We start from the raw sequence: 144,179 nt of genomic DNA, 5'->3' as shown, positions 1-144,179 counted from the left end.
AACGATCCTGTTTAGGGGGTTGTGGGTTTAATCTGGTAACTTGACAACAGAGGAGTCCAGATCCTCTGTTAGCGAGCGCAGATTCACCACATGAATCTACTGCACATGCTGCCACTTTTATGCTTGCCCACACATACACTTATACTGGACACACACACAAACACGTGCACACAGTACTGTTAATGAGCATTGGGATTATATCATCTGTCAACAGCAGCGAGTTTTAATTGGGTCAGTCATCCAAACAATTGCTGTGCTCCTGATCTCACCCAAGGAATGCCCATGTGGACCCCCTTAACAAGAGAACCAACCATCCGACACACACAAGAAAAACACATACATACACAGTAGCTCTGTCCACATATTACATTTGAAATATCATCTTCCATTTCTCAGATATTCCACTGTGACCATTATAAATGACTCTTTCATTGTCAAATAGCTAGTTTGATTTTACTGCAGCCCATTGTGTTATTTGTTTACTGTAATGTGCATTTAAAAGATTCTCAATTGATCCACTTTAAAGATTCTTAATAGAAATTTGTATTTATTTTTATTTTTTATCCCCTTTTCACCCCAATTTGGAAAGCCCAATTCCCACTACTTAGTAGGTCCTCACGGTGGCGCGGTTACTCACCTCAATGGCTCATTGTGCATGACACTCGCGGAGACTCCCAGCATGTGGAGGCTCATGCTACCCTTCGCAGTTCTCACATAAATGACCACACACCCCATTGAGAGTGAGAACCACAAATCGTGACCAAGAGGAGTTTACCCCATGTGACTCTACCTTCCCTAGCAACTGGGCCAATTTAGTTGCTTATGAGACCTGACTGAAGTCACTCCATTAGAAATTGTATTGATTCAATTTGATGCATTGTTATATTGTTATCTGCGATGGACTGGCGACCTGTCCAGGGTGTCCCCCGCCTTTCGCCCAATGTTAGCTGGGATAGGCTCCAGCCCCCCGCGACCCTGTACACAGGATAAGCGGTTGACGATGGATGGATGGATGGATGGTTATATTGTTATGTCATCAGCCACAATACTGCTACAAAACAAGGACAACTTGCACATTGCTTATTTGCACTATAGGCGTACACTTATTCTTACATAGAAATACATCTTTTGCAGGGTTTTTCCTGCATAGAGAACTACTAGGCGGACGAATTTTCAAATTTCTTGCCGCCTCTGGCTGTCTTTGGGTTCAGTCGTATGCTCGAGGCAACATTTAAATAAATGTCTGAATTAAACACTCCAGACACTTTTGTCCATAGCGCGAGCTGATACGAGATAACGGGGTGCGACTTAACTTCTCCAATTAGTTGGAATAACTTCTCTTAATAGAAAGGCTTTGTAATAGTAAAATAGGGGAAATAGCTTTGTTAAATTCCAAACCAGAGAGGGGCTCTCTCAGGTGGATGTAACCAATGAGCTAAATGTCTGAGACCGAATGCATAATAATAAAACAAAAACTTGGGTAGGACTAGCGCACCTTTGTCAGTTGGCCTATGCAACTTACTGAAATGTAATCTGGGACGCTTTCCATTCCAAATGAAGGACTTCGCTATGCTATCAAATGGCTTGAAATAAGAGAGGGGAACATCTACAGGGAGAGATTGTAGTAGTTAGTTGAATTTTGTAATACAATTAATTTGAATAACATTTACCTTCCCAATCATCGATAAATGTAATGAAGCCCACCTACTCACGTCACTCGAAAAACGTTTTATTAAAAGGTCAAAAATAACTCATAATTAATCACATAATTTAGCTGGGAATAAAATGCCCAAATACTTAATGCCCTGTTTGGACCACTGAAATGCACACGGTTGAAAAGCCATTACTGGGAAGTATGCTGTCAGAGCCAAAGCTTCAGATTTAGACCAATTGAATCTGTATCACGAAAATTTAGAAAAGGAATAATTCTGTGGAGGCAAGGCATAGTTCTAGTGGGGTCAGAGATGAATAATAAAATATAATCTGCGAAAGTAAAAGTCACCTCCCGCCGTCACCCCTGTAATTCATCCTCCTCTCTTATCACGGCTGTTAATGGTTCCAGGGCAAGACAGAACAATAATGGGGAAAGAGGGCAACCCTGCCAGATGCCCCTATCCAGATTCAAATAATATGAAATTAATCCATATGTTAATCCACCCTGCTACAGGGTGTCTATAAAGTAACTTAATCCAAGCAATAAAGGTATTTCTGAAACCATATATTTCCAGCATCTTAAAAAGAGAATCCCATTCTACCATATCAAATGCTTCTTCGGCATCAAGTGAGGTGGCAGCGACTGGAGCCTGGTCATTCGCCACAGACCACATGATATTAATGAGACACCTAATGTTGTCAGATGAGTTGTGGCCCCTAATAATCCCCACCTGATCTATGTGTATAAGAGATGTCATAACTTTACTTAATCGGCTAGTCAGACTTTTTGCCAACATTTTTACATCAAGCTAGATCAGGGAAATTGGACGGTAACTTTTACACTCGCTTGGATCTTTGTCCTTTTTAAGAATCAGACTGATCTGGGATTGTGTCATGGTTGGGGGAAGCTTAACATTTTTTAATGACTCTGTATAAACTTCTAAAAAATGTGGAGCCAATTCTGCAGCATAAGATCTAAAACAAATTAAGCAGCAAAGCCATCTGGCCCTGGAGCCTTGCCAGAGGGCAGGGCCTTAATTACCTCATCAAGCTCCTTCAAGGTTATCTCAGATTCAAGAGATTTTTTTTACTCGTTCGTCAATTTAGGGAGTTCTAATGGTTCCACAACATTTCTAATATCAATGGCCGAGGTAAAAATGTCCATACCAGCAGGGAATGGTAGAAAAAGACTCTCTCTGTTTTATATATCTAGCCAAAAGCTTCCCAGCTTTGTCCCCCGATTCAAAGTATGACTGTCTTGCCCTGAATAACCAAAACTCCACTTTACATGACAAAATAGTATTATATCTGTATTTCAGTATGGTTCAATTCTCTGAGACCTTCAGACGACATTTGCGCTTCAGCTCTGCCTCTGCACTTTTATTCTCTTCCAACACTCAATACTTTTACAGCATTTATTAATCTTGGTTAATGTTCATTTCAACATATGCAAACAATTTTTTTTTAATTAACGGTTGTATATGTTAGCATTAGTTAATGCAATATGAACTAACATACACTAACAATGAACAATTGTATTTTTATTATCAAACATTAACAAAGAATAATAAATACTGAAAAAATACAATTCATTTTCAGTTCATTATACCCAAAGCATTTACTAATGTTTACAAATTTATTATAAAGTGCTACCAAGTGTTTGATATATATGTTACAACTTTAATGCAGGTTGATTCCATGTTTATTTTCTAGATTCTCGATTATTCACTGTTCCCATCTCAACAGCAGGGTCCCAAATAAGGACGTTTTAGATGGCAAGTCCACAGTCTGCTCACTGACCGCCTGATGCACAGGCTACTTTATCCAAAACTGGAAATCATGTGCTAAAATCGCAACCTCATTGACTGACTTCAGACTGACCTCCATAAAATGGCCCTTCTTAAAACAAATATGTACAAGTGTGGTTTTACTAGAAAGTTCAGATCTGAACATTCTGTTTTGTTTTCTGAATTATTTGGCTGTTTAATAAGATGTACCTGTTGCTTTTGATAGAATTTTCAGATCGTCCTCTTGTGCTGTGTTTAAACTGTGTTTAAATTCTTATATTTATCTTCATTTTCATAAACATCTTCAGCGGAGAAGTAAATCTTGCATCATTCATGTGAACATGCATGTGAACTAATCATAACCTCGGATCAAACTCTGAGTTGATAAAGCTGGTAACGAGTGTCTTGATACCCCTTAACCCTAATGAAGCCTGATTGGATTTGGTGAGTTTTGTCAAACTAAAACCAATCCTAGAATTCAGAATTTGTCCAGCTTTTTTTGTGATACATGGCACTGAAATTGATTATACCATTATAACAAGCCAGTCTGGGAAAAAATTAAACATTCAAATAATAGTACAACAGTCTAGGTATATGAAAGAAAGTCCAGGCAATGATTATACAGTCACCACAGAATTAGTAGGAAACGTGTGTCCTTTCCATGCATGAAAAGCTATGTGCGATAAAGTGCTTTCTCGTAACAGCCTTTAATCCCTTAAACGGCAGCACTCGTGTTTACGTGACGTTTCAGAACACCGCTTTCTACAAAGAATAAATTGTTTTCTTGAATGCATGTAAATGTGTTCAAAGTCTTGACAGAATGGAATATTTAATGGAATAAAAGATATAGAAGCCTAGGCAAAGTTAAATAATTTCCACACAGCAAACTAACAAGACACTATGCTTCTTTCCATAGGTAAAGAGCTGTAGTTCCAACCACACAATGTTGAGATGTTGTTTGTGAATGCTCATTGGAACTATGGTTTCGGCAAAAACAAATTAATTGAACTATGCTGGTAATGATGGAAATTGTGACCATAGTTGGCTAGGATACTATTTGGGAAAAGCATCCCTCAAATGATCCTGGCTCAATGGCACCGCCACTGTTTCATCGTGGGTTTGTGAAATTAAAATTAGAACGGATTCATTTGGCTAGTGACCAATTATGACCACTCACGTCGCCACATACAAAAGGCATGCCACCAGCATGGTCGAGAATGGAAAGTAAAAAAGTGCTAAGAAATCCGGGTCAGGAACGGTTTGTCCCGTTTTTGTTTTTATACCGAGCCATGCTGAAGTGGAAATGCTACTGGAACCACTACTCACACAGTGATGGTGGAAAAGTGCTTTGTGGTGTACCAGACTTAATGCTGATAGTCAAATGTCATGCTACACAAGACTTCAACAAAGATAAAGTTTCTGCACTGTTCTGAAATACTGGATAATTTCATGATCTATGTTGTAGTTTTTCTAACTTGAGCTATTTTATAAATGAATCTATATTTGTCTGTGTTTTTTAAAAGAGAACTGGGTTTCCCTGTCTGTCTACTCAGGAAGTTTTTCAGGAAAGTTGGTTTCTCGAGTTTCAGTCAGAAACTTTGGTAATTAGATTGTTCTTCCCTCATGCACCTCTCCAGTGGGGAAAAGGAAAAAAAAGTGAAGCAGAGATCACTAAAAACTTGTGGCTATGAAGTAAAAATTAAAAAAATGTTCTTGCACTAACACTGTCCTTAAGAGCCTTTATCTGTATTCGTGTCTTCAGGCAGAAAGCTGGTGCTCCCCTGGGATACACAGTAACAAATCTAGTCTGATATTAATGTACAGTATATGTGTGTATATATTTGTGTGCCCGACTTCCATTCACTCACACTAACATTGTCACTTTCGATTTTTCGGTTCATCAAATCACATAAACAAACTTCAGTATTATTGATTATGCCCTCATGGAAGTTTGATTCTGATACCGTTCCCTTATTAAGTCATTTGAACGGCAGGTGATTTTCCTTTGGCTCGGTGAAAGGACACATTGATTTATTACTGTAGCGACTGTGTACTGCAGGTCTGCTCAGACATCATTGGACAGGACATAGACACCTCTCCATCCTGCCTCACACGTCAGTGACATCTTGGGCAAAATCAACATATGGCCCACTGCCAGTAGCTGAAGGACCCGGTTGATTCTGAGAAATAAGAAGGTTTAAACTTCCCTCGAGCAAACATTTAATGCTGATCTAATTACCCTCTAATTTCTGAAAACATTTGAAATACTTTGTTAAACATTTGCATAGATGTGCTGAGTATAAGTATACATACACTGATATACTTAGGATTTCAGGTTTCTAATTTTCTCTTTTTTGAATTCTTTGCAGTTAGAACACACATATAAACAAACACAAATTTAGCTATATAAATGAGGCCATACAATCAGTGTTTTTATGCTCGAAATTGAATTTTAAACTGAACTAAACTTTTAAGTGAAAGTGTTGTGATAATTAAAGTCAGTGGCATCGAGTGCTGTGAATGAGCATATCACATTTGACCATTTGAACGAATATGCCGTTTACCGAACAAGTGTTTAGGATCCACTGACTGACTAACCGAAAGAGGGCATGCAAGTCAATCTCATTCACAACAAAGAAAAAAAAATACCAGATGAATTCTGAAGTCAATTTGTAGATTTGCTGACACACACATTTTAATAAAGGATTGTTTCGATTGTGAATGATTGGGTACTTTATTATGAATCAATTATTCAATGTACTCATAACACATAAAATACTCTCATCTGTCAACACCTACTGGCATACAAATGTAATCTAGAGAAATAAGTCACTGAATGAATCAGCGAATGAATCTTTTTGGTGAACAGATAATAATAATAAAAAAACTATAGACATTGGGATGAATCAAATTCCCCACCGCTAGATATGTTTTTATATAGGCAGAGGCTATTTGCACTAAGTAGCAATACAAATTTTACTTAGATTTAACCACTAATTTACTTAAAATAGTGTTAGATGCTATTTACACCACGGTACAACTAGTAGCAGATACTGTTTGCACACCTAATTAAATATCAACATATTGTCACGCCTCCATCGGTCTCCCCTTCTCCCGCTCTCACCCGCTCTAACTCTCCAGTCTTCTGAGCCACTCATCTCAAATATCAGCCACTCTGTCCCCAATCTCATCATCAACCAGAATGCTACTTAATCTTATTAATTATCTAGTCTCATCGAAGACAGTCAAAAACTTACTACTCTCTTCCAATAAACCTGTGTTTAACTCATCTAGTGGATTTATTTCTTTTGCCTCTGCCTTTTATTTGATAGAGTTGTTTTATCATTAAAGTCCCTGCGTTTGGGTTCACTTCATTTCCTGTGTACATCTTCATTGTGACACATACGGTATAGGGGCATCACTACACCCAACACCAATCACTAAACCTAACCTTACCTTATCCTTATCCATACCTTATCAAGCATGGTTTTACTACAGTAACCATAGTATCTGACTACACCCCCCACCCCCACCATCTCTGGAGGGGAGAAGCTGCCCTTCCGGCTGAACTTGCTCCTGCTGGCCGGTCTTCAACCGCTCCTCCGCCCTCTGGCATATGCCAGCTCGCTCCTCCCCCAGCGGACTGCAGCGAGTCCACCGCTCCTCCCCTTCTCGGCAGACTGCCGTGGTTCCTCCGGCTCTCGGGGGCCAGCAGTGACCCCTCCGTCCCAAGGCAGATGGCCGCGGCTGCTCCTCTAGTGAATGGTAGCAGCGAGGACTGAAAAAACAATGTTTTAATCAGAAACTCAACTTAAAACAAACAGAACAAACATGGACACATATGCAACGCAGCCACGAGCATCTCTCTCTCGAACCGGCATCTCCTGCAACACTTTATCTCACTCTCCCACTGATCAGTTGATTCAGCACTGGCCATGCTCCATCACAGCCTGGCCATGCCCTCCTCCTCGTCACACTATAGATAAACAATAACCCTAACCCTATATCTACCCCTAAAACAAAATAAGAAAATAAAATCCCTAAAATCTAAATACCTGACAAAGGTTGCATGCCGAAACTTTGTATTAATACATTTGTATACTATTTACAAGGGAAGGAGTTATTGTCCCAAGTGAAGGAGTTCAAGTACCTTGGGGTCTTGTTCACGAGTGAGGGGAAATGAAGCGGGAGGTTAGCTGTAGAATCGGGGCAGCGGGGGCAGTATTGTTCTCGCTCTATCGCACCGTTGTCACAAAAAGAGAGCTGACCCGGAAGGCAAAGCTCTCGATCTACTGGTCAATTTTCATTCCTACCCTCACCTATGGTCATGAAGGTTGGGTCATGACCGAAAGAACTAGTTCGTGAGTACAAGCAGCCGAAATGGGCTTCCTCAGAAGGGTGGTGGGGTTCTCCCTTAGAGATAGGGTGAGGAGCTCAGTCATCCGTGAGGAGCTTGGAGTAGAGCCGCTGCTCCTTTGTGTCGAAAGGTGCCAGTTGAGGTGATTTGGGCATCTGGTAAGGATGCCCCCTTGGCGCCTCCCTAGGGAGGTGTTTCAGGCATTTCCAGCTGGCAGGAGGCCTCAGGGAAGACCCAGGACTAGATGGAGAAATTATATCTCCACACTGGCCTGGGAACGCCTCAGGGTCCCCAAGTCAGAGCTGGTTAATGTGGCTCGGGATAGGAAGTTTGCGGCCCCCTGCTAGAGCTACTGCCCCCACGACCTGACTTCGGATAAGCGGTTGAAGATGGATGGATGGATGGACTATTTGCAAGTAGATTTTTTCTTATTTATTTACTGAAGTGGTTTTTCTCACACACACACAAATGTTTGTGGCTATCCATTGGTGAGGACTCTGCATAGACATAATGATTTTTATTCTAAATGAACTACAGATTATATTTGAGTAAAAACTGGCATAATGCAGGACACATGGCCCAAATTTACTGGATGACTTTCTAATGATAATGTGCTTAGTTTAGGTCAGTAAATACCAGAATAAATGTGTTAAATACATGTGTTTCTAGGCTATTTGAAAAGGTCTAGGAATTATTTGAAAAGTGTTTGTGGGGAGGGGTAGTTGCACAGATTTTTCAATGATATTTCATTTAACCACAATACCAAAGAAACAATTTTCTGTGTAAATAATTTGTAACACACTCTGTAAGAGTAGCTCGGACATTGAGAAAAATATATTTTGTGTTCTGCAGAAGAATGAAAAAGTGAGTAAATGATGACAGGATGTTCATTTTTGGGTGATCTTATTACAAGACAATTAACACTGTGAGCAGATTCTTACAAAGCCATAAAGAATAAGCAAATGGGGGTGGAGAGATACAATGCTGTAGAAGGATGGAGAGACACAAAGAAGATGTGTGCTGTAATCCTCAAGGATTACTATCATCAAAGAGAAACCATCATCTCTTCTCTGCATTATGTTAGTGTGATGAGGCAGATGCAGAACGAGGATCTAAACGCAGCTTTTAATGAAACAAAAGATAAACAAGACAACTCAGGATAAAAGGAAACAAAACACAGGGAACAGGCACAGAACATGACAACACATGTGAATTTCAACATACAAGTCTAGACAAAAAGCAGGGCATGTAACAGTGAGTAAAGAGCTGCCGAATATCTATGATGCAGTTTCATAGTCAAAGATATCATATATTTAATGATAGTATGAAGCAGAGAATTGTGCTGAGAAAGAGCATGAAGCAACAATGATACTATTGTTGGGCATCTACAACATGAAAGTTCAGCTGATCAAGCAAACAATGTCTGTGATGTCAGGTAAACTTGAAGTGTTTTTTTTTTTTAAGTAAAATGGGGCCCACAAGATCCAAGTTACGCCACTGTTTATGAGACCAGGCTGAGAGATCTACAAGTGTCTTAATGTAAGTATCTAGCATGACTTCTTCACTCTTAACAGCAGCAAGCATGTGAAACTTACATAACAGGCAGCAAGGAGCCAATGGATGACTAGAATGAAAGCAAGGCTGTCTGTTTGCTTCTTACTACTACAATAATCCCACTGATTTTCTCAAAGGCCTCACAGACACGACCAAGAAAAGAAAAAAGCATGAATCACTGTGGTCAACTTCCTGTTATCTGATCTTATAAAGCCCAATGGAAGAGAGAGATTTCTAACTCTAACTTGGTTGAATTCAGTAGATCTAATCATAGTCTGACGATAAAGTATGATGCTCTAATAAGAGGCTGAATACATTAAATAGTGAAGTCCACTATAAAGTGATGTTTTTTATGTTATTTTTTCATCTTCTTCTACTTTCTTTATATGAATTCACTAAACCTGTAACTGTTGAGGCCCCTGTCAAGCTTTCAGTTTACAACTTGAAATTACGAGTTCTACGAAGAGGTGAATGTATTTTATAAGTCGGAATCTCGTAATTATGGTATTTCCGACATGAAGTGAATGCACCAATAATCCCTGACGGTAAACAGAATGTTACTATGCAACAAAAATAACTGACAGCTGTGGGTGCTGCACGTTGATGCAAACATAAGTTTGTTGAAGACGTCATAGCTGTGCATTGTCATGAATAAAGCACAGCTAATGACCAATCAGCATCTAGGGCCAGAACGATCAATTTTATAATATTTATTATAAAAAAAATTCTATTTATTAGATATATATTGAAAAAGGTTTCATGAAATAACCCAGAAAGGAATTTCAGCAGTGATTAGGAGTGGTGGTGGCATAGTGGGCCACCACCATTGTGTCCTTGAGCAAGGCACTTAACTCCAGGTTGCTCTGGGGGGATTGTCCCTGTGATAAGTGCACTGTAAGTCACTTTGGATAAAAGCGTCTGCCAAATGCATAAATGTAAATAAAAATGATTAGTGTGAAGGAAATGGCAAAGCAAGAGTCAAATATCAAACATGTTACCAGAAACACTCATCAGGGGATCAAGCAGAGTGCTGAAGATCTCTCTCAGCAGGAGTGTAACTGTGATTCAGCTAATTTACGTTTTATGCATCAGTTATACTATTTATTGAATAATTCACATATTCCTGTTCTCAAATTAAAAATTTGGTGAATTGTGGAGTGATGAATGGATGTTTCTCACTTGCAGAAAGATTTTCACTTTCTCTCTTTTAATTCATCTACCATTGAGTCCAAGAAAGGTTGCCATGACAATGGGTCTCTGTGCAAACTACAGTAGGTGACAGTGCATGCTTCAAGGGAAAATGTCTGACTCATGCTTAAGAAATGTCAGAACTGATGTGCTCAAACATTAAAATGTGAGAAGGTCACCTCTGATAAATGTGGTGAGTTTAAAATGTTAAAAACAGGGCCACTAAACACTCAGTTTGACTGTGCATTGAGCTGCCATTATTTAATTAAACAAATGCCTTAAATAATCCACATGAAATGACAAGTTATTTTCAAAAGTGTGTACAGAAAGAATGTTTTTAATGAAATATAGACAAGCAACCATGAGAATCATGTTATTCCAATAATACATTATTTTAGAGGTTTTTTTTGGTGGGGGGTTAATTGCCTTTTGCCAATTTGTCAAAAGGCTTAACAAGTGGAACATTTTCACTCGATGACCATGCGCTACACGGACGAGTTTAGTCTTTGCGCACACTCTCTGTGTTTACATCAGCATCTCCAGCAGACTGTTGATGGGAAAAACCACAAATGGTCACCCCAGCATAATTTTTTACACAGTTCAAAGCAGAGTTCAGTTTTCAAAATACTATTAAGTCTTTTGACTTAATAGTTTAAGTCTTTTTTGGCTTTGTGGCTAGGTAAGACCCAGTGATTTTATTGGGGTGCAAAAAAATAAATAATTCCCAGCCTACTTCAAATCTACAGAAAATGGCTTAATTAGTATAACCATAACCTTGTATAGCCAGCGTGGAATACCCTCACACATAAGGTATCCTAAGGCATACACATTTACTTGTGTTACACTTCTGTACCAAACTGATTTCATGTAACTGCACTTTGACAAACATGGGTTAAACCCATTCTTTCCCACTACAGAAATAACAGTTCTGGAATCCTACAGATTACTATTCATTAAGTCACTTTCCCCTTTCTGCCTGCAACTCAAATGTGCCCCGGACCATGTGTGTTGTCATGCATTTATATACTCTGTCTTTGAAAGGGCTTTGCAACACTTGGGTGGGGTGGTTGTTTTGTGTCCCGTATTTGTCTTCATCTAAAATGTCTAGGTATGTGACAGTGTGACTGTTCGTTGCCTGTGTTTAATAGTGTGTTGCTTCTGCAAGATGTCTTGGATCTGAGGTTGCGCAATGTTGACTATTGTAAGTGGCCAGTACACATGCACGCAACAAAATGACAAATGCACACCAGAATCCAGGGGAAACCGATCCACACATGAACACAAAAGATCTTAAGTTATGACCAAAACTATGGATATATGAGACTGAACAATTACCGTCACCATGGTCTTACTCTGAAACATGCCATTTTACTACCATCCTTGAGACCTAATTACACCAAAGTCAGGTGACTGACCTTAGGGGGTTGGCCTACCATATATACACATCTGGGTGAGGTGACCTCTTCCTCTTGCCTGGAGCCCCTCAGCGCATCCCGAGTGACAAGAGATGGTGATGGTCATCATTCGGTCTCATAGATCCATAGTTATTGTCATAAATTATGATATATTTTTATCTCACTTAGACCATCACCACAGTCTTATTCTGCATGACTAGTATCATCATGGTCATTAGGGACCGAAACCTCATTCCTTTCCTTGCCTGGGATAGTAGCAGCTGATAAATCAGTGGACCCCAAGGAGACTGGGTTTGCCACATTGATTTGATAAAATCTGAATCTAAGAAAAGGCCAAACCCAAAGTTGTAGCATGTCTGTTTTGGGTGCCATATTTGACCTCCCACTTGGGATAGAAGGTCCGCTCTCTTTGGTACTGATCAAGGGTGTCCCTGGACCATCTGTAGGAAAGAAGGAAACCAATGCATCTTTGGCCACCTTGGAGTGAGACAAATTAACAGCTATGAGCTTGAGCACATTGATGTGCTCTGTGGTCCAGGGTGATCTCCAAACACCTCTGACCATCCTGACTTCCCATACTGCCACCCAGCCTGTCAAGGAGGTATCCATTGTTACCACAGTTTGATTTGTCGTAATGTTCCCCAAAGGGAAACCTCGAGACAGCAACTTCTTGCTCCACCAGGGATGCAAGGCTTGAATAAAATTTTGTGTAATCATCAGAGTTACCCACTTGTCTATTTTGGGGTGAAAATGAAAATTGTTCAGCCACCATTGTAATGATCGGGCTCTGAGGAGAATGAGTGGGACCACATGCAAGGCTGCTGTGATCATACCCAGCAACTTTTGTAACTTTGTAATAAATGTGTGTAAATGGACGGAACGTGCCATGGTGGTTCATTTCAGGGATAACTCCACAAATACGGTTTGTTAAAGTAGGTTCAAGATGCTCTTCTCACAGTTTACCTTGAGGCAGAGACCCTGGATGTGTTGAATCACCACATTGTGTCCATCATGACCTGATAGTAAGATCAGGTCACAAATCAACCAATCATCCAGATATGGCAGGATCTTAAGGCCTGCAACCTGAAGAGGAAATAGAGCTGCTGACACTACTCTGGTGAAGACTCTCAGAGATAGGGATGATCCTAATGGGAGGAACTTGAACTCAAAGATTTGTCTTTGAAAGATAACCTGAGGAACCGCCTGTGTATCTGACAGATGGGTATGTGGAAGTCTACATATTTGATGTTGTGGAGCGGAGGGGGCGGGGCCGGGTCGGAATATCGCGCGCCCGGTCCCCAATCGGCCTGATGAGGTGCGCGAGGGGTGACAGTGGTTCGAGAGAGAGAGAATTACGGGGATGTCCGTCATGTGTGTTTATGTTTGTACTTTTGGTTTAAGTTTAATTAAATATAATTTATGTTGACAAGCCGGTTCTCGCCTCCTCCTTGCCCATCCTTTAACTGTGTTACAGATGTCTTTGGAAGTGAACCATTTGTCTGGTTGTATAGACTCTACAATTTGTGCTTTGGTCAACATCTTGAATGACAACACTTTTATAAATGTGTTTAGACATCTCAAATCTAGGATGGGATGAAGTCCACCATCTTTCTGTGGTACCAGGAAATAATTGGAATAAAACCCAGTGTGCTGTTTGTCAGAGTTTACCTGTGAGATTGTCTGTTTCTGCAACAGGACTGCGATTTCATGTGCTAAAATTTGTGCCCAGACGGGATTCTTGACCACTGTCATACAGATCCCTGAAAAAAGTGGAGGGACTTCGCAGAAACTAAATCCTGTACCCTCTCTTGATTATCTCGAGTACACAAGGGTCTGCTATAATCTTTTCTTAGCTGTCCAAGCATAACTAGAATCAAGCCTCTGCGGCCAGCCTGAAACTGCCATATAGTGCCTCCCTGGGGTCCAGAGCCCCTGGTTGTAAGTTTATTTTGTGGTACACGCTTGACTGAAGCTTGAGAATGACTAGCTTATGGGCCTTGCTGTGGGTGTCTGACACTTCTGTCAGCTTTATGGAAACCTCCAGCTTGTCTCCTGTTGTACCACCATGAGTCAGAATGAGTGAAGCGGGGCGGCTGGGGGGTTTGAGCATCCCTATAACCATAACTAGTATGGCCAAATGTCCGCTGCACAGATTCTTTCCTGCATCTCTCTTGCTCAGCTGTGTCTAGAAAGGATCGGGAATTAGGATGAAAAACTGAGCATGGCACCACTAGCATGTTGGTTAATTCTTTCCTAATGAATTCAGGCAGAGATGTCTGGGCTAGCCAGATATACCTGCGAGCCAATACTGCTGAAGACAATCACTGACAGCCAAAAGTTTGGAACAATGTACAGATTTTGCTCTTATGGAAAGAAATTGGTACTTTTATTCATCAAAGAGGCATTCATATGGCAAAGATAACATATTTGAATTATAATTGCTCTATGTATGTGTATGTGTGTATCTATGTATGTGTGTATCTGTGTGTGTATGTACGAATGTGTATAATTATTTTTATTATTATCTATGTCTTGCTGCTGTTTTTGTATTGTTTTTGTATTGCTGTGCACTGGAAGCTCCTGTCACAGAGACAAATTCCTTGTATGTGTAAGCATACTTGCGGTCTTCGAAGACTGTAGTGTACACCTTTGTACGAAATCTTCAGTTTTTTGTCAATTTCAAGCATTGTATAGCCTTCATTCCTCAAAACAATGATTGACTGATGGGTTTCTATAGAAAGCTGTTTCTTTTTTGCCATTTTTGACTTAATATTGACCTGAAGACATGCCAGTCTATTTTATACTGCGTCAACTCAAAAACAAACACAAAGACAATGTTAAGCTTCATTTAACTAACCAAATAGCTTTCAGCTGTGTTTGATATAATGGCAATTGATTTTCTAGTACCAAATTAGCAATCTAGCATGATTACTCAAGTATAAAGTGTTGGAGTGATGGCTGCTGTAAATTGGGCCTATCCAGATTTTTTTTAAATAGTGATGTTGCTGTTCTTTTACATCAATAATGTCCTGATGTCACTGATGTCATTATGTTGCAGTCAGCCGAATTAACCATCTTCCTCAATGAGGCTAAAACAATCGCTGTGCATTGCCTGAACAAGCTTCATGTGTGGCTGCATTATAAGCTTGACACACCAGCCAATCAGTCTTTTGACATTCCTTATCAGGGCAGTGTGGATTATCTGTGATCTGATCTGGCTCTAAGGAGGTGAGAGATGCAATTTCGCGCTCTACTGAAGGTATGCCTCCCATGCCGCTCTCAGGAGTATACTGTACCTTCGCCAGCCACCTACAATCTGTGGTAAATTGAGGTGCAGCCTTGGGATTATTCCCTGATTTCTTTAATGTCTGGGAATAATCCTCTGCAATAACAGGGTGATGAGTATGGGAATTACCTGCCCAGACCCCCTGTACTGGGACTGCGGTTGCAGCTTCCTCCTAAGTCTCAAGACTCAGAATTCTTATGGTGCTTAAAATTTGAGTAAGGTTATCAGCATGTGAGCACCCATCCTCTGAAGTAACAGATCTGGATTCATCCTCCTGGTCTGCTTCCGTTTGCTCATCACTGACATAAAGAGAATTGTTTGCATAAAGGGATATTGCATCCCGCATTTCACCCTTTTCCTCTTGATAGTATAGTACTTCATCCACAGAAGAGGCTGCCAATTTTGAAGCTGAGTGTCCCTACTTGATCCTAGTCCATCCAATGTCCTTACCTGTTCATTCTAGGATGTACCAGAATGTGTAGGTTCCCCATGAGGGCCATCAGGAATATGTTCCCTCCTGCGTTTTCATGAATGTCACTCTTGCAAGACCTTGTTACTATCATGATTGTATGACGATTGATCTTTCTTACTGCACGCCGCCTGATTATTTAGCCTCTCTTTGCGGCTGGGGCTATATTAACGCTATGAAATGTGTTGGGGAAGGTGGTCTTTCCCGGTGCTATTCTTTCAGGGGGAAAAGACCCTGTGGAGGCCACATCCTGCCCAGACTAGGGGTAGGTAACATGTGGCAAATACACCACGAGGGTTGTGAAGCCGTACATGGGAAATGGCACGGTGGTAGGTCCAGCCTAATGAGGGGGGACTCTACAAGCACGGCGACCGGGGCAGCGGGGCTGCCCAAGGGAAACGCGGGTCCACCGACAGGGGGACTGTACTGCGGGAAATTCATCACAGGGAGTTTGCCTGAAAAGGGAACTAAGCCCATGGAGCCCGAACCCAGTACAGAGCACCTGTGACTCGTAGTGGGTCTGGACGTGGCAGGCCAGAAGGCTAGGGAGGAGAACATCCAGGGAGCGATGCTTAGTGGCTAACCTGGGATAGAAGGCGCACTGGATCAACTTGGTGAAGGGTGCTTTTTCAAACAGAATACCCAGTCAGTTGTGGCGCGTTACCGAGTTCTACCAGCTCGGACCTGACAAAACATGGGATGAGACCAACTCAACCCTGAGATTGTAAAATCTGGCAAAGGTATTGGGCTTGCCGAATTGGTCCCATATCATACCTGGGGGTGGAGCCGCCATTCTCCGCTGGGCGAAACCTGCCACGACAGCGCGTCCACCATCGTGTTGCGGTTGCAGTCATCAGTCGTCAAGCCGTGAAGGCTGTAAATAAATTTATGCAGCTGCAAATGTGGTTTCTGTGTAAACTCTGAATAAAGACTGACGGCTCACGATAAGTACAGGTGAAACTCGAAAAATTTGAATATCGTGCAAAAGTTCATTAATTTCAGTAATTCAACTTAAAAGGTGAAACTAATATATTATATAGACTCATTACAAGCAAAGTAAGATATTTCAAGCCTTTATTTGATATAATTTTGATGATTATGGCTTACAGCTTATGAAAACCCCAAATTCAGAATCTCAGAAAATTAGAATATTACATGAAATCAATAAAAAAAAAGGATTTTAAATACAGAAATGTCAGCCCTCTGAAAAGTATAATCATGCATATGTACTCAGTACTTGGTTTGGGCCCCTTTTGCATTAATTACTGCCTCAATGCGGCGTGGCATGGATGCTATCAGCCTGTGGCACTGCTGAGGTGTTATGGAAGACCAAGATGCTTCAATAGCGGCCTTCAGCTCTTCTGCATTGTTTGGTCTCATGTCTCTCATCTTTCTCTTGGCAAGGTCAGGCGAGTTTGCTGGCCAATCAAACACAGCAATACCATGGTCACTGAACCAGGTTTTGGTACTTTTGGCAGTGTGGGCAGGTGCCAAGTCCTGCTGGAAAATGAAGTCAGCATCTCCATAAAGCTTGTCTGCTGAAGGAAGCATGAAGTGCTCTAAAATGTCCCGGTAGACGGCTGCGTTGACTCTGGACTTAATAAAGCACAGTGGACCAACACCAGCTGATGACATGGCTCCCCAAATCAACACAGACTGTGGAAACTTCACACTGGACTTCAAGCATCTTGGATTGTGTGCCTCTCCATTCTTCCTCCAGACTCTGGGACCTTGGTTTCCAAATGAGATGCAAAATTTGCTCTCATCAGAAAAGAGGACTTTGAACCACTGAGCAACAGACCAGTTCTTTTTTCTTTAGCCCAGGTAAGACGTTTGACATTTGAAGCCCATTTCCAGGACCCGTCTGTGTGTGGTGGCTCTTGATGCAGTAACTCCAGCCTCAGTCCACTCCTTGTGAAGCTCCCCACACATTTGAATGGCCTTTTCCTGACAATCCTCTCCAGGCTACGGTCATCCCTGCTGCTTGTGCACCTTTTTCTTCCACACTTTTCCCTTCCACTTAACTTTCTATTAATGTGCTTTGATACAGCACTTTGAGAACATCCAACTTCTTTTGCAATTACCTTTTGAGGCTTTCCCTCCTTGTGGAGGGTGTCAATGATGGTTTTTCTGCACAACTGTCAGGTCAGCAGTCTTCCCCATGATTGTGAATTCAACTGAACCAGACTGAGAGACCATTTAAAGGCTCAGGAACCCTTTGCAGGTGTTTAGCTGATTATAGTGTGACACTTTGAGCCTACAATACTGAACCTTTTCACAATATTCTAATTTTCTGAGATTCTGAATTTGGGGTTTTCATAAGCTGTAAGCCATAATCATCAAAATTATATCAAATAAAGGCTTGAAATATCTTACTTTGCTTGTAATGAGTCTATATAATATATTAGTTTCACCTTTTAAGTTGAATTACTGAACTTAATGAACACGATATTCAAATTTTTCGAGTTTCACCTGTATTTGATGAGTCATGTCCACATCAGAAACTTGTAGAAGTGTTGAGAAATAGCAGTTATTAATAACAATAAAAGGCTAATATGAATAGTCAAGGTAAAACAATTATTATAGAGAAAGTAATCCTACTACAAAGACTGAAAGAGGATCAGAGTCAAACCAAGACAGAAAAACCTCATGTAAATATCTTCAGTAAAATTTGTGGCTTACAGAAGTATGGGGCTTGTTCAGTGTGACATATATTGTAGCATACAGACAAATTAATATTATTTCTCATTTTTTAAAAACCATCTCATATGAAGTGATGCAAAAAAAATATAAAACAACAATTAAAAACATAAAAACAAAGCATGAGTAAAAGAATCAAAAGCTCTCCAAATAAAAATGTTGGTAATAAAAGAGCTAGAAAATTTTATGAATAAATCAGCTTAAATATGGAAATATGCAAGCAAGACTAGATAAAAATCATTAATATACTGCATTATTGTCACATGACCTAACTACTTTATGGCATCCAGTTACCATCTCAAAAATAAATACAGTGCATTTCTAAGCTAATTTTGTGTCAAAGTGTATTATTATTTGTGAGTCCGATCAAATAATGGCTCATGAAAAAGATTAAAATGTTGTTTAAATATAAAAATATTGTAGTTGACCTCAAACTGCCTTCTGTTTGTCATCTTCCTTCCATAAAGAAAAACTTTAGTCCAACTCCATCTAATTTAAAGAAACTAGCTATTCAGATTCACTTAGATTAGTTAAAAGTGGAGATGTAGCACTTCAGAAAAGATTATAATGACATATTACACTTAATTCCTACAATTGTGCCTTGCCTTTTTAAGTATGCATTCTAAAAGTATTCTTGTATTCTGAATATGTTACTTTTTATTTGATGTATTCAGAATATTTTACTGTATATATATTTTAGAGAGAGTGTTCAGTATTCAGCCCAGAGTTTCTTACAGTAAACTGCCCAACACCACACACACACACACACACACAGTCAAGACAGTGGCCCAATTTTGCTTAGACACCCTCCAGCAGTAGCTGTTTGAGGGAAGCCCAATAAGTCCCTCATGAGCTAATGAAGAGTGAATTATAGGTCACCTTCACACATACAATGAGTCATAACTAAAATGTCACTCTCATCCAAAGGCATGATTAAATTACAAACATACCAAACTGTAGTCTAGAGTTCATTGGTGCAGTATGGACAGATAAGCCAAACAGGGCTTTAGAAAAATGTGAAATTGTAAGCATTTTATTTTTATTTATTTATGTTTTTATGTATTTAGGTTTGACATTTTTGGGGATTCTGAATTTGATCAGTTGCTGATAAATTTAGGGACCAACCTCAGTGTTGAATGTATCTCTCTAAAAACCTGACATGATTGACAGTGTATATCACTTCACAATACAAGTCCAAATTTGAGAGCCTTCGATTTGCTGGGAAATACAGAGGTTGAGTAAAGTTTATTTTTGCTGTGAATGTAAGTCAAAAGTTACAGTAGTTTATTTCTGTTGTGTGCTATAGTTACTGTTATCAGGGGAGCAACATCAAGTGATTTATTTTTAGCTTTGCAAGGAGGATAAATAAAAAGTACAGATCAGCTGCAGCTTACAATGGTATATTCAAGACACTGTGCTGTATTACAATAAATAATTAATGAATAATTTGAGTCGTGAGAGAAGTGGGATCTTTTTTTTACCCCATTGTCTATCTCAGACAGACCTATCTGTTGTTTGAAGCTTTAATACATCTCAAATATAAATATAAGAAGCCAAATTAAAGACTGCTATCTCGGCTTAAGAAATATGTCCAAAATATTCTAGTAAGATTGGGTGCTCATTGCAGAGTGGGGCTGCTATAAACATCAAATAAAAAAAAAATAGTAAACAAAATTATTTTATTGGGCAACAAAAATGAACTAGCCAATACATATCGGCAGACTGGCTGCCTTCATCACCTTGTGATGTAAATTGAAGCATTTTTTATTTTTCACTTTACTTCATAAAAAGTGCAGTAAACATAAAAAAACGATTTGGTGTGACCACCATATCCCTTTAAAACAGCACCTATTATCCAAGGTACACTCACAGTTTTTCAAGATTGCTTGCAGATAGGTTGTTCCAAGCATCTTGGAGAACTTGTCACAGTTTCATGTATTTAGTGTCAATTGCTTCTGTCACTTTATTTAATCCCAGACTGACTCATTAATGTTGAGGAACCAAATTGCCATGCTAACATTAGCTCTGCAGGTGTAAGATTATCAAAAGAGTGTAAAATTTACTGTGTTTTACACACCTGTCTCTTAAAACGTTTGCCAAACAAGTTTTAGCATCATGTAATGCAGGATTTTTGGCTCATTGATGGATATTATTAAATAAAAGTGTTTATCATAATGGGGCTTTTCCACTGCACGGTTCAACTTGACTCGACTCAACTCTGCTCACTTTTTCAGGGTTTTCCACTGTGGATACTACCTTGTACCTGATACCTTTTTTAGTACCACCTCGGTCGAGGTTCCAGGCGAGCCGTACCGATACTAAATGTGACGTCAAAACTCTGCAGATCACTGATAAGTCAGAGAGAATCGTCACTACCAGCGTCACTGGATTTGCGACACAGGACATGACACAGTTTTAAAGTTAGCAACAGCTATAGCAGTATCGTTTGTTAGCGACGAACAAAACGAAAAAGTCTTTCAGGAAGTGTCTTAGCTGTTGGCTGCACACGGCTACTACCGGAGATACCAACAGTGTAGGGAAAAGTTACAAAAAAATTAAAAGTGACTACAGAACCATCAAGGAAAAGTGGAAGTGTTTCGACCAAATGGACGCTATCTAGAGCAATTGGAGGAAGAATGCCCTGAACTAGCCACAGCTGGAGTCCACGATGGAGAATGGTATGTTAACTCTATACTCTGCTTTCTTTAGTTGACTAGCTACTGAAAAGCTTGTTTCTAAGACAAACAGGCCAATTTAACTGTTACACTTGTGTAAAATCACCATGCAACAACTGTTTTATGTAGCACAATGAGCTAGTAGCTAACAGCTAGCGGTCGTGTTATTGTTTGTGGTCAGTAATGTTTGTGTTGCGTTTAAGATGATGTCATGGCGGCTCAAAACTGCAGTGGAAAAGCAAGCTCAGAAAAGTAAAGCAAGTAGAGGTGAGTTGAACCAAACCGTAACATGCAGTGAAACTCTAAAATCAGAGTTGTAGATATCCGCACAAGTTTCCAAGTTGGAAGTCAGACTTCAAATGACATCCCATTGCTTTTTTTCCAAGCAGGAAGTTGGAAATTCCAACTTTTCAAGTTGAATGGAATGCAGCATTTCTCTTCTGGGAAAATGGACCAAAAATATAGATGACTCATCCTACACTACACAGATTTTGTCCAATGAAATGCTCTCAAGAATGAGAATGTCCCTCCCCTGGTTTATAGCTTTGACATAGGCAAACATATTTCTCACCCAAATTTCCTGTTTCAAAAGGAAATGTGTCAACACTGAAAAGAAAACTGCACTTGTCGAGCAATTTCATGTGGCCTTTAGATTTGTGTATTGATAATCTTTTTCACATTCAGCTTCTGCAGATTTCTACTGTGTGAGTCAGCAGAGAGAAGCATCACATGCAGATCAGCAAAGCAGGGTTCTGAGTCCCTGCAGAGCACTGGGTGAGGTTGGAGGCATGGTGGCATCTCCTGTCTTGCTCCATTGCTTCTTCTCTGTGTTTGATGCAGAGAAACATCAAACACTGCACTGTGCTGCAAAGGCACACTAGCAGAGTGCAAACTCTTCAGAGACCTGTATTAATAAACCAGAAATCATTCATTTTTAATTCTCTGCTGAAATGTAATTTCAATCTATTTTGGAGCATGATGATAACAGGAGCTTGAGGGTTGTTACACAGTTTGAGTCATTACTGGCATAGTGCTTTGTGGCACATAATAGCAGGTGCTGGTTTGGGTCATCATGGGAACTGATACAGCAAATAATTGTTTTGAACTGACATTGAACCTTCTTGGATCAGGATTTTTGAAATCTCTTAAACCTGATGCAAAAGTGTTTGGTTAGAACTGTAATATTTTAACATAGAGCACATTCACATGAAATCAAATGGACCCTATTTACATTTATGAATGTGGCAGACGCTTTTATCCAAAGCGACTTACAGTGCAATTATTACAGGGACAATCCCCCCGGAACAACCTGGAGTTAAGTTCCTTGCTTAAGGACACAATGGTGGTGGCCGTGGGGTTCGAACCAGCAACCTTCTGATTAACAGCCCTGTGCTTTAGCCACTATGCTACCACCACTCTGCACTTTACTTTCTAAATGCATGTTCCTGGTCTTATTGTAAATGATTCATTGGTGCATGTTGTTTCAAAGGAATAAATAAATGTTAGCCATAATCTTTAATCAAAATGTAATAATTTACTCCACCACAGAAACAACTTCCATTTAGGATGACATACTGTAAAAATAGTGGCGTGAGCAGTGGGAAATATTCAATATACTTTTTTAATGGACATTTTTAATCTTATTATTCACAATTCATTGGTGCATATCCCTAAAACAAAGTTTGTTGTTGTAATCTTTTTTCAAAATGCACTAAATGAAACATCTCCGAAACAACTTTCCTTTTTGGATGATGCAACATATCTCTCTTAATTCTCAACTCCTCTTTAAACCTATATTTTGATATGTAACGCCCACTTTCTTCGATCCAATCAATTGTTGACCGATAAAATCAAGTACCTCCCTTCATTTTGTCTCATTGAATGTCATATTTAACAAATACATAATAACAGTAGTAAAATGGGTTGAGAATGGCATTTCACGTTGACTTTAACTGCTAAATTAAATATTAGCATACATATGCAAAATCTATCTACAAGCCCTTTGTTATTTTGCCTCACATTTGACCTCACGTTTAAGTGATGAGTTTTGGATGTAGTAAAAGACTCCTAGCCATTTTTCTCTGCCTTTTGCAGTCCAAAAAAAATTTGGTCTCATGAAAATGTTTACATATTTTACGAGTTGGCTATTTCATATGATTTCGGACGAACGAGTTAATTCGTATAAATTTGTACGCTTTCATCACGTGCAAATGCTGGATGTCTAATGTGGAAGTACGTATGCATGAGTTTCACACACGAGGCATTAAGGACATAGTTATTAATATTATGCCCTTACCCAAACACCTTATCTAAACCTAACTGATCAGTAGTGTGTGTAAACATAATAGGTTCTGTTGTGTGTGACAGAAGCAAGTAATTGTCACGTATTAGATGGAAAAGATGTCCAGCGACGTCATTGGTTGTAGTGTTCATACAGAACAGTTGTACAATATCATACGAATTAGCCAAATGTAGAAAAGTCATTTGAGTCCTTACGAGTTCGCCGTGAGAGTGTGTAGTCGTTTTGGCCAATATGAAACACGTTGCTTCATAACAAATGGCACCTTCTTCTCGTGGTTGTTTGTTTAAGGCTGGTGGAACGAACGCTCAATAATGGAACTCATCTGCTCTAGTTGTTGAAAGGTGTGTTTTTCTCCAAGGGGTTTATGGATGTGTCACATAGGATATGGATTTGTGTGTTTCGGATGAGTGCACAGGCAGGAACATAGGAAAATGACTGCTGGCTTTACACGGTTTGGTGTGCTCTATTGTTCAGGTGTCCCGTGAGATGACCTGTCGCTTTACTAACCTGCCTGTTCTGTGATGACTGCTTTGTCACTCATCTGAGCCAGAAGAAATTAGACAACACTATGAAAAACAGCCCCACCTAAGCTCACATTTTAATATTATGAATATACTATATCATGCATCCCCTGATGAATGTGTATAGCTAAAACTTGCAACATTTGGCAATCAAGCATACAATAGTTAATTTTCCTAAGTTGTTAATTCTGTTTATATATAAACAGAATTAACAATTTAGGAAAATTAACTATTCTTATATTCTTTGGTGTATCAACGTGTTGGCATACATAGGGTAATTCTGATTGAATTTTTACAAATTATTGACATTAAAAGTAGCAGTGATGAGAACCATTTCATATTAGTAGTGGTATGAAGGATGACTTTATACACTGAAAGGCCAGTGGATTTCAAGAAGTTGTGATAGGCTAAATCTATAGATTAACAGATTCATTAAAGTGATGTGTTGCAGATTTGTTAAATTTACAGAATGGTTCTCCATGTAAGACATTGGATACAGTATCCAATATGTGCCAGTATGTGCCTTATTGTCCCCCAAAATAATGAAAAGGGCAAGGTAAAATTCAAGATCTTACTAAACTTTCTGATATTGAATGTCCAAATGCCAGACAAGTATGCTCTAGTCTAGACCATTTCAAGAGTTGCTGGTCTTAACCCCATGCAGAGGTTGCACAGCAATAAGTGATCAGAGATCAGCACAAGTGTGCATTGGTATTCTCTATTGATATTTATGCATACAACATGACTTCTGATGGTTTGCATGAGAGGAAAACATGTGGAACAGTATGTTTGGCAGACTATTGTGTGAGCTATTAAGTTTGTTTGTTGACTGATTAGCTCTCATGCTTTCAGCTTGGCTGAAGGGGCAACACTTCATGTTAAAAACATCTCATCCCTGGTAGTTTGTCTGTGTCTCATTCCTGTATTAAGACCTTCAGCTTCCCATTCATCCGATACTGTGTACACTAAAAGGTTGCTGATGCTGTTCACTCAATTTTCTTTGTGTTTCCCAATAATTTTTGAGCAAGTGTTGCTCGTTTTCTCTCTTCATTTCTCAGTGCTTAAATGTGCATGTTTGAATAAAATAAAAAGAGAAAATAAACCTCACAATGGATGATGGATCGTCTGAATTCATTTATTTATTCACATAATTCGTAGAATTTTAAGACATTTATGTACATTTTTTTGCTTCATAAATTGTTCATAAGCATGAAAATATTAAGGTGTCATGCACAATAAACCACACACTGAACATTTGTAAAATAATACAAAGACAAATAAATTAATTAACAACTGAGATGCTCAAAAAGTGCAGTTGAAAATGTCTAACCTTTTCATTGTCAACGAAGGCGTGATCATTTATTGCAATGAAAAACATGTTAATGTTGCTGTGCGCACCCTCTCTCCAAAATAACATTCAGTTTGTCCTTTTCTGATATTGTTTTATTCCTGTTTCGACACATAGACTGTCTTTGTTGATGGACTATTAAAAATCGGACACTGAGTAACAAATATCGAGATGGCCTATAAAAAATACAAATATTGATCTTGGTAAAAAGAAGCGTGCCTGGGTTTTAAGAGAGGTGGAAACACCCGCAATGGCACAAGAGAAAAGTTCATGCAAAGAGAATCCTATGAATCTATACCCGACGCCAAACCTTTGCTACCATCAGTCCATGTGTTTCTTCTCGCTGGCGTTTAGCGTAGGGCAATACAACTTCATTTGATCAGCCAATGGTTGTAAATGGAATGGATTTAGATGTGCTCGTTTACATACATCAGCCTATTTCTATTCAAGATATAAATATAGCTTATTTCTCTGGAAAGATGGCAAACTAGACGCTAGAAGCAGTCAAGTGGTACTTCAGGTGCTGAATTGGACAGCTCCCCTTTATATCTGGGTGAGATGCCGATGAAACGGGGCTTCTGTTTGTCGTGGTGAAAAGTCAGAGCCAGACACACGGCTTCTACAAAACAAGGAGCTAAATGACCAGGAATCTTGGGTTAACTTTAGTTATAAAGCGGCGGTTTGGGATGGGTTTCACTTGGAGAATTGCCTGCATCTTCAAATCTCGCCATTACAACCCACAGATCAGAGTTACACTCATTCGCTCCTCTTCCTCCTGTCCTGTTTACTCGTACTACCGTCATCTTCACCTCTTGTTCACTGTTCACATGCACAGTCTACAAGTGGTTCAAACCGGTGATTAAAAGAAAAGGTTGACTTGGTGTAATCGTTCAAGTTTACACGCCTGGAGATGACTTGTCTGTCATCCCTTTGAGAACTTCATCTATTCGGTCATCTTCAATGACCACTGTGAAGAGAAGAAACAGTTAGAGCGTTCAAACTGTACAAGTACATTGTATTACATATGTATTATTGTCAGGTTGTAGAAACCTACCGTGTTTTGCTCTGCCGATCTGCCCGAGTTTCGGCGGTCGCTTGGACTGCGAGGTTCCGAAGAACGAGTTCGTGTCTTGCAGTCGACAGCTGAAGGATATCTGACTGACTTCACTGTCCGCCCCGTAGCCGTTCATCTTCCCCTCATTGTATGGCAGCACTTCAGACATGGCGATTCCAACTCAAGAGTTAAAATAATAAATTATAATTGTTTGGAGATGGTAACAGATACAGACTTTGCAGAGCAATTAATATCCCGATTTCTAGTAGTAAAGTTCAGCTAAGACCCTGGAATGACACTGTCGACAGGTCCAGTTGCGCTGCTCTCCTGTCCAACCCGACCGTGGGAGGTAAAGGATGGAGTGGTGTGTCCGCCTGGCGTGCCTGAAGCGAGCTCTTGTGAGAAATGCAGGGAGATCCCGAGAGCATAAAGGAAACCCAGACAGAAAAGTGAAGTCATCCATCCGGGTTTGAAAGGGAGGGTGCAGGGCAAAAAAATAAAAACAAAAATAAATAAATAAAGCAAAACCAAAACAAAAGATTACATTGTAGCTCTTTCTCGTTGATATGCAATATTTCAGAAAAAAAAAAGATGATCAAACTTCGAATAAATAGATGTATCTCTTGCAAAGTGTAAGAAAACTGATTCTGTTGTTTCAGAACCATGTGCATCACATTTGTTGAGGCCTACCAATTCATTTTACCAATCTGTTAACATTTTTATAAACAATAAACTCTGTTACCCTCATACCATAACTGCTCTGTATGGGTCCAAAATGGGTACCCACATTTTGAAGCTAAAAATAGCACATAAAGGCAACAGAAAATTAATCCATAAAACTCAAGAGGTTAAATCTATATCATCAGGAGCAAAAAGATAGGTGTGGCTGAGAAACAAAAACATTTTTTATACTATAAACTCTGGAGTCAGATGGATAATTTTTATGCTACCTTTATGTGCTTTTGGAGCTTAAAAAATCTGGTACCCATTCACCTAGGACCTACTGAGCTGAAACGTTACTCTAAAAATCTTTGTTGTTCAATAAAAGAAAGAAAGTCACACTTATCTGGGATGGCATGAGGGTGAGTAAGTAATGAGAGAATTATTTTTTTGGGGTGAACTATTCTAATTGCACTATTAAATATGTTATTTTTAAAATACATTTTAAAAAACTGCATATTCTGTTTTCACCAATTGAAAGTTTTTCAGAAACCCTGATTTATCTTCTGGCTCCCCCTGCTGGTCCCTTCAAGGGCATGAAAAACAAAGTGGAAGTGTTTCAGAAGAAAACAGGTTAAGCTACTTACCCGGGTAAGTTTACTTAGAGTAAGCGGATAACCTCATCTTTCAGTTCCAAAAACTGAGTTAACTTCAGGGTATGTTAGTAGCTATAGCAACTCATTCTGCTCCGAAGCAGGTTATCTTCCAGAGTTAGTTTATTGTAGGTAGATGCCAGTACGTTTCAGAGGTTGTCAGTGCATGAGTGCCTTTTTAATTGCGACACAGTGGGAAGTTCAGATTATGCACAACAGTATACTTTTAAAGCTATATTATGGTAAACTGCAATCTTTACCTCACAAATCTTCTTTACTCTGGAATTTCCAATCTCACACCACAGATTAACATTCAAAAGTGAGCAAATTGTGTACATTGTGCTTTAACTTTGAATGGGAAGTTTTTAATACTGTAATATTTGAACATAGAACACATTGGAAAGGCCTCCACATTCTTCAATGTAAAGAAAGGTCTTTATGCATTTATAATAATAAATAGAATAAATAATTTTTATTCTATAATTTCGTAGAGTAAAATGATCATAGCACTCACAATCTATTTAAAGTTCTTTCAGTCAATGAATATTAATGTTATTCATAAAATGACATTCCATAGTATCAATATGCAGGTAATGTCTGCCAAAAGTTTAAGCAATTAATCACTAGTTATTCATTTTCACTTACTAGATAATGTGATAATATAATGAACCACAGATATAGTATAGATGTTAAAGATTTTATTTCTTATCACTTTAATTCATGTACTGTACATATAAATGCACACATTTCCAGACTTGTTAGTTGTACTCTCTTTATTATCTGAAAATATAAATGAGACATGCTGTCATTTAGAGTCACCCACAGTGCCCTCCTTTTATTGGTGGTCAAGTGATTCAATGAAAATATTTATTTCTGATGCTCAGCCTCCTCTACTCCATCAGCTGTACATGGTCCTTCACTAAATTACATTTTCTTTTACTGCTTCCTATTAACAAAGAAGAGATTAGCTAGTTTTCCTTAATGCTGAGATCATGAAAAACAATAATGTATAATGAGACACATGATCATCAATTAAAACAACATCAGTTCATTCAGCATAGTTGCTGGAAGCAAATGAACCCTCCTCTGCATGAGAAATCTCAGCCACAGCCTTTTAGGGACAAGACAAAAAGCAAGTTTTAATGCCAAACCATTAAGAAAAAAGAACATAATGGACATTTAACTCCTATCACTGTCCACCTAAAGCAGATCTTCACTTTATAATAAATATCTATGTGTGGCCTACTGAAAAACATTACATTAAATGTATGGAAAATTATGACAACTGTGGGAGTTCCAACAATTGACAGAGGGTTTATTAAGACAATGACAGCAGCAACTGTAGGAATTGAAAATACTGACTGGAATACTTTGCGCCACTGAAATATGGCATGCATTTCTTTTTAGAATCTGTTTCCATGGTGACTCCTGAAATCGATGCTCCATTGACAGTTCCTTTTTGTGCTCACCGCATTATCTCGGGGTTACTAATAGGAGATTGATTAAACTAACTAACGCGAGTAGGCAATGTTTGGGTTAATCAACCTAGAGTTCAGGGTTTATGTCTCGTTAGGTTAACCTTGCTTTCTGGAATACCCCCCAGGCCTGCACATAAGCTGTGTTGAAACATCACTATCCAAGTCTCATTTACAATCCAAGTCATGCCAGCCAAACAAACACAGTCTGATGGCTTCCAACAAATCTGGCTTTTTCCTTCAAGGCTTATGGTCATGAAAAACATGACTGTTTCAGTAAGAGGTGTGTGGCAGCGGGGGCGTGGTCGAGCATCCGTCCGGAGAGAGAGAAAGTGGTATGGGTGCATACACCTTGCTAGATTATGATTAACACCAATTGTTTCCAACTGCAGTGAGCTTAGGGAGTGTGGGATATAATGGACCCAGTAACCAGTTCCATGTCCTCCTCGCCTCCTGACCTGAAGTTCATTACAAGGTGACTTACTGTAGGACCTCTGGAATGTTGCTGATCTATTTTTAAACTGGCAGTGTGGATAAAAGTAGAATTCCGATGGCATCTTGCAGCTTATAAGAAGAGGTTTTGGTGGACTTCATGGTTGAGATAAAATGAGACAATAAGACAGATGTGTTGGGAAGATTAAATAAATTAATGTGTGGGGAAGATGACAAATGTTTGTTATTACATTCCGTTCACTTAGTGACAGTTCCCCTACAGTTGCTATCTCTTTACAGTAGGTAGAAATTGGAGTTCCCTTACGACGCAAGTACACTGCCTTTTACACAACCTAGCTGAAACCTCTCTACAATAACGGCATTATTCTAATATTGGCTATGGTGTTTGAGCCCCGCCTGTTTTTGCGTGAATCTGTCTGCTATAAAAACAAGTGCACAGACACCATTTCCTCAGAAATTCTTCCTTCAAGACAGCGATCATCTCTTGTCCAGAAGCCCTCTACATTTGCCATAAAAATTAATGAGTCAGCGTGCTGAATCTTCATAGCAGCGAGAAGACTCTTCACTCCCCTGCAGTTCTCCGGTGAACAACTCTCTGCCTCGCCACTTGACACTTCGCTGTTGAACAGGCCAAAACATCCTTATTCTCCACAGCGTGTGGACAGATGTAGAGTATCCTTTAATGGCAGTTGTTATTTGTGTGATATAAATATAAATAAAAAGAGCCACTTACATGTTTGCGTCTTTTTCAAGATGTTGTTCCGTAAGTGTTCATTTTGCGAGAGACATCCCGCCGTCAAACCAGCATGAGAGCTGAGCCCATGCAGAGTCAGCTCTCATGGAGACAGACTGTCTTCACTGTGAGGACATGAGTCTCAAGTAGCTTCACTCACAAATTGCCCTCGTACTGAGGAACGCTCCAACCTCTCGCGCCCTCCCACCCGCCTCTTCTGTGATACCAGAGGATTCACACGAAGAGGCACGGCAAGGACACGAGGTTGAGCAGGATGAATTTGAGGTGGATCTCATGCTGGCACATGCCCCGTGAGCCCCTCAATCTCCACGAAGCGCATGTTTCCCAATACGCTATGTGCAAGACAAACTCCGGCCCTCTGAAGGAGCATGCGGCCTTGTCTCATTTGGTGGATCTGACGTTGGGGATGATAAGGAGGATAATGATGATGTCATGTCTTTCACTGCATCAGGCAAGTGGTCAGTGGATGATGCAACCGCCCCTCCCCCCAGCGAGGGTCAAGACCGTGTACACGCCACTGACAGGGAGATGCTTCACATCTTTAAAAGGGCAGTCGAAGAACTCAACCTTGAGTGGTCTCCCATGAGGAATCTGGGCAGTCTCGCCTTGATAAGTGGTTCTTGCAGTCTGGACGCCATCAAGCGGCTGCGTTCTGCAGATCTGCCCCGTTTTTCAACGAAGATCATAGCAAACTATCTAAGTCCTGGCACACGCCCCTCTCAGCGTGCATGTACAATGATGCCGTTCTCACGAGTGTGGACCACGGGGAAAAGAATGGCTATGCCCAACTACCCCCTGTGGAGGAGACTGTAGTGGCACATCTCTGTCCGACGAGTAACAGGACGTGGAAATCATGCCCCATACATCCTTCTAAGCCATGTAGACGGGAGTGGCGGGAAAAGTCTACTCTGCAGCAGGACACGCTTGATAAACACTCCATGCAATGGCAGTGCTCCAAGTATTCTAAGCATATCTACAGGCTGCTACAGACTTAGTGCTGCATGCCACAAAAGTCACGGTGCAGGCCATAGGCAAGTCCATATGCCTGACCCTCATGGAGATGAGTAACAGAGAGAAAACATTTCTGTTGAATGCTCCAGTATCTCCAGTCAGCCTTTTTGGCAGCACGGAAAGTAAGTTTGCTTAGCGTTACACCACGACTCAGCAGCAGTCACAAGCTATGACACTTTAAGTGGCCCAAACAGAGCATAGCACAGACTGCTTGCCCTTGTTCTGTTTCAAGCGACAACACCTGCTGCCACCGAGCAAACGGTGAGGCCACGCAAGCCGTGGCCCAGACGGAAGCAGCCATATCAGCGCTTGCCTCGCGCCAATGAGAGGAACACCCCTGCACAGCGAAAGCGCTCCTGATGGGCGCAATGCTTTGAAGCGGAAAATGGAGCCTGTGGTTCCCTCCGGTGCTCTGAGGAAGGCTCGATTAGAGATACAGAACACTGTTCCCCATCTCCCCACTGATGTTCGTCGGGAGAGGAGTATTGTTGTTCACAATGTTTTGTACATTTCTGTGTCCTCTGCAATAAAAAATTATATACAAAATGCAATAAAAAATACAGCACTCATTGCAAATGCACAAGATGCTCATACATTCTCAAAAAAGAGCCCTTTTCCTCTTCAAAGCACATACATTATGCGCAACCACTCTCCTAAAGTGAGCGTCGCATCATATCATATGGTAAGCAAATCAAATTGCCCTCTGTCCCACTAAGTGGATAGGTGGTGAGCCCTAACGGGTTGTAACAGGGGTCAAAATGGGAAAGGAGGCGGGAACTTAAACAAACAGACACAAACATAAACACACACGTCAGCTGCGTGTGTCTCTCTCTCTCCCGAACTGCCACATCCGGCTGCATTTATCCCTCTCCTCGGCTGATTAGCCTGATTGGGGGCCGGAAATGCATAGTCATGGCCCAGCCCCGCCCTCCTCCTCGTCACACTGGTATTTCAGAATGGGTGCAAAAAACGATCAAACATGGTTACACGATCCAATTTGCACACCGGCCACCATATTTTCAACGGCGTTCTGTCTTACGCGGTTTCACCTGAAGACGCGCCAGTATTATTAGCCGAAATGCACAATCTCATCGTGAAAAACGTGATAGAGTTTGTGCCAAATTGTCAAGCACAAAAAGGGTTTTACAGTCGTTATTTTCTTGTTCCAAAAAAGGCCAATCCTGGATCTGAGAAATTTAAATTGCGTACTTATAAAGCACCCATTCAAAATGTTTACTCAGAAATAGTTCTTATCGCATTTATACCCACATGATTGGTTTGCGTCGATAGATCTGAAGGATGCGTAATTTCCAATCCAAATTGTAAGACATCACAGGATGTTTTTGAGATTCATGTTCGAGGGAACAGCATATCAATTAAAAGTCCTGCCCTTCTGACTGTCTCTGGCTCCTCGTACATTCATGCGGCGTACGCATCTTGACGATTGGCTGTTACTGGTTGACTAAAGTGCCGTGTGCCACAACATGCTTGGGAGCATGGGCATAACTATATCCCGCTGCTGTACAGCTGCTTTAGCACTGTGGACAGCTCCTGCATTTTACCAGCGAGGTGTCGCGCTGCGGCAAGTTGTCAGGTGGAAAGTGGTGACTACGGATGCTTTCAGCACAGGTTGTGCGACGGATGCCCAACTTTTGGCACCTGGACAAGTGCGAGGAGGGCGTGGCACATCAACTTCCTAGCGCTATCGGCTGTATTTCTAGACAACATGACAGCTGTGGCATATATAAACCGCCAAGCCCAGATGAGTCAAAATAAAATGTTCTTGTAATCAATATTATGCTACAAATGTTGTCAATTGAGCTTAACTTGTATTGAACTAGGCCTGAAGCCGCACGTGCAGTAATAATCAATTTTAGATCAAATTGCACAAAATCAACCTTTAGACATTGCACTCAATGATCTCATGGATCAGGATAATTGCATAGTGACAAACCGTTGTTTAGGAAATTCCTGTGGTAGTTTTTGAGGAGAAAATCAAATCAAATGTGCCTTTTATACCAGGGGGCCTTTAGTCCCATTGTACCCTACTTTTTTGTAAGGGTTGTACATCTACAAGATAACTAGATCTACTGTATGTTCTGCTTAAGAGACACCAAAAATTGTGATTAAATATTGTGCCAGCCTGTCTCACCAACATGTTTTTTCCTGGACAGAAAGAAGTTGAAGAAACATTACTCACAATTGCGTGGATGGAACCTTCGGGTTTGTTAAAGGCTGAACAAATTACAGACTTGCATGGAACCAAACAGAGTTTGATAACATTCCTGTCCTACGCCTGCCCCCCTTGATGGTGTGGTTGCCAGAGATTGTTCTTGAAAACAAGTATGCTAACAAGTATGAGGGCATAAGGACCATGTTTCATTACATGATATTTCTCTTATTATCATAAATAATTAACATGAATTATTTGTGGTCCTTCTTTAAATCAACGATGCCCAGTTTAAGGTGGCCTATTACTGCAATGTGTTGATCTGCCCTGATGGAGGAGTGTACTGGTTACCTAAAGCAATATTTCAGAGCTCCTGTTCTATACACTTCAGTTACTTTCCATTTGATTGGCATAACTGCTCCTGAAGTTCAGGTATGTTGTTTTATTTGTAATCTTTACATTGTCATTAACTCAGTTACAGAATTATTTAGTGGTATTTTATTGCATTTCTCACAACAATAACTCTGGCTCAATCAGCTCATTAAATTACAATGCCAAGGATATTAGCTTACATCTGAATGAGGTGAGTGAGGATGGCAAGGCCTACAAGGTTGAATGGATCATTATTGATCCTGAATGATTTTCAGGTGAGAACTCGCACATTAGGGCCATGTTTGGAAAAACATATTTATATACTCTTTCTGTTTCTGCAGTATATACTTTGTTAATTGTATGTATGCATAGAATACCTGGATCTGTCACAAATGAGACCACTGCATGAAATACTGTATCCCATAATGCAATGTGCTCGATGTAACCTTCAATTTATTAATTACAATTGCAAAAATACATTTGTATTATAATTTCCAAAATTAAAACCATCACATGCTCTGTGATGTTGTCATGTGACAACAATGTGGCATACAACTATTCCCTACAAATCCATAATGCACTAACTGGCCAGCACTGAACCTGAGAAAATGGATTCCAAAGTAACTTGGTTTTACTTTGGTTTTTGTCATTACTACAAATTTCAGACTCTTGTTCCTGTGAATCTGAGCATAGCTGAGCCAAACTAATCTGTCACCTTATCGATGACAGTCTAACAGACCTGATCTCGGTCATAACTCAGTTTTGACAACGTTAAGCTACTGTGTTTTGCTTCAAATGTTTATTGTTGAATAATGCCTACTGTTTAACGTACTATTCTTACAAAATAGTAGGCAGTATGAAGTGTACATGGTGCAATATTTATTAAGTGGTAAGCTATCATTCCATTCCTAAGATTGTTTTTTGCTGCCTCTCTCTCTCTCTCTCTCTCTCTCTCTCTCTCTCTCTCTCTCTTCTGCAGAAAATGGGGAGTAGGAGATTGTTCATACGCCTGCCAGGAGAAGCACTTATAAAAACATCCCAATGGAGAGCAACAAGCACCAGGATATGATTTCACAGCGGCTGCCTGAGACCTCTACGGCTGTTTCCTTAATTGTCAAGTATTCCAATATTACACAGATATACAATCTACTATAAGATTGTATTCATGAACATTAATTGATGCATTAGGTATTGTAAGCCTGGCAACAGGATGTCTATGCCCAAAAGGTGCAATTTCTGGTAAAAGTTTAAAAAAAAACTCTCACACAGAAGAGCATCTCCACCTGAGACAATGCACCCTACTGAGTAAGGACCATAAAATGCAAATCTCACTCACTTCTGCTCCCTCTCTCACCTCAGGTCACTTTAGAGTCACCAAAAACTATGTTATGACTTATCCTGTTCTGTAATGTAAAAGGTTTTCTGATCATACATGTTTCAGGTCTCAGTGTAACTGGTAAAACGGTCTATTCCCTTTCAGCAAAGTCAAATCAAAAGTGATATTTAAGAACTTAGTAAAATACTGTATTCTATCAGGGGCATGCCCCTCCCAGACCTCTCACAGGAACCATATGCTGTATGAAGATTAGGCACATTCTTTGTAAACATCAAACAACCAAAATCCTGAATAACATCAAACAAACACATCTGAAATAACAATGGAATCGTTAAGGAGAGATGGCAAAGGATCTTGGGGATCTTTTCGTCATTATGAAGCGCACCTACAAGTCGGGAGCCAAAAAAAAAAATAGGAGAAATGTAGAGATACCAGTGAGACAGTATATCTTATATCCATGTAAGCCCGCCACCATGCTATATGATGTTTGTTCTATGTCATGCATTAAATTGCAACAATTAGTTATTTAACGTTTTGCAGTTGTGTCCTGTTTCAAGTAGGATTTCACTTAGGTCCCTCATATGCTCAGAAACGGCCCTGTCTGTTCCCACTGGGTGTAATTGTTGTTTTACTGGATAAATAATCTGATTTTATACAGCCATATTTGACGTTTTGTTTTCATAGAATAATCACACAGGGATGTGTGCAAAACAGACAGAATTGTATCCATCCTGGGCATTCTGGACATGCAAGGAAAGTGTAACTGACTACAGTTCTTTAAATAATACATTGAGTTATAAATGGCACTGCTCACAAACCTGCCTGAAAATGTCTGTTGCCATTATTGTATTAATAAATCATAAATACTGTGTCGTAAAATTCACCACTAGGGTGTAGTATTGCACTCAATATCTGTCAGTGTATCAACCTTAACCCTGCCTAATTTATACAACTGTGCACACTGTTGTGTAATTGAAGTGGATGAGATATTATACAGCACCACAGGGAGAGAGATGGAGAGAAGTGTGTGAAAATATAGAGATTTGATTATGCAGGATAAAATGAGCTGCAGCTGGTTCAGTCAACCTTTGGGTCTAAATCACATCCCATTATGAAAGTACATAACATTTTCTTGGTGGTGAAAAAACGCATACATACAAGTAAAAGGCATATTTTGTATTGCAACATCATTTTTCATATTTGTGTCATTTCTCGTTATTTGAACATAACATCTCCAATTGCAGCAAGAGGGGGGCTCCTCAGATAGGTGGCCAAATGGGCCTCTCTAGTGAGTGAGTCTTTGTCCCATTTAGATGAAAAGAGAATTTTCCTTCCATTAGAGTCCAAGACCTTTCCCTACAGCTCGACCCTCACTGACATAGTAGAATTCATAATTAATAGTCCACATGCCGTGGGTAATTAAGTGAAAAATAACTCAGTCCACTGTCATGTTGGGCAAATGATCTGGAGGTTGGTTGTAACTCTGATCGATTGGCTCTTAAGAACCTTGTTAAAGTGGTCCACACAAATTGGCCCTGAGATTGCATCTGAATTCTGAACGGGAGATTAATCCTGAGTTGTTGACGGTGGGGTGGGGGAGCTGAGGGATGGATCTATGTTTCAAACACAGTGACGATCCCCCACCCTCCTCTAGACACTTCTCCATTGGTCTTGATAGAATGGCTTAATGGCCTGCAATCACTCTATCTCAGAGTGTTTGTTTAGCTTTGTGGAAATGGCCATCCATCAGCAGAGCAGTTATACCATTATAGTGAGAGAGGTCTCATACCAGCGGGACCAAAAGCTGTAACTATATGAGACTCATCAAACAGCCATTGTAACAGTAAAACAAAGCAATTTATCAATCTGTGGCTGACTAACACTGACGTGAGACTACTGTATGTGCCATTTCTGCACTAGTAGGACAATGCACTGATTTTAATTAAGCTTTTTATTTCCATTGAATAGATGGCTTGCAAAAAACAAAGAAAGATCTAGTAATCCATCATCTTTTTTCTCTTTCCAAAGGAATAGATCACTCAAAAATGAATATTCTGACTTTTTCACCCGCATCATACACATATGATGTTCGTTTTTCAAGAATCGTCTGAATATGAAGCTCTTGTGATGTAAAAGTTCAGTGACCAAGGACTGTCAAGCTCCAAAAATAAAAATAAAACATACACACATACTGTAAAAGTACCATAAAGGTTTAATAAAAGTAGTTAATATCACTTATGCCTTTGAAGCCATACGACAGCTAAGTATGAGGAATAGACAAAAATGAACATAATTACTGACTTTTTTGTCCTTTTCAAACTGGACAGCCCTTATAGGACAGCCACCTATAAGCTGCCATATGGGACAAGCATGACGATTCTTCAAAGATTTTAAGTTCCACAAAAAAATTAACAGCATATGCTCATGGAACAATTTGAGGGGGAGTAAATAATTTACATTTATGCATTTGGCAGATGCTTTTATCCAAAGCAACTTACAGTGCACTTATTACAGGGACAATCCCCCGGAGCAACCTGGAGTTAAGTGCCTTGCTCAAGGACACAATGGTGGTGGCAGTGGGATCAAACCAGCGTCCTTCTGACTAACTGATTAACAGTTATGTGCTTTAGCCCACTACGCCACAACCCTTCCAAGATGGAACTCTAATTCTGATCCATGCTCACAAGTGTGGGGCTTCATAAAGGTAACTCTTCTGCAATGACTAAAAGGAGCACTGTGTGTGTTCCCTCAAACCTCTCGGCTCAACAGAGGAAAGCACACGTTCTTTGGAAACATGGGTATCTCAGTGGCACAAACAAATTGAGCCCAGCTCTGTTTAATGTGGATAAGGAGCCATGTGGCAGCTGTCAGAAAGCACTGCTAACCCTCTTTATTTTCCAAACCAGCATACTCTCTTTTTCTCCATTCTAGAAGAGCTGGAGCAGCATGGATGGGGGGATAAATTTAACATATCCCCAACATCTAGGCCAGCAGGAAATGATAAATAAAAAACCTAGTTCCTCCCACTCAAAAGCAGCATTGCACTCTGAAGCTGAGCCCCCCTCCCTCCATCTGGAGGTGTTTGTTTACCACCCTGTTTGCAGAGCAAAAAACAGCATAAGGAAACAGAGCTGACAGAATCATTCTATCTGTCGTTCCTTCACCCCATGGGAAATAGTACTTTCCCTGCTTGTCAGTGCACTCGTCCCAGAACAAAGAACAAGATTTTCTTTTCATATTTGATACTATGATACCCAAATATTACTCTCAGCATCTTCTACAGCTAGATTGCAACTCTAGGAACCGGTACTGTCAGACAAAATCAATAAACTAAACTATACCTTATTATCTTATGCTCCATTCCACACCATTTATTTATTTTAATTGAAAAATGGATAAAGTTTATTTTTGCTTATATTTGCCAGAGATGGTCCATGTTGGAAGTTTTTAACCAGTGGGGTTAGGTCTCCAAATCCGGTCACCAAAAAGATTCCCTGTAGGGGTTAAGTCGCCATTTCTGTAAATTATATACAGCACTTTACGCCAGTAGGTTAAGACAAATCAGTGTATTTGTGTTGTGTTATGAGCTACGTTCACACCAGCTGAACGTGGCCCAAATCTGAAGAGCGGACCCTCCTAAACTGACCCGAATGCGTGGAGCACTCCTTGAACATGCATATAACAAACTCTGGCATGTTCATCATTATAGTAAAAATAATTAATGAAGTTACAATAAAACTTTTGCAGATAGGACACATGCCTTACTGATAATCTGATAATATGTCCGTAGACAGCCAGTGATGGAGAAAGACCATTGTATTTTTAGATTGTCATTTGCCTTCATATGGTGGAATTTAAAATAATCATCATAGTTCAAGGGTAATTAGCCTATCTACGACTGGCTTGCATTCGTATTTTAATAGAGTTTAAGAAAAATAGAAACTATGTTTTCTGAGCGAGTGACACAAGCAAAAAGCGCCATTATATAAATCTGCATTTATGTTTTCATAAGCATATTTAACATGCATTGAATAGACAGATGACTTGCTCTTTTTTGTTTTATGTTTTATTTAGTATAACAGGTGTATACACTGGAAATCTAGCATGCATGTTGAGGTAGATTCATGTAAAACTCACATTGAATCTGACCTGGCTGTTCACACCGAAGACACACTGGAAAAAATCACATCCAAATCCGATTTATTTGAACATATGAAAGTGGCACAGATCGGATTTGAAGACGTCAGATTCAAAGTGCCTTTTGCTGTTCACATGATTATCCAAATTAACAGATCTGTGTCACATGTGAGTGAAAAAAAAAAAATCTGATTTGGGCCACCTTCAGCTGCGGTGTGAACGTAGCCATTGAATCATTGATTCAACTGATTCATTTAAAAAGACAGGTAAGACCAATACAGAATTTTGTTTTACAAAATTCTTTCAAAAGCAATGTACGATACACTACTAGTGATTTATACACTTCAGTGAAGAGAAAAATATTTGACAAAATGATGGAAATACGATGAACAGTGCATAAATGTTTTATTTAAACATGAATTTAAAAATAAATGTAAAAATTAAAACCAATGAAACTATTAAGACAAACCCAACACCTGAGGTCCAAAGAGTGGCAATTCTGACTGAGCGGGACAGAAAAGCCAGACATGGTGCTTTTGAGCAAGACGTGGTGTATTGATTTAAGGTGTCTAGAAAATATTTACATACAAAAACTAATAATAAAGACGTCACTTTTATTTGTATAGCGCTTTTCACAATACATAATTTCAAAGCAGTTTTACAGGAAATCATGCATTAACGAAACAAAAAAACTAAAAATGAAACTATAATATCTATAATGTCTTACAGTGATAATTGTGTTGTTTGATTAAATATGATTGTAAATGAGGGAGCCAGTTCCCCTCTGGCTAAACAACAAGAATATAATGCCAATATTAGTTATTTGTGTGCAGTGCAAGTCATGGTTTTAAATTTGTAAATTAAGTAAGCATTAAGGTCTAAGGTGTTTTAAATATAAAAGGTAAAGATTTGTTATGAACTTTAAGATTGATGACTAATGTCTTTCAAGTCCATCCTGGATTAACTGCAGAAGTTCACATAGATGCATTGCCCTTTGTTAGTTGGCTGATGGTAATAAATTATAATCTTTGTATTCCATTTCAAGAGTGTAGTCCATTAATAGACAAAGGTGATGCAGGCAGAGATAAACGATGAGGTGCATCGCAGTTCAACATGCAGGTCGTTTCGGTGAGGTTCGGTGGGGTCCATCCAAAATCCAATGTTCAGGCAGTGGAAAATTAAAGGGGTCATGACATGGTTTTTTTATTGTATTATTATGTTCCCTTAGGTGCAATTATAGTATTAATATATTTTTTTTTTTTAAGAAAAACTTTTAAAATCTAGTGATTTATGACCTTTTCCCACCCTGTTTCTCATCCTCTGATTCAAACAGTCTGTTTTGGGGGCGTTTTCCATTTAAGACTTCAGTGTTAACGCCCACTGTTATGATTGGCTAACGTCAGTGCCTATGTATCAATTATTGACGCCCCAGCCAGAACAATATGCAAGTAAACTAAGTAAAAACACTGTGATTATTCATAATGAATGAAATTGCGCTTTAAAAAGTAGTTTAAAGTTTAAAATAGATTACTTACAGTTTAGCGTCGTCGTTGTTCCCAGAATAGTCGGCACGGACTTATCTTTGAGCAACAGTTTTCTGGCAAAGCCAGCATCATATTGAGATTTGTTCTCAAAACAGTCATCCTTAAAATGTACAGAACAAACGCTTAAGTTAACACTGCCGTGACTGGGACGTCCGCAAAAAATAAACTGCATCCATTTTTCCCTGACGTCTGGATCTTTCGGCAGCTTATTCAGAGGTTTTGTTTGACCACAGCCAGGAACAGCACATCTGTGTGGCATCGTAATTTTCCTGTGCACAAGTAGTCTCTGTCAGAGCTCGCTGTCCATCGACTGAACACTTGTGAGGCGCACGGCGATACTGAAATGAGCGTAGTTGTCTTGCGCTTAAAGCGTAGTTATCTTGTGCTGGAGGCGGTCATATGCAAACGCTGTTACGTCACTTCTAACCGTCACGTCACTTCTAACCATGAATCCAGAACGAGCTGTATTTTGAGCTTGATTAAATAAATGATTCGTTTAGAATGGGGAGGACGTCTTAAAATATTAAACTTGCAGGACGTTTTAATGATACAAAGACCTCTTATATACCAAAAGATCAAGGCAAATTTGGTTTCTCATGTCATGACCCCTTTAAGAATCTGATGTCTTATAGTTGGAGTTGGCAACAGTTCATCCTCTGAAGTAAAAAAAACTGAAGTGATGTCTGGCTAGCACCGGCTGTAGTTTGTCGTCATCACTCAGCGACACGTAGCAGTGGAGTCCGATCCCAAGCAGGAATGGAGCTGGATCTGGCAGGCTCTGGTATCCTCAGGATATGAGACATGGAAATAAATAGAATAATATTAGCATAGATGCCATTCAGTTTTATGCAGAGTTATAGATCATGATGCATGTGTCTGGTACTGGCAGACCTAACTAAAGCAGCCTAATTGTAAGTTTTTGAAGAATAAATTAGGTATATGCCTGGCTAAATAGATGAGTCTTTATTCTAGATTTAAACTGAATGAGTGTGTCTGCATCCCGAACAGTGTTAGGGAGACTATTCCATTGTTTAGGTGCCAAGTATGAAAAGGATCTACCACTTATTGTGGATTTTGATATTCTTGGAATTATTAATAAGCCAGAATTTTTAAATCATAATAAATGTGACAGAATGTAGCTTGTCAGAAGGTCACTAAAGTACTGTGGAGCTAGACCATTCAAAGCTTTCTTTGTAGTTAACAGAATTTAAAAATGAAAGGTAGACAATGTAACGACAATAAAATTGGGCTAATATTATCATAATTTCTTAGTTCTAGTCAGCACTCTGGCTGATGCGTTTTGAACCAATGAAGTTTATTTACTGATCTTGCTGGACATCCTCTCAGTATTGCATTACAATAATCTAGTCTTGAGGTCATGAAAAGCCGAAAAACACGAAACATGGTAAAATGGCAAAGGATTAAACGATGAATGTATAAGAATAAGCAATGCTAAGCAGGCTAGCAAGCTACAAACACTCATACAGCATGCCATCAGCAACAGCAACAGCAACAGGATGTAACGTCAGCAATGTGGTACAGTGACTAGAGTAAAAAAAAGCTTGGTCCATAGTTGACCTCCAAGTTGAAAAAAACAAACCAACATGATCACATGTTGTTTCGGAAAGTTCCTGAAAGTTCCTGGGGGCAGTGTTTTGTATTTTGGTAAACACAGATAGATTTTAGCTGAAAAAAGTCAACCCACCGATTTCACTGTGAGATCAGTCTGAACTAACAATGACCAGCCAAACCACAGAGTGAAGCCATGTTTTCCATGCCACTCATATCACAAGTAAGTACCAGTCACTGGATGATTTGAAACTTCTGTAGCTGTGTGGGGTATGGAACCACGGATTGGCATGCTGATTTAGTAAGCTTAAGTTATATTGTTTATTTTATTTATGCATTTAGCATGTATAACCTTAATTGTATATTTAAATTGTCTGGCTGTTAGCATGCATTTCTCAGCTCTTATTAGCTGAAAAGACTGAAAACCCCTGGTCTATGATAGTTTGCGGTTTAAAATTCAGATTTTGATTGGCTACAAATCCGCTATGCGCTGTCGTAGACATATAAATAATGTTGCATGCTATTCTTCATGATTTATGAATTCAGATGACATCATCTTCTGCTCTGCAATCAGTTGTTTAATTTTACAACTCTTAATTTTCTAATGCAAATAGCTCCAAAAGTTTAACACCTAGAAGACTGAAACCACTCTCATCTTGACCAGTCTGATTTGTGAGTTTGTTCACAGCAGCTTGTTTTGCTGTCAACCATGTCAAGTCCATGAGTCGGGATGGTGACAAATAAGCGCCCTTCACTTTCCACTGTTCACTTTAATATTTCCAGCACAAACACAGTCTGGGTTCATGCAAATGTACTTGTTTTAGATAGATCCTGATTTGTGAAAACTTTCACAATCATATTTGGTCACATTTGATTGCGTCTCACTGCTCTACATGCATTGCCTTGAGTAATGGGAAATCAGTTTATAATTCTAAAAACTGACCATCTTCACGGCGCACATTAGGCTCAATTTCCACAGAATCCCTCAACAGTGTAAGTAAATAGGCATTTAAAGTCAGATTGTCAGATTCATCAGCCAATCAGATTGATTCATTTGTTCTTGTGGGTGTGGTCTTTAGGATATGTCTAAGTCCAGCTCTTCTATGTGGCCTTGTGTGATGCAATCCCACTTTAAGTGATATACGTAATTTGAAAGTGAAGAGCGCGAGATCTTCCTGACGAGTCGGCTGTCATCACTGCTGTTATAGCTATTAAAGAGATCCTTATGGATTTAAATCACGAGATGTTCTGCATGATCGTGTGATTGATTAATTAAACAGGAAAGGAGGACTGATTTTCACTTGCAAGCAAAATCGAAAAAGCAAATATTATTAGAGATCTATCTATCTATCTATCTATCTATCTATCTATCTATCTATCTATCTATCTATCTATCTATCTATCTATCTATCTATCTGTCTCTCTGTCTAATCTATCACTCATCATTCTTTCTTTTCTATCTGGAAAATGCCATAGCAACCACCTAGCAATGCCCTAGTGACCAAACATCCATCCATCCATCCATCCTAAACTTTCAGACCAGGCTTTTTCAAGCTAACTTAAAGTTTGTCCACAAACCTTTTAATCTAGTTAATTATGCATGAATCTTTAAGCTATATGTCACACACAGCCCTACGGTTTATATCAAAATCCTTCAGAATTGTGGTGTAGAAAGGTCGTTAACCAGCCTATAAACCAGTTTCAAGTCTCATGTAAATATAGTTCCTCTGCAAACATCATTACATATTCCAGACAATTTTACAGCATTTCTGAAGCAGGCGAACTAGCTTGCCCTCATTAAAATGAATACGGGCGAAAGCCTCTTATCCTCGTGGGAAATAAACCAAGCGCGGGGAGTCAAATTCACATTGCTACGCCACCCACAGGAGGGGCGCGCGCCCAATTGAGTCAACGCTGATTTTGGAAACGACGTTCACATTAGTCCCCGTGGGCACACCGCTCATTTCTCTCTGATATACCCGCTAAGTCCACCTCTGTAAGGCACAGATCTCAGAAGAGGAGAATCAGATGTAGGGGAGACAGGAAAGACTGCAGCTGGTGGGAGGTGAGACGCGACTATTGGGGACCCGGTGAAAGGCTGTACACAGTATGCCAGGATCTGAACTGAAACGGGGACCGGGTTTAGTAAAGAGGACTGCCAATAGAGACATGGGTGTTACAAATGAGAAACGATTGAGTTTGCTGGAGTAAAGGATTGGGACGCGAATTCCTGGTGTGTGTGTGTGTGTGTGTGTGTGTGTGTGTGTGTGTGTGTGTATTAGGGAATGTGCTGGTGGATGTCCTTTGGTGCGACGCGATGCTGGATGGGATGAAATCTCGTAACCGGGGGCCAAATCTAGGCGCTTAACGCGAGACCACCGACCTGAGCTCCCCAGGTTGCTGATTTAAACCAAATCTTCAACCCCTTGCACCCGTGGTAAAGAGGAAACTACAGGATGGCTCTCGTCATGGAACCGGTTAGTAAATGGAGCCCCAGTCAAGTTGTGGACTGGATGAAAGGTACGTGATGCGCTTTTGCTCCCTAACCGCAAACCCCATAAATCAATTAGGCTACTAATCTAATAGCGAAGGAGAGATCAAGAAAGAACAGGCAAGGCAACATGTCTTACATTTTAAAATGAAAAAAAAAAAAAAAAAAAAAAGTCGAATAAGTTACAATTTAGCTGCAATTGCTGAAACAATTTCTCTTTTAATTCTTTAATGATTTAAATATCTAAAATGGCTTTATTCCAAGCGCAGGAGCGAACAGGTGTCTGATGTCAATGATGACCAAACAGGCCAACAGACGATTTTTTTTAGACTTATCTACTCTTTAAAAGCATGATCAAATTTATGGTAAACAAATCATTTTAAACTCAGAATCAAGAGTTGCCTACATAGCTACACACTGAAAACAACGGGAACCCTGACTGAAATCATCACATTCTGCCATATACCTTCGCTACTGATTAAAATTTGATATATTTTAAGGGCAGTTTATGAATATAATGTCAAGGTAATGCAAATGAGGCATCCTCATGCATAGATGATGAAGAGAGGCAGCATCTTTGATGAAAATGCACCTCGCGCGGAGGCGGAGGGGGCAATTACGCACCTTCTCTGCTCTCGTGGGCGTGGGCGGCATGTCCAGATTCGTCATCACAATAACAAATCGTGCAGTGAGTTATCGAGGTTGCATCACAGGATTCGAGCGCGTGTCCCAGTAGGATAATGATTCACAGATCTGTGATTTAAAGGTTGTTTCGAAAACCAAGATTATGAAAGCAGCAGATCATGTAAATGTAGGAGTTTCTTTTAAAACATTCAGATGGTTGACAATGACATGGTTCACTTGGAACCAGGGTCATACACTGAAAAAAAATGTGTTTAAGTAAATATAGCAGAAAAGATAAAGTTATTTCTACATTGAATAGTTTGTTTAAGGGGAACTTTAAAATATTAATTAAATTATACATTTGTACTCAATTAAAATATGTAAAACATATTGCTCTTGCTTACAAGTAGGCTAAATATTATTCATGATTGTTTGTTATTCTATACAATGCGTCATTATGTATCAGTCCTAAAGGAGAAAACCTTGTCATATTTATTAGCTAACTTAAGTACATTTTACTTAAACATTTTTTTAATCTGATTTTCCCAGCACGCACAGGCTTGAATAATTAGCACCCACGTTTTATTCACACCCTTTTAATTAATTGGTAACTTATTGTTTTGTGCAGTCTGAAGTTCATTTTCTACTCAAAATGACCTGTTCAAGATAAAAAAAAAAAGATCTGTTGATTGTTAGCATCGTTGTGCGCAGCTCTGTTTCTATGGCCAGTAATGCAGTGCTGTTATCTATTAAACTACATGGCATGCTTTAAGCTCTTCTTCAGAAGGCTTCTGTTTGTCATGTGTTACATGATTTAACATGAACGTTTGAAATGTGAACTATACTAATAGCTAAAATATTCATAGAAATTTACTACGTTTACTAACCGCCTTGTCTAGAATTTTTTTGTTGGTTACCGAAAGAGCTAGAAAAGTTATGGATCTTCGGCTGCAAATGAATGATCCAGTTTCTTGTTGTCTGTGCCTCATTGCGAGCATCTGTGAGAAACAGCTGAGAGACTAAGCATGTTTAGAACAATAGAGAACAAATATTTGTCCTCATTTTGAATCAGACTTTTAGTACATACCGGTTAATTGCAGTACACTTACAAAAAAAAAAAATATATATATCACGGTATACCATGTTTTTGAACATTGTACCATTGTACTGCAAATATATTCTTTGAAAAACCTTGTAGTACTATATACATATCATTTCAGTACCATAGTAAACATCAAAGTACCATGGTATCACCAGGGTCAGGAATGAATGGGGGCTTGGAGCAAAAAATTTTAATATGGGGCAAAAAAATGCCTCATTAAAGAGTTCATGTTTATTTATAACATCTGATATAGTTCTTAATATTATGTTCTAGTTACAAGTAGTGCTGGGCGAATAGGCTTCAGAATGTAAATCTCAATGTTTTTCAGCAAATTAAAGATATTCTCGATAATTATGTTTTTGCTTTGAAATAGCATAAAAGTGTTTTTTTTTTTTTTTAAATCAGAGGAACCATCATTTAATCTACAAAGCCATTTTAGCCATGTATAATTAATATTTCAAAGACATTAAATAAAATAGATATTTAAAATAGGGCTCTCAATCGATTAAAATTGTACATGGCGTATATTAGAATATAATTTTATGGAAACAAATTAGGAAATCAATGCCAATACCCAGTACAACAAATATTACAGTTACAGTATGTTGATATAATATTATAACATTGTAACAGCCTACACATTTTTAAATGATCTTTAATTAATTGATTAAATCAAAGTATTTGACATAAAAGAATGACACAGAGTCTTTTTATTAGGTTGGAATATTTTTTCCTTTAAAGGTAAAAAATACAATTTCAGAAGGGAAATATCGACCCCTAAATGGAAAAGTGAATTTCTGACACTGGATACTACCATATGTTACTATCACTCTATGATGGTCCTGTCACGGTTCTTTTTTTAAAGGGTTGTTACAATGTTTATTGACATATCAGTTGCTCTCATAATTTATCTATGCAAGCATGTCTAGATAAGAGCCATCTAGACGAGTTATTGGCTTGGTGTGAGGCGCAATGATTTAGAGGAATATTCTGTGTTCAATACAAGATAAGGTAAATTGACAGCATTTGTTTCATAATGTTGATTAGCACATAAATTCCTCCTTTTCTTAAAAAAAGCAGAAATCGATGTTACAGTGAGACACTTAAAATGTAAGTGAATGTGGGCACTTTTTGCAGGGTTTAAAGGCAGAAATGTAAAGCTTAGAACTTTATAAAAGCACTTACATTAAATCTTCTGTTATTATTTGAGCTGTAAAGTTGTTTAAATGATAGGTTTTTACAGTCATTTTAGGGTTGTCATGGCAACAAAGTTGAAACATTGGATATAACTTTACACAGAAAAGGTAAGTAAGTGATTTATAACACTAAAGTCATCTTGACATGCATATTGTTTATTTCTTGTGCCTAAACATTTGAAACAGTAAATATTTAAACGTTAAAAAATTGGTCCACATTCACTTCCATTCGCATGCTTTTTTTTTAAAGAAAAGGAGGGGCAAGTCAAAATACATTTTTGTTGTAATCAACATTATGCCACAAATGTTGTCAATTGAGCTTTACTTGTATTCAACCCAGAATATTTCTTGAAGAATCAGTGACAGTCTTTGGAAAAATCCATCAGAATCTGAATATTGAGGGAAATGTTTCCCTTTCAATATCTATGGTGCTTATGGCCCTGCTTAGAGTAACCACCACAGTCATTGTCCATTACCTCAATTACAAGCACATAACCTGAAAAAGATTGAGCTGCTGTTTTACCCTGTGAAGAGCCAATTCATTTAATAACACTGTTTATGCAGCTTACACTGAGACAGCATGTTGCTGAATTAGTTCGTTTTTAGCTAAGTTAATGTGAAGGCTCTGGCGTGTCTGTGTTGGAGGTGTTACTTGAGCTTTGGGTCAAGCTGCATCTTTGACTTACAGCAAATCTATTTTTCAGTTTCTGACTCAGATGAGGGTCGGTGAGTGTTTGATCGATGCCTGTATATGCTTGCGTATGCCAATAGGCCTACACATTATATTCAGCCCACCCCCTCGATGGCCCTCTTTAAATGCCATTATTAAAGTCTCGCTAATGCTGGAATGGTAGTTTGGTGGACTGAAGACTGCCTGGAGTGGCACAAACTCATTTACTCATGAAATCAACAAAGTATTTGGATGAGTCCATTGAACAGGAGGAGGGATGTCTCAAATAGCTTTGTCCTTTTAGAGTTTTCTCAACAATGCTTTAAAGTGATCATCACATGGTCAGAGGAACTATTTCAATATCCCATCTCATGCAGATCTATTTACCTCAGGTAAAATGTCTTGATAAAACTCTGTACTACACAAATTTTATGTAACCAGCACCTGGGAATAAGTGAGAATTGTTTGTGTTGGCTCAGGTTTTGAACATTGGTTAAAACATATACTAATCTGCATTGCCCATCTTACATTTTTTTGCTGAAATAACATCAAATATCTGTCACGGAATGGGGTGTTTGAAGGAAGGACACAAGCGCAGATAGATAACAATGAGCATTTATTAAATAAAAACAGAAAATATACAAAACAAAACTCTCGGTGGAGAAAAACCAAAACCAAACTCGAATAAACACAAGGTTTACAGAACTGACAGGGAATGCAGACAGCAAACACGAGCACAAGATGACATAGTAACAAATGAAGTGAAACAATCCAGTACAGGACAGCATACATGATGAGCTAATATAGGGAGAGAAAAGAAACTGGTTTACCAGGTACAGGTGAAACCAATAAACTGATAATGAAGAGAAAAGGAGGCAGGGTGTGAGCAAGCAAGACTGAGAAACATGTGGCAATACAGAAATTAGCGCATATCACCAGAGTCAAATGCATTTGTGCGAGGTCTAGACAGTTAAACAGACACCAAGACCGAAGCCAAACCCTAACACAACGTGACAATGGATCGCGACCTGTATGCGCAAAGCGAGCGCAACGTGAAACGCCAACAATGTCACGAGAGACAAGCATGAAACTATTGAAACGAGTGCATGCCGCAAGGATGACATTCAGCAAGAGAATGCATGTGTGACGCTAATGTTCTACCCGCTCCGTACGGGACTCGAACCAACATCTCCGGCGTGGGAGGCGGGTGCTCTAACAAGGAGGCTAAAGGCTACAGCCTCTAGTGTCAGTCGCTAGTGCACAAGTGAGGTTTACCCACTGCACAGCTATCTACCAGCTGGCTCCCGTTACACATGACTACGCCAGAAGGGCAAGCCATGCATTCTCACATAGACTAGACACAACACTAAACAGGGGTGTTAGAGTTCAGCCACAAGGATAACAAAAACATAACCAACATAAGTGGCTGAACTCTGACAATATCATGACACTTTTTTTCCAACATCAAGATTTTAGGTTTTAATTTATATAATAAACCTGTAAGGAAAAGTGTTGATATTAATGTATAAGGGAAGAAGGGAATAGTGTGACGTTGTATTCTGATTAGCCTCAGAAATGTGGAAGCTGTCTGGTGTCAGTAAGATCAGACTGTGATTAATATGGATAAATAATGCATAATTAATGAGAAGTATGCAGCTGGAAGAACAGAAAGAAAGAATGGCCGTGAAGATGGAGATGAAGATGTGAGCGAGGGAGAAGTAGCGCTCAGACTGATCATTGTTAAATGAAATGATCCTAAGTCTTTTATTTTTAATGCTCATGAATTAATACATTACTTTTTCTCTGCATTTGTTGTAAAGTTTTCGAGCTGTGCTCTGCTGCAGTAGGGCCATTTAAAATGTAGCGCTCAGAAAAGATGGGACAAAGGATACAGCAGGACATTTATGTAATGGTACATTGGCCTGCACCCGGGGACCTACAAGATTTAACAGAACGATTTGCTCTCTTCTGAAATAGCATGGCCCCAGTGGAGGAATCGTTCACCCAAAAATGAAAATCTGTTATCATTTATTAACCCTCTTGTCTTTCCAAACCCATATGACTTTCTTTCCTCCTTAAAACACAACAGGAACATTTTGTAGGATGCACTGACCACTGTAGCATTTTTCTTACAACGAAAGAGAAATGGGACTTGGACTGGAGCGCTAAAATGACAAAAAAGCATATGTGCTATATTCCAACATGAATGCTTTTTGTGACAAACAGACTGAAAATTAAGTTGATTTTCATTGAAAATCTTGCCCTCCACTATAGCTTTCAAATCAAATAGATCCATTAGATACATCACATCACGTTTGACGTCAGTGATGATTTGTTATGTTGTATTGATGTTTCAAACATCGTTGATGCCAGACCACATGCGACACATCTGAAAGTGCCATATCTGAATGGAAGCAGACAGTAGATGGCAAGATTTTTAGTGCATAATGACAGTGAATACATTTTTGTATTTTCAATGTAACTTTTATGGTTCAATTTTGTCATTATGGAGCTTAACAATTTATGACTCATTTTATGATATTTAAAAAGAGTGGTAAGTACATTCCTCTTTTGTGTTAAACAACAAAGACATTCATACAGTTTTGCAATGACATGAAGATAAATGATGACCAAATTTTCATTTTAGTTTTAACTATTCCTTTAAAGATCGACAGCTACTCTCAGCAGATGTTGCAAACTAACACACACATAATGTTCATAAAGTCGTTTATAATAACGTCTGTTCAGAACAAATGCGTTCTCACACTAAAAAAGCAAAATGCACCTCAAAGAATAGAGCACAAAGCAGGTGTCTCGAGTTGTGTTTTTATTAGTTGAAGAAGTTCTTTTTAACTTGACATGGCATCTTATCCAGCACTGTTTGCATTGTATTCATAAATACCCTGATACTGTTTTACTGTGTGAGAAGCCGCTCTGCTTGTACTGAATCATGAATGGATTCAGACCATTTGTAAGCCGGTTTAGTCAATTCACTGAAAAGAACTGACTCTAAAGAATTATTCATTCATAAATTGGGCATCGCTAGTTCTTTTAAACAGCCGACGGAGACACATTGCGTGATCGATGAAATATTCTGAGAGTAAACGTTTCTCAGGTCAGTCGGAGCGCTCATGGTACGCATAGTGCGTAGAGTCATACAGCTACACGTACACTGACCAAGACAGTTAGCAAGACATTTTAGGAGGCTATATGAATAAAAGCACATAAATATTCATTGATCTTATAACACTCAGAAAGCAACAGCTGGAATCATAGCTGCCGGCTTTCTGTGGGTATGTGTATGACTGCTCCTTCCTCTTGATTAGCTTTGTGACTGCAGGGCTTTAGATCTAATCAAGTTATTTCACATCACTGCAGTCTCGCAAACTCTGATAGGCGGCAAGTCTGCTCTCTCTCCAACCCTGTTTCTCTTACTTTCTGTTTCTCGTTCTTTCCAATAAGTGTTGTGTATTATCTTCTCAATCGCCTGCCAGTGTATATCTGCACCGCTGCCCAACACATTGCACAGAATGAAGAAATAAACATCTCAGCTTCTGATTGGAAGCCCAACTCTGATGCCAGTGTCTCCATCTCCATAAAGGTTAGGGTGGAGCACTTTGGCTGAAATAGAACCAGCTTCTGTGGGTTCTCAGTTAGAATGTGGTCCTGGTCCTGCTGTGCTTTTGTGGCTTGTGGTTTTACTGTGAGGCAGCACTGTATCAGATAGAGACATTGCCTCAGAGGGAGTGTTCAATATAACTGTCCAGCTAGAGAGCTGGGCGCTGGGGAGTAGAGCCTATGAATGTGTTGACTGGCCATTCAAATCCTGAATCAGTTCCTACTGAGATATTTTGATATCAAGATCAATATGGCTGAGAATTATTTGTCAAATTAATGATGACTTGCTAATAATGATTGAGCAAGAGCTATGAAATTATGAGTTTATGTGTGTCCCAAAGGAAAATTGTATTGCTCAGATGTTGCTTCTTAATAGCTCTGGACGTTTAAAGAAATTCTCAGTTACGCTCTTTTAAATACCATCTTTGTCTCAGATCAGGTTGGGTTAAAATATAATTTTCCAATTAATTGTGATCTGCATTTGAACAATGCCACTATCGATTATAAAAATCCGAAGATGTATTTATTTTACTTTAAAGTTTACTTCAGTTTTGGTTGTGTTGGTTGTGTAACTTTTAATGTAACATTCCGGGATCAATTCAAGCAATTGAAGTTTGGGCCCTGTTGTAAACTTTGGACATTAATATTTTCCTAAATGTACCAAGTTAGAAGGTTCCCTGTATCATTTACAACATTACACTCCAATAATGACAGTGAATTCTGAGTGTATTGTTAATCAAGGTTCTTTACTGTGACTGAAACTTAAATTACAAAACAAGAGCAGCATATAAGATGCTGTGTTCATGCAATTACATGGTTTCATACTCAATAACACAACGCACGCGGACCCTTGGGGCTGTTCAATGTCACCTGAGTATAAATATCAGAATTAATCTGTTTTACAGGTTGTGTGTATGTGTCAATGAATTCGTTTTAAACAAAATAAAAATTGCATTTTATACAGCATATGAAATGCCATATTTTTAAATGTTTTTAACTAGGATGAATGGAGGGGCATGTCATGTTATGCATTACATTTACAACCCGATCTCATGAAAAGTTTCGTTTGGTCCCTTACGCTGTTGTTCACATACGACTTCATCATGTGATTTTCTCGGATGTCTAAAGTAGAAGCATGAGTTCCACGCATGAGGCTTTAAGGACATACTTATTAATATTATGCCCTTACCCAAACCCCTTAACCAATCAATAGAGTGTGTAAACATGATAGGAAGCTGTTTTGTGTTTCTGAAGCAAGTATTTGTCACGTATTAGATGGGAACGATCTACTGCAACTTCATTGGCTGTAGTGAAAGTCGTAGGAATTGGTGCACACAAGTTATGTTCGATTCACTAAAGCATGACAGCTTATGTCCTGAAACCACAACAGACTGAAAAGCTGTTGCACTCGCTTCCAGCTTCATCGAAACTCACGTGACACAGCTGGACCTTCTTTCTGAGCTGACAGTCATGGTGTAAACATGTGGATGAATGATATATAACTAATCCAACTAAACCCGACTGCTCTAAATAAAAATAATGTAGGCTTTACATTGTGAATCAGAGTAAAACAATTGATAAGGTTTCGACCATGGAATTTGTATGTACTCATTCAATAATGAAAATCTCATGTAGTGCAGCTTTAAAATTTGAATCGAATCAAATGTGGAAATCTATATCGATACCCAGCCCAAGTCTCAGATATTTCTCATAAATTCCTTGGGAGAAATAAAAAGAGAAACAAATGAATTGATTGTTGACATACTTTTAGAGTACAGACGGAGATATAACATGAATGTGTATTGCGTAACTCAAGACAATTTTCTGAAGAAAAGATGAGTGCTCCATCTGTGAAGCAGACTCCCTATCTGTCTTCAAAAATGAATTAAAATGCATCTTTTCCAAAAGCACTTAACTAGTCAAAATATTGCACTTGTATATGTTTTTAATACTATTCTGATGATAGTGAAACTTTGTAATATGGCACTTTTGTACCACTGTTTCCTTAAGATGATTCGCTTATGTTTTCCTCTTTTTTAAGTCGCTTTGGATAAAAGCGTCTGTCAAATGAATAAATGTAAATGTGGTACTTGCCCTTGAAAAATTTGCCAACATGATGCTACACTATACAAAATCCTGTTAAATTTACAGTAAAAAACTGGCAGCTGTGGTTGCCAGAAATGTACCGTAAATGAAACCATGACCACTATAATTTTATATGATATAAACCTGATACACTAACCTTTTGAAACTTTATAAATCTGCCTTTCACTTTAAAATGTGTTTTTAATCACTGTCTAGTGAACCTGATGACATGAAATTCATAAAGAGAGGCCCTTCCAGGAACAAAGACAAATACACATCTAGTGTACACTGGATGCGGGTAACAGATGTGACACTAAAATAATGCAATAAACCTTAACTAAATATCAAATATAACACAGAACACCCCAAAGTACATAACTGATATTAAAGATAAGAGGAAACATAATTATTCACATCAAATATAATAAAATGTGATTGGTCATGCAGGGAATTCTGGGAATGCCTGATTATAATTTTTCTCTGTATTTTAACAAAAGTTTACTGCAAAAAGTTAATGTATTGTTTTGCTAAATATATTATATTTTTGTGTCGTATATATTAAGGTAATTACCCGTTAACCAATTAAGGGTATTTTCTGTAGCATTTTCACATTCTTTTACCGTTACAATTTGGCTACAGTCATTTACAGTTTATGGTCTTGTGGGTTGTTACCAGGGCATTGCTATGCAGCTGCTATGGTGTTCTGTGTGGTTGCTAACTGGGCCAAGTCAAAAGAACCCACCTTCAACTCCTCATTAAGGTCTCGTTCTCGAGAGAAATATCTGAGAAGCTTCAGACTAATACAAAAGTATCTATCTGCTCTACATTATATGTCATTGCTGTCTCGGAGAAGCAACTGAGAAATTAAAGAGATCTCATTTGTTGCATGCATATAGATTTCAAGATATTTATTACTTAAACACTTCGTGAATTTCAACCCATTGACTTTGAACAAAAACCTGAACTCGTTTCCCTTTTTGACCTTTTCCACTTGTTCTACCAAACAAGCTGCAGAAGAATTGCAACTTCAGCTGAAATATCTTGACAGAAAGATGAAAGGCCTACCTACTCTCCACTTTGTACGGTCATAATTGATCATCATGTAGGAAGGTGCATTAGCTGCTTTTTGAGGCATTTGCCTGAAATTAGAAGCTGCCTGTTAGTGCAGTTCAGCAAGGAATGATTAGGTTTTCTGGTGATTATGGGGCTAATGATGGTTTATTGGAGAGGAGCATGCATAGCTCTATCTTATGGAGGTCGACAGAGCATATGCACATACCACACACACATACCAGGCTCTCTTGTCTCCAAGCAAAGGCATTTTGTGGATTACAGGCCTGTCTCCAGGGTGTGTCCAAAGGGAACACATGAATATTGCAGATTACATGTGGCAGAGTTTGTGAGGATTGACTGTGTGTGTGTGTGTGACAGAAATATGGTTGAGAGAGAGAGAGAGAGAGAGAGAGAGAGAGAGAGAAAGAAAAAAGTTTAAGAGACCTTTGAATAAAAATACACACACACACCCATGCAGAGCTTTAGCACTGTGTCCTGGTCTACAGCTTTGAGGGATGGTTGTGTGGGTGTATGGCTTGGCTCGGGGCGACTCTTCCCTCCTGTGAAAAAGTGTAAAAGTGTGTTGTCAGTGGGTGTAAAGGGTGTGAGTCATCTCTGAATCACTTTATAGAACTGAAGAACTGCATTATAGAGAGAAATATTCAGCAAAACACTTCAGAAAGGTACCAATACAGGATGTATGCAGTACAAGACTAACAACTGTGTTTCCTCCCAATACATAGACTGCAGGGTTCATATCTGTTGTGAACAATGATCCAGAGATTGTCATTAATTTAAAAGGAATGAAACCACAATAAAACTTAGAGGATGCTCCACAAAACTCATGAATCAGTCAGGCCAAGGGCTGTAGCTTTAAAGATGGAAGGCCAACAGTGACACTCACAATCCACAATCCCTCAATTGTTTTATATCTGCAGGGAGAAGAGCATCTGTTAGGAGACAAACAGGGTGAAGAAAACCTGGTCTTCTCTGCTCATGCTCTGGATTTAGATCATTACTCAAGAGTCAGTACCTGAACGAGATCAGTTTTATCCAGATTTTAGAAGGGAGGATCTAAGAAATGGAATTCATGGTCAGGTGTTACTGTCCTGGAACCTCCATAAAGAAACATGAGGCAGAGAGGAGTGAAGAGAAGGTCTCAGAAGATGAATCAAAGAAAGAAAACTTTTAGAGAGCTTAGAGAGCTCTTGCACTGTAGCTCTACTGCTGGAACGTTGCATTTGCTTTGCAAAGGACCATGTTATGAGTCCTAAAGAGTATGCGAGCCATCATGTGAGCTGAAAGTGACATAAAAGCACCACAAAATACAGAGGTTACTTCAGCGATGGCTTTTTTTCATGTCACATTTGCCTTTTTATTACACTATCGGTTGGGTATAAGTTTAATGATTAGGAAAGGGAGGAAGGTTTTGTTGATTTATACTCAATAGAGGATTAGCCTTAAAAAACCTGTTTTGGAGAAAATTTGACTTGAAAATTTGACTTGACTTGTCGAAGTCAAAGCAAGACTTTGACTTGGACATTTCATCATGACTGCTACGATATGTCTATATGTCATGATATCAGGCTGTGAACATCAATTAACATGATAAACAAAACTAATCACCCTTAATACTGTGTGTATATTTACAGAACAAGTAATTAGTTAAAGGTATTACTGTAAATTAAAGTTTTTGTAAGGTCCGACCATACATTCCTTAAAAAATGACAGGCTGGAGAATAAACATGACTTCACATCCTCAGCCAACAAATAGGTTTTGATAAACATTGCTTTGGGAATAGAAACATCATGATTGTTATAACATTCTGGCCTATGGACCCTATTCACACTTTCGGGTTTTGGAATGCGAAAGTAAAGCATTGCAGGGTAAATCTATATAGAAGAAAATGGGAGATCACAGCAAATATTATTTTTGCTTACTCATTTGCTCCCAATATAAAAAGAAAAATGCCACTATTACATTTTCACAACTTTCCAAATTAAGAAACAAATTGAAAGCGATGGATTATGACAGTCAGAAAAAAGGAAAGGTGGCAAATGTATTGTAACACTCTCAGCAGCTGTATAAGAAACCTTATCACTTCTTTGGTAACTCATTTTTAAAAACTAATTCCAGGGTAATATAATACCTTAATGTTAAAATTACACTAATAATTAAAGAATTGCAAATATAAAAATGTTAGCTAGATTTATGCTGCTAAATAAGGCAGAAACATGTCATCACGTTTTCTGTTTAATGAGGAAAAGTTAGCCTTTCCTTTTTCTCTTGATATTGTGAAATTTCACACTGGTTATTGTTAAACACCTGGTCTTCCCTGCTGATGATCTGGATTCAGATCATTACTCAAGAGTCAGTTGTTAAACTCACCACTGTGTGTTGTTAAATACACTGCTGAGTTGTGGGTATTAGTGCTCTAATATAACAGGCAGTGCAGCGATTTAAAAAGTCAGTTGGAGGGCTAGATAAAAACGATTGATGGGCTGGATTTTACCTGCGGGCTACTTCAAGAGCACTTGTTTACAGTGAGATGCCACTCGATATCTTGCAATGAGAGGAGAATATCCTTCCCATGCTTTCAGTCCCACACTTTTAAAAATAAATGTTTCAAAAAAGGCTTTACAGATTATAAATTCCATGTTTTTTAAGAAAACAATCTACATATGTACTGGTGCTTTATAAGAACCAAGGAGGGATTTACTTTTCCACTTTTAACAGATAAAGCAATGATTTCTACATCCAATAGGCAGAGCCAATAATGTAACATTAAGAATTTTCTTAATCTCTAAAGGATTATATAGCCAACGCAAGTATCTACAGCAAATGGTTCTCGATAAGAAGAATGCTCTTTACCCAACCCAAGGTGCTATAAAGAACTATTGCTGAATTTTTATTAGAGTGTTCACACACTAGATCCATTTTCTCTATGCTGACATAGAGAAGAAACCAATAAATAGTGTCTATTAGCTGTCTGTTATCTCTCTACTGAGGTTATAAAGCAAAACTGGCCTTCATCCAGCTCTGCTGCTTTAGCTGAGTCTTGATGCCCAGCTCTGCACAGCTGGATGGCTCAGTTTGAAACAGTGTTTATCCAACTGATGAATTTCTCATCTCCAAAATGTCCCCCATGGGTTTAAGCAGTATTAAAGGATGCATACACACACACACACACACACACACACACACACACACACACACACACACACACACACACACACACACACACTAGTGCTGCAACTAACGATTATTTTGAAAATTGATTCATCTAATGAATACTAGAACGATTATTCGTCTATTCAGCGATTATTGCAATGATTAATCATTAGCTCTTAACCGATTATTCAGCATGTGCCCGACTTAAAATGTTGTATTAAACATGCTTACTAAAAATAAGAGGACAAAATCATCTTTTAAAAATACCTCTAAATTACATTCACTGAATTAAAGGGAAAAAAAAAACTTGTGAAGTTGAATTGAGTAAAGAAATTCACTGCAAAAAATCCTATTCTTATCATTTGTCCATATTTGTCTTATCCATTTAAAATTGTCTAAAAATCCTTAAAACAAGATACATTTACTTGAGAAGCTACATATAAGATATTCAGACTTGCTTTAAGAAAATAGATCTTGAATATAAGTATATTTTGTATATAAGTGTATTTTTTCACTTGGTTATACTTCTGTGATTGCAGTAAAGACAAAATATACTTATATTCAAGATTTATTCTCTTAAAGTAAGTCTAAATATCTTCTACGTTGCTTCTCAGGAAAATGCAAAACATATTTTGTTGCAGTGTATGATGGGGCGAAGACTTCCTCTCTCACCTTTCGGTTCACTTCAATCCATCTTTAACTCACAAAAAACAAACTCTCTCTTATTAATAAAGCTACATATTAACAATTTTCTTCTCGATAATAAATGCACAGTGACATATATTATGATTCAATAAGTCATGAGCCATCGCATTATAATCTAGCCGCACCGTCCCCGTGACAGAGTGTGCATCAGCTGGATGCAGTTTCAATCTCTCCCCCTTAGATCGGGACACTTAATGCAACACATAGAAGAGGCACTGATCACAAAGAGAAATGCCAGTTTTGGAGTTTGTAGTTATTTACATGATCTGCTTCTGTATTATTTGAACTTTAATAAATCTATAATGCATTAAATATAACTGCATTTAAGTGCTTATGTATTTACTTATTTTGTAATTTTGCATTATAATTCCCTCATACTTTGCGATCTACATCACCTGAAGCTGTTTGGAATGTTTAGAGTGCATCTGGACTGTGAGCTGTGTAATTCTTCCTCTCCTCAGCCATGCGCGAACTGCAGTGCTGCTCTCGCGCACCATCATTAGAGTTTAACGTGATCTCAAGTTACGTTAAATGAGATCTAATGACTGATGGAAATTTTTGTAGACAATTTTTTATTGTTGATGTTGTCGATAACGTCAACTAATCGCTTCAGCCCTAACACACACACACACACACGCACACACAGACACACGCATGCATACACATACGCACACACACGCACGCACGCACACACGCACACACACACTTTTAGAGCCTCATGGCAAAAAAGCTGTATGTGTTGGAATTCACAGCTTATTCATGGGTATTCTTATCCTCTCCATGTGCAATCTGTGTGTGTAATTTGTGTCTGTGCAGGAACTCTGCAAATTTTTTGTGGAAACATATTATTCAATCATAAGAATCAACATAACAGCCTTAAAAGGTTCAGCAAAAATGCTATGAGTTTCTATAAGCTGCTGAGCATTTTGTGCCCTTGAACAGTTGTCATGGCAACCATTTTAATGGTCACCAGGTCTGCATAATGCACAGCACGCATGCCAGAAATGAGGTGAAGGATGAAGATTGACAGAATATAAAGGGTAGAGTGACATTAAATGGCATTACTTGTACTGGTGCTGGGAGGTTCGGTATATCTGTAACACTAGAGCTTTTTACCAGCATACCATTTGATCTATCATACAACGACAAGAAACGGAGGAGGTGTTTAATATGTGTCATATTTTAAGTGCTCGGACTATGCTTTTTTCTTTACATCCCTTTTACCCCTTTTTCTGTCATTTTTGCTTTTTCTCTCCATTTCTTTCAGTGCTACCTGTCACAGGAGTAGGACATGTGCTATGAATAATGCACCATAACAGGGTGATGCTGGTTTAATACTCCTGTATGTGTGTGTGTTGTGACAGAGAGCGAGATAGGTGGTCTGTTCAGTACAAAATGTATGATCTGTACATAATCTCTCAGGTTAATTTATAAATGCACTAAAGTGATGAATTAATCTCATACTGCCTGTATGCAAGCAGGGGGCACCTCTGTTCTCTCATGGCAGCGTGTGTTCCCACTTCTTCTATATGTGTGTGAGCGAGCACATGTATTTGAATGTGCTATTTCTCATTTTTTCTCTTGGTTCATCCCTGTTTGCTGGTATACAGTGGCGGAACTAGAGTTTTATATTTGGGGTGGCCAGGGGGAGGCCACTGCTACTTTCGGGGGTCCACACACACACACACACACACACACACACACACACACACACACACACACACACACACACACACACACACACTGTACTCACATAGAGGAAAGTATTGGGTCATTCTGTTATTATATTATATTAATATTTTCAGAAAATAAAGCTTAAGTACCAAGGGACAAGATACAGTAGCATGTGTCTGTTACATTAAATGCTGAGTTTAGTTACAAAAAACCTCACATTTACAAACAAATACATAAAATAATTTCACACAGTACTTACAGAGAGGAAAGAATTGATAAGTGTTTATAAGTGTTGAACATTTTCCGGCAGCTCTGGCTCACTGTCTTTCTCAGAACAAGAGGTCTCTGTGTCATCCCTTGATACATCTATTTATAACACAAGAACCATTAGTGTATAATCACAATATAAATGCCACAGCCATCAACAACAAGAACACACATGAACCAACATTTTAAACTTCCAAACCTGTATGACTGACTTTCTTCTGCTGAACACAAAATGTTATATTTTGAAGCATGTTGGTAACCAAACAGTTTTGGTTCCCATCAACTTCCATAGTATAGAAAAATATAACCCAAATCTATTTGGTTACCAACATGCTTCAAAATATCTTCTTTTGTGTTCTGCAGAAGAAGGTCATACAGGTTTGGAATCGCATGAGGGTGAGTAAATGATTATATTATATTATTTTTGGAACAAAATCATGTAAATTCCTGAACTTGGCATGTGACTGACTGCCTGTGTCTGGTAGATGCTCTGACCTGCTGGTGGTCCTGAAGTCTGACCACACTGACTCTGACTAGTCTCAGCTAGGGAGCTGCTCTGGGGTCCAGTGGTGATGCAAGGGCTGGGGTCTGTTTGTACCTGATCTGCCTGTTTGTGCTTCTTTAAAAAGAACTCTCCCTTTAAAAATATATCTCTCCCTTTCTTTTCATGTTTAATTGATCCTGTGTAAAAATATGACAGCCTATGTTTACATCTAATCATCCAATTACCAACATTTTTATCTTACTTACAAATCTTCATTTTCATAACTGTACATTAAAATCAACTACCAGTCTAAGTTAGCAGTTTGATCATTGCTAGCCCTCCTCTGAACTGAAGTAACTGAACTAGCTAATCGATTTCAAACTGCTAAATGTTTACTCGCTGAATCTGTATCTTACTTCCCCACATTAGGCAAGGCAAGGCAAGGCAAGTTTATTTATATAGCACATTTCATACACAATGGTAATTCAATGTGCTTTACATAGAAGAGATTAAAATAAGAATAAAAAAAAATAAGAATAATTGAAACAGTTTAGAATAAAATAAAATACAGTACAAACAGTCGGAGACACAGTGGCACAGTGCTCATTCAGTAAATGCACAGCTAAACAGATGTGTTTTGAGTCTGGATTTGAATGTGACTACTGTAGGAGCACATCTGATCTCTTCTGGAAGCTGGTTCCAGCTGCGGCTGGCATAATAGCTAAAAGCAGACTCTCCTTGCTTAGAGTGAACCCTTGGTATTTCTAGCTGATGTGATCCTAATGATCTGAGTGATCTGTTGGGTTTATATTCAGTGAGCATATCTGCAATATATTGAGGTCCTAGCCCATTGAGTGATTTATATACCAGTAATAATACTTTAAAATCAATCCTGAATGTAACTGGGAGCCAGTGTAAAGACCTGAGGACTGGTGTGATATGTTCATATTTTCTGGTTCTGCTCAGAATCCTGGCAGCAGCGTTCTGTATGAGCTGCAACTGTCTTATGGTCTTTTGGGAAGGCCAGTGAGGAGTCCATTACAATAATCCACCCTGCTGGTGATGAAAGCATGCACAAGTTTCTCTAGGTCTTGACTGGAAACAAAGCATCTAATTCTTGCAATATTTTTCAGATGATAGTATGCTGATTTAGTTATTGCTTTGACATGACTACTGAAACTAAGGTCTGACTCTAGAGACACACCAAGATTCCTGACTTGATTTTTAGTTGTTTAACCCCTAGCGTCAAGGTATGCATTCACCTTGAGAACTTCATCTTTGTTTCCAAACGCAATGACTTCAGTTTTGTCTTTGTTTAACTGAAGAAAGTTTTGGCACATCCAACTGTTAAATTCATCAATGCATTGGCACAGGGAGTCAATGGGGCTGTAATCGTTAGGTGATAGGGCTAAGTAGATCTGTGTGTCGTCTGCATAGCTGTGGTAAGCAATTTGGTTCTTTCTCATTATTTGGCTCATTGGGAGCATATACAGGTTGAACAGGAGTGGCGCAAGAATTGAGCCTTGAGGGACTCCGCATGTCATGGACGTACACTCAGACTTATGGTCTCCTATACTCACATAATAATCTCTCCCTTCTAAGTATGACTTGAACCATTTTAGGACCATCCCAGAAAGCCCCACCCAGTTTTCCAGCCTGTCAAGAAGTATGTTGTGATCGACAGTGTCAAATGCAGCACTGAGGTCGAGTAGTACCAGTACTGATAATTTGCCTGTATCAGTATTTAAGCGAATATTGTTTTTATCTTTATGAGCGCTGTCTCTGTGCTGTGATGCGATCGGAAACCAGATTGAAAATTATCAAAGTATCCATTTGAGTTCAAGAATTTGTTCAGCTGATTGAACACAACTTTTTCAATGATCTTGCCTATGAAAGGAAGATTTGAGATCAGTCTATAGTTGCTTAATATGGTCTTATCCAGATTGCTCTTTTTCAAGAGGGGCTTGACAACTTAGCTAAACATTTGTATACTGTAACTTCCATACTGCACAATATATGCATGTATTACTAGCGCAGATGTAATCGTAAGGATTGTTATGCTTAATTGCGAAACTATCTCTATTACATTGATGATGAGCTAAATTTCACAGACCACATCTCAAAGACTGCTAGACCATGTAGATTTACATTCTACAATATCAGTAAGATAAAACCTTTCCTCTCTGTACATGCCACACAACTGCTCGTTCAGTCCCTTGTCATAACTAGACTGGACTACTGTAACGCTCTCATTGCAGGCCTTCCTGCATGTGCTATTAGACCTCTCCAAATGAACCAGAATGCAGCAGCACGTCTGGTCTTTAATGAACCTAAGAGATCACATGTTACACCACTCTTTGTCTCTCTCCACTGCCGGTTCGTGCACGTACTAAATTCAAGGCCCTGATGCTGGCATACAAAACAGTAACTGGGTCTGCTCCAGCATACCTAAAAACATTTATGCAGAGCTACGTTCCCACTAGAAGCCTGCGGTCGGCTAAGGAACGTCGCCTTATCGTACCAAAACAAAGATGCATCAAAACACTTTCCCGGACATTCAGTTTCATCATACCACGTTGGTGGAATGACCTTCCCAACTCAATCCGTGAAGCTGATTCGCTCTCTATCTTCAAAAAACAGCTAAAAACACATCTTTTCCAAGAGCACTTAACCAGTCACAAAAAAATAAAATAAAAAATAAAATGATCTACAATTCTTGTTGCATTTAAATCGGTTTTGTATACTATTCTGATGATAGTGAAACTTTGTAATGTGGCACTTTTCATACCACTGTCTCCTTAAGATGATTCGCTTATGTTTTCCTCTTTTGTAAGTCGCTTTGGATAAAAGAGTCTGCCAAATGAATAAATGTAAATGTAATCTGATTAACCTGTAGCCTATTGGAGCCTTATTAACTCACACAGCGTCTCATAAAACGTATTCAGCAAACAAACATGATCCATCCATCCATCCATCCATCTTCAACCGCTTATCCGAAGTCGGGTCGCGGGGGCAGCTGCATGATGCTAAACCTTAACTAACTTTTAACTTACTTATTACTTTTTCTTATTCTTCTGTATCTTGCAACTATATTCTCTCATCTTCGGCTCGTTGTCCGTTTGAAAACTGCACGCACTGCCGGCGAACGTAAAAAAAAGAAAAAAACTCTTCTTTTGACAAGAGGTTAAATGAGATGTCAATCAGCATCAGCAACTGCCAGTAGCAAATAAAAAGTTGGGGTTGTAATAGAAAACAAAACCTGTAAAATAGTTCATAGCATATAGGTAAATCGGCTATTAATATCAACCAAAATTTCTATATATTGGTGCATACCTTAGATACAGTGGGCTTTCATAGTCTTTTTCTTTCCTTTTTTAAATCACATCATCCCATTGTCCACACATCATGATTAACAACTAATTAACTAACAATTAACTGTTCAGTGCCGGCATCAGCAGAAGTTAGTCATCACCCTCATTTTGAAATTCGCATTCTCAGCAGCCCTTTCTACATTTCATTCAGGCCTTGGATCACTCAACTAATTATGTATCAAGTGAAACAGATACTCATTAATGAGTCTCACATTGTTTATGAGCAGTAATGACAGCTATTGTTATTTTTGTTGTCTTGCCCACGGAGTGGTGGACCATCCTGTTAATGAGCTGGATGATGATAGTTTTGCTGATGCGATTCAAATTGACACCTCTCTCCAGATTAGTTACATTTAATTATTGTAGGGCAGCTAGTAAGATTACATAGAAGTGGTCATGTGCCCCCTTTCTAAGGTTCTAAATTTCCATGTTGGGAGGATGCCTATGGAGGCATTAGGAAGCAAGGCAGCTCTCTAGGTTTTGGAACAGTGCCAACTGATCTTACTCATCTTACTAATCAGTTATGCTGAACATTATGTTGAACAGCTGTTCAGTAACTGTGACTGCAAAAAGACGTGCCATTGGGTGTCCAAGACAAACAAATGCTGTTCAACATGTGCGTCACCATGGTGAGAGTGTATGTTGTCACCTGTTTGATGAAAACAGTTGTCGGTGGTGTTTATAAAGCTTTCAGCCTAATCAAAATTTGTTATTTTTTCACTTTAGTTTTACCTTTCAGTCTAATTATTCTAATTATTTGTCCATTTCTCTGTATTTAAACCCTTTAAAGCTGCATCCATTATGTACAGTTGGCAGTAGCTTTATTAGTTTGATTAATGCATGCATCATATTGGTTTTCAGAGCCATAACGATATACAGTAAAGACAGAACTGTAGAAATAATTTCTTGCAGGATTTATGATGTTTGTGATTTTGAACACAGAGTGTGCTAGACTGATATAGATCTCATTTGAATGAATAATCTGTGAATCAGAGTTTCAGTTTGAAAAATCTTCATATCTGCCCATCACAAAATATATTTATGTGTCCATTTTGAACGGTGATGTTTAATGTTTCCTGTCTTTTCTGGTGGGGCTTATCACTTTAAAAAAATAATAATTATAATACATTGTTGTGCTTGTTTAGACATTTGGGATGGAGAACTTTGAACACGTTATACTTGAATAATGAGCACAGCTTTTTTTTAAATAAGGCTGAATCCCAATTTGCATACACGTAAGTTCTACTTAGAATGAAAAGTACTGTGCTGGTAATGCTAAAGGTCATTCCTTTGAGTACATGGTTGGATACACATCAGCATTCAGACATGCAACTGCTTCAAAAAGCATGCATTGATGCATACTTTACAAAATAATCCACTGGAAATAGTATACCATCTAGCCACTTTTAAGATACTATTTTTAACATGCTATGATCTTGCATCCTGTTTAGAATGGATAGTATGAAAAATGGAACTGAGCAGAGGTCTCTGTTATTTCCTTGATGTCTTTTTTTATCTGCTCTTCTCTAAATCTACAGGTCTGGATGACTGCCTGCAGCAGTATATAAAGAACTTTGAGCGGGAGAAGGTCGGAGGTGACCAGCTGCTGAGGATAACCCATCAGGAGCTGGAGGATCTGGGGGTGTCCCGCATTGGACACCAGGAGCTGATCCTGGAAGCTGTGGACCTGTTGTGCGCTTTGGTGAGAGTCTTCACATTGATATAAATGGCTGATGCTGCATCTGTTGTTCATCACTGTGTCTAGTACCGGACTGTGTCCCCTAATGCTAATGTTTAAGATGATGTTGCGTACTGTATTGCATACTTCTCATTTAAAAACAACAACAACAACATAATTCCCGAAACGCTTTAAATATAGGTTGCTTTTAATTTTTCTACAGATATCTAAATACAACCTGGAATCAAAATATACTTAATTAACTTACTTTTTATTTTCTTTAATATTTCTGGGGCTGAATTTACAAAGCATTCTTAAGAATAAAAATCTTCTAGAGGCCTGAGTAGCTCAGGGAGTAAAGACACTGACTACCACCCCTGGAGTTCGCAAGTTCGAATCCCAGGGCATGCTGAGTGACTCCAGCCAGGCTTGGCCTGGTTGCTAGGGAGGGTAGAGTCACATGGGGTAACCTCATGGTATTCTCTATAATGTGGTTCGCTCTCGGTGGGCACGTGGTGAGTTGTGCGTGGATGCCGCGGTGGATGCCGCAAAGCCTTCATGTCTCCGCGATAACGTGCTCAATAAGCCATGTGATAAGATGCATGGGTTGACGATCTCAGACGTGGAGGCAACTGAGATTTGTCCTCCACCATCTGGATTGAGGCGAGTCACAATGCCACCAAGAGGCCTTACTCTGCATTTGGAATTGGGCATTCCATATTGGGGAGAAAAAAAAGAATAAAAATCTTCTTAACCAGCCTGCTATTTTCTTCTTAATTTCTAACTTAAAGAAGCACTCAGTAATTTGTTATGTATGTTGTCTTGGCCTTACACTGTCACCTAGTGGTGTGGATATAACCTTTTTCAGATGCAATAGTTTTAAGGACCGATGCCAATATGTAAATTCACAAATCACAGTCGGCCATGATGAATTTAATCCACAAGTGAAAAATGTCCAATAATAGGGTGGTTACTAGATTAAGCGTGCAGTATATGGCTGGTCAAGTGATCTTAACATGGTAGCCAACATGAGGGGACCCTCTCCATGTAAAATAAAACAGCTTTTATAAGGTTAATGGTATGACTGGATTCTTTATCTCATTTAAGTGGTAATTATTTTATATATATGTTTAAAAATTACAATAATTTTTTTTAGAAGTAAAACTTTTTAAATTACTGAGTGCACCTTTAAGAAAAACACATTATTGATTTTTTTATATTCCCTAAAAGACTCGTTTATATCTTTTTTATTACAACATCAATATTTATAGCTAGATATTTTCTTAATAACTTATAATTTATACTAAGAGCTTTCTTAATTATTTTTTAATTAAGATTTTCTTGAATCTGGCCCCTGTTCTTAATTTGCACAATTAATCAGTGCACATTATTCCAAAGAAAAAAAATTATGTAAATCTGTTTTATGTTCATTTTAAAGTCACATGTCAAGAGTCAATAACTGTGCTTCTGGGACACTTAATGGCAGGTGTTTTACCACACGTTGTGCTCAGATGTGTCTTTTTGCTGTATTGGTTTGTCTTTGTGTCCACAGTCTGTATCTGCTCTTTCTGTGTGTGTGTGTGTGTGTGTGTGTGTGTGTGTTTCTCTTAACAAAATATTATTAATGTGTGTGTCTGATAGATGTTCTACAGCCAAAAAAACGCTTTACAAAAAGGTACCAAGAGGACAGATAGTGAGGGAAACAAAAATGATTTAGGTTAAAATTTGCTCTGCACCGCTTGAGCATTTTACATTATCTAGCACTTAATAGCTAGTTTTGCCTCTAATTCTCTCTCTCTCTCTCTCTCTCTCTCTCTCTCTCTCTGTGTGTCTCTCAGTTGTGGTATTAAAACAATTACTTACCAGCCCACGCTTTTAGAATGTCAGCACCATGACAGGAGGGAACAGACGACTGGATGAGTGTTTTTCACGTCTGTGTGAGCTGCCTCTCATGCCCTCCATCCTTAGTCTCTTTGTCTTTACGCCAACTGTCCTGTCTTTCTGAAAGACATGTTTTTGTTGGGGTTTGGAGTTTGACCTGTAAGATAATACAAGGTGAACTATAATAAGTGTATGGTTTGTATGAGTGACTGTGAACCACTGACCTGTGCGGCTGACATTTAGGAGAGTGTTAATCACAAAAAGACGACTTTGCTGTCTTCTCTATCTACTCTAAACATTCAAATCAGAGCTGCTGATATTCACACTATGGAACATAATATGTGTGTGCTGTATTTGTGTGTGAATGTCAACCTGCAGACATAGGTATTAAATTAGCCATGAAGTGATTGCACAGCCTTCTACAGCTGTACAATTTGAAAGTTAATCTTAAATTTAATGGAATAGTTTACCGAAGAAATTAAAATTCTGTCATCATTTACTATGGGTGGGATGATATAGTGACTTCACAATTCAGTTCAATTTACAATATGAGATTCATTATAAAGAACAGAAAGGATATTAAAAGAGACATCATTCAATGAAAGCAGTGTAAGGATCTCATCTTTGATGACCACACATTACACGGAAGAAATGTTCAAGCACTTTTAAGCACTTTTCAACAACACAAGGTGATTTTCCAGGTATTCCAGTACTTACATTTCTAAATGCTAAATTCAAGTACTTTAAGCACTCCCTGCTCTGTCCATGCACGTCTGCATAGGCGGAGAGTTTGCCCAGAACTGGACCATACGCCAACACCATCAGATTGCTTTAACTGTCTGTAAGTAAGTAAAGTATTCATTCAAATATTCAAGTCAAGTATTAATTTGCCACTATTGAACTGTCTTGGAACAGAAAAGGAGATATTGTGAAGAATGTCCAAGTTGCTCTTTTCAATGCAATGAAAGAAATAAAGGATGTGACTCCCAGATCACATTTGTGCTTTCGCATATTCAAACTCAGTAGCAAGACATGCAAGAACCAATGCCTTTGTAGTTAATATCAACTTAAATTTTGGTCTGTTCCACACATAAAGCTATCGAAATACCTCAGAGTCCTTTTTGGAGCTTGACAGTCCCTGGTCACTAAATGCTTTTGTAACACAGTTCAATGGAAAGGAAGAGGCAAGAACCGGCTTGACGATATAAATGATAGTTTAATTATACACTTTATAAACTAATTATAACTTAACTATAAACTCTCTCTCTGTCGCATTGCCGTCACCGGTCGCCCTTATCCCTCTTGGGCTTAATCAGCCTAATTAGGGGCCGGGTGTGTGAAATCACAACCCGGCCCACCCTCCGCCCTGCCACAGCTTTCATTTTATGGAAAAAAGCAACATGTTTTTACGTCAGTTTTTGCAGTTTTTAATTTTTTTCTTTGGAACCATGCGCTAGACGGACATCTTTAAATGTTGGACTACATATTATTATTTTTCAACATCTCAAACAGGCGCAACTTTTATTAAATGCTGTTTCACATTTTTTAAGCTTTTCTGTCAAACTCCTAACACGCAACTCTGGACACCTGCATTCTGTTCTATTTATTGCGCTTTCATCTGGCTTTTTCAAGAACACATTTGGTCTTAACAGACCCTAACAACAAAAAAGTCATGTGGGTTTAAAAAGTCATCAGGAATTTAAGTAAATAAAATCGGAATTTTCATTTTCAACTATTAATTTTAAGTAAAGAAAACAATGTCCTAAAAAATCCAAATTGACTTATTCAAATGAAAACACACTGTGTTAAACTGAGAGGAGATTACTTTATTACAGCAAACAAGGATCCTACAGCACTGTCTCATGTGTACCGTAATAATTTACTGAGATCTGTTTTGTGCTCCATTTCCCCACTGTTAGGTGTCTTTGAAACTGTCATAAGCACAAACTGGCACACAAATAATGAAGGGATCTAGGGAGCTGTTCAGCCTTTAGTATTTGAGAGCACATTGACCTCAGAGGCACAGAGCTCTCTCCCTGTTTTTATCACACTTAGTTATTTGTTTCTGTCATTTGTTCCCTCCATATTCCTTATTTTCCTCTCATTGTGCTGCTTGTGTTTTATCTGGTGCAGTGCTGCACTCATGCAGAGAACTACTAAACAGATTAGCATGGAGGAGTCTTAGAATCTCTACATTTTCTGTGCCCCTGTCGCCCTCCACTCGCAGACCGATTAATAATTTTTTTGTGAATGTATGTCTTTGTGTTTAAAGCCTGTGTGTGCAGTTTTGTTTATTACCTGTATTTGTAATATATGTGTTTGTGTGTGTGTGTGTCTTTGGATGTGTGAGAGTTTGTGTGGGATTTGTTCTTTGGACCAGACAGAACGTATTACTCTGATCGATATTGTGCTGATGTGAGAACAGATACTGAAATTGAGGCAGATCTTAACACACACACACACACACGCACTTGCACAGGATGCTGGGGTGCTATGGTCCATACCAGGCATCTTAGCCAGCTAAAATGTATGCATGGAAATGCATGCTGGTCTAAGCTGGTCTGTGGACTTTTTAGCAGGGTAGTCATTGACTGACTGTGCAGCAGGAATGCTTGGGTTTCGGACACACTAAACCAGTGTAAACGGCTTGGAACAGCATGGAAATTCATGCTGGTTTAAGCTAGTCTTTTTTAGCAAGGAAGCCATTGACTAGGCAGCAAGTCAGCTTAGGTTTTGGGCCAGTGTGTCTGTGTGTGTGTGTGTCTGTGTGTGTGTGTGTGTGTGTGTGTGTGTGCGTGCATGTGTGTGCGTGTGTCAATTCTTCTGAATGTATGTGCATAATGCTACTTTTGATCAGTCTCAGCCCCTTGATCAAGCTTGTTTATGCAGGGAGAAGTTAATTTGTTACCCTGCCAAAGGCGTCCCAACACCTGGCACGACCTCTCTCTTACACACACACACACACACACACACACTCACGCACATCTGCGATAAAATGTGGCAAAGGCCCCTATACATTTAAATTACACGATGCATACATTGACTTCTTTCAGACATGTTGTTTTGTCTGATTTAGATATGTAGATTACGTTATCTCACAGTGAAGCGTTGGCTGACAGCAGAGACCCTCTGTGGGTTATTTATACCTCAAACTTTATGCTCGACTGACATGAAGTTCTGTCTCTCCACCCACTCAATGCACCTCTGCATATGCTCTCTCTCTCTCTCTCTCTCTCTCTGCCAGGTACTGATTACTTATTTGGGATCTTAGAGAGGGTGTGTGTCTGAGAACAAAAAAGAGAGCACATCTTTAGTTGATCAGTTCCAATCATTTGCTTAATATATTCCTTTTTGTTAGATTTCTTAATTGCTACTTTTAATGTGCAGCTTTTTTTCTATTTCTTTCCTTCATTTCTTTTTACTTCAAAAGTATATTGCACTATTTTAATTTGAATATTTTAGATACTTGGTATTATTTAATTATAGTATATTTAATTAATTAATTAAAATTTATTTAATTATTAATACAATTTAATTTAGTTAATATTACTTGTTTAATTTCACTTTTGTTATTTTACATTATTATACTTATTTTGCACAATTTATCATTGTACTCAGAAAATGCTTTGGCAATAAAAAATTTACAGTTTTTGCCAATAAAGCATGCTAAAGTTACATTTGATATAGAGAGAGAAGAATCATAAGTCTAAAAAAAGAGAAGAATAACAAAAATAAAAAAAAAATCTGATTTAGTCATACATGCTATTGTTTGATAGTTATTCTATGACACATCTGGCATCACTGAAGAGCACATTTATCACTACAGCTCTTTATCGCCTTCATCTCCATTTGACAGAATTATGGTCTGGAGACTGAAAACCTGAAAACTCTCTCTCACAAGCTCAATGCCTCTGCCAAGAACCTGCAGAACTTCATCACATGCCGCCGCCGCAGCGGTCATTACGACGGCCGGACCACCCGCAAGCTGCCCAATGATTTCCTCACCTCTGTGGTGGACCTCATCGCTGCTGCTAAAAGCCTCCTGGCCTGGCTCGATAGGTTAGTCCTGCTAAGAGCTACATTTCAATACAAAAATCAATACAAGAGTAAATATATACTTAATATACATACACAGATTCAATTTTAATGATCCCTTAAGCACTTTGACTCACATAGCATTAACTTGTTGGAGTGTTGCTGATCTAAATCAATTCCTCTACGATAGAGTTGAGCTCCTCTGAGAAACACAAGAGAAAATATTTGATTTAAAAAAAAGATACAAAGTATGACATTAAAGGTTAATGGGGAGGGAAAACTACTTTAGACTACTTCATACTATCTTCAGCTTAGCTTCAGGGACTTCGACCATCTTCTTTGTTGCTTGTCAGAATGCAGTTGTACTTGAGGAAGTGTTTTGGTGTTTTTCAGCTTCCATTGTATTCCATTGTCTTATTTCAGGTGAATTGAAATTGGTAGATCACTATACTGCCATCCAATGGAAAAACGCATTAACTACACAATTTGTCAAAATTGGGTCTCTTAGAGGCTGTTTTTCCATGTAAACATGCGCTAGAATGACGTCTATGTGCCATGTCTCGCTGATTTTTCAGCTTCTTGCATAGGATTGCTACATTTCTATTAGGGGTGTGCAATGAAGCCATTGTCTGTATTTGCATCTGTATCTGTTTATATGACGAAATGATCTGTATCTTTCTCTGTATTAGAACCAGGTGTCGGTCGGGGCTTAAACTGGAAGTGCGTCAAAATGAAACGCCCATTTTTAAGTATTACTCTTACATTTATATTTTCTATAAATAAAATATGCCTTGTATATGCATTTTTATAAAAATGCATGTGAGCGAAGCTGAGAGCATTTTCAATTCATTCCTATGAAAGCCGAGCGTCGTGCTCGCAAGGTGGATCGTAGGATTGGCAGCGGTGCGGAGCGATCTCTCTCCTAGCGCTGTGAGCGCCTTTGAGCAGATTCCGTCCGCCCTAGTGGAAACGCAGTCTGAGAAAGCCGAACTGCTTCTGTTTTAGTGACACGTAGTAAATATCGATATTTTCTTTATCGTGATATATATCGATATCGTTTTATCGCCCAGCCCTACTTTTACTTGTTTAAAGTGAACACATATTTAATGTGCCTGTAGTCTCGGTTGCATTTTCTTTTACCTTACAAATGTTGTTAATATTTAGTATTTGCATTGGACGACTCATTTTTGGTTTATGACCCACTAGTTGAGAACCACTGCCTTAGACAATAATCTGTCTTGTGACAGACAGTTTTGGTTCATTTATACTCAGAATCAGAAAATAGATTGAGACCATTTTATAATCCAGTTGTGACTGCCTAGAAGTCAGTTTCAGCATAGACATTTATAATTGTGTTATAGCTTTATAGCGCAGTAATGCAGTGTGCACGTTTTGCAGTATCAGTGGCAATAAACAGCATTGTTTCAAACTGATTTACCAGACACTTCCTCTATCTCCCATTAGTCATACAAACAAGTAGTTCAACACCATATTCATGCCATCGGTGGAGCCAATGTTGCCATGTTGTGCTGCTCAAACAAACAGAGCAAAGAGCCACAGGATTTACACTTCTCAGGTAAATCAGCTTATGAATAGCTTATAGTTGTCGCCCCACATTAATCTGGGATTGGAGAAAGTATTTAAACATGGAACATATTGCACACAGCACTTTTACTCTAATTCACATATGCCTGGATCAATATACTTTCACTTCATCCAATCAGTGGCTGTCAACCAAACAGTGGTATTTTTAGGTTTAGGGATTTGATTGATTAAGGGAATGTTATTCCAGGAACAACAAAGGGTGTCGATCAAAGAACATGTCCTATTTGAGTACATCACACTGTGCTTGCATGGTCATCCCTCCAGTCAAGTGACGGCACTCAGAATTAGAGTGACACTTGGTGTTGCTGGATGGGCAGGGTGTGCAGAAATTGTTAGCCTGGGGTCTCTTGTCTAGTGTGTGGAAGGTCAGTCTTTGCTCAAATTCAATCATGTTGATTGTGTTCCGCCCCTTAGCAATCAGGTACAGGGATGATTGAAGAGGTCTTATGTGACACAGATTCTTTCTCTCTTACTAACTTACTCTTTGTTTTGAGATTTCCATGAAGAGCAAAATCTGATTATAGCACAAAAATGTGTGTGTTAAGCTTAAAACATTTATGTTTTTTTACTAATTAAATGGATAGTTTACGTTGTTCTAATCCTGACTTTCTTCTATGAAAAACAAAAGGAGGTGTTAGGCTGAATGGCATCCTTATTCCATACAATGAAAGTGACCGAAGCAATCAATTTCTAACATTCTGCCTAACATCTCCTTTTGTGTTCCATGGAGGAAAGTAAGTACTGACATGAGGGTGAGTATCCCTTTAAAGAACACTCAGTGTAAGGTTGTGCATCAAAACGCATTCAATAGATAGAGTCTGAAACACTTGTTAGATTTAAATTCCACTCCTGCAGTATTTCTGCTTTTTCACTAAGTATGAAATGAAGGTAAATCAGGCTGGTAGTTCCATTTGGCACCCAGCTGCTTAACTCAGTCCAAGTCCCTCTGGTACTGCTTACTGAGCCCAGTTTAAAGCTCTGGACTGGAACAGCACTGCACAACAGGAACCTTTCCATCAAATACTGTTTGATTACCTCTCCCCCTCTCCCCATGAGAGCGCTATCTTTCTGTTGCTTTGCCTGGGCACCTGCTGCCCCACTTCTCAGATCCTGGACCTGAGAGCAGTCCATATCCACATTTGCACACGCAACTGATCTGATATCTCACATGTGGGTGTCAATTGAACATCCTGGCTTGATAACAGTTCACTTTCGCCCTGCCTGGAATTGGCTCCAAGTCCAAGCTGAAAGTGGATCATGACGTGTTGACTAAGGTGAAGTTGTGGTTGCTCATTGTTTGGTGGACTCCTCATTTGACTCTTAAAAGGATAGGTCAACCAGAAATGAAAATTCTCTCATCATTTACTCACCCTCATGCCATCTCAGATGTTTATGATTTTCTTTCTTCTGCTGAATACAAACAAAGGATTTTAGAAGAATATTTCAGCACTGTAGGTCCTCACTATGCAAGTGAAAGGTACCAACATTTTTAAGCTCCAAAATTACATAAATGCAGAATAAAAGTAATCCATGCGACTCAAGTGGTTAAATTTTTATCTTCAGAAGAAATATGATAAGTGTCTGTGAAAAACAGATAAATTAAGTCCTTTTTTACTGTTAATCTCTGTCAGTCACATTCGCCTTCTTTTGTTATTTGGCGATTCACATTCTTCATGCAAATCATCACCTACTGGGCAGAGAGGAGAATTTAGAATAAAAAAGGACTTAAATATACAACTGTTTCTAACTCACACCTGTCATATTTCTTCTGATGACACAGACTAAACCACTGGAGTTTTATGGATTACATATATGCTGCCTTTATGTGCTTTTTATAGCTTCAAAATGTGGGTATCCATTCATTTTCATTGTGAGGATCTACAGAGCTGAGATTCTCTTCTATAAAATTTTTTTTTGGTGTTCAACAGAAGAAAGTTATACACATCAGGGATGGCATGAAGGTGAGTAATTAATAAGAGAATTTTCATTTTTGGGTGAACTATCGTTCTCCATCTTGCTGTTTTTGAATGCAAGAATGTGTCCTATAAACACTCCATATAAAACATGTGTTATTAGGGTCAATTAAACCCGTAACCAGCATAATAATATCAGTCTTCCTTTAGACCGATTAGTTGTAAAGTGATTTAGGCAACTTACCGATTAGTCTCTTTTAAAACTATGTCATTTTGCACATCCATAGAACACAAAACACGGGAACAAGGCCACTGGTTGGGAGGGGGTGGTGCCTCGTTTCCCTCGTTCATTAATGCTGGCCTAATTACACTCCCTGTTTTCGCGTTCCTGCCAAAAAAGTCCCAGATAGAGCTGTCGTTTCCCTTACAGACATAGTGGAAGAACAGAGGGAACTCTGAGAGAGAGAGAGAGAGAGAGAGAGAGAGAGAGAGAGAGAGAGAGAGAGAGAGAGAGAGATACACAAGCGCAGGTGAATGGATTTGAAGCCAAAAGACATTATGACTGATATCCATGCCACTTGCCAAGCTGGATATGGAATGCTTATGGGTGTTTCTGTTGGATTTGCAGTGGGCTTTCTCTCAATCTTATTTATTAATTATTGTATTTCTGAGTGTAGCCCTGGGTGGAAAGGGCTTATGAATTTGGGACTTGTAGGTGACACTGAGGGAGCACAAAAGACCTTAGTCAGAGTTGATGCTATATTGATTGTTAATTGTTCAGCTGATGAAACTGTGTTTTTATTCCTTTGGAAATATGTGGAAAGATTATATTTTCAATGTTTCCACACCCCAACTGAACATCGTATTGAACAGTGGCGATTTCTCAAAGTTACGCCAGCAAAGCGTTCTCTGCTGGCGTAACATGCCTAATAAATAACATAATTTACCTGTATTGTTATGCTTATTGTTTAAGTTTGGTAACTGTTGAAGACGTCTGCCTTTTTCAATGTGTTTTCGCTGACTTGTTCTAATGGGAGCTAAGAGTGTTTGGTGTCAGATAGACAGCGGTGTATAAGCAAATAAAAGCTCATTTCAGCTTCCAGACTCTCAAGCATCAAAAAACTGATGCATGAAGTGATCGAGAAACTTTGAGGCCTGGCTTCGAGGAGACTGTAGTCATCCCGCTCGCCTTTTTTTCTTCTCATCTCCTGTCAGCCTGGAGTCTTTTTGTCCAGATGGCGCTTAGGGCTTGAATGCGCAGAAAGAGCAAGGGTTGGATGAATTTAAGTATAGTTCAGTCCTAGAGGGAACTGAATGTACTACATACATTTTTGTTCATGTCTCCCAATCTTGCCCTGGCCCAAACCTCTCTCTTTTATCACTTTTCCATGGGATGAATTCAGTGTAAACATGTGTTTTTCCTTATTGTTAGTGGTGCTTGCTAAGTCAAGCATCACTATTATAATTGCTCATACTTGGTATTAGGGATTTTAAACTCAATCTGGACCATGAAAAATACCTAAAGTCTTGTGGCTTATTGATGATTTCTGCTTGGTGGACAATAAAATTAGTGAAAAAACCCGGAGCCACTATGGGAACAAGAAAATCATTTAAATAAATCATTTTGACTTGAGCCAGCAAGCACCTAGCAACCACCAGACAATGTTAGAAACTGTATAGCAACATTCTAAATCCACCAATAACACTTAAACAATTGCTTAGCAACATTCTGGCCACCACTCCCAAAACCGTAGCATTGCAGCGGCGAGTTTTGCACAGGCAAGCACCACTAATTAGTTTCACTTGTATAACGAGTTAACTGGTAAAAATCGAGATTTTATGTGTTGCTAATTCATCCTAGTATCTCCCTTCTCTCATTCTCACCTTGTTCCCACCCCCTCTCCCCCTCCGTGCCCTTAGGTTTTGTTCAGACACTGTCTACTGTGTCCAGCTTGCTGACAGATGTCCTTGACCCAGGGTATTTATCTACAGCAAAGTGATATTCGGCAGTTGAGTGAAGCTGGTGTCATTTAGGAGCGGACTTTATGTCTGTGTTGAAAAATCTGAGGTGGGATTTTGTATTTAGTGAAAGCTGCATCCCAAATCCTATTTAGGGAAGCAACTTTAACTTCAGAATGCAAATTTGGATTGTATTAGTGTGCTTGTGGGGTCTTTAAATGAACTGAATGAATAATTTTTAGCCTAGCCAAGATGTATTGTTTCAGTTTCTTCAATCGTAAGGTGCCTCTGGGTGTGCGTCCCAATGGTGTGAGAGGAATATTTAGATACAGGATGGAAACGATGAACTAATATTCCTTCAGCAATGTATATATAGCTCACAGCCTCAATACACATGACCCACATTCACTTTGTCACTCACAGGAAGTGAAAACTGGGTCTAGAGTACACTCTCGGCCAACAAGGATAATGTATACCACAACACACACAATCACACTTATACTTAAAGTTTACAAGCACTCACTCATACATTCAGTGCAAGGATGCATACTTTGACATCCACACATATATAGGCTGCATACTCTACACTCAAATTGTCCATCTTGTCGGTCTGGCTCTAAGAATAATCTAATGGTTAATTTCAGGTGTTACTTCTTTTGCAGGTCACCATTTGCTGCCGTGGCGGACTATTCTGTGACCCGGAACAACGTGATCCAGCTGTGCTTGGAACTCACTACCATAGTACAGCAGGTAACGGCATTCACTAGAACCAACAAAACTAGATAAATAGGTCAAACAGTTGATCAGTCTACAATTTAGCCCATTGAAATCAAACCATTGGTCAATTGCTGTCAGCTAATAAATTTGCATTATAAGGTCCAACATGGTCTTCCTCAATTGTTGTGTTCGGCAAGCTGAATCCAGCACTAGGCTGTATTCAAATTGAGACATTAAAAAAAAAATTGTTTTAATCTTTGTGTGTTAACTATGTGAGAGACAACAGAAATATGAGAAATGTAAACAATTCAAAGCCTCTGCAGTGGTGCACATGTGTGTGTTCAAGTGTATGTGTACCCAGCAGATTATTTCTTGTTAGGTCAGAAGATCACAATCAGCAAGAGTGGCATTAAATGAACGAGTCTGTCGCAGCCAGCTCAGCCTGAACACCATGCCAAATCTCTCTTCAAGTCCAGGACAGATTACAGCATTGAAGGCAGAAATGTGGATCTAAGCTTAGCTAATGCCAGTGGTATTGGACGGCCTGTGCCAGCAGGGGTCTTGTTCCCTGATCAGACCTTATGAGATGAGGTCAAAATGGGACACATCTCTCTCTTTTTCACTTCTGTCTCTCTCTCTTTTTTATTTTGCTGGAATATCTAGCGTCTGATCATTAGCTGGTCCAAGTTATTCCAAGCAGGTTCCAAGCAGGACTACTAGCTGCTTTGGATCTGACTGAGTTGGTAGACCATCTTGGACAAACCAACTACCATGTTGTTCATGCTCAGCCAGGTCCTCACAGCTGGTAATCTACCAAAGGTGACTTGTCAGCCATATAAACTAGATGATGCTATTCCAACGGGAGCCAGCTGGTACGTGATAGCTGTGCTGTGTGTGTAAACCTCACTCCCTTGGCCACAAGAGGCGCACTAGCGACTGACGGTAGAGGCTCTAGCCTTTAGCCTCCTCACTGGCACGCCCTCTACTGACGGTAGAGGCTGTAGCCTATAGTCTCCTTGTTGGCGTGCCCACCTCCCATGCTGGAGATGCCGGTATGAATCGCGTTTGGAGTGGGTTGAGCAGGACCGGTTACAGTGGTGCCGTGACCCTGATGGGAGCGAGGTTTAGGGGGGTGAATGTAACGGGCGCCATACGGCACGTGATAGCTGTGCAGGGTAGTGTTGTCAAAAGAACTGTTACTTAGGTACCAAGTCGGTACTAAAATTAAAAGATGTAATGATACCAGTGTTTCTAAAGTACCGGTAGTACCGTGCACCAACATAATTCAGTACCCGCACACTGCCTTACTGACACAACTGCTTTCAAATGCTCACACACTTATTTGACCGTGTGCTCTGTTACTCCTTTTACTCTGAAATGCACAACTAATCAAATTAAAATGTAGCAAACTGTTTATCCAGAGAGGTTAAACTTACATCCAAAATATATGTCAAAATAAATACACGATTCATAATAAAAGCTAAATTGAAGAAATTGCAACAGAAATATAATATAACTGAAGAGTCAAATGTAATCCTCACTGTAGAAATAATAATGCCAATAAATAATGAATAATGATTGTAATAATAATAAAAATAAAGCAATATATCAAAAGCAAGAGTGATTTTGTACTTCATAAATGTAATGGTATGTTAAGTAATTGTTCTCATTTTTACTGGTTTTTAAAAGTTCAAGGAAAATTTTATATTAGACGCCATTTTGATAATGAAGTTGGATAATGTTGGATAAACATGAACAAGGAATAAACATTGAATTTTTGAAAAATAATTCAGTAGGGCCCTGCTTAAAAACAAACAAGTGTTAGAAACACGAAGGAAACATGCATATCTTTTAATTTATTATTTACATTGAAATAGGTTAACGGAGTGTGTTCAATAGCACATTATCATATTAGCAAATTTTTTCTGTGGTTTCGAAATTCGTATCGAGAACCGTGAAATTTCACTGGTATTGGTACCGACTACTGAAGTATTGGTACCGTGACAACACTAGTGCAGTGTGTGTAAACCTCACTCCCCTGGCGTCAAGAGGCACACTAGTGACTGACACTAGAGGCTGTAGCCTTTAGCCTCCTTGTTAGCGTGCCCGCCTCCCATGCTGCAGACACCCATCCCGATCAGAGCGGGATTGTGCGGTTACACTACCATTTTAAAAACTTTGATACCTCCTGAGGTCCAAAATATAGTTTGCTTGCATGAATGCTAACACTTTTAGCTATGCAAGATCAGTTTCATGTGTTGCTGCATTCTGAAATGTGGCAAATGTTGTAATTCATAATGCAACACAGATTTGTGGAAGTACAATGGCAAAAAAAACACTTTTAGCTATGCAAGATCAATGTAATTTATTGTTGCATTCCGAAATGTGTTAAACATTGCAGTATATGAGTGCAAACACTTTTTACTTTGCAAGATCAAATCCAAGCTTTGTTTTGTTCCAAAATGTGTATGACATTATAATTCAGAATGCAATGCAGGTGTGTACACGTACATGAACTTTTAGCCATGCAAGATCAATTTTATTCTTAGAACTCTTAAATGTGTCAGACATTGCAATTGATGATGTAACACTTACTTGCATTCTTATAGACATTTGCGTAAAACTCTTAAAAGTTTGTTTAGCTGGATTTCCCAGCAGGGATGATGTGCACACAGACACATAGACACTAGTATCATGTCACGCAAACATCTGAGCACTGGAAGTATTTTTGTCTCACAGTCTGAGCTCATATGAGTTTATATAGGACATCAGCATTGGCACTCATTGTATAATGTGTCTTTGTAGTAATGTATTTAAAGGGTATCTCTCCAACCTTCTCTCTCTCTCTGTCTCTCTCTCTCTCTCTCTCTCTCTCTCTCTCTCTCTCTCGCGTGGTATTTTCTCATGATTTAAACACCATGCTGTGACAGAAAAATTCAAGTGTCATATTTTGCGCCTCCAGTCCTTATCACACATATGCACACACATACTCACAAAATGTGCACTTACATAGTGATCCATGTTTTTGAGTGACAGCTCATGAGTATAGGTGCAGAGATGTTCAGGGGTGGTCAAAAGGCAAGAGGATAATAAATAAATGTGGTTTCATTTCCAGGTAACACTCTCTATTTTGCTCTCTCTCTCTCTCTCTCTCTCTCTCTCTCTCTCTCTCTCTCTCTCTCTCTCTCTCTCAAAATGCAATTTTAAAGTACTTTATTGGCATGATTGTGTTTCCATACAATATTGCCAAAGCGTTAATACACAAAACAGATAATGACAAGACAAATAATAATAAAATAGTAACAAATAACAATAAAAATGTAATTAAAATAAGGTGCCAGGTAATTAATAAAATAAAATAAAATAAAAACAAATATAATAACAATATAATAATTCTCTGAATGGCTCTGAATGGCTCTTAGGTCTTTTGCAGTGTGTGAGTATCTCAGGTGGGAGGGCAACTTTTTACTTTAAAGTGATAAGGGGGAAGAGGTGCAGGTGAGATCTGAGATCTTCTCAAATCAGCACAGCAGCTGCAACAGAAAAGAGGCCAGAATAAAAGAAGATGGAACGAAATAAGTTCTCTCTTCCTCTATGACAGGGGTACTCAATAGGCAGACTCCGGTCCGGATCCGGACTGAAGGACAATTCAATCCAGACTGAGATCTAAACCTTTGTGCTATTTATCTGAAACCTGGCTAAGTGATTGTGTGAGCATATGTGTATACAAGCGGGAATAAAGTGCGGTCAGTGATACGCGATTATTCCCTAGTGCTGAACACGCTTTAATTACTGTTCTCCGCGTGTTGCCTCTCTCCCCGCTATGAAGGCTCCAGAAAGCCTAATTTATGTATGTAGTTGCAGGTGCCGTTATTTTAACAACAGTAAGCCTTTCATAATAAACAAACATATTTTGTTTCTAATTTTTACAAAAATAATGTCATCATGGCATGGGTGGCAAGGAAAGCCTATTTATCCTTAATTTAATCAAATTTTAATGCTTCACTGTTGTCATGTAAATTGTTTGTTTGTATGTATATTCTCACATCAAGGAAAATATAAAAATGGTCCATTTAGACTTTTAAATTATAATAGTTTTTTTTTTTGGGACACCCAAAAACCCCCATACAGTGTTTTTTATCTGTCAAAAGGCCTCCTATGTCCCATACATATATATTCTTAATGTACTGGACTGCTGTCATTCAGCTTCAAAACAAGCTGTTGATCATATATTTTAATATTCATATCCAAGTGCCCTCTACTGATGAAGTCTTGATGAAATATTTAAATGTTTTGGTGGAAGATCACTCAGACCCCATTACAAGGCAAGGAGTAAAGGAAGGCTTTCTTGGACGAACTACAGCATTTTCTTGTTCCCAGACTTTGCGTATTCGTCAAGAGAGAAACATGATCGATCCAAGGAATGCAAGAAACTCTTACATCAACAGAAGGTCGCTTTTGCACTGATGTTCCTAGCCAAATTGAGAATAGATACTAAGGATGGCCATAAAGAATTTACATGTCCCCATCAAGCAATGTCCTTCACAAAGTCAATGACTGAGTAAGTTATTTTGTTGTGCTCATTTTGCAGCCAAATTAATCAACTTACTGAACATCCACTTGATCGTCCGAGGAAGCTGAGCACCTTTTTATTTAATTTTTGTGCTGGTTCCGCCTACCGGCTGGAGTTTGATTTTTGTAGCAGCACTCCTTTGGGACAGTGTTGTGGATGAATCTTATGCCTCCTATTGTTTGGAGTTTGTTTTGTGGAGTATTTCTTGCAGGACATTGGAGGGACACACCTTTTGGACAGTCATGTGGATGAATCTACATGTTCTTTGTGTTTATCACACCTCTTGCTGGAATTTGTTTTATAGATTATCTTCTGTGTAATTCTATTTTACAAAATTTGTATAGAAACACCGGACTTGAGCAATCCGAAAGTAAATTTGTCACTTGGTTCTGTTAAGCATACATGGACTGTTTGAGTTTAGAGGGATGGACGCCGGTTAGTGCTATTGTGCGCAGGGTTAATGTGCATGATTTTCTTTTTTGTGTTTGTTTGGTTCGAGGGAAGGTTTGATTGTTGCACTAATGTGGAATGTAGTAGTTTATTTTTGATACACAATCTATATTTTCTAACATGTCAAAATGTCAAATGTTAGTATGAGTGGATCGTCTCTCTCTCCACATGGAATGTGAATGGTTGGGGCACCCAAAAAAAGAAGGAAGGTTATTTCTCTTCTTAAATGTAAGTAATATGATATAGTGTTTCTTCAAGAAGCTGAAAAATATGGGAGATATGGGGTGGACATGTTTTCTTTAGTGCTGGCTCAAGTAAGAGTAGGGGAGTCATTATAATAATAATAATAATAATAATACATTTTATTTAAAGCGCCTTATCAGGACACCCAAGGACACTGTACAAAACAGATAAAAACCATTAAAACAGTAAACAATAAAATTGGCAAAACAACATTGAGGTGATATGGGTCAGGCGGAATATGATTGTCTAAACAAGTGAGTTTTGAGTTTGGATTTGAAAAGATTAAATGAGTTGATGGTACGAAGATCTGGAGGGAGGGAATTCCAAAGATGGGGAGCAGAGCGACTAAACGCCCTGTTCCCCATTGTGACAAGACAAGCAGGGGGAACAGAAAGATGGCAGGTGTGAGATGACCGGAGTGAACGAGTAGGGATGTTTAAATGGAGAAGATCTGAGATATATAGAGGAGCCATGTTATGAACTGCTTTGTAAGTAATGAGAAGTATTTTAAAGATGATCCTCTGTTTGACAGGAAGCCAGTGAAGTTGTTGCAAGACGGGAGTGATATGATGAAAAATAGGGGTCTGAGTAATCAGGCGTGCAGCAGAGTTCTGTAGGAGCTGAATTATGCTGATAAGTAAGCATCTAAAATTCAAATGTCTAATATTTAAAGATAATAACAGATTAATGATAAATTAGGAAGAGTCATTATTGTTTTAGCAGAAATTCATGGGCAAAGTCTTATTTTGGCTAATATTTATGCACCTAATGCTGTGTAACATCTGAGGTTGTTACCCATCCTACCAACCACCAGAGGGAGTCCTCTCCTGAATACTGATCTTCACCCATTTCTTCACTGCTCATTTCCTGTTTACCACATGTATATATAGCATGCAGTTCCATTGTTCATTGTGAACTATTGCCAGTTTACCCTGCCTTACCGAGTGTTTTTCCATTGACATTGTTTCTTGATTCATGTTATGACCATTGCCTGTTTTTCTGGATTTACTGCTTTTTGGATTACCCTTTGTTTTTTTTTGCCTGGTTGGACTATCTATTTGGTTTATTGGATTTATCTGCCAGCTTTATGACTTAAGTCTTTCTGCCTGCTGTTTTGGATTGTTTGCTTGTGTCTCTTTTAATAAACTTCCTGCACATGGATCCTAACACCGTCTCTATGTCCAGTTCGTTACACGTTGATGATCAAGGCTTTTTTATAGATCTTGAAGGGATGTTGCAAGCCTCTGGCACCCCTCATGATATAATATTGGGAGGAGACTTTAATCTATTGATGGGCTCAGTCCTTGATCATAGTGAAGCAAAAGTGTTTAAGCCCACTAGAGCAACATTGATGCTTCACAGGATGTGTAAAAATCTTGTTCTTACAGATATTTGGAGACTTTTGAAACCATCCGTTAGGGACTGTACAGTTGTTTCATCAGTACATAAGATTTATTCTAGAATAGATTTGTTTTTATATCTAAGTCCCTTATTTCATCTGTTGTTGACTGCTCAGTTGGGAACATTTTAGTCTCAGATCACGCCCTGGTGAGTTTAGAGGTGTTGCCACATATGGATAAAAAGAAATCAAATCGTTTTATTGTGTCTCTTTTGCAAAATCCTGAATTCTAACAAATGTTAAATGCTGAAATCAATTTGTATATGGAGACCAACTGGTCCTCAGTATCCTCTGTGGGCATGGCTTGGGAGGCACTATAAGCAGTTCTTAGGGGTCAGATCATACGGTATGCCTCATTCATTAAAAATCCAAAGCACAAGAACTCGTGAAGTTGGATGGGAATATTAAAAGTGCCAAATATAATGGAAAGCTTCCACTAACCATGACACAAGCCCAGATCAGTCTGATTCTTAAAAAGGACAAAGATCCAAGCGAGTGTAAGAGTTACCATTTCCCTGATCCTGATAGGTGTAAAATATTGTCGTATATTTTGGCTAACCGATTAAGTAAAGTTATGACATCTCTTATACATATAGATCAGGTGGGGTTTTTTCGTGGCCACAGCTCTTCTGATAACATTATGCATTTCATCAATATTATGTGGTCACTGGCAAATAATCAATAAAATTAGTTAATAATAAACCCAACGCATAGACCTTTTATTAATAGACCTAAAAGCATCTCATCACATTGTAGCAATATCAGATCATTCCTATAATCATTTAAAAAGGTTTATGTGGGGATTGCATTGTGCCTTTAGTTGACAGACCTATTTTTAAGTGCTGCACAGGTATTATAGCCTCTTACTTTTATTTATAAATGGCTTTTTAAGCTTTGTAAATTGTTTCTTTTGTATTTGTCATATATTTGGATAACTTCTGAACTACTTGCTTTCTGGCAGTATGGTTTCTAACCAGGGCTGGACTGGACCCATACTGGCCATTTTCCCGGTGGGCTGTCTCACTTTGTGGCCAATCAGGGGCAGAATGGCTACTGACTACATGAATGTGTGTATTTTTTTGTATACACTCCATGTATTTGTCTTACTTTATGAAGCCAGAGTGTCACCTGCACAAACACTAACACACACATCTCCAGCTGTTTCTCCATGAACTTTCACTGGAGCTCTGGCCCCCAGCGGGACCTTCGTGAGCTCCTTTAAATGTCTCCATCAGAGCCTGAATGTTAAATTGAGCCCGGGGCTCTCCTCTGTTCAACCTTCTTATATTAGATCAAAATCTAAGAGAGAGAGGTGGTCTCAGAGCTTTTGAAACAGTGACCAAGCTGTTTGGATCATTATCTTTTCCACAGAGATACTTTGCACAGTAAATGTTTTCTCAACTGCTGTGTGTGTGTGTGTGTGTGTGTGTGTGTGTGTGTGTGTGTGTGTGTGTGTGTGTGTGTGTGTGTGTGTGTGTGTGAGCGTGTATTTATCACTTTGTGGGGACCAAATGTCCCCATAAGGATAGTAAAACCCGAAATCTTTGACCTTGTGGGGACATTTTGTCGGTCCCCATGAGGAAAACAGCTTATAAATCATACTAAATGATGTTTTTTGAAAAGGTAAAAATGCAGAATGTTTTCTGTGAGGGTTAGGTTTAGGGGTAGGGTTAGGTTTAGGGGATAGAATATATAGTTTGTACAGTATAAAAACCATTATGTCTATGGAAAGTCCCCATAAAACATGGAAACACAACATGTGTGTGTGTGTGTGTGTGTGTGTGTGTGTGTGTGTGGACCTAATATGTTTCAAATGATGGTAATATCTTACTCTCTCCTCTTGCAGGACTGCACCGTCTATGAAACCGAAAATAAGATCCTCCATGTGGTAAGCGTTTCTGCCCTGATTTACGCTGCAATATGAGGCTGATAATGAGCCCTAATATTGTTCCTGTGAGCTCCATTCCTTCATTTACAGGAAGAGCTGTGAGGATGTTCTCCGCAGAACACACACACATTCTCTCTCTAGTGGTTATTTCTGTGCAGTAGACAAAATCTAAACTCCTGACTGAGATTATGACCACACAGTGATGTGAACAGATACATTTGAATGTTGATATCTAGATTTAGAATTCAGATTCATTTTTGTGATTTGATTAATTTGGATGGTTTGTTTCAATGAACAAGTTCAAAAAATGTAGTCACTGATTTGTTTGAGTCATCAATCAGAAGTCAGAATTCCCTGCATTTTTGCCCCAAGTCTTTTACTTGCTAATTTTCCGTAGTGAGATAGATATAGCATTTCATGAAAGATTACTATTTATCTATCTAGATTATATTATTAATCAAGTTATATATCAACAATTAATTTCAATGTACATTAGGGTGTTTCTTAGTTGTATCAAGGAATAGTTCTCCCAAAAATTTGTATTCTATCATCATTTACTCATATACTGTCATGACTGGAAGGGAGGACCAAACACTGGACTGCAATCAATGAGCTTTATTTTAAGGTAAAAATAACAGAAACAAAAAGCTCTCAAGATGAAGGAAAAACAGAAACAAGAATCTCTTAAACAGTGTACAAAACATAAATTACATTACAGCGAGGCACTTACAATTAAAGTGAATGAGGCCAATTTTTGGAGGGTTTAAATTTAGAAATATGAAGCTTGTCAGGTAAGCTTTTCGTGAACTTTTATTATACTACTCTAGATTTGGCCCTGAGGTAAAGTTCCCTTCGCAGTCACAGGAGGCCCACAGCCAGACTCTATGTGAGATTCTCCTCTCGTGCACACTAGCACACAGACCAATGAGTGTGTGGCAGGTCCTGTTGTCACCACAGACTGCTGGGCTGGGCACAGCTGTCATTCTCGCTCCCACAGTTATAAATACCTTCACATTGGCCTGCGAGCAGCGGATTTCATTCCCCAGCACCACCCCACCTCGACTACTGACTGTAGGAGGAGAAACAAACACACCAATGACACCAGATGAAAGGGGAAGCAGACAGAAAGATGAAACCAAAACACAAAGTAAATTAAAATGCTACAGGACTCTATAAAGTGAATATGATTCAGCAAGATACCATCAGTATACCATCCTTGTATACTTTGCAAATGCAAATTTGTGTTTTTCATCTATAGTTATAGGTATATAATGTATACTTTTAATAAGGAAATTTAGGTTTCAGATGGCAAAAGAACCAAATCACCACCTGCTAACCAAAAACCTGTTGCCAAAACAGCAAAACATCAGAGCCTAGATAGATAGATTGACCATTAAAGTCACTGCAACATTCATGATGTTGCTTCATTTGAAATCAGAAGCAAAATCAGTGCTAATAATAATGTGAATGTTTGATATAAAAGAAAGGATGAGAATTCATAGAGAGCAGACAAACAAAACAAAACAGAGTGGCTGATTGAAATAACTTTAAAACACTAGACTAGAACAAGCAAGAACATTTTTAGAGTCAGTGTTTAGTTGTGGCAATACTAAAGCCACATTAAGCACTGGCAGAAACAACAGCCTGAGAACCCAACTATTCCCAAACCGGTACTCAACCAATAAACAATCAACTTTCTGCCAGATACAAATTCTTCTCCAAACCAAATTATCATGATAATTATCACAGACCAACAAAACACCCCATGTCCTAAATTAGCACACAGCTTTAATCTTAAGCATAACACTGTCCTTCACAATGGGAATGACTTCAATGCTACATTTCACAGCACCTGTTTTACAAACTGTGCCCCAAAAAAGCTGTACACAGACTTCAGTTAAAGATGTGTTCAATGATCATGGGATATTAACCCTATGTTTGATCATAACTTTGAAGCAGAATTATTGTATTGCTAATGAATGTTTGATGAAATGACTGCCCATTGTAGCAAATATATATTGATCCACAACCTCATCACTCTTCCGTCGTCTTTCTTATTCTCTCTCAAAGTGTAAGACTTTGTCTGGAGTGTGTGACCACATCATCTCACTGTCGTCAGACCCCCTGGTCTCCCAGTCTGCTCACCTGGAGGTGGTTCAGCTGGCTAACATTAAACCTATGGATGGTCTGGTACGATCTCATACACACCCACCTGAACTACACCTGAACACCGCTACATAAACTTGGACATACTGTACCATACTGCCCTGCAAGTTCAAAATACAATAACTGAATTTTGTCAAAATTGAGTAATCAGGTCTCATAGATTCTTTTTTTATTCTTTGATTGATGGGTTTGACTCTGTTAAGAAAAAATATAGTTTATATTCCACATTACCCAGACAAAACCATTTTTCTCAGTTTAAGTGGTGCCATTGTTACCACATTCTGGCTTTGTTGGGCACCATAGACTATTATTATATTTACTACAGACCAGCCCTGACCTTGAAATCATATTCCACTGTAATGTCTGTGAGGTACAGTATAAAGTGTGTTTGTGTGTGTGTGTGTGTGTGTGTGTGTGTGTGTGTGTGTGTGTGTGTGTGTGTGTGTGTGTGTGTGTGTGTGTGGGCGGGTTTGGGTGGTTTACGAGAACATATTTTAGGTTACAAACTGGTAATTATAAGGGTATTATGCTATAAATGTGGTTTATGAGGTCATTTCTAGTGTCCCCATAATTCAAATCACTTAAACATGCTAAATATATGTTTTTTTTTATGTAAAAATGCCGAAGATTTTTTGTTTAGGTTACCCTAGGGGTAGGGTTAGAGGATAGAACCTATAGTTTGTACAGTATAAAAATCATTATGTCTGTGGAGAGTCATCATAAGGATAGCCGTACCAACGCGCGCATGTGCGTGCCTGCGCGTTTGCGTGTGTGTTTGTGTGTGCGTGCGTGCGTGTGTGTGTGAAAGAAACAGAAAACGAATCGGTTACCTAACGTAACCTCGGTTCTCTCTAGAAGAGGGAACGAGTATTGCGTAAGCTAGCTTACGCTACGGGAAAGATTCATCTTTTCTGAGATATTGAAGCCAAAAAATTGTCCTTAATTTTGTATCCATTGTCAACGCAGTGCAGCAGCTGTATACCTTGAGCGGGCTAGCTAGCGAGCTCATTGGTTGCTCTGCGGCAACTGCTGCAGCCTATAGACGAACTTGAGTGAACTTGCGTCCAATGACAGTGCGCCCGCGCCGTCACTGTATCAAAGCCCGCCAGAATGGGCATGGCTAGAGTGCATATAAGCATAAGTTCGTAGGCCGGAACCCTGGTTTTCATTGAATGAAGCGAAAATCGCTCGTGGCGCGAGCACGGCCGGCTACGCAATACTCGTTCCCTCTTCTAGAGAGAACCGAGGTTACGTTAGGTAACCGATTCATTCTCTTACGAGATGTTCGTATTGCGTAAGCATTGTCAACGCCGTGCGCGCCAAGCATCCACTGCATGAGCCCCGGGGGTGAGGGGACCCGGGGGAGCCCTTGTGAGTGGGGGAATAATATTTGGCTGGCAAGAGTGCGGGCCAGTGTGTGTGTAATACATAAGCACATAGTGGGAAGGGAAAGACAGAGCGGCGGTGCCGGTCTGTGTGGAATGAGTCCCATCAGTGCAGCTCACCAGGGGAGCTGTAGCGTATTAAACCGCTAGTAGTTTTGCCTGCAGGGCGGGCACTTCCAGATTGTAAAATCTGACAAAGGTGGAGGGGGAAGCCCAGCCCGCTGCCACACATATGTTGTGAATGGAAATCCCGCTGGACCATGCCCACGAGGAGGCCATGCCTCTAGTGGAGTGAGCCCTAATGCCTAACGGGCATGGTAGGTCTTTTGACGCGTACGCGGTAGCAATAGCGTCCACTGTCCATCTAGACAGTGTCTGTTTCGAGGCGGCGAGACCTTTGGTGCGCCCTCCGAACGAAACGAAAAGCTGCTCAGAGCGTCTGAAAGAGGCGGAGCGCGCAGTATACAATCTCAGTGCTCTGACTGGGCAAAGGAGATTGGCGTCGCGTTCGCTATCGGATGCTGGCAGCGCCGATAGGGAAATGATTTGTGCTCTGAAAGGAGTACCGATCACCTCGGGGACATAGCCGTGTCTAGGCTTTAAAATGACCTTGGAGTCACTCAAGACACGCAGCGCTGACAGACAGAGCGTGAAGGTCTCCCACACGTTTAACTGATGACAGGGCAGTTAGAAAAACGGTTTTGAGTGAAAGGTATTTCAAATCCACGGATTGAAGCGGTTCGAAAGGGGGCTTTCATAGCTTCGAGAACTACGGAAAGATCCCAGATAGGAACTGATGGGGGCGCGGGGTTCATCCTTCTAGCTCCCCTGAGGAAGCGGATGACCAGCTCGTTTTTTCCCAGTGACTGGCGCGCAGGGGTTCAGCGAACGCCGACGGCCGCCACGCATACACTTTGAGCGTGGATAGGGATCTGCCCTTATCCAGCAGCTCTTGTAAAAACACGCAGCAGCGACGACACCCCACATGTCCGTGGGTCCAGGTCTCTGTCGGTGCACCATTTTGAAAACACAGACCATTTGGACGCATAGAGTCTTCTCGTGGAAGGGGCTCTAGCATGTATGATAGTGTTTATTACTCCTTCTGGCAAAGCGACGGGTAGTCGCTGATCACCCACGCATGCAGCCCAGCTCTGGGTGGGGATGCCAGATCGTGCCGCAAGCTTGAGAGAGGAGATCTGCTCTCACTGGAATGGGCCACGGGGCTGTCAGTGACAGCTGCGTAAGCTCCGGGAACCATGTCTGATTCGCTATGAGGAGCACCGAGTGACGCGTTTCCCTGATACCTGTGGCAATAGCGAGACGGGAGGGAAGGCGTAAAGCGGGCAGTTGAGCCAGTCCTGGGCCAGCGCGTCCTCGCTTTTTGAGAAAAATACTGGACAGTGAGAGTTCTCTTCTGACGCAAAGAGGTCTATCTCTGCTCTGCCGAATATGCTCCATAACTTCTGGACTGTTTGAGCGTGCAGGGACCATTCCCCTGGGGAAATTTTGTCTCTGGACAGTCTGTCTGGGCCATCATTCAGGTGGCCTGGCACGTGCATCGCCCTCAGCGAGCGCAGGTGGCACTGGGACCAACTCAGTATGCGTTTTGTCAGATGGAAGAGGTTCCTGGATCTGACACCGCCCTGACGGTTCAATAGGATACCACAGATCTGTTGTCCGAACGGACCAGGACGTGGTGACCCTGAATGACCGGGAGGAAGCGCACGAGCGCGTACTCGACCGCTATCATTTCCAGACAATTTATGTGAAGGAGCTTTTCCTGAACTGACCATAGGCCAAAAACCGAGAGCCCTCGCGAGACTGCGCTCCAACCCATGTTGGACGCCGCCTGTCGAGATGACTTTTCGGCGAGATACAGCTCCCATCGCCACTCCCCGCTGATACCATTCGCCACTGCCCAGGGCTGCAGAGCTGAGATACAGGTCTGAGTCACTCTGATCGGCTGGCGCCCGCGGCCCAAGCCCGGCGAGACGCGTGGGTGTTTAGCCAATGCTGAAGCGGGCACATGCACAGTAAACCCAGCTGAAGTACTGCTGCGGCTGAGGCCATGTAACCTAGCATTCTCTGAAATTTTTTCAGAGGCGTGAGGCTGTTCATCTGAAAGGACGCTGCTAGTCTCTGAACACGGCGCAGCTGTGTAGATAAGCGAGCCGTCATCGCCATGGAGTCTAGTTCTATTCCAAGGAAGGAAATTGCCTGACTGGGCTGTAGTGAGCTCTTGGTCCAATTGACTGCAAGACCCAAACTGTTCAGATGACTGAGGAGAACTGTCCTGTGAGACAGAAGCTCCGTATGTGACTGTGCCAAAATCAGCCAATCGTCCAAATAGTTCAGAATTCGCAAGTCCTGACTCCGCAGGGGTGCGAGTGCCGCATCCATGCACTTCGTGAAAGTACGGGGTGCTAAAGACAGGCCGAATGGAAGGACGGTGTATTGATAAACCTGGCCGTGAAGGCGAATCTCAAGAATGGCCTGTGCAAGGATTTATCTGAATCTGAAAGTAGACATCTTTCAGATCGAGAGAAATAAACCAGTCCCCCTGGCGCACATGCGCGAGGAGTTTCCTGATTGTAAGCATTTTGAACGGTCTTTTTGCGAGCACCTTGTTCAAAACCCTGAGATCTAATATTGGTCTGAGGCCGCCGTCTTTCTTGGGGACAAGAAAATACCGGCTGTAAAACCCCGACTCGCTCAGAGAAGGTGGCACTCTCTCTATGGCCCTTTTGCACAGAAGGTTTGCTATTTCTGAACGAAGCATGCAGGCTGCTTCCGTGTTCACAGTAGTTTCGAGCCGCTCTGAAGCGGGAGGGCGGCGATCGAACTGTAGCAAACAGCCCTGTTTTATTGTGCTTAACACCCATTTGGATATCCCTGGGATAGCTTTCCACGCTTTGAAGCGTAATGCTAGAGGGTGAATGGCCAAGTCGCCCTGATTGCCGCACACAGCGAGCTGAACAGAATGTGTGAGCCGCTTACTGTGCTTATGCATGACTGCTCGCAGACAGCAGGGACAGGCTGTTCTGTGAGTGACTTCCGATTGAGGTGAATGGGGAAAGAGTCACATCTGTGAAGTGATGCGCGAGCATAGTCACGGGCATGGGACTTACATACAGAGAGGTGTTTGCTGGCCGTGTGACAGAGCGGGCAGAGAAGGGTGCGCGCATGGATTCGGTGGGCGCTTATTGATTCTAACACTCGAGCTGGCTGTGCCAGCTTTATGTGAGTGGGCTCTGATAGGGACACGGAAGTGTAATGCTTGTGTGTAGGGGTGAACACTGGATTGTGGGCACATTTTCTACACATAAGGCATGTTTGCTTTTCACAAGATTTCTTTGGGTCGCCGTGAAAACGGCATTTGAGTGCAGGCAAGCGGGCAGTATCACCGGCTTGTTGGCTGCTGAATCCACCACTGCAGTAGCCTGAGAGAAGGGGACTGACAGGGGCGAAGCTTTGACGGTGGTCCGGCCGCGGCAGGACTGAGCCGTCGTTTCCTTAACAAAGCTAGGAGGACTTCGGTTGCTCAGGTTTCAGCGCAATCTTAGGCCGAGGCCTGCGGGGGGGCGGCGGTCTGCGGCGGCTGTCTGAGCGCGTTCTAGGGCGGCCGCCCTGTCGACGCTGAGAAGTCTGGCTTTGCTGAGCTGGGCGCTGTGAAGAGGCTCGTGCAGGAGGCTGGTCACGTGGGCGGCCTTCAGAGGAGCTAGCGTGACGAGGCAGGAAGAGATTCATGGCTTGGGTGGCTTTCTGGACTTCCGAGAAACAATGCCACTCACCGCGGAACCGAAGAGACCGGACGGAGAGAGCGGCGCGTTGAGGAACGTGGAGCGTTCAGCTTCTCCCATGTCGGCTAGCGTTAGCCATAGGTGTCTCTCGGTCACAGTCAGCGCGGCCATGCACTTCCCTAGGGCTTGAGCTGCAGCTTTGGTGGCGCAAAGGGCGAGATCCGTCGCGCTCCTTAGATCTGAAACAGCCTCTGGGTGCCTGCCTTTCTCATTCCACTCTCGAAGCAGGTCCGCTTGGAGGATCTGTAAAACGGCCATGGAATGCAGAGCAGATGCGGCTTGTAGTTCAACACAGGCGGAAGTAGTTCTGCAGGCCTTAGACGGGAGCACTGGCTTAGACCGCCATCTCGCGGAGGGCGGGCAAAGGTGTGCTGCTACCGAATCCTCGACCGGGGGGATGGAAGAGTAGCCCCTCTCGGTGGCGCCGGCCCATCGAGCAAGAGAGGTGGAGACATGGGATCGGTTCCTGGCCGAGAGAGCGCTGCTCCACGATTTAGAGAGCTCGGCGTGGAGTTCCGGCAGGAAGGGAGCGTCCGGCCGCTGGCGCCGGGCGACGGCTCTGAAGAAAGCAGCCGCCGAGTCTGTTGGGAGCCTGCTCAGAGGGCGGTGACCACTCAAGCCCGAGGCGGTCGACGGCCTGTGTGAGGAGGCGCGTTAGTTCTTCCTCGACCCGCGCGGGTCCTGCTGGATTCCTGGGCCGAGGAGGAGGCTTGGGAGCCTGACCACCCTCGCTGTCCGAAGCCATGATGGAACAGCAGCCCTTATCATCCGCCTCGTCATCCGAGATGGCAACAGTGCGGCCGCCGGCGGCAACTGCGCGGCTCCGGGGGCGGGAGGGTGAAAGCGAGGCTCGAGGGAGAGGCTCCGGCAAGGTAGTCGCTTCTAACACCGGTTCCGGCAGCCTTTGGGAGCAGTGCTTCTTTCTGCGCGGCGAAACGAAAGGCGGCGCGGCGGCTTCGGTTTTGAGTGCTTCGAGTCGAGCCCGCAGGGTCGACATCGGTAGCTCCTCGCAGAGGTCGCATCCGCCGTCAGCGAGGGCGAGCTCTGCATGTTCCAGTCCCAGGCAGAGAGTGCAGATGAGGTGGCGATCTCTGGCGCTGAGAGGGGCGCGGCATGAGGCGCAGGTGGTGCGAGGCATCTTTAAAAAGACGCTCGTTGCTCTTTTTGTGAAGTTCGCTTGCTCTAAAAAGGATACGTCGCCGGGTGGCGTAGCTCGCAGGATGGCTGAAGGTGGCGAAGACGGCCGGCTTCTTCGAGCGCTGTCCAAGCTTGCTAGATGCCCCTCGAACGGCGACGCGGCTTCTGCAGTTCAGAGATGCGAAGAGCTTCGCTGAATACATGAAAATCAGGGTTCCAGCCTACGAACTTACGCTTATATGCACTCTAGCCACGACCATTCTGGCGTGCTTTGATACAGTGACGGCGCGGGCGCCTGTCATTGGACGCAAGTTCACTCAAGTTCGTCTATAGGCTGCAGCAGTTGCCGCAGACCAACCAATGAGCTCGCTAGCTAGCCCGCTCAAGGTATGCAGCTGCTGCACTGCGTTGACAATGGATACAAAATTAAGGATAATTTTTTGGCTTCAATATCTCAGAAAAGATGAATCTTTCCCGTAGCGTAAGCTAGCTTACGCAATACGAGAGAACCTCTCGTAAGAGAACTGGCATTACTGCACACTTCCACTGGCTTAGCAGGATGTGATGTGATGGAGCTGAAATGTACAGAAGCTTAGACTGAAAGCTGAAGATAAAATGTCCCTCTCTGTGAGGATTATAGCAAAAGATATTGTGAGTGTGTTTCTGTTTGTCTGTGCAAGTGTCCACATGGTGAATGTGTATGTGTAATTTGCGTTCATGATCAAAAGAGTCATTATTCAATGTTATTAGAAGTATTTTCACTTCTCCAAGCACACAAGACAAGAGAAAGATGGCTAGAAGCTACTTTGAAGTATTTCCTTTTTCATTCATGTATGATTGAGAGGAAGAGATGTAGAAATAATTAATTAGAGACTGCTAATCAGTGTCATAATTTTTTGCCTGTGTTTCTATTGTTCCTAAAAGGGAATGTACATTAAATCCACATATGATGGACTTCACGTTATCACAGGAACCACAGAGGGGGTAAGAAACAGCTTGTGTATGGGTGTATGTTCAAATTCATGTCTTTATTATGTCCAATATGCTGTAGATAAAGTAATGCATTTCAGTAATTCCTTTACTGATCCCTTACTGTACAGCCATTACTGCTGACTCTAAAAATCAAAGAGAAAAAGAGAGAGAAAGCTATACAGATAGTAGTGGACAGGGTAATCTAAATAAAACTTATGGATATGTGACTAAAAGCTCTTAGTTTTCGATGTAGCTCTTATAATGAGTCCCCAATAATTTTACTTGAGTCTCCACTGGAGTTTCAGAAAAGATTGCTAAATGTCAACAAACTGTGCTCAGATTTGCCAAGAGACTAAAGTCTGCAGATTCAGACTTCAATATGAACTCAAACATTTCTCATTAAATTATTGCTAGGCCAAATTATCTGAGCTGTGTTATCCACATTATATAAATATTTTATAGCTCTGCTCTTTACTTAGTGTATGTCAACAATGTCTCATTTGTTTTTGATTTTATTTTTCTTAAGGAGTTTTTGGATAATAATCTATCAAAGTCTATACTTTTATGAAACATATCTGATAACTCAATTAAGTCTCCATAGCAATGAAAAAATAACCTCTGAGCAATCAAATTTCCCTCTCAAAATAAGATAAAATTTTTATATGATACGGTACAATCATGTTACAATAAAATCAGAATACATGTATTACCATTTATTGTATATTATGCCACATATTTTTAATATGATGCAATACACAGATTATTGCAATAAATCTTTTATTTCTCATTGCTGTAAAAACTCGCTTCTTCCTCCCCTATCATTCTTTATATATCTCCATTTTACATCTCTTTTTCTTTCTGTCTCAGTCACCGGCAGACCGCTGTAAAAAGATCCACGCTGGTGATGAGGTCATCCAGGTGAATCATCAGACTGTGGTGAGTGTCACTCTCTCTGTCACTCAATGGAAAATTCTCTAAGAATTAGCACCATTTTTTTAAATGTGCTGTTTGCATTATCAATCATGCATATCAGCCTTCTTCTAAACTTCTGGTAAACACAGTTTGCACAGTGGCGCGCACTCCACCACTGTGATCTAGATGCCTGAAATTACTCTCTAATATTCATAGTGCTCTCATCTACACTGTGCATTTAAAATGTATAATGTTCTTCTTCATCATTTGATCAAATTTGTGTTACTGCTGCCATGATCAATAGAAAATGGACACAACCGTCTCTCTTAAATAAAATTGCTTTTTCCACCTGCTTTTCATGTGCAGAAATAGTACAAAATAAATTTTGCCTGTCAAATAGACTTTTGTGAATTAATCACAATGAATAATATGCCTAATTTACATAGAAACAAGGCTTGGATGCACTGAAAAAAATATGTTTTACACTAATGGGTTGGCACTAAATCTCAGGCAGATTGTTCCTGGTTAAACTGGATTGCAGATGATAGTGAATAAGACGCGAGTATTTGGGCTAAAATACCAAAAGTGGTGCAGCTGTTAAGTGAATTCGCACCTCAGTCCATGTTGCCCATTCTACTTGTCCTTTATCTTATTATCCAAACATCCATCCATTCATCTATCAATCAGAGTTCTCTCCTTCTTGTGTGTACTGTATGCGCATGGAAATGCGGCACTGAAAATGCAGAATATTTTCATTTAAAGACTTAAATGTATCCTTGTTAAAGCACATAAAAACTTTGTATTTCAAGTATCACTTGATTTATTTTATCATTCATTTTGGGACTAGGGCGACCATATATTCCAATTTGACCAAATTTAGTCCCTTTATAATGCCGATTGAGTGTGTTACACATTGAAAAGTGTATCTGAGTGAGAGTGAAGGGTGTGTTTGAAGGCTTTAAGAGGCTGTAAATGAATGGCATTGGAGTGTATTTTTAAGGATGATTGTTTATTCGGTAGTTAGTGTGTTTGAGGGACATTTACGCAACTGTGTGTGCATATGGAGTGTGTCAGTGGGTACGCTTGTGACCATATCCTGTGGGCTTGCCTTCAAGTAATTGATAAAGAGATGTTTCTGCATGTGTGCATGTGTGTACACAAGTAATTGCTCAAAGAGTTAGCTTGTGAAATCATGTTTGAAATGTTCAAGTGTTTGATGTGTATGAGAGGCTGAGTAATTCTTTGAATATTTGAATTTAACTCTGGAAATTGAATGGTTTGAGACAGTGGATCTGGAGGGTCATGACCCTGAATTGGGGTTGCAGGTCTGTTCTGATGGGGTCATGGATGGCAGCAAAAAACAATGATAAAGGTATATACCAAAATGTAAATACTACATTAATGTGGAATTAACTTTTATCTGTAGGATAACAAAATAAATATGCATATCAACCTTTAAAAGGGAGAAAACACCTCTCATATTTTTGTTGTTGATGTCAAAGGCAATGTGTCCAAATAAATGGTATTTTGGCTCAAATGTATCTGTCACTTAATAATGTGGCTATTGCTAACAAAATATTCAGCCCAATGTTTTTTCCATGTATTAGACTGGTAAAAGACACTTCAGCTGTTGTTTTTGCATTTACAGTATTGTCAGTTTTTCTGTTTAGTATTCATGTGAATGATTTTGCATATTGTTGGGCCTCCCTCTGTAGTTTCTATATTTAAAATTTTCTTTCACATTTTCTACAATTTCAATAATTTCATTAACGGATTCTGTGTGGGGTGCCACCATATCCAGTGAAAAATCTCTTTCCTTAAACAAAAACATTTAGTGCCACTGGTTTATGAAGGTCTAAAAACAGAAAGCAAAATGTTCCCTCTTCATTATTTATACACATATTCATTTTGACATGTAGGCTTCTGAGGGCTACAGAAGCTGATTTTAAGAGAGTCAGTTCACCTCGTTCGCAGTAGTTTATCTCAACTCCCATGACTTCTTTTTCTTCTACAGAACTTAAAGATTTTTTTGACGGATATACAGTATGATGTGTGTTTTTCAATGCAATGCAAGTCAATGGGGATACAAATCTTCATGTTTCAAAACTGAAATATAGGCTGCATTAAAGTATTCCATATGACATGAGTGGTTTAATCCATGTCTTCTAAAGCGATATGACTTGTTTTGGGTGAGTAACAGACCAAAATATAACTGCTTTTTCACAATAAATCTCCTTGACATGTTCTTGAGAGAAGCTCAAGTACACTTCCTGGTGCTTGTCTCATGCATTTGAGACTGCTTAAGGGAGAGTAAATGAGGAGAAAATTATCATTTTTGGGTGAACTATTCCTTTAAGATCTTCTTTTCTTCCTATTTTACCTCTTAAGCATTGGAATTCAACTTTTACATCGTTCTTTTTCTGTGCTCACATATCTTCAGTCACTTTATTGTCTTGGTAAGGGTATGCCATTGTCTTTGCATTATAAAAGATCAACCACACTAAGGCCTCATTAGTCTTTCAGTAGTTAGATTGTTGTCACCTTCATAATTGGATAAAAGTGCCACTAATGTGTGATACAAATTCAGCTCGTAGCGAAGCACAGAACACACTGCTTGAAGAATAGTTTTTTTCCCATAACAATAAATGGTTCATGCTCAGTAACAGCTTCAGCAAATGTTAAAGAATGGTGCATTGTGGTAGGTGCTCTATACATAGTAGCCTTAGTGATAATGAGTCCCCATGTTCTATAGGATCAGTTTAGAGGCCCTGTACATCCAGCCTGTCTCAGTGTGTGTGTGTGTGTGTGTGTGTGTGTGTGTGTGTCTGTGACAGTAACATTTTGTTGTCCTTGCATGTTAGAGAGTCTTATATACTGTAGCTGTGGGTCATGGTGTCTGTGAAGGGCATGTTTAGTTGAAACTATGTATGCGTGTGTGTGAGTGTTTGTTTAATTTGTCCAGCTGGGCAACATATTAATTCGTCCAGCTGGACAACATATTCATTTGAAGAAAAAAAACGTTAACTTCGCTAACGTTGTGATAATAAATCGAAATTATTGTGGTAATTAACATTTAGCTCAGTTCCATAAATAATCTGTTACACAAAACATAAATAGCTATTACACATATTAATATGATGAAAATTAAATAATAATTATAAATAAATATGAATGTTAATATAATAAAATATGAATATGTATATAGCATTATGCCTGAAAAAAATGTCAAAACATTTTTAAAAGTAAATACAAATATATAAATATTCTATATACTTAAATATATCTAATATAAAATATAATTTATCAAATTTATTTCTTAGAATACATTTACATTATGAATTTTGCTTCTGCAATGTACAATTTCATAATGTTGTGATTTTGTAATTAATCTCGCTCAAATATTGACATTACAGAGAATGTCAAGCTCCTCTGTAGAATTGAATGTGAAATCAATTGACAAATTAAAATACATCAGAGCTCATTAGTAATCACTCATTTCACATAGTAAATGATTGAACTGAATGAACTTGCACTGTACAGTATGTGTAGGGTGCATGTGTTTGTGTGTTATGTTGAGTAATATTTTCTCTATATTCACCATAGGTGAATATAAAGAGACATGTTTGTGTTTTCTGGTGGAACACGTTGTCTCTGTGTGGCGTATTTGTGGAGTCTATGTACTGTATGTTGACCCTATGTTTGTTGCTGTAGGTGGGCTGGCAGTTGAAAAACTTGGTAAGCTCTCTGCGTGGGGACCCTGCTGGTGTGACATTGACCCTGAAAAAGCGTCCCCAGAGCACGCTCACCTCCGCCCCAGCCCTACTAAAGAACATGAGATGGAAGCCCCTGGCCCTGCAGGTAGGATGCCAGCCACCTGGCCCTAAGCTTCCCTGCTGAAAAGACATGTGTTGTGTTTTGGGAGCTGGTCTCAGCATGGAATGCTGGTATGCTGGTGTCTATAGAAAGAATGTTAACTAACTTAACCAACACGCCTCCCTTGGTCAACCAGCTTCGTTAGAAAGATCATGTTGGTTGACCAGTATTTATTGCTTTGCTGCACTAACCAGCACTAACCATTGTACACCAGTTTGGACCAGCATGTAAGTTTATATAGATCTGAGATGGTCTTTTCTGCAGGGAATTTATCGTATAGAGCTTTACTCCGCCCACCCCTGACCTCATCTCAGACAGGGCAAACTAACACTTTGACTCCATTTCCCATGATGCACCTGCCTGCTCATATAATGTACAGTTAATTCTGTGTAAATGACAGGGCTGCTGGGCTTAGGAGTTGCATTTGTTGTTTTGGTGCTTTTTAAGTCATTCACACTAACATTACGTACTGCAAACTTCTGTAAAATTGTTGCGGAGACTTTTCTAGAAAGCGTGTGCACATGTGAGTGTTTTGTTTTTCTGCGCCACTGAGAGCAGGTTAGCTTTAAATTAGCTTTTGGTGGAGGATTCATGTTTGGTTCTAGACTCTGGTGACTCTAGACTAAACTTTTAGCTCTTTTCTCCAGCTACTCCCAAAACAGATCTGTGTGTGCGTGTGTCTTGGCTGTTATCCTTTTGTATGCTCATTTTACTTTCATTATTTGCACTTACCTCTTTGGGCATGTCATGTTCATACATCTAGCATCCATGTCATAACCCCTGTTCCCAGCCTTTCATCTCTATAGCAGTGGTGATCCATCAAAGAAAGAAAGGGAGGCTGAGATTCCTCAAAAACTGTAAATACAATTTTATTAAAAAATTCTGTCATTTTAGTAAAATGTCCTACCAATGTGCATTACTTAAATGCATGTAATTTCAAAATATCAATTTTGTATACACAGAGTATGTGCTGTATGTGCTGTTTGTGTAAAATTCACCCTGGCATGTTTTATACACTGCATATATACCAGAGGAGGCTGACAGCCTAAAGGTCCTCTCTGAAATAAAATCAGAATGCACAGTGAAAAATAATGTTGGTGTTTAGTTTTTGAGTTGACACAACTAACCCACCTTCATAAACTTAAAATATTAAGTTTTCATAGTTATCTTAAAAACATTTGCTGAATCGACTACATTCAGTGTCAAGTATCTACCTCGTTTATCATAAGATCTTTGATACTAAGGAATGTCAATTCCTCTGAATCTACATGAAAACACATATTAGACAATATCACAAATGCTGTTCCAACAAGCTTGACAAAGTTTTCTAAACAAACAGTTTATTGTTTTGCTGTTTGTTGACTTTATTTATAGTATTCTGTTTTTTTTTGTTATTGTTGTTAGTTATTGGTTATTTGGTGATGTTAAGGGCTTATCTTTTTACTTGATTTTTGTTAATGGTCACCATTATTGAGGTTTGTGTGGCAAGAGTTCTATGTGCTTCCATAACAAGACTATTGCACATTCTGGCTTTTCATTTCAAGACTGTCTCCTCTACAGTATTGCTGGGATTTCTTGACATATAAGTCAATTTCACTAAACATTAATAGTGATTTTATAAACAGATCAGAGCTTATAATGCTTGAAGAAACCAAACAGAAATTCAATCTTTATAGCTTCTGTCACTTTATTCAGAAAATATTTTGACAACCAGAATGTAGCTACATAACTTCTGGTGCTACTTTACTCCTAAATGGTGAGCACATAAAACACAAAATGGAAACAAATGCCATAATGGATATCTAACTATACATTGAAACCATTGGCAAAATGAACTGCTTTAAATTTAGCATTTAGAGTTAATTATTCAGAACATAAAACATCAGAGCTGTGTGTACTGCTGTGCATGCTGGGTAACCCTGGCTGCCAGAATATTTAAGTTATTTGAACAAATCATGTTAAGTCCATGCAACTTAAAATAAACAATGGATTATTTTTGTTAATAGAGTATTAAATTGTCTCTACAAAACATTTGTTGAGTGCACTCTAATGGTATGTCAGTTCAACGTGAATTTTAAAGTCAATTTCAGCAGGATAAAAATTTTTTGACTCAACAAAGTTTTTTACAGTGTGGATAATCAAATGAAGCAACGCCATTTGCTTTCATTAAAAATGCAGCCATTAAAAATGCAGCCAAAAAAGAATAAGTAACCAGTCATTATCAGAGGTAACCTTTCAAGCCAGTTAGCTTACAGTATCACTTAAGTGCATCAACAGGCCTGCTTGTGGTTACATTTTGTCAAAATTTAGAAGAAACCCAAATGACAGTATTGAAAGATCTTAATAGAAGCTATTAAAACAAGGCCATATATGAATTTGGCATAGTGATAGAGCATACTTCCTCTACGTTTGTTGTAGATGTTAGATAATATAATTAAAATGACATAAATAATGGTATTGTTATCATCTGAATATAGCACTTCGCAATTTGATTAGTCATTATCTAGGGTTGTTGTAAATGTTTCCATAGACTCTTACTTATTATGTCAAAGGATCCTGACCCAGAGATCCCAGTGCACTGTTTACTGCAGACAGCACTGCAGTGCGACAGCATTGTCTCTCTGCTGAGGGACCTATTAATCTCTATCTCTGCCCTTAAGACTGTCTGCAGATATCAGTGTCTGGGTCATGTCTGGGAAACAGTGCTCCATTAGTACAGTTAACGGTGGCCTTTAGATACGTTTACAAGTGTTTTGAGCATCATAAAACTTTGATCTTTTAATCAATTAATATTGTCTGCCCAACAGCCTGTTGTTCCCAGGAGTCCCACCAGCAGCTCGGCCACACCCACGAGTACGATCAGCACACCCTCAAAGCGTGATAGCTCCGCCCTCCAAGACCTATACATTCCACCCCCTCCATCTGAGCCATACACGCCAAGGTAAACCCAGAGTCATATTTTACACTTTTGTTGCCTTTTTTGCACTAATGTTACAGTATAATATTAATCAGGGGTGCAGGCACCAAAACACGACCATCATTCTCTATCTAACATTTAGAATTACAATGCCTGTTTTTGCTACTGTACCTTTAAAACTTCTTTATGTAAATTAACTCTGTCAATCATCAGGATAGGAAAAATTGCTTAAAGCTGAATATAAACATGAAATGCCCATTCATGCATCATAGTTTTGTGTTGTGAATGTTAGTATATTTACACAGTTTATCAAACTCTTATTTTAAAAGAGCTATATCCTGTTTCCATGATATGCCCCTTTTTAATGTTTTCACCCATTTCCTGCAGTCCTTTTGCTGCCATGGTTACATAAATTAGTCAATGAGCAAATTCACAAAGAAACTAGATTACCTTCGCAAATATCAGTATAATATTAATATAATATTCTCTATCAGTATAATTATTAAAGTTTTTCTCATGTTCTATTCTACTCCTTTTCTAACTGGTCATGTTTGCCTTCATATATTCAAAGAGATGACTTAAATCATTAGGCATGTGTCCTGCTGAACTTCTTCTTTCAAATAAAATGTACAAACAAATACATACAGGTAGTCTCCAGTTACTTACACATTTTTTGTGGGGCGGGGTATTTTGGCTCGTGAAAATGCTGAGTGACTACTGACTTTGGAATACCACTAGCCACAGTTGTTGGTGAGCTTAAAAGTTAATGTCAAGCCCTGATTATGAACCAATCCTTCAAACAAGGGATCAAACAAGAGTCCTCTGAGAATCAAAAAATTCCTGCACTGAGATTCTGAAGAATCAACTAATTCATATTAGGAATCATTCCAAATTATCAATATAAAGCAAATATCTGATTAGATTGTGTCATGTTGTGTGTTTAGAGATGAAAAGGGGAGTCTCCTGAGTGAGGGCGGGGTGCATGTGGCAAAAGGGTCAGAATCACCAAACTCATTCTTGGATCAAGAATACAGACACCAATTTCCTCTAATGGAAGAGGAGGCAGTCCTCTACTGCTATCAGTATGACCCCAACCACGGACCTACAACATCCCGCCGAGACAGCACACCCACTTATGGTACGCAAACACACTCACAGGCACAAAATGTTTGGTCCTTGAACTCATCTCTGCAGGAGTTTAGAAGCACAGATCCAGTGATGTAGTTGGGTATGTGTCTGAAGAGGTGGGTATACTGTGAATTTATGAAAGACCATATATACATATACATATATATATATATATATATATATATATATATATATATATATATATATATATATATATATATACAGTATATACAATGGCGACCAAAAGTTTGGAATAATGTACAGATTTTGCTCTTATGGAAAGAAATTGGCACTTTAATTCACCAAAGTAGCATTCAACTGATCACAAACATTTGGCCGCTAGTGTATATATTTACATCTAGCAGGGAAATAAATTTACATTGTAAATTATGGTTACTCCATGGATGCTGGTGCATCAGATGCTGGAAATGTCCCACCCCTTACTGAAACTGAAAATATTATTGGTTAGCAAATATCCAGTCGTGTCTGAAATTAACTTTCTAATTGGTAGATCGGCTTAGTCGACTGTCTGTCTTGCCCATGCCATCAGTTGCGTTCCCGGAGCTCCGTGCGCGTTTGGAGAAAATCTCTGTACACTTTAAGAAAATCTCTCTCTCTATATACATATATATGTACAAATATATGCAGCATCATGATAGTAGACTGAAAAAGTTTCGGTTCAAAAGACTTCTCGTTCTGGCGGCCATACTTATCATTGCTTATTTCTGGTGGGCATACGCAAAATCCTAAGAAAGATAGGTGAGCATATGGAGTATGCCTGCGAATGCCCTAGACTACACTAATGAGCAGAACTATAAGAACATTCACTCTCTCCCTCTGTGCCCTGCCCCCTCTCTCACTCTTTTAGAATTTGGAAGTTTGGTTTGTGCCTTTTTTTTGCACACCATAAAATGATTTGTTTTTTTTTCGCTGGCTTTTACAGCAGTTGCCTGAGGGACTGAATATCGACACAAACACTCTTGAATAATTTAAAAAGCCACAAGCGGCATTAAGTGTATTCCCTCAATATACGTCATTAAACTTGCTGTAGGACAGCATATTATGACTTTTTTCTTAACTTTTTTTAAACACCCAATATCCAACAATCTGGACAATTATAGTGCTAATTTATAAATTCAGTTAATAAGATCATAAAGACCACTCGACCATCACACAGTTTATCTGTTGATCCGAAATAGCCTGCATGCGGTAGTGACGTCACTCTGCTTAATTTTAATATATAATTTAAGGGTTCAACATTTATATCCGATCTCTGTTTCACTATAGCAATGCTCCAGAAACAGCAATTCAGTTATTTGTGCCAGGAGTACAAATGAAAACATGCAATATCAAGTTTTTTGTCATCTAATGTAAAAAAACTGAACCAAATAGTCTATGTAATTATGTATTTTCATTGTACATAAATAACGAAATAATTTAACAGAATCCCAAAAACATTTATTAATCTGAAAGAAAAACTTCTTCTATGAATTACGTACCATTCCGGCCTTTTAATAAATAAAAATTTTGACACCCATGTATTTTTTTAGTACTTTCTTATATAAAAAGTATTATTATTGTTTGTTTGTTTTTGGTTTGTTTTTATTTTAGGATCCCCCAACTCCGAAATCCTAATTTAACCCCTGCCTGTGACCCATTGCTGGGTCGTGACCCACCAGTTGAGAACCACTGCTACAAATAATCAAACATGTTTTGTGAGGTTGTGCGTGACTACGTTTTTGAGAGGGTTTATGAAGGGAGTGTTTCTATTACAAGTTTCCTGCGTTGGGAAGTTGGTATCAGATTTTCTGTAATTAAACTCTAGGGAGCTGGGCTGCACTTTGTTCTGATTGTGTGTGTGTGTGTGTGTGTGTGTGTGTGTGTGTGTGTGTGTGTGTGTGTGTGTGTGTGTGTGTGTGTGTGTGTGTGTGTGTGTGTCTGGGCGGGTTTGGATGTTTTTCTGGAGTGGTGGTGGCGTAGTGGGCTAAATCACATAACTGGTAAACTGGTAATCAGAAGGTTGCTGGTTCAATCCCCAGAGCCACCACCATTGTGTCCTTGAGCTCCAGAGCACTTAAATCCAGGTTGCTCCGGGGGGATTGTCCCTGTAATATGTGCTCTGTAAGTCGCTTTGTATGAAAGCGTCTGCCAAATGCATAAATATATTATGTTGACAAGGACAATTTTTAAGGTTACCAACTGGTAATTACAAGGGTACTATGCTATAAATGTGGCTTGTGAGGAAATTTCTAGTGTCCCATAAATCAAATCGCTTAAAAACATACTAAACTATGTTTTTTTTTAATTTAAAGATGCAGAAAGTTTTTTTGTGAGGGTTAGGTTTAGGAGATACCATCTATAGTTCATACAGTATAAAAATCATTATGTCTATGGAGAGTCCTCAGATGGATAGTCGCACCAACATGTGTGTGTGTGTGTGTGTTGTTGTGTGCGCAGTATTATTTCCAGAACTAGAGAACTCAGCTATAGCCGTTAAATGCCAGCATGAAGTTCTGCAGTGGCACAGAACTGCTGACACACTCTATGGCCGCTGCTTCTACAGAAAACGAAAGGACACATTAACTGTGACAGTTTGTCTCACACAAACACACTCACTCATACTTACCTCGGCTTCTGTTGGGAAAATGGATTGTGCACTGTCATTTTACTTCCATCTCACTGTCTCTGTCTTTCTACATGCACAAACACACATCCTGTGACATGTTGTTTGTATTTTCAGGTCGTCTAAGGCCCATCTCTATGCCTGTAGAATATAACTGGGTTCCTGACTATGAAGATCCAGCTAGACTGAAGCGAGAAGGACGGAGAGGTGAGTTTAGTGTCAGTCACAGTGAAGTAACTTAACCCTAATGGCAGCCAAATTAATGAGAAAGATGCCAAATTAATGAACACTCCCTCAGCAGCTGTAAAACCTCATCGTAGCAGTTAATTAGATTTTTAAATGAATTTCAGAGTAATTTAACATTAAGAATAATGTTATAAATTTACATTAAATAATAAAACTTTTGACAATCTAAGAAAGTTTTAAGGCTGAATCACAGTGAAATTGTCCATTACTTTTCTAAGCGTTTTTCTAAGATTGGACTTACAATTTACTCCTGGTGGACAATGAAACTGACAAAATTATCACAAGGACAATAATGGAGGCAGTTATGAAATTAGTAATGTAAAATTATATATTTGTTTTTAATAATGACACATTCAGACATTTATTAACAAAGATTTTGAGTTCATTTTGTCTTTCATGTCCATATCTGGGAAATCTCCTTGTATAATATTTAATCTTCATTTTCAAATGGATCTTTGCAGATCTATTAATCTATTACTCTTTTTTCCCATTATTTTTTTATTTACTCATTCTCTCTGTTTCTTTGTTAATACATTCTCTTGGCTCTTATTTAGCAGTGATGTTCAGCTGTGCTCTTTTCCATGGATCCAATTCTCCTCACTGCACGGTGGCTCTGGACAGTGCTGGGAATCTCTGATTACTTCCTGTGACAGCACTACATGCAGTGCCAGGATAGCAGTGGCAGTCTCTGAGCACTAACACAGAGCCAGCGTGCAGTAAGGCAGACACTGTCTCAATTAGCATCTGCTTTAGAGAACAGTCTTAAAGAAATAAAATAAATATAAACATTTACTTTCATAAAGGAAAAAAATTAAAAAAGGACCCAAAGTGTCATTAAAGTTGTCAGTTCGTCTCATGCACAATATTTCAAGTTTTCTGAAGGCATACAATAGTTTTTGTTGAGATTCAACCTGTAATTTAAGTCAATTAATATTTTATGAAAACCAATGCAAGTTTGACCAGAAACATGCAAGCCACTGTGGACAAAATTCTCTGGTTATAACATGCATCAAGACATAAAGATGTTCCTTTTGTGTTCTGTATAAGAATGAAAGCAAGGTTTGGAAAGTTTGGATGGTGAGTAAATTACATTTCACATTTTTCATTTTTGGTTAACTATTCCTTTAATCCATGGTCCAGTTCTTATTGTCAACGATTCATTGGTGCAAGCTCTTCCTAGTAAATATAAAAACAGCTTCGTAATCATTAATCTAGATGTATTATCCTGCTCTTATTCTGAAATACATATCCTTTTCCGCTGATGTTGCTTAGGCCATGGGGGCTATTGAATAATGTTGACTAATAGCCAAATACAGTCTTTTCAAACTTGCTTTCAGGCCAGGATCATTCTGGTATAGGATGCCCACATCTCACGATCCAATCAATTCCTGGTGGATAAAATCAAGTTCACATAGAAACACATCACATTAAAGAAGTTAAATGGCTTGCAAACAGGGATTCACATTTACTTTAATTATTGTTCGTTTTTTTAATGTTTTGACATCAGTCAGTCCAATAGACATGGACTTCCTTGTCATAATGTCAAAGTCTTACTCATCATCTTCTATGTGGTTGTTGTGTGGGCAGAAGTCTTTGTATTGACTCACTCATGTCGTGTCTTACAGATTTCCTATGCTAAAGTTTTTGTTTTCTTTCGGTGGTCTCAAAGACTAGCTGCTGCCTATACCCCTCTCTTTTCTTTCCTTTGTGCCACTTGTGTGTCTTTATATGTGTGTTTGAGTGAGGAAGTGGATGCTCTGATCACCTGGCTGTGTCTCCTAGCTGCTATTTGATCCTGTTAAGCAGCTCTGTCTCTCTGTATTGTGTGGAGATTAGTGTTTTGATAGCTCTCTTATAACCCTCTTTTTCTCTCTAACTCTCTCTTTTCCTTAAAAACTCTGAAAGAGAGAGAGGGTCAGTAAGGATAAATATGTAATAAGATCACCCACAAAAAAGCAAGTTTGTTTTTGCTTGGAACATTGGATGATTGTCATTCCAGGTAATGGTGACAATTTGTTTTACTGTTGTAAAACAAATTTGTTTACATTCTACAAAGAATGTAAAATGACGTGCAGATGCCTGAGCACGTACGCAAATAAATCTGTGATTTTTTTTTTTATTGGTTCATTGAAATGAACCACTTAAATGAATCTGACTTCGCACTACAATGAATTGGATATGAGAGAAAAAGCGGATATTTTCGACAAGCATATTTACAACCTCATGCATATGAAAATCAATATAACAAAAACCTGCAAGTAGCATTTTGCTGTGCTAAACTGCTACAGGTTGGAACATTTTTGCTGTCATGCTACTGAAAAATATAGTTAGGTTAGCAGCTTCACTACTTTTATTAATTTCTCCCCAACACTGGTTTGAAGAAACATAAAGCAACATTGTTATTGATGAATTTGTCAGAACATTGCGACTGGCTTTAGATGCTCCACTTCTTGTCCATCAAAATTAGTTTTATGCCGCAGTTCAGTTAATTGCAATAAATCAAGAATTAAGAATTAATTAGATTATGATTTATTATGATTCTATGAGCTGTAATTCTATGTGCATTGTAACCTGTCTGACTAGACATATCAAAATGTAAACCCACCACTGCTTCAACTTTACCATTAGAGAGCAGGAAAACAGGGGTACATGAGGGAACTTCTTCTGGAAGTATGCTGTTGCCATGGAGATGCTGACAGTAGCTCTCCTGAGTGTTTCTTCTCCCATTGGCTGCTGCTGGGCAATGGTGGACTTGGGTGTGGGAGCAGGGAAGCCCAACAATGGCAGTGGTGGTTCCTCAATGAAAGGGCAAGCACAAATACAGGCTACTGGGAGCCTGTTCATTTGGCTCTCTAATGTGGCTGTGATGAATAAGCTTGTTATGCACATTAGACAAGAATAGCTCTATAGAGGTTTAATTGGTTTCTACTTTTTTGGGAAGAGTGCACAGGCTTAAATAGTGCTAATGAAAGGCCTCTTTAGAGGGAAGGAAACATTGTGATTGGCTATTAGAGTGTTTTTGAGTGTTACTAGAGGGGTTTGGGTAGGTTGATTGATGGAATACTGATGCCAGAGTATTTAGTGATTTGACACAGCAGTGACTAGAGTGAAAACCATTCAATACTGAAAGGAAAGGATTGACTGCATCTGAATATAATTTGATTTTACTGCAAATGCCCAACAAAAATGCTAACCAAGACCATTTACAAGATTGTTTATGGCTGCATATCTGTGCATAATGGTAGTGTTTCAATGAATGAGGGATGGTGTAGCCCAGGGCTGTCACCAGAACATATAGAGTGTGAGGGCATTTCATTTTCATGTAGGGGGTATTACATAATTACATTGATACATGATCTGAGAAGCATAGATCACAGACCAAAACAATATCCACACCACAACGAGACAAACTAGTCCGTTTGGCCCATTCCTTCCTCCTACCGCCTCATCTCCACTCTGATTCGCACTTTGTTGATGTTGGTAGAGGAAGTTGATGATGGCTCTTTAAACTACTGTCTTTATCCATGACCGCAGCGTGCACAGGAATCACGAGTTTCTCAAGATTACAACAGGAAATAAAAATGTTGTAAGACCTACTGTTGTTGATTACGATTGGGGTCTACCCATTGGCTGTTCTGTGCGAATGATTAATATGGTAGGTCTGTAAAAATTTTGGGGAGTATTTGGGGATGCTATTAATTATCATTCATTAATAATTTGGTGTTATATTTCTGTTTCAAGTTCCAGTTAGTGTTAAATATGTCATTTTATGATAAATGACAATGTGTTATTTTAAGATACCCTTGGGAGATCGGTGTTCCTTTGAGTTTGCTGTGATCCTGTTGCAGCAAAACTACCGTGTAGTGTACAATGCTAGTAAGATTAAGCTAATGGTTTCCAGAGGTTAACGTAACACACTGCCCCCTGATGCTCGCCATTGGTGATGAAAAGTAACCAAAAGGTTACAGGTTTAAACCCAGCAAATAGTGATACATTAACTGTCACCATTATGGCCTTGAGCAAAACGCTTCACCCAACATTACTCTGAGATAATAATAATCCCTGTAATAAGTGTACTATAAGTTGTTTTGGATAAAAGTGTCTGCTACATGACAAAATGTTTTGAAAATGTTTTTTTCATTTTGTCTCTTTCTCCACTCAGAAAACTCTCTGTTACGATATGTAAGTGAGGAGAAGGCTGCCGATATGGCAGCTCGGAGCATGAAGAGAGAAACCGGAAAACGAGGCAAGAAAAAGAGCGAAAAGAGTGGAAGCCCCACCCACTATGCTCTCCTCCCCACTCTCCAAATGGAGGTACTGCGTCAAGAATCCATGAACACACCAAACCTTGAATCCACCTCTCTTTATCATGTGAGTAGACTGCAATCAATGTCCTTTAAAGGCAAGTAAATTCATTAGTAGTCTTTCATGTAGGATTTATTTTATTTCTCAGCCTGACCTCATGAAAATAACATGACTGTGGCAATAGTTTTGCAAAATGGCATAAGGTTTAAGGTTAATCAAATCAACAAAACCTACCTTCCTACCCTAAACCTAAACCTAAAAATCAAATGCGGGATGAAACACAATTGATGAAGCTACCACATCATTTTGTGGTGCTTCTATGACACTGTTAGCTCACATGTCGACTTGAATGCTCTCCTTGACTTGTAGCCGGTCCTTTGCATTGCAATTGCAATGCTCTATCAGTTGAGCTTCTGCGCAACGTTCACCTAAAAGAGCCGGCTTTTAGAGCCGACTCCTTTGCAAACAACCCATCACTACAGGGTCTGCAGAAGGAGAATGTATGCACCCACATACTGTGTGAGTGAGTGTGTGATTGTGTGTATACAATGAGCATTTGTGGAGGTGCCCTTAGAGTGGAGGTGTGTGTGTGTGTCGTGTGGACTTATTCAGTTAGACCGGGCTTTCTCGAAGGTATTAGTAAAATAGTAAAAAGGTATTAAGAGTGAGATCTGACTGTATCTTGCTGTAGTTTTTAGGAGGGAAAGCTGCAGCTGATGTTCTCACTTCATTAGCACTCTCATGCGTACACACACACACACACACACACACACACACACACACACACACACACACACACACACATGTTGTGTTTCCATGTTTTATGGGGACTTTCCATAGACATAATGGTTTTTATACTGTACAAACTTTATATTCTATCCCCTAAACCTAATCCTACCCCTAAACCTAAACCTCACAGAAAACTTTCTGCATTTTTACATTTTCAAAAAACATAATTTAGTATGATTTATAAGCTGTTTTCCTCATGGGGACCGACAAAATGTCCCCACAAGGTAAAACATTTCGGGTTTTACTATCCTTATGGGGACATTTGGTCCCCACAAAGTGATAAATACACGCTCACACATACACACACACACACACTGTGAGGACATCTCATAGATGCAATGGTTTTTATATGGAGGTTATGATATTTACTATACCCTAAACCTACCTCTAATACTAGCTCTCATACATACCTGTTAATATCAGTAATATTAAAGCAAATCATTATTTGATTGATCTATGATCCTTTCAATCAGTGCAGAGATTTTCAAATGTCCCTCACAAGTACCGTCAAACCTGTACACATAAGGTCATAACTACACACACACAAACAAAATCAAGAAATATTGAAATGGAAATGTAGGGCAACTAATGGTAGGGAAAAAGTGGTTGCTGTGGTGTGTACACAGTGTGCATATGGATGCTGAGTTGGCAGATGGTGGTTCTTTGGGGGTGGGTGGGGCTCTGTCATAGTGTCATCTATCATAGGGCATGAAGTGACGTAACTGGCTAATCTCCATCTGAGACTCCTCATTCTGCAACTGAATGAGTGAGTGTTGTTACAGAGCTGTGATTGGTCTAGGACTCCTGGAGCCATATGCCTTCTTCATGTGAATATTATTATTACATTTGTTTAAAGCCTGATGCCCACAAACTGCATCAGAAGGGATTATTTTGGTTTTATTCTCTCTCTCAAGTCTAAATATAGGTCCACATAAAGTGATGCCACTCTGAGCTCCCAGCTTGGGTGTGATAGTTTTGCATAAGGGTGACTTTCCCAGTGTTTCTTACATACAGCCTCTGTTTATAGGCATCTTCACCGGGGTGATGAATGCATGCAGTGTGTGTCCATGTGTCCTGGTTCTGATGTGATTTGCAGGGGGGTGGGGGGGTGTTATGTGTCAGTATCCTGTCACCTTTGTCAGTCATGATTATTGTGGTGGCAGGATCCTAACACTTATGTTTTGTGTCTCTGTGTGATCACACGGCTTTGGTTGTTTTCCTTGCCGTGTGCTCTTCTGTTTAGTCTGTGTTCCATGGTGTCTGGATGCTGACTCTTCGGCCTTGGGATCTGGACACTCATGCTCTATAGCTTGTCTTTGTGAGCGCATGGCTTCATGTTCAGTTTTGGTTCTCTTGCCATGTGCTCGTGTCTGGTCTTGTCTTTTGTTTGAGTACATGGTTAATGATGGCTTCATTGGCATGTGCTCTATTGTATTGTCTTTGTGTTTGTCGTGCCACATCAGTTCTCATTGCTGCCTATATATCGTGCCTTCTTCCCTCCTGTCGCTACCAGATATTTTTTTACTATTGTGTATGCACTGACTGTGAGTTGCCTTGTTTTGTTCCAGTTATCCAGTCAGCCCTGTCTAGATTTTGTTGGTTTCTCCCTTGTGAGAATTTTTGTTTGTTTTTTGTTCTTTTTAATAACTGCCCTTATACTTGCCTTCTGCGTTTGGGTCCTTGCTCAACAAACCGTGACTGTTATGGGTGTACTTGAGAACTCTGCTGACCATCATAATAGTACTGGACCAAAATCAGGCCCACAGTGCTGATCTCAGCAATATAGCAGTCTTGCTGTTTTCATCCTAGTTGATATCAAAAAGAATAGATGAGATGTGATGTGAGGAAACACGAAATGGTGGGAAGAGGTGAGATTAAATGAGACGAAGAAAAGAGATGCATTGTGTTAATCAGCTTCTGTTTGTATGTGGTGTGGAATGGCATCCGCTGTTATTGTTTACAGTGGTGCTTTATTGCCTGCATTGTAGTTTAAGAAGATATCTGCAGTTCCCCATATCAGTGCCAGCACCCTGACCTCACACTCAAGGAGAAAACTCTCACAATGTCCACCTGACACACACACAAAAGCATAGCCTGTTGAAACTTTAAATACAGTCCAGTGCCTCTAGTCCTGATACTGTATTTGTGCAACCGCCTGACTTCATAAATTCCCCTCATAAGAAAACCACAGCAAGAAAGAGGTCCCAGAGATTGGAAACTGTTAAATCTTGACAGCAGTCTCCCTGGCGAACATGATTTCAAGCTTTATCACACTTCCGATAGTGCCATCTAGCGCTCTGCACATGGGTCAAGAACTAGGAAGTGTAATCGAGCATGAAATCATGATCATGCCTAGAGACTGCTATGGCAAGATGTACAGTGAAAAAGGAGTTATATTTTGGTCTGTTTTCTGCCTAAACCAATTGAATCACTTCAGATGATACTGATTAAACCACTGGAGTCTTTATGATGACTTTATCTCATATTTGGAGCTTCAAAGGCCTAGCCACCATTCACTTGCATTGTATGGACCTACAGAACATAGAGGTTCTTCTAAAAATCTTTTTCTTCTGCAGAAGAAAGTTAAACACATCTGGAATGGCATGAGGGTGAATAAATGATGAGAGAATTTTCATTTGGGTGAACTATCGGGCGAGATATTGGGTGAACTATCCCTTTAAAGGTGCCACTTACCTGCATATTTTGTTTAAATGCACCTTTGCAAGGCATGTGCTTTGTGCCCATGACATGGTGCATATGACAGCATGCCAATTGTTAATGCTGCCAGTGTCATCGCAGAAGATGTTTGCACCAAATTTCTTGTGAACTCAGAGCCTGTGTCGCCATGTGACATTGAGCTGTAGCCCAATGGCAAGTCCCAATATGCTTCCTTCAAGAGTAAAGTGACTGCAGAACAATAGTTCAGAGAAGCAATCTACTTCTTTAACGACCATGACAGAACTATCAATTTATATGAACCACTTCAGAGATAGAAAGAGAAACCAGCAGTTTGTTCAAGCTGGTTTATGCTAGCAAGTCATGATTTAAAACAACAAGGAAGAGAATGGATGGACAGAGCCAGTTCAGAAGAAAACATGGTGTAAGAGCAAGAGATGGATATAGCAATGGACAAATTAGTAAGAAGTTGGTGAGAAGTGGGTCAAAAGCAAGGGACAAAGAAAAAAGAAAGTGCTAAGCTGAATAAAGAAGTATATAGTATTAACAAGAAATGTGGGCAATGTAGAAGTGCACATTTATGTCCATGCCACATCCTGAGGTGTAACCATTGTGTTTACTTGAAGTACTGTAGATGGTTTGTAGTTTTTCCATAATGCCATCTTTCTCTGAGGAACATGAATCCTTAGGCAAAAGTCATGCATTTTTAAAGATCTTTGGACTGTTGATGCACATCTCATGTTAATGTCTTGTAGAATTATAGTAAAGGAGTATCTGAGTGCACTTTTGTTCATCACCCAAATGGCTTCTTCTGTTGTAGAATGGTTGAGATTCCCTGAGATCTTGTAAGACTCAACAGTTGCTTTAGGAATTACCCTCCACCACCACCCTCCATATTTTCAGAGGTGCCCTAACTAAATTAGCTCTTGAACCATGTGCCCTATCCTTCAGTCTTTACTCTTCTACACTGAGCTATCCTTTCATAGTATGGCTGTTTTGTCTCTTTGCTATAGGCTCAAAAAGGATGTCCTGCCATTCTAAATTATGCCATGTTGGGCCTTTTAATGTCTAGATGTGGAATCTTTGGGAAAGTTTGTCTCACTGTGTCTTAGTGTTTTTTCACAACTTGCTCCAGTTCACACAGCGATTGTGAATCACACTTTCAGGGAGGCGATTCACACAGTGCTTTTAGAGTGAGTCTTGTTGACATTGCTGTGTGATGAGGTAAAATGCAGGGGAATCACTACCATTACTTAATTATTTACGACAGCATTTATAAAGGAACAGTTGTTACTCCCATGTTGTTTCCAACCCAGATAATTTGCTCTCTTTCATGGAACACAAAAGGTGAATGTTTGAAGCATATCCTGGCCTCTCTTTTTCATATAAGAGATATTTCACACTCTAAAATGACAAAAAAAAAGCACCATAAATTTGTGTATATGGCTCATTCACTATTTCCAAGTTTTTAAAGCCGTATGATAACTTTGTGTGAGCAACATACTAAAATATAAGTGGAAATTAACTGATCACCCCCTCTTCCAAATCTCTGAAATTATCTGCAGAAGCTGTATGTCTCTTGACAAGTTGACATTGACTTTGACATGGAACCATATTTGATTTGAAAGCTGTGTAGGGTAACGGTTGGGTAGATCTTAGAACTTGATAGATCCAGACATTAAATGAAAAAAGTGTCCATTATATTCTTTAAAATTCACCTGTTCCTCTTTGGCTGCAGGGCAGCTTGCATCCTCAGTCACAGATCAATAAATCAATTAGCTTAGTGTTAGCATTTTCCTTCAGTCAGTGATACTGTTGCTAACAGATGCATGGCAAGACAAGTTTAGCTCATTAATGTTGAAGCTCGCAGGAAGTTTCTGCACAGAGGAGAATTGCCAGAGGACTCGGATCATAAATTTGTGCTCAGCCTGGGTGTGCAGATCCAAGTTATACTGCTCAATAAACAGACCAAGGATGCTAGAATTTGTATTTATTTCTTCTCTATCCTTCATTGTGCCTTCCTTCTCTCAGGCATTTTTGGTCTCTCACTCCATCCATTCTGGTGTCACCTCTGATTTTAATTTGTCCATTGATGTGTTGATGCTCAGAGATTGTTTTGCTCGCAGATTTCCACTGTGATTCCACTTTGGAGAATGGCACGTATTGACCGATGACGTGGTCTAGACATTTTTTCTCATTCCATTTTCTCCTTATATATATCCTTCCATTTCTCACTTAATACATTTCCATCTCTGCCTAAATTTTTCTCTTTCTCTGCATGTCTCCTTCTGGCTCTCTTTTTTTCTATCTTTATGCTTGTCTCTATGCGTCCGTTTTGTTCTGACATCCAGACTTATTTGGGGCAATAGCAACCTGCCTGTAAGTATGAAATTAAACCACTTCTAAATGTGCACAAACATCAATAGGGGCCACTCCACTGTGCAGCACTGATTTCAAGGCACAAGATGCATGAGGTTTTGTAGCTTGCTTAACAGCAGGTTATTAGCTCAGTGGTTGGTTTCTTTGGTCAGATAAACAGCCCACTATAAACATCCTTACTGACCTTCTCTATGTAATTACTATGTAATTAAAGCTGTGGCCTCTAACAGGGGTATGTTGCCGGATGGTAGTGTAGTGGTGAAGACTCACTGTTGGTAATCAGAAGGTGCTAGTTCAAGCAGAAGCCCTTCTTCGAAAGACATATTAGCAAACCTGAAGAAGCAAAATGATTCACAGAGACTGCTTCTGGTTGTTTAAGTTCCAACTGGTTAAAAAGTGAAGGGCTGTCAATGAGACACGTGTGAATTCTCAGGACACACATTTCTCTAATTCTGTTATTAGCCTACATTGTATTAAAGTTGTGTGGTTTTAAATACTGATTCAATTGTATTCACATGACAGTCCTGGTCCAATCCAATTTATATTCATATAAACTCTCGAAAGCTGACATGTTGTGTCTTCTGCTTTACAGACATTCCAGGGATCCTCTCTGCTATCCAAGACCAAGAAAAAGAATAAAGGTGATTACTTATCTTTCATACTGTCATGTTTGGTAATATTGTCTTTATGCGATAAAAGATGCCTAGATGTTAAAACAACATAACTCTTAAAATGAATTTTGTACCTTTATATAGATTTATTAAAAGTGGAAAGACCAGCAAAGTTGCAACACTGTTATGAAAGTACAGTGCATTTCCTACATAATGTACATCAGAGAGTAACTCAGATTTTCATGCAGTTACAATGAAATTTACAGTCTAATGATAGTTCAGTATACTCCCTTAATAGCCATCTAAGTATATTATAGGATCATTTCCCATTTCAAATCAGTGTGAGACTGTGTGTTCATTCACTCATTTGCATTTAAAAGAGTTCTAATCAAGCAATAAGCCATGAGAGGTTGTGCATTGCAAGAACTTTACCTCAAGTAAGGGGTGTTTTTAGGCATGATGCAAAGTTGAGGTTCTTTAAGGTTGCCAAGCTATTTTGCAACTTGTCGCATTGGATTCAGCTGATGTGTGGTCACAGATGTGCATTTATTGTCTATTCTGCATTGACTTTAGACATGGCTTGTCCAATGAAAATCAGAGTTGGAACTATCCATTTTATAAGGGATAATCTACAGTCAAGTCAGCTGGTCAATGGTGCAAAATACAGTATTCTGAAGAGGTTTATTTTGTGATAATGACTGTTATTGTACATTATGCTTTTCATTACACAGCTTATTACCAATTCGATTTATTTATAAGGTATTTATTTGAACTGAAATAATGTTATCATGTCAGGAGGCTGTAGTGTGAAGACATACTACTAGCACATCTATGTTGGAAATAGGTTTCCCAAAATATTGAACAGCTAATAACCAATCAGAATCAACTATTTCAGAGCTTCATGTAATTACATTTTTTAACAAATAACATTCAGTTATTTGACATCCAGCAGCCCCACTGTCATCCATCAGTAAGAGAAGGATCTCCTGTAAGGACTTGGGCCGTGGAGACTGTGAGGGCTGGCTATGGAAGAAGAAGGATGCAAAGAGCTATTTCTCCCAGAAATGGAAGAAGTACTGGTTTGTTCTAAAGGGTGCCTGCTTATACTGGTACATGAATGAAGAGGTAAGTGAGCAAGTGTGTGTTTGGCCAATAAAGTTGTCTTTGTTGTTTCTTGTATCCACCAGCACAGCAGAAACTGCATTGCTCTAGAGATGTGACTTTAATTGGTGCCAGCTTTACCCTCTTTTGTGGGAACAAGATTAATGCTGGTATACCCCAAAAAAACTGTTCTGTGCACAGCGTTGCTCTAATGAAGATAAGAAACTCCTCCAAACACTCCCTTCTCTCTTGTTCTCGTTCACTCTCGTTCTCCATCGCTTTTGATTAATTACCCTCCATGTATTTTTTTTATCACAGTCTGGGCTTTGCATCCGGTTGCTGTTCTGGGGGTTCATAGGAAGAAGGGGGAGGAAGTATTCTTCTCAGCCTGGTTTTGGTCCATTGAGACACCTGCAGCATATTCTGGCTGCAGTATAATTGATCTTCTACTGGTTCTGTAAACAGGCAGGCTTACAGAGAGCCGCAACTATTTATGCTTTTATTTTATTTATTCAAAGTTCCTGTCAGAGGGCTTTAGTGGAGCTGCTACAATTTAATGCAAGAAGAATAATGGAACAGAGAAAGCGAGGGGGAAAAAAGAGCAGGGAAGGAGAGAATGAGGTGTAACTACTAATGAGAACAATGACATTACAGTTGTGTGTAAGTGGGTTAAAGTGTTGTAACATGCTTATTCTTTCTCTCTTTATCTGTCTTTTTCTTTTCATCACCTTTTAGGATGAAAAGGCTGAAGGATTTGTTAGCCTCCCAGAGTTCAAGATCGACAGAGCTAGTGAATGCCGTAAAAAGTAGTGAGTTCCTTTGAAAACTATATTTTAAATGCGTTTGTGCTCAAGAGTGCTGGTTTGTAACTTCGTATGCTATAACAGTGTCCCCAATATGTATTTGAACATTGAAGCCACACATAAAATTTATGAATTTTGAAACTGTTGCCAAGGTAATTTTTAGTGGATGTATGAAGTCAGTTCCACTCAATTTCACACAGGTGTCCTCACAATGTCATCACAGTTACTATAGACATGTTCCATTAAAGTTTAACAACCAGAATGTGTCCTGATATGTTTTTAACGTAATTTTGAAAGGTACATATATTATTTTGTAATTGAAGTCTAACAAGCGTCTTTTGTGAAATGTTTTACGTAAAAAGTAAAAAATAAATAAATAAACTTGGTTTGATAGTTGGCGATCTAACATGATTGTAGTTATACATTTTGTGTGGCTCAAGTGTCCAAATTTTTTGGGGCTACTGTAAGTGTGAAATCGAAGAAAAAATGATTGTGTTTTCTCTCTTCCCAGTGCATTTAAAGCATGCCATCCTAAAATCAAGAGCTTCTACTTTGCCGCGGACAGCGTGGATGATATGAACAGATGGTTAAGTCGTCTTAACATGGCAGCCGCGGGCTACGCAGAAAGAGAGAGGATCCGTCAAGAACAGGGTGTGTAGGGTGGAACATCATTTAGTGGGAGGGGCAAACAAAGTATTTGCATACACTTTGTCACTTAATGTTTATTTGCTGATCAGATTGCTATCCAATCATGAAAAGACCATGTGTAAATGCCCTCCAAGACGGATTCGAGATGGATATAATTCTGATCACTCGAACCACCCCTGTCAGTCAAATTTACTCCGCCAAAACAGCGCTACGTCAGTATTGGGAAAATGTGAAACATAACAGCTGTTACCGAATATTTGTATAGGACTCGCATTCAATAATAACAAAGTAAGAAATGGATACATGTTGTTGGAAAGACAGTTATTTTTCATTGTTTATTTATCTATTGCAAATTGCTGAAGAATTGACAATAAGTGCAGCTAATGTACATGGACATATCTTAACTATGACAAGCCCCGAAGGATAAAATACATAGAGCAGCACACACAGATACTCGCGCGGGGTAATGTCACTTGAAATCAAAAAAGAAATCGCATCTTTTAATTCGCTGGCAAACACAAGCCAATCACGGAAGTGAACTCTGTTTTATTTACATCTAGTGTGGGAACTGAAGATCGGATTTGTATCCGCTTGGCAGAGACGCATTGATGTAGCCCCATATTTACACTTGGTCATTTCATTCGTTTTTACTGATCGGATTGCTCTCCGATTGAAAAAGCACGTTCCATTCCACTTCCACTTGGCCGCATCAATGTGTCTCCGCCAAACAGATATGAATGTGTTCTTCAAATCCCGCACTCTATGCAAATAACAGTACATTTGAAAGATGTGATTTTTTGATTCCAACTGACTTTGAACAGTTTGCGTGTGTTTTTGTTTATGCACACAATGTGTATTTCCCCACTTGGGGCTTCTCGTAGGAAAGATGTGTCATGAGTGTCAGCTGTGCTCATTGCCAGTGTTTAGTTTCAGTTTCTTCAGCTATCTGCATCAATTAAATGAAGGAAAATTTTTTCCTGTTTTTCCTACATTGTGCATCCTTGTCTTAATTTGTTGTTATTTATTACACGATGGGAGCCTTATGCAAATACTCTGTAGCAGCTGTTATATTGCTCATTTTCCCTACGCTGACATAGCGCTGTTTGGGTGGAGTAAAGTTTACATATGTGTCTTGAACAGCCAGATGCAGCTACACTTGCCAGATTAGTCTGGAATGCATCTCAAACCACCTCCTGAAGTGGTTTGAGTGATGGGATTTCAATCCTTTTCATTTCAGAGGTCATTTACACCTGATCTTTTCATGATCGGAAAGCTATCCGATCTGTGAAAATGCATGAAGTGGCCAAGTGAATATACCCCTAAATGGAATGTGCTTATTCAATCGGAGAGCAATCCTATCTGTAAAACCTATGGAGAGGCCAAGTGCAAATACCCCCAAAATTTCAGAGAGGGCATGGCCCAATTTCACATACTTACTACGATAAGTAAAACGTACTTATTAAAAATTAAAAACACTTTATACTTCGCTGGCGATAGGAAAAGTACTGTACATACCTTTTGAATTTGTGAATAGACAGCATCCCAGCATTTGTCATTAAATTGCTGTAAAATTGTGCCTTAATACCTTAGCATCTACCTTAATTCAGTATCTTAAACATAGTCAATAATAATCATTTTTAGGTTCATGCATTTTAAAACTGCACATTTTTCTACAACTGACAGAAATAGTCACAAACTCCTTCCCTTCTACTGTGCAAGTATTTGTGGGCAGTATTAGCTGAAAAATTATGCATGCATATACACCTACAAAATCCTCCAGATGTATCATACCACCTTATGCATACTATTTCCAACAATGGTATTAGGATTTTGGATGCACAAATTCAAATCTTTTTTTACTGACTAAATGTGTATTGAATTGTTATGCATGTTCAGATAAACTGTTTGTGTGTGTGTGTGTGTGTGTGTGTGTGTGTGTGTGTGTGTGTGTGGGCCCACCCAACACAAATGCTCAGTTTCCATGCTCAAACATGTTTGAGTCCCCTTGGGAAGTTGGGATATGTCTTTGAATAACTCACAGATGGAAGAAACTAAGGAAATAAGTGAGATTTGTAGGATGTTTTTTAATCTAAGGAGAGAATTGGTTTGTTGTTCTGGGGTTCAACCCAATTCTTTTCCTCCTACTCCATCTCTTCCTCTTCCTTATAAGATCTTTTCAGAGCATCAGGCACTCTCTCATAACAACCAATGAGAATAAACACATTTCTATTGACATGGTTCACAAATTCATAGACAAACCTCATTACCACTCAGACACCCACAGAGACAAATTAAGGCCCCTGGGGAGAGATGGGGACAGAGATAATGTCTGATTCACTAGATTTGTTTTTAATTGACAATGAGTGTGAACACTGACAGAGCACAATGCCACCAGTTGCGCAAGCTTACGCTCACCTCCACAACCGTTCTTGGTCAATCACTTAATGTCTTCAATGTCTGGACCCAATTCAGTGTCATTACTTACATTCACACTGTCTGCCAGCATGTGTGTTAGGTGACTATTTTAGTTGCAAGAATTTTGGCTTGTATGTAAACACTCCAAATGAACTCGGGCCATCTCAGATGTCTGCTGCAGCAGACCACTCTCAAAACGGTGACCAGTGACAGAACCCCAAGTGTGTATGCAGTAGTGTCTGCATATGTGTGTCCACTGTTCTTTTGGACAAGATCCATACATTATACTTCCCCATGCATGTCCTCTTGGGGAAACCTGTATGTGTCTGTGTGCCTCACATTAACTCAAGAGGCTTTAATTTAATTATTGTTTACTTTATGGAAATGTTTCACAACAAGATAATGACTCCATGCATGTCTCTCTCTCTCTCTCTCTCTCTCTCTCTCTCTCTCTCTCTCTCTCTCTCTCTCTCTCTCTCTCTTTTAGCAGATTACTGGAGTGAAAGTGATCATGAAGACAATGAGACGCCCTCTACACCCAAGCAAGACAGCCCCCCGCCCCCTTATGACACGTACCCACAACCACCATTAGTGAGTCAGCTCGCTAACCACCACCTCAACACACTCACAAACACACACATGAACGGCACTGTCATTGTGTAATATTACAAAATAGTGCTGCTTTATAATGCCTGATATTTGACATTGGTAAAAGAGCCGTCCCCCAGACCTGGCCTTACTGTTTCACTTAGTGTGTCTGCATGTGTGTGAATGAGTCAGACTACCCTTTTCTGGTACGGAGGCCACTGTAGAGATGCTGCCAGATTGAGTCCTCCACCTCATGTCTGTATCTGTATCTCTTGATTTTTGTGAGTCACTATTCTGTTCACTCTGTATTCTCAAAAGACAGTATCTTTCAGTGTCTATGTTTCTGCTATGTTTCTCTCTGGGGGGTGGCGAGTCTAAATCTGATCATACCTGTCAAGAACATCTCTGGGTCTTAATTTAACCTAAATTTACAACACTAAACTTACAAATTATGTTTTGCATAAAGAAGAGGAAGCCTAGGACAATTCACATTGTTACATTATTATCATGCCAAATAAGCAACACCCTCCAACCCACCCCCAAACAAATTCTCATTACTCTATTGCCAAAAAGAAATAATGGTCCTCAGTCACGAAAGACAAGCATAACAAATGTTTGTAAAATGATTCCAATGTGAATTGTTGCATTGAATTCAATATAACAATAAACAAAACAATGGATTTATGAAATCTTTACACAGAATTTTGTTCTGCTCATGTCTTATGGATAAGGCTCCATTTTTCCCTCCCCTTTTCTTCCGAATTTGGCATGCCCAATTCCCAATGCACTCTAAGTCCTTGTAGTGGCAGAGGACGAATCTCAGTTGCCTCCGTGTCTAAGACAGTTAATCTGTGCATCTTATCACGTGCCTTGAGCATGTTACTGTGGAGACCTAGCGCATGTGGAGGCATCCACGCTCAACTTGCCACACAGAGAGCGAGAACCACATTATAGCAACCGGGCCAATTGGTTGCTTAGGAAGCCTGACTGCAGTCACTCAGCACACCCTGAATTCAAACTTACGACTCCAGGTGTGGTAGTCAGCATCTTTACTTGCTGAGATACCCAGGCCCCCTATTATTATTTATTTTTTAAAGTTGCAATATGTAAGATTCAGAAACCCTTGTTATTAATGACACCTGTGGCCTGCAGCCAGCTACCTGTTGCTCGTGCACCCACTCCATGGGGATGCGAGCGAGCATCGGCCAAAACAGTGACGTAACGTACAAAGAGGCTGAACGTGATTCACCGGCATCATGCTGAGAGTTGAGGTTGCATAATTAAAATTACACAGTTATGATTGTTTTAATACAAACTTTGAGACTAAACTAAAACTAACATAGCATACTGATACACACAAACAGCTACATACTACAGAACTATACCAGACAGTTTACTGTTGTACTGCACTGTTATGTTGCACTATTATATGTTTTGTTTGTCGTATGTTGTTCTGTGAATAAGAAACCAGCATATTTGCATACATTTATCCTGTATACCTGCATTATAGTTTAAAGAGAAGATTGTTTAAATTATTTGAAAGTTACGAAGCAAGGTAGCTTGTAATTTGTCAGCGTTAGCAGGCAAGATCCTGAAATGCATTTAACATGCATTGCAGTTATGTAAGCTTACCTGTCCAATAAGAAGAATGCCAATTCTGGGTTGGTTTTGATCCACAAAACCAAAAGAAGGTTCCTCCAGGAATCAAATGCCCTGCTGATTCAGTAGATAATGTTTTTTTTTTTCTTTGGCTTACTCGGTTTGTGTAGGAGTCGGTGTTGTGCTGGGAGCCGTACATTTGCTGGATTCCATCTCTAAGATAACATTACCTAGTGTTGCTGATTTTTGTTGCTGTTGAATAGCGGAAGAGAAGCTACTGTCTGAGGCAAGGCTCTCGGGACCGCACATAAACGTCACATCCTTTGGATTTTCTCAGCAAAAGCGACCTGCTCCCTTCGCATGAAAATCAGTCTACAGGCTTTAATAGGAAGTCTGGGAAGTGCTCATTTTTTTAACTGCGTTACAAGCCGTTCACACATTGGCAAAAAAAAGGTGAATATTACATGTAAATGTATATACACTCACCTAAAGGATTATTAGGAACACCATACTAATGCTGTGTTTGACCCCCTTTCGCCTTCAGAACTGCCTTAATTCTACGTGGCATTGATTCAACAAGGTGCTGAAAGCATTCTTTAAAAATGTTGGCCCATATTGATAGGATAGCATCTTGCAGTTGATGGAGATTTGTGGGATGCACATCCAGGGCACGAAGCTCCCGTTCCACCACATCCCAAAGATGCTCTATTGGGTTGAGATCTGGTGACTGTGGGGGCCATTTTAGTACAGTGAACTCATTGTCATGTTCAAGAAACCAATTTGAAATGATTCAAGCGTTGTTACATGGTGCATTATCTTGCTGGAAGTAGCCATCAGAGGATGGGTACATGGTGGCCATAAAGGGATGGACATGGTCAGAAACAATGCTCAGGTAGGCTGTGGCATTTAAACAATGCCCAATTGGCACTAAGGGGCCTAAAGTGTGCCAAGAAAACATCCCCCACACCATTACACCACCACCACCAGCCTGCACAGTGGTAACAAGGCATGATGGATCCATGTTCTCATTCTGTTTACGCCAAATTCTGACTCTACCATCTGAAAGTCTCAACAGAAATCGAGACTCATCAGACCAGGCAACATTTTTCCAGTCTTCAACTGTCCAATTTTGGTGAGCTCTTGCAAATTGTAGCCTCTTTTTCCTATTTGTAGTGGAGATGAGTGGTACCCGGTGGGGTCTTCTGCTGTTGTAGCCCATCCGCCTCAAGGTTGTGCGTGTCGTGGCATCACAAATGCTTTGCTGCGTACCTCGGTTGTAACGAGTGGTTATTTCAGGCAAAGTTGCTCTTCTATCAGCTTGAATCAGTCGGCCCATTCTCCTCTGACCTCTAGCATCAACAAGGCATTTTCGCCCACAGGACTGCCGCATACTGGATGTTTTTCCCTTTTCACACCATTCTTTGTAAACCCTAGAAATGGTTGTGCGTGAAATTCCCAGTAACTGAGCAGATTGTGAAATACTCAGACCGGCCCGCCTGGCACCAACAACCATGCCACGCTCAAAATTTCTTAAATCACATTTCGTCACAAGTTTCCAAGTAAATGTCTGACATAAAGTCATTATGTTGCGCTCTTCTAAATAGGAAGTTGGAAATTCTGACTTTCCATATAAAAAAGAAAGCAAAGTGAGGAAAAACAGCAGGCATGAATTCTTAAAGTGTTCACACCCCTGCTGAGATGAAAGTAGCTCAGTCTTATATAGCATGTCTTCCTTGTATTCCCGTGTGTGTCTCTCTCCCTTTAGAAGCTGGTGTCTGTGCATTCCTGAATGTGTTTGGATTAATTTGAGTGTGTCTGTGTGTGGGCAGTCATTCGTTAGCAGTGACCCTGTTTTGTATGTGTTTTTAGGTGAAGTCCTGAAAGGCAGGTCAGCCAGGGGACACACACACTGTTGCAAAGCCTTTATTTAAAAACAAAGAGACGTGTATTAAACTATTTTCTTTAGTAATTTTTTCATTTACACATGCCCCAAACCCCCCACACCCCACTTCTCCTCCACTTATGCAAATCAATTAATTCAAAGCGAATTAGGGGAGATTGAAATTCCTAGTCGGATGGCAATTGTTTCTCAGGGTGACGTCTGTAAAAGTAAATGTTCATGGCTCCTCTGTGATAAAACTCATGCATTTGGATGACATTAAATAACGGGGGACAAGCAAGACTTTTTGTAGATTATTTGATTGCAGTTGCGCTTGTTATATGGAAAATTCATCAATCCACAAACTGTGTCCTCTGTATTTGCATTTAAATATACTTGGAATTACACTAAAGTGAAAATAGAAATTTTGAACCGTGCTGCAAAGTGCTGCAGACATTTACAGTGCAGGCAAGAAAAATGTATTGCGAAGAGCAATTCAAAGAATCAAGAAACCGTAGGGACAAGACTGTTTATCAACGCAAGCCAAATAAATCTGTCAATGAGGGTACGCATATTTAGTCACCCTCATCGCCTCCGTTGCTCTCTCCTAAGCACAGAGGAGCTACGGTAAAAAAAAAAAACATTTTATTACATTGCTGCCATAATAATGGAACATTTCAAAAGTTTACATGATCTGGCTCTTGTTTTTCTTTCCCTACTACTTAAGAGTTCCCACTCACTGTGGTTGAGCAGTGACGTCAATTTATTATTGTGAATTTCTTCAAAACTTTCTGTTACGCAATCCTCCAACTTTCACAACTGACCATTACCGCCAGAGCTGTTACCACGTGTACCGTAAACGTACGGCACTTAGCAGTGGATTTCCAAAATGGCTTTTGTATTATAAACTCAGATGTGGATTCAGACAGTAATTAAGTTACCATACGACCTTGGTGTTTGTCAAAAAACATTAGGTCATTTGGCCGGGAATTGTCTCGTGGCAGGTGGAGAAAAACAGACATTTCAGGTTCGGATGGCAATAAAATCACTGACTACCCTCTGTAAATGCTGGAATTACCCTACGTCCCCATGTAAAATAATTGCCATCCGAATAGGGCTATTGTTAACCTGAAGACCTCCAGAGTTGTCTGCTTGTTTTTCACAAGATTGCAGAGAAGGAACCCATTAAAAAAGGTTTAAAAAATCGGACTGTTACTCTGTCTGTCTTTTTTTCTTTCCTTTGTTTATTTTTTTCCATTCTTTCTTTCCTTCAGTCTTTCCTCTCCTTGCTTCCTTCCTTCCGCGGGTCTTAAAATCTTAAATCACCCGTCCTCAAATCTCGCAGTTTAGAGATGTAGTTTGATTGAGATGACAATAGATAAGTTGGGGAAATGGGGAATTGTTAGTTCCAGCCAAAATGGATGAAAATAAGATAATTTTTGGAAAGTTAGTTAAAAAGTAATGGAGCTCTATTGAAAATTGCATTTTTAAACTTTGAAGTGTTGCTAAAAATATGACTCTTTATGTGCTCCCTAGATATTTACAGTTAGAGAACCTTCTTTAGTTGGTCTTTAAAAGGTTTTAAAGTCTTAAATTTAGCTTCATAAATCATGCAGAATCTCCCATCCATCCAATTTTTAGATGTTGCCAATTCTGTGAAAGCAGAAAAAAGCACCCATATTTAGAGCTCAGTTTCACACAAAATGTCCCGCACACTTTCAGTTTCTCGCTACACTCCTCTGTCCCATATACCTCAATTTTTCTATATTTGGGACTTTTCACAGAAACTGGAGCTCTAACTCTTCATTATTCACCTGCCTGTCTCAGTAAGGACAGAGGGTATTCACGGGCCTGGTCTATTCATTGAGTTGGTTCTTTAGCACACTTTGTTCTTGCTTTTTGGCTTGAAAGCGAGACATAGAGAATGATAGAGATGTTATGTAAAAATGGCATGAATTGCAATCTACAACATTTTAGACACAAGAGATTCTCCTGGGTGGACCTTCACTGAGCTATTGTTCACTCACTACTTTTATTTGTCCTTTTTTATTTCTCTCTCACATAGAACCAAGTAAGCTGTGCCAGTCCATACCTGGAACCGAAGCACGGCCGCCTCTCATCCACTGAAACCTCACAGTCTCGGTCTTCTCATGAGGAATACCGCTCTGAACCACAAGGGGGCAGCAGCAGCGGAGGGGGCTCTCCTGCTCGGAAGTCCGCAAGCCAGCGGCGCTCGTGGCAGGACCTAATTGAGACCCCCCTGACCAGCTCGGGCCTCCACTATCTACAGACCTTGCCCCTAGAGGATGCCGTTTTCTGTGAGCCAGGGGCGGGTCTGTCTCCAGAATACCGCCGCCAGTCAACTCTGCCTGCCCAGCGCACATTGATGCAGGACCATTACGGTCTCTTCCCCATGGCTGAGGGGGAGCGGCTCCGAGACCCTTCTACCGTGGTCTGTAAACCCCGCAGCTTCACCCTGCCACGGGACAGCGGCCTGCATGCCCTTCTTACTCCCTCCGCTAGCATGGCAGATCAGCGTGACCCCAGCCGCAGGGAACTCAGCCGCAGTCACTGCATCAATAATGGTGGGTCCACAGTGCTTATTTTATATATTCAGACATAAATTTGTAATACCTTGGTAGTGACAATGTAATAACATTGTAATTACATATGTTTTATGCTCTAGGCTATACCCAACCACTAACCAAGTTCCCAAACCTATTTAACATCTAAACCAATTCAACACTTGAGGGCATTTTCACACCTGGCTCTTTTGTAGCATTTGTTTCAGAACCTGGTGTGTTTTCTCTCTTAGTTCCATTTGTTTACGCATACATGAACAATGCAATCACACTCAGATCTGCACTAAAACAAATGGTCCAATACCTCGCTTATGAGAATTAACCAACAAATGAACTATATCCCTATAAAAACCATGAACATACCTGATGGCTCTTTGGAGAAGACATCTGTAGGTCAGCGCATCACAGTAATTCCTAATCGAAATGTGGATATAGCCTTTTTCAACTATATTAAATATAATTACATGTTTAAAATATGAGTTGTGTATAATTCCTGAGGTAATTTTTAGTACGATCGCTTCTCTCTTTCGGATAGTAGCAGAATAAAGGTAGGATGGCATGATATAAAACATTTTTGCGTGGCTTTACTCTTTTGTGTGTGTGTGTGTGTGTGTGTGTGTGTGTGCACGCAAGTGAGAGCGCTTGGTAACCGTGAGTATAGGCAGTTTTTAATGCATAAATAATGCAACAACAGCAAATAACAGATAGAAATAACCACAACCTAAATTTCGTTTTCATCCGAGTGGTGGATAATATATATTTGCAGCTCAACCTCTGACTGGAACATGCATTCTGCACCATGTGGCGGCGTTTTGCATAACTGTGGCCGTAGTCAGAAAGTTAAAAAAGTTCCAGTAGACAGTTTTACAGGTATACAATTCTAACTGGTACAGGAACATTGCACAAATATTCTGACCAATTATAAGAGAGTTGCTTACATACGACTTTTATTAACACAGTTTTGGTCCGTTTCGAAATGTCACCCGAACCAAGAAGAAAATGCAGCAATTTAATATTTTTAGTTCCAATTCAAATAACATTTTGTGCTTTAAACATCTTTTGTGATACCAATTCATATCATTAAATTGCAGCCAATTGACTGAACAAAAAAATACTGATGAATCAAACATTTTTGTTTGTGTGGTCATGCTAGAGAGGAAATACGTTTCTTTGGAAATGATCAGCTCAAATCACTCCACTATACCTTATTATTAAAATTGCAGGCACAGCAGAGCTATTGTAATTCCTATGTGAATTGACATTGAGTGCCTCAATATTAAATTGTTTAGAGCAGTGCTCTCACATAGGAAAATGTGCCGGGATTAAAGCTTTTTGTGGAATGCCATTTGTGTCGGATGCAGACATAGAAGATCATATGATTTCTTTTTCTAGGCCTGTGTATTTTCCTGTTTTCATACCCTCTTTATCTCTCTATTTCCTTTATTTCCTGCTTGTGTTTGTGTTGGTGCTGTAGAAAGCATAAACAGTGTCTGAGTTGCAGTATTTATTTAGCTGTGCTGTGAGGTCCCCGGCTGAGATCTGTCCACTCATTTTCAGTCGTACACACGTGCACGCACACACATACACGCATCTTCCAGAAATGGCTGCATGCACATTCACATGAAACTCATTTTAAACCTGCAGCACCGGTGAGGTTCTGTCACCCCTGACCCACTTTACTTGGGTTTGATTTTCAAGGACAGTACATATTAATGGACATTTATGTAAAGTCTTATCCTGTCTAGTCCTTGGGCAGGTATACAAAAAACCGATCCGCATAGGAGTTAATAAAACTAAAAATGTCATGTGTAATACAAGTAATGTTGCATTGCATGTTTGTTGATCACTAGGGAATAATAATAACATACAGTAACCACACATTTGATCATTCTTTAACCATATTTTTAAAATAATTATAATCCTTTTTTTTAACTCTAAAATATTTTGGTATGAGTACTGACGTCATCATAAAATGTGCATACTGTATTCCATAGTCCATAGTCTCTATAATGGATACTGGTATTATTTCTTACATATATTTGTATACTGAATTTTGATTGGTCTTGTTTTACTTGCGTATCTCTATCCATTTCATATATTTATCCATTGACACAGTGACTATGTGTTCAGTGTGTTGATTTCTTGTGCAGAGCCAGCTGAAAACGACACAGAGTCACGACACCAGTAAAATGGCTCTGATGTGGTATTTGATTTACCCAGAACTAAAGCCTAAAACCTAAGCTTACCTAAAACTTTATTCTTTGGCTGCATTACAAGCACTCCTATTTGCTTCAGGAAATGCAAATCTAGTTTAATATTGGTGTTTTTTAATATAATGCCATTTATATAACACTGCTTCATGTCATGTCTAGGAACACACCTTACCCCTGGTAAAATTCCTGTGATGCTTTGCCTCTCCCGGCTTATTGCATTAACCATGTAGTTATCAGTATATGAACGGTATGCTTTACAGTCTCTTATAAGAATAAGCTATTCTGTCCCTTTTATGGTTTGATCTGGTGTCCTGCTATCAAGTTAGATACATTTATATCTTCTGCCCACAGGAAGCTGTCCATTTGTTGTTTTCTTGCAACTCTTTATCTCAACCGTATTACTTTTCATCTCACCACATATCACTGTTTATCATGTCATGGCTCTCTGCCATCTCCCTTTATCTCACCATTTATATTCCTCATCTCACTGCCCTCCTGACTTAGTCCATGTTCACTGTCTCTATGTGTCACATCCCATCAGTCCCCTCTCTCACTGTCTCGCTCTTTAATATTCCCCTTTCTTTATTTTCGTCACGTCAGACAGAACACCAACAGCCTATACATAATCCCAGTGGCTTTTAATGAGTATCCCTCTTATCTGTGTGTCTTTTATCTTGATCAATCTCGCTCTCTGGAGGAGTTGGGGGCATCTGTTAGTCATCCACAGAGCACATGTGTGCTGTACACCACATACTGAAAAGAAAAGAGAGGCACGGCCTATCGATCGTGACTCTCAATAGCTTGTTTCCCGGCAGAATGGGAGAGAGAGTCTGTCACATAAGAGAGTTTTGCTGTACTTCTTGAGAATTCTAGAGAGAACTGTGCCATTTAATGCCTTATAAAAAATAAATCACAGAGTTTTGAAAAGGTACAGTACTGTGCAAAAGTTTTAGGCACTTGTGAAAAATGTTGCACAGTGAGGATGCTTTTAAAAATAATTACATAAATAGTTTTCATTTATCACTTAATGTCATACAAAATCCAGTAAACATAAGAAAGCTAAATCAATATTCGGTGAATTAAAAAATCAACCTGGACACAGTTTTTCTTGGTTGTTGGCAGATAGGATGTTCTGAGCTTCTTGGAGAATTCTCCACAGTTCATCTGTCTGTTTAGGCTGTCTCAACTGCTTCTGTCTTTATGTAATCTCAGACTGACACGATGTTCAGTGGGGGCAATGCCATCTCTTGCAGAGCGCCATATTCTATTCAAATTATTTCTATTTGCAATAGTAATGTTTGGGAGTCTAACATTTATATTTCCTATTGACACACTAAAGCTGAAGATATAAATAACCATCTTAAGACAAATGCTTTTGTGAAACATCTTATGTGCCTAAGACTTTTGCACAGTACTGAATTTAGTTTATTAGTGGTCATAGTGAAGTATAGTGGTAGGGGTTATTCTTACCCTACGTTTGTGCATGAATAAAACAAACATCAAATCTATGGCTTGTTTATCATTTTTCTAAGCCATTGAATTGTATGCCCTTAGTCTTCTATAGGCATGAATTCATAGAGGGACCCAAGTCATATCTAGGAACCAGATTATCATATACTTTTGGAGTGGGCAAGTACAGCCAAGCACCACAAGTCATTCTTCTCATAACTAATCAAGTGTTTAATAAAACACAAGGTACATATTCTATTGCAAGTGCGTAACAACAAATGCAGGTCCTGACAGTTGTGTCAGCCATCCACAAGATGCAAAACCGCAACCACACTGAACCAAAATGCATCAAATGCAATATGAGTTAGAAATATGCATATTAAATCATATACTGCAGACAGACAGCCCATGTCCTAGGAGTCCTTGGTGTGTAATAGGATAGTGGCTGAATGCATAATTTTGACATTTTTGTTCTAAACTGATTTCCATCGAGAGCCACTCTGCGTTAACCCTCTTATTCAATATTTATTAAAATCTCATTCGCTTGCTAAATGCATCGTACAGTATATTTTTCTCTGTCTCTTCACATATGCTGCATATGCAGGGTACTGTGTGGGACTGCTGTCCTCTTGTGGTTATTTATTTTAAACTGGATGAAATCCATCTAGTTTTACAGTCATTCTTAAGTTGTCCGCCAGCAGCAATCCCTGTTCACTCAAATCTTCATGTTCTGTGACAAAAGTGTGTTAATTTTTATATTGTGTAATCTTTTGTGTGCTAAAAACACAGACAGGATGATGGGCTGGTGGGTGTCTATAATAAAGGGAAGGATTCTGTCATTTACTCACCTTTATGTTTTTCCAAACCCCTTTGACTTACTTTCTTCCATGAAACACAGATGGCTTCAGTCACTATTTCATCTTTGTTCAATACAATGGAAGTGAATGGTGACTGAGCCTTTAATTCTTTTACTTCTCTTTTCCACAGAGGAAAGAAAGGCATATGGGTTTTAAACAATGTGAGGGAGAGTAAATTATATGGAATTTTCATTTCTGGGTGAACTAACCCTTTTTACATTGCAGACATACAGAGATGGAAGGACATATTTTGTTGGCACAAAGAAACCAAGCACTCATTTCTTTAAACTAGAACCAAGACCTTGAGATTTGACATTGAAATACCACTGTATTTACATAAATCTGAGACTTAATGAAGCATTTAGCTTTGCCAGCCAGAAGGAAATACTTCTTGTGCAGGTCTCCTCTCATTTCTCCTCAATAGAGACCTTCACAATGCCAACCTAACCAACAAAATGAATGAACCAAGCGTCATTGTCCAAATAACAGTTTAAAGGAATAGTTCACCCAAAAAAGATAAGTCTCATCATTTACTCACCCTCATGCCATCCCAGATGTATATTACTTTCTTTCTTCTGCAGAACACACATTAAGATTTTTAGAAGAATACCTCAACTCTGTAGGTCCATACAATGCAAGTGAATGGTAACCAGAGCATTGAAGGTCCAGAAATCACATAAAGGCAGCATTAAAGTAATCCATAGGACTCTAGTTGTTAAATCCATATCTTCTGGAGTAATTTGATTGGTGTGGGTGAGAAACAGATCAATATTTAAGTCCTTTTTTTACTGTCAATCTCCACCTTTAACCAACCCCAACCAGTTGGTGGCTGAATGTAAACGTGATAGTCACTTCAACACCAGAATGTGGAATTGAAGTTGAAAGTGTAGATTTACAGTAAAAAGGACTTAATATATTGATTAGTTTCTCACCTACACCAATCATATTGCTTTAGAAAGAATGATTTAACCACTGGAGGCTTATGGATTACTTTTAAACTGCCTTTAGGGAGCTTAAAAGTTCTGGTCACAATTCACTTGCATTGTGAGGACCAACAGAGCGGAAATATTCTTTTAAAAATCTTTGTGTTTTGCAGAAGAAAATAAGACATACACATCTGGGATGGCATGATGGTAAGTAAATTATGAGAGAATTTTCATTTTTGGGTGAACTATTCCTTTAAATATTGCAACCTGATTGTCTATTTGCTTTGCAAACCCACACTATATTGGGATCTGCTACTTTTGGAACCACCCCTCTTTAACTGGCTTTCTGTGGCACCCCCACAGGCGGGGAGCGGGAGTGCCACGGACAGGAGGATTCACTTGGTGGTTTGTATCGGGCATTGGAGCGTGCCAGCCTGTCCCTCACTGGTGAGCACCGTCTTTCCACCCGTCTGGAGTATAAACACCTTTTCATCCGGCGTTGCAACGATCCACAGCTAAATGACAAACTGCATCATCTCCGCATCCTACAGAGCACGCTAAAGGTACATGACCTCTGCTGCTGCATGGGTCCCACTGCACCTTGTGTCCCTTTTTGTCCCATCTGTCCGTCCGTCCATCCCTCTCCTTCTGTCTGATGTCTTTGGGGTTCTGAGGACAGCAGAAATTGCAATGCTTTTTGCAGTAGAAATAAGACCTGTCCCAAAAGTGCCTTAAGGTCTTGCAGTCCTCACTTCGAGTCCACACATTGGTGACATAATGCCAAAAGACTGTGATATAGTAGTCCACTTTAGCAAAAGTGTGCATCAAGGGTGCAACCTAAAATGAAAAATGGGACACATTTCAGTCTTATGGACTTCACAGGCACGAGACAGCCACCGGAAGTCCACAAGAATGTAAGTATACCTCAACTGTGGCATTTGGGACAGGGCCGTAGTCACATCTTCCTTATCATTAAGGTTTGTTGATGTTTTCAAGCCAAACTGCAATCTCAGAATCCCATTTATGTTAGACGGAGTACTCTGCTTAGTGTGGGAGGAGGGTGTGGCCAAAATTCCTGATTTCTTTGCTGAGATCCCTGCTTTTCTGTCTGGTTTAGTCAAGTTTAGACACTGCCTGGTGCACCATTGGGCCTTTCTGTGGTTGGGTCAGTCAGTCTGTGTTGCTGCTGTGACCCTGGGTCACTTTTCATGCTGCTGCCCTGTGCTTGTTGTGTTGGAACATAGACTTCTGTTGCATTGTGGGTATTGTAAACATCCCTTATCACTCAGACTTGGATGAAAGGTTAATTGGGGGCACAAAGCCCACAGTGCCAGAGGACTCCAGTCAAGTCTGAGCATGCTATGTGTGTTTGTGCACGCCGCTCTACTCATCTAGGTGAGTCCGCACCGCTTCACGTCTGAGCTAACAGCCTTTGGCGTGCTTTGAGTATGACATCCTAACATCTATGTGAAAGAGATCTATAATGTCCACCCTCCCCTGCTCTCTTTCTTCACTCCCATAGGACAGGGAGGGCGAGATAGCACTGATTGACAAGCTGCTAACCAATCCTAGGCTCACATCCTCAGAGTTCCAGGAATGGAAGAAAGTTTACATGGAGCTGTTTTCAGGGGAGCCCCAGCGCGACCATCAGCCCAGCCCCGTCTCGGAGCCCAGTCCTACCGCCACACCAGATCCCGCCCCCCGCACACCTTCCCTCTCACACACACACTCCTACATCGAGACTCACGTCTGACATACACAAATGCACACTTTCCTTTGATCTCGTCAGTCTCTCTTCACAAAAATATCACGGATTGTTTGAGGTAGTTGTCGCTGACAGAGTACGCAATATCACTTCCAATGGAACTTAGTCAGTGTAAAAATAACAGGAAAAAATTAGGTTTGGATTGGTTCTTGACCTTAGTCAGGCTAGACAGCATGTTTAATTTGACACAAATGAAAATGAGGCTATGAATCCTTTATGAAAATACATCCACTATGGTCCTAATAAAGTGCCTGACGTGGTCTTATGCTGTTGTAGCCTATCCGACTCTTTTGGCATGTCGTGCATTCTGAGATGCTATTCTGCTCACTACAATTGTACAGAGTGGTTATCTGAGATACCATAGCCTTTCTGTCAGCTCAAAGCAGCTCTCTCAAAAACAAGGTGTTTTCGTCCACATATCAGTTGCTCACTAGATGTTTTTAGCACCATTCTGAGAAAGCAATAGAGACTGTTGTGCATGAAATTCCCAGGAGATCAGGAGGAAAAACAGTACTCAAATCAGCCAGTTTGGCAAGAAAAATCATGCCACAATTGAAATCACTGAGATCATACTTTTTCCCATTCTGATGGTTGATGTGAATGTCCATTGCTAGGTTTAAATTTGGGTTTGAATCCCAGATTTTATATGTGGTTTCAGACTTTTGGACCACTGTTTATTCAATATTTTGTTTTTGGCTGAACGATGAACACAAAAGTACACAATAGTGCAATCAGTTAAACTGATTGTACTTCGCTCCCTCATGGCCTCATTTTCATTTCAGTCAAATTAAATATATTGTCTCGACGGTACATTGACTAAGTTCTTTAAGCACCAATTTACACCTCACATTTGCTTGAACTTTCACATCCTGAATGCAATGGCTGACTTGCAGGCTACACATTTTTAACACTTGAAAAAGCATTGTTTACACAAGCACAGATAGCTGCAAAAAGAACTCTCAGTGGCTCAAGTCACTAGCCGTAGGCTTCAGAGTATACCACTTCTGCACACGGGGTTGCCATGGTCACCAGTTCTCCCTAAAGCTCAGACAAGGAGAGATGGTGCCATCACACCAAGAACAAACCTAGCCCACCGTTAAACAAGAAGCCAAGGTAGAACCAGAGAAATGAACACTTGGACTGGAAAATTAAACCTGCAGACTGGACAATATGATTACATGGAGAGCAAATTCAAGCCTGAAGCATTTGAAAACTGAAACTTACACCGACTCTTACACTGTTGTGCTGCTGTACCAGTGTTTTTGTTTGGCTGTCTTTAAGAAGCAAATCTCTCTGCAGTTAGCTGCCTTGTTTATATGTCACTTTAACATACTATATACTATACTGCAGTATGATACTATATATTGTATACTATATACAGAACTGCTGTTATACATCGGCTGGCCCCGACTTATAGCGCGTGCGTGCGTGTGTGTGTGTGTGTGTGTTCATGGAACACAAATGTGTTTACTTAATCTCACCAGAATTCCCACAGAGTGAAAAAAAGTATTTAAAGTAATATTCCCAGTTCAAAACAAAAGCTGTATCGACAGCATCTGTAAAATGTTGTCGATCACCATGTGAGATAATTTGACTCAACACCTTAGTTTGAAAAACCATAGAAAAATTATTTCAGTAATGCATTTATAGTGGTCGTTTTTGGAGGATTATATATTTGTGAAATCACTTATTAATTTTTCTGTGCAAAAATGTTTTATTTGAACTCTAAAGTTATCTATATCCTTTTTTTATGATAGGTCTACTTTTCTAGGTAGATTAACTTATAGTGTAATTCCTGTGTTTGAAATTTTCTCTATGTAAGCAATCCCTTTCTTGTATTCTTGCACGAATCAGGCAAAGGTGATTGGGTTTGCAGACTTTACACCATCATGAGAGGTGATGGCCATGTACAGATTCTAAAATAACTTTGCACAGGCAATATGTGAACACTTATTAAAGTTGCACTCAGACATGTTTTTCTCATGACATCTTGGACTTACAGTGATGCTTGGTGGTTTGGATGTAGTATCATCCATTATCAATAGTTGCCCTTCTGTCACTCACTCGCCGTTGTGTCGAATTAAGTGACACAAGGGGTCTTCCTGGGATGCCAAACGTACCTCTGAACCTGAGAAAAGGACAATCTCAAGTTGGCAGACAGAATTTGCATGCCCCGCCCCGGACATATGGGTATAAAGGGAAGCGGGGCAGCGAGTGCCAGTCAGAATTTTTCTTCGGAGCCGAACGGTTGTGCAACAAGCAAGCTGAAGTTCACTACTGTTTGATTCACCTCTGTCAGCGAGGAGCATTGCTGTTGGATTTCCAGCTGGCGTTCTCTCTCTCTGCACGCTGTGCAGTCTACGCCCCTGGGCGCTTCGACATCGCTTTTCACTGTTAAAAATATGTTCTCCTCCTAAAAGTGTTTGATTTCTCTAAAAGAGTTTGAGTTTTCCACTCACAAAAGAGAAATACACAGCGGCGTTGAACGTCCTTTTCAGGACGCCTCTTTTTCAAGATGCCTTTCCGCCCCTGTGTTGTTCCTGGATGTGGTCGATTTCTCTCCAAGACCGACGGCCACAGACACTGAGTTGGTGTTCGTGGATGGCTCATGTACTCATTGCGAGAACATGACCATGGCAGCGTTGTGGTCGCGGCTCTCGTTCCTCAAGGTGAATGCCACTTCTGCATCGCTCCTTCCCACGGGATTGAGGATGACCCGGCTGGCGATGAAGGCGATATGGGGATAACGACGGGCTCGGTTTCACCAGATAAATCCCCACGAACCACCCATCCCCCGACACACTCGCGGAGGAGGCGGACCCAGCCCATTCGTTGCTGTGTCCGGTACGTGCTTTGCGTATCTATTTGGACCGCACGCAGAGCTTTAGATGTTCTGAGCAGCTCTTTGTCTGCTTCGGCGGACGGCTGAAAGGGAACGCCGTCTCCAAACAGAGGTTAGCTCACTGGGTCGTTGATGCTATTTCTTTAGCTTATCACACCCAGACCATGCCTGCCCCCTTGCAGGTTCGAGCACACTCTACGAGAAGTGTGGCATCCTCGTGGGCACTGGCCAATGGCACCTCCTTAGCAGACATCTGCAGAGCAGCAGGCTGGGAAACACCCAATACCTTTGCCAGATTTTACAATCTCAGGGTTGAGTCTGTCTTGTCCTGTGTTTTGTCAGGTCCGAGCCGGTAGAACTAGGTAACACGGCACAACTGACCGGGTGTTCCGCTTGCACACAGCGCCCTTCACTAAATTGATCCAGGAGGCCTTCTATCCCAGGTTAGCCAAAAATTGTCGCTCCCTGGATGTTCTCCTCCCTAGCCTTCTGGCCTGCCAATTCAGCAGAGAAATTTGCATCCAGACCCACTATGAGTCACAGGTGCTCTGTACTGGGGTCGCTCTCCATGGGCTTAGTTCCCTTTTAAGGCAAACTCCCCGTGATGTATTCCCCGTGGTATGGTTCCCCTGTCGGTGGACCCGCGTTTCCCTTGGGCAGCCCCGCTACCCCGGTCGCTGTGCTTGTGGAGTCCCCCCTCATTAGGCTGGACCTACCACCACACCATTTCCCATGTACAGCTTCACAACCCTTGTGATGTATTTGCCACATGCTACCACCCCCTAGACTGGGCAGAATGTGGCCTCTGCAGGATCTTTTCCCCCTGAAAGAATAGGACTGGGAAAGACCGCCTTCCCCGACACATTTCATAGCGTTAAGATATCCCCAGCTGCTTCACGTCCTATGTAAGAGACATAGTGAGAGAGAAGGCCGTGGCTGCTGGGCTTGCTCCCATGCTAGACATGTAGCACCAGTCCCCCCACTCAGGGGTGCGGGGAACCTAAGGTCTGTATGTGACATCTCTTTGGGAGCGTTGGGGAGGGCTACGTGCAGCCGACACCGGTGCCTCTAGCACGCAGTAGCCTGCTTGCACCTGTCTCGACAGTTCATGTAGCACGGTCAGTGCGTGGCGTTTTTATATGGGACCCCTTGTGTCACTTCATTCGACACAACGTCGTGTGAGTGACAGAAGGGGATTGTCATGGTTACTGTTGTAACCTCCGTTCCCCGAGGGAAGGAACGAGATGTTGTGTCCCTTCCACAGCACTAGACCTGCCACTGTAAATGTCCGTAACTTATTTTCAGCTCCTCAGTGCAATATCCTGACTGGCACTCGCTGCCCCACTTCCCTTTATACCCATATGTCCAGGGCGAGGCATGCAAAATCTGTCTGCCAACTTGACATTGGCTTTTTCTCAGGTTCAGAGGTACGTTTGGTGTCCCAGGAAGACCCCTTGTGTCACTTCATTCGACACAACGTCTCGTTCCTTTCCTCGGGGAACGGAGGTTACAACAGTAACCATGACGTTTTCAGTTACAGATGCCATTGTAGAAATTCACTATTCGTAATCAGCTATGATTAATTTATTCCAAAAGTGAAAGTGTCAAATAACAAGATGGTTACTATTGTGAAGCTAGTAATATTCAGATGGTCATGTGTGATTCTAAAATGGCAGACTCATAAGGTACCCCTCCCTCATGTAGAATAAAACTAAAAAATTAGTCATCTCATGTGAGTTCTCATGATTTAATACATAGGTTTCAAAACCACAATTTATTTTTTAAGATACATTTTTTTACATTCTTTAAGTTGTGTAGCTTTACTTTGCAGTGCCTTGCCCCACTGACATACTGAAAGAAGAATTACATATTTTCTTTTCTTTTTTTACAAACTATGGGATGTCAAAATTATTTTATTTGGTAATCAACAGCATTTCACAGAAAACTTTGTTTTGAAATTGGAATATTGCTTAAACAACAAGCTTTGCCATGAACACTTCTCTGACCTGACTGCACCGCTCTACCAAACTAAGCCTCTGATAACAGATGAGCATTCAGTGAATGTGTGGGCTTTCCATCAGAAGCCACAAATCAACTGATATTAAATGAATGAGTTCTGGAGGTGGTCCATTTATTTAAACTAGCCGAGCACAAACTTCTCTATCTGCATGGCTTGTAGGTACAACACTGTCACTTTTCTTCTGTGTGCTATTTTTCTGTTTTCTAAACAGAAGCTGCCAAATAATTCAATGACAGTGTTTAAACAGTTTGAGTCAGGAAGGGAGTTATAAAATCAAGACACACTCAGGCTCTCTGCGGACACAAAGAAGATTATTTATGTGATATTTTTAAGAATACTGAATGTTCAGATGAGAGTTTATTGTACAATATGATAATGTGTATTATATGATGTACATTGAAATTTCAGGGATGACTGTCTGATATACTGTATAAGAGAACTTTCATTCTGTATGTAACTTAAGACAGAATTTTCTTTATGATAATTGAGTGACGCTGGTGCTAAGGTGTCCATGTGATTCCATTAGCTCTAGGAGGAAAGACAGCGTGGAAATGATTAACAGTGGAAATAGGTTAACTAGATTAGATTACCTATTGATATTTTACTTTACCAATATATCAAATTTATTCCTAATTTAGTGCAAATCTTGTTATGTTTCTTAAGCAGCCCTATTTTTAACACAAAGTTGTTGTAAACAATCTAGCTGATCTATATCCGTGCTGCTTCCTGTCTTTATTATTAATAGGGCATGTAGTTCAGGCAGTGCATTTCCTATGTGTTGTGTTTTAGCATACAACCTGGTAAACTTTACTTTATTAAATTATTTAAAAAGAGCATTATTGCTTTCTCCAGAGTTAAATGTAGTTTTAGCCAGAGTCAATAAACTTTTATGGATGTAACTTTAAAATCAGGCTTCATTTATTCCTTCTGTCTGTATTTATTTTAAATGTGCCACATTTAGGAACTTAACCAAGGCCAGTTCGAATGCACATTGAAGAAAGATGCCCAGCTCATTGCCTGATAGGCTGTCCAGACTTTGAGGTTGATAAATGTTGAGGAAGCGAAATGAGCTCAGAAGCCTTTCAGACAATATGCGGGGCAACTTTCTCCAATAAGTAGTTAGAATGGAGGCCCTTGCCAATTTCCCAGAAGGCTGTTCTCTTTTTTTTCCTGTAGCTTGCAGGTTTCCAGGCTGTTCTGCGAAGGTAATGGACTCGGCTTACAGAATTATTGGAGGAAAGAGGTGAACTGTTTGCTCTGGTTCTGGGGATGAAATG

At 39.7% G+C, this 144,179-nt stretch overlaps 2 protein-coding genes across 8 annotated transcripts; one reads left to right on the top strand and one right to left on the bottom strand.

Annotated features, from left to right (window-relative positions):
- Window positions 1–25,036: 25,036 nt before the first annotated feature.
- LOC127635297 (calcium/calmodulin-dependent protein kinase II inhibitor 2-like) lies at window positions 25,037–26,692 on the bottom strand. Its single transcript, XM_052115213.1, has 2 exons — window positions 26,310–26,692; window positions 25,037–26,222 (listed from the first exon to the last, which is right to left on the bottom strand). The coding sequence occupies exons 1-2, from the start codon at window positions 26,476–26,478 to the stop codon at window positions 26,152–26,154; spliced, it is 240 nt and encodes a 79-aa protein (XP_051971173.1). The 5' UTR covers window positions 26,479–26,692; the 3' UTR covers window positions 25,037–26,151.
- Window positions 26,693–44,385: 17,693 nt separating this feature from the next.
- On the top strand, window positions 44,386–140,141 carry LOC127634705 (connector enhancer of kinase suppressor of ras 2-like). 7 transcript variants are annotated; one of them, XM_052114355.1, is made up of 21 exons: window positions 44,386–44,963; window positions 66,494–66,657; window positions 72,371–72,573; window positions 78,689–78,776; window positions 87,255–87,296; window positions 89,367–89,486; window positions 96,709–96,768; window positions 97,624–97,692; window positions 101,380–101,526; window positions 104,349–104,482; window positions 105,403–105,596; window positions 108,327–108,416; window positions 112,618–112,826; window positions 119,197–119,245; window positions 120,168–120,340; window positions 121,052–121,125; window positions 121,631–121,770; window positions 124,673–124,773; window positions 130,314–130,833; window positions 136,639–136,838; window positions 137,798–140,141. In XM_052114355.1, exons 1-21 carry the CDS (start codon window positions 44,900–44,902, stop codon window positions 138,026–138,028), a joined length of 3,072 nt encoding a protein of 1,023 aa, XP_051970315.1. In that variant the 5' UTR covers window positions 44,386–44,899; the 3' UTR covers window positions 138,029–140,141. The 7 variants fall into 7 exon arrangements, with proteins under 7 accessions (XP_051970315.1, XP_051970316.1, XP_051970314.1 ...); XM_052114356.1 differs by having other exon boundaries at window positions 124,670–124,773; XM_052114354.1 differs by having other exon boundaries at window positions 120,165–120,340; window positions 124,670–124,773.
- The last annotated feature ends 4,038 nt before the right edge of the window (window positions 140,142–144,179 follow it).

This window comes from Xyrauchen texanus, chromosome 42, assembly GCF_025860055.1.
Source record: "Xyrauchen texanus isolate HMW12.3.18 chromosome 42, RBS_HiC_50CHRs, whole genome shotgun sequence".
Classification (NCBI taxonomy): domain Eukaryota; kingdom Metazoa; phylum Chordata; class Actinopteri; order Cypriniformes; family Catostomidae; genus Xyrauchen; species Xyrauchen texanus.
Note: the sequence above shows the minus strand (reverse complement) of the source record. Positions and strands in the feature narration are given on the sequence as shown.

Coding starts and splice junctions, on each gene's coding strand:
- LOC127634705 (XM_052114350.1), top strand. CDS start 44,900: ATGGCTCTCGTCATGGAACCGGTTAGTAAATGGAGCCCCAGTCAAGTT. Junction 66,658..72,370: donor TGGACCTGTTGTGCGCTTTG/GTGAGAGTCTTC, acceptor TCCATTTGACAG/AATTATGGTCTGGAGACTGA. Junction 120,341..121,051: donor ACTGGTACATGAATGAAGAG/GTAAGTGAGCAA, acceptor ATCACCTTTTAG/GATGAAAAGGCTGAAGGATT.
- LOC127635297 (XM_052115213.1), bottom strand. CDS start 26,478: ATGTCTGAAGTGCTGCCATACAATGAGGGGAAGATGAACGGCTACGGG. Junction 26,223..26,309: donor GATCGGCAGAGCAAAACACG/GTAGGTTTCTAC, acceptor TTCTCTTCACAG/TGGTCATTGAAGATGACCGA.